The 143,574-nt window shown below is 41.1% G+C and overlaps 8 protein-coding genes across 16 annotated transcripts; 2 read left to right on the forward strand and 6 right to left on the reverse strand.

The window, feature by feature from the left end:
* The first annotated feature begins 20,537 nt into the window (after positions 1–20,537).
* LOC131131116 (calcium uniporter regulatory subunit MCUb, mitochondrial-like) lies at positions 20,538–29,813 on the forward strand. The gene is made up of 8 exons (XM_058075500.2): positions 20,538–20,842; positions 26,751–26,814; positions 26,887–27,054; positions 27,867–27,974; positions 28,407–28,567; positions 28,624–28,827; positions 28,895–29,011; positions 29,602–29,813. Exons 1-8 carry the CDS (start codon positions 20,735–20,737, stop codon positions 29,677–29,679), a joined length of 1,008 nt encoding a protein of 335 aa, XP_057931483.2. The 5' UTR covers positions 20,538–20,734; the 3' UTR covers positions 29,680–29,813.
* LOC131131122 (caspase-6-like) lies at positions 23,098–34,016 on the reverse strand. 2 transcript variants are annotated; one of them, XM_078793521.1, is made up of 9 exons: positions 33,871–34,016; positions 33,575–33,619; positions 32,425–32,467; positions 32,191–32,340; positions 32,045–32,121; positions 31,722–31,897; positions 31,524–31,665; positions 31,227–31,405; positions 23,098–23,387 (listed from the first exon to the last, which is right to left on the reverse strand). In XM_078793521.1, exons 1-9 carry the CDS (start codon positions 33,971–33,973, stop codon positions 23,355–23,357), a joined length of 948 nt encoding a protein of 315 aa, XP_078649647.1. In that variant the 5' UTR covers positions 33,974–34,016; the 3' UTR covers positions 23,098–23,354. The 2 variants fall into 2 exon arrangements, with proteins under 2 accessions (XP_078649647.1, XP_057931497.2); XM_058075514.2 differs by lacking the exon at positions 23,098–23,387 and having other exon boundaries at positions 29,508–31,405; positions 33,871–34,012.
* Positions 34,017–34,715: 699 nt separating this feature from the next.
* On the reverse strand, positions 34,716–36,572 carry pla2g12a (phospholipase A2, group XIIA). The gene is made up of 4 exons (XM_058075529.2): positions 36,198–36,572; positions 35,962–36,038; positions 35,729–35,900; positions 34,716–34,997 (listed from the first exon to the last, which is right to left on the reverse strand). Exons 1-4 carry the CDS (start codon positions 36,415–36,417, stop codon positions 34,879–34,881), a joined length of 588 nt encoding a protein of 195 aa, XP_057931512.2. The 5' UTR covers positions 36,418–36,572; the 3' UTR covers positions 34,716–34,878.
* Positions 36,573–37,392: 820 nt separating this feature from the next.
* Positions 37,393–44,934, reverse strand: dnajb14 (DnaJ heat shock protein family (Hsp40) member B14). The gene is made up of 8 exons (XM_058075487.2): positions 44,747–44,934; positions 42,826–43,003; positions 40,931–41,076; positions 40,665–40,859; positions 39,826–39,911; positions 39,649–39,758; positions 39,406–39,578; positions 37,393–38,118 (listed from the first exon to the last, which is right to left on the reverse strand). The coding sequence occupies exons 1-8, from the start codon at positions 44,877–44,879 to the stop codon at positions 37,994–37,996; spliced, it is 1,146 nt and encodes a 381-aa protein (XP_057931470.2). The 5' UTR covers positions 44,880–44,934; the 3' UTR covers positions 37,393–37,993.
* A 685-nt stretch (positions 44,935–45,619) lies between these two features.
* On the reverse strand, positions 45,620–52,023 carry LOC131124628 (tetratricopeptide repeat protein 39B-like). Its single transcript, XM_078793088.1, has 16 exons — positions 51,924–52,023; positions 51,710–51,841; positions 51,572–51,648; positions 51,369–51,498; positions 51,003–51,108; positions 50,855–50,920; positions 50,669–50,777; positions 50,531–50,598; positions 48,901–48,960; positions 48,650–48,811; positions 47,407–47,498; positions 47,219–47,339; positions 47,013–47,124; positions 46,521–46,638; positions 46,286–46,402; positions 45,620–46,206 (listed from the first exon to the last, which is right to left on the reverse strand). The coding sequence occupies exons 1-16, from the start codon at positions 52,016–52,018 to the stop codon at positions 46,092–46,094; spliced, it is 1,680 nt and encodes a 559-aa protein (XP_078649214.1). The 5' UTR covers positions 52,019–52,023; the 3' UTR covers positions 45,620–46,091.
* Positions 52,024–54,652: 2,629 nt separating this feature from the next.
* Positions 54,653–62,887, forward strand: snapc3 (small nuclear RNA activating complex, polypeptide 3). The gene is made up of 9 exons (XM_058065574.2): positions 54,653–54,916; positions 55,392–55,475; positions 55,545–55,623; positions 55,695–55,799; positions 57,488–57,637; positions 57,726–57,808; positions 59,463–59,621; positions 62,308–62,415; positions 62,475–62,887. The coding sequence occupies exons 1-9, from the start codon at positions 54,684–54,686 to the stop codon at positions 62,620–62,622; spliced, it is 1,149 nt and encodes a 382-aa protein (XP_057921557.2). The 5' UTR covers positions 54,653–54,683; the 3' UTR covers positions 62,623–62,887.
* A 479-nt stretch (positions 62,888–63,366) lies between these two features.
* Positions 63,367–72,139, reverse strand: psip1a (PC4 and SFRS1 interacting protein 1a). 5 transcript variants are annotated; one of them, XM_058065566.2, is made up of 17 exons: positions 71,995–72,139; positions 71,544–71,619; positions 71,280–71,356; positions 70,314–70,452; positions 70,132–70,224; positions 68,716–68,781; positions 67,984–68,034; positions 67,812–67,875; positions 67,635–67,728; positions 67,340–67,526; positions 67,200–67,267; positions 67,047–67,102; positions 66,768–66,838; positions 65,569–65,670; positions 65,280–65,481; positions 63,791–63,866; positions 63,367–63,713 (listed from the first exon to the last, which is right to left on the reverse strand). In XM_058065566.2, exons 2-17 carry the CDS (start codon positions 71,613–71,615, stop codon positions 63,683–63,685), a joined length of 1,449 nt encoding a protein of 482 aa, XP_057921549.2. In that variant the 5' UTR covers positions 71,616–71,619; positions 71,995–72,139; the 3' UTR covers positions 63,367–63,682. The 5 variants fall into 5 exon arrangements, with proteins under 5 accessions (XP_057921549.2, XP_057921550.2, XP_057921554.2 ...); XM_058065567.2 differs by having other exon boundaries at positions 71,544–71,616; positions 71,995–72,106; XM_058065571.2 differs by lacking the exon at positions 68,716–68,781.
* Positions 72,140–73,003: 864 nt separating this feature from the next.
* LOC144899777 (uncharacterized) lies at positions 73,004–110,706 on the reverse strand. Of its 4 annotated transcripts, none has more exons than XM_078793092.1 (4): positions 110,591–110,706; positions 108,415–108,533; positions 103,088–103,180; positions 73,004–73,580 (listed from the first exon to the last, which is right to left on the reverse strand). In XM_078793092.1, exons 1-4 carry the CDS (start codon positions 110,598–110,600, stop codon positions 73,506–73,508), a joined length of 297 nt encoding a protein of 98 aa, XP_078649218.1. In that variant the 5' UTR covers positions 110,601–110,706; the 3' UTR covers positions 73,004–73,505. The 4 variants fall into 4 exon arrangements, 3 of the variants coding, with proteins under 3 accessions (XP_078649218.1, XP_078649215.1, XP_078649217.1); XM_078793089.1 differs by lacking the exon at positions 73,004–73,580 and adding an exon at positions 77,121–77,707; XM_078793091.1 differs by lacking the exons at positions 73,004–73,580; positions 110,591–110,706 and adding exons at positions 77,121–77,707; positions 110,145–110,185.
* Positions 110,707–143,574: the final 32,868 nt, after the last annotated feature.

Raw genomic sequence — 143,574 nt, forward strand, 5'->3', positions numbered from 1 at the left:
CAGGCACATCAAAAGGTCCTGTGAGGAAGCAGCATGGAGATGTGACAGGGCGAAGAGAGCAGAAAGAGGGGGGAAAAAAAAAAGTCCTGCCTAATTTACGCATTCCCCAAATGAGACAGAACCTAATCCAAATCAATATCTGTGAGTGGTAAAAGTGTTGTTACAATGCCGGTGTGGAACTTATTACCCCGAGATGAAAGCATCGAGCAAGATGAAATTATGTCTTTTAGAGTGCACCAAAAAAAAATAATTGACAAAGCTGGTGTACATTTTTGCCAACATCCAAATCAACCACATTTGAAGAAAGATCGGGTGCCTTTCTCAGCGTTTCAAGGCTGAAGCTTCGACAACACCTGACTGACAGCTCAAAGACCATTTCTCCAGCAGCCAAATCAAATAGATTAATTACAATAACATCAGTGAAGATACTTGACAACATTTTGACAGTAGCTACAAGACTTTCAGCTTTGTCTAGACACTAGTACATCCAGTTTTATTTCATGTACACCCGATCCAAAGCCCAAATGTACGTTTTTTTTTCCGTCAGTATCCGACAGGCTTTATCTATGTCCTCCATGTGCAGGGAAGAGACCGCTGGGATCATATTGTCTCTGCAGATAATCTCTATTTATTTTGCTGTCCAGGGTGGAAAATTTGCAACAAATCCCCTGAGGCTTTTCTGTAAGTGTTTTATCACTTCAAGATTCTCCTGAAGATATTGGAGCATGATTGGTGAATGGGAAAGACTCTGCGTGATGCTGTCTGCCTAATTCCCATGGCTTGTCCAGGAGCTGTTCAAACAACGCCCAGGGAGTCGCCGAGCACTCTCTTAAGTGTCTCTGCGGTTGTTGAAAACCAGATGAAGGGCAAAGAGGGATATTGGGACAGGAGAAGAGGAGTGTGTGTATGCGTGTCTGCCTGATTGCATCGGCACACAAGCGTGCCTTCAAAGCCTTCCCCTCCCCGCCGCCCAGTTCGGCCAGATAAGGGCCCCCCCTCACGCTGTGGTTCAGCTAGGGGACAGGAAAGACGCACGCAGGGGTCAATGGTAGTGCCATCTGCTCCACGTGTATAACAAATATTGTACATCAATAAGGTGTGTCGCTATCAAAACACTAAAACAGCATTCATTCATTTTCTACCGCTTATCCTCACAAAGGTCGCGGGAGTGCTGGAGCCTATTCCAGCTGTCTTCAGGCGAGAGGCGGGGTACACTCTGGACTGGTGGCCAGCCAATCACAGGGCACATATAAACAAACAACCATTCACACTCACATTCATACCTATGGACAATTTGGAGTCGCCAATTAACCTAGCATGTTTTTGGAATGTGGGAGGAAACCGGAGTACCCGGACAAAACCCACGCATGCACGGGGAGAACATGCAAACTCCACACAGAGATGGCCGAGGGTGGGATTTAACTCAGGTCTCTAGCTGTGAGGTTTGCGCGCTAACCACTAGACTGCCGTGCAGCCCGGAAATCATACATTCATTCATTTTCTACCTCTTTTTCCTCACGAGGGTTGCAGGGGGTGCTGGAGCCTATCCCGGCTGTCTTCAGGCGAGAGGCGGGGTACACTCTGGACTGGTGGCCAGCCAATCACAGGGCACATATAGACAAACAACCATTCACACTCACATTCATACCTATGGACAATTTGGAGTCGCCAATTAACCTAGCATGTTTTTGGAATGTGGGAGGAAACCGAAGTACCCGGAGAAAACCCGGGTACAAGGAGAACAAAAAAAGAGAGATGGCCGAGGGTGGAATTGAACCCTAGTCTCCTAGCTGTGAGGTCTGTGCGCTAACCACTTGACCATTAAGCATTTTAACTTTACTTTGGTTTTATTGCTCTGTGAGTGTATGTATGGTATACGCATGCAGGTAGACTATTTGTCCATTGATTCACAAGTGTCTGCGCTATTTATCATACATACAGTGGATATTCAAACAACCAAAGATCATACAACTCACAAAACTAAAAAAAAAAAATGGACAAAAATGCAAAACTATCATGATGCATCATTTTGTACAAGAGCTGAGCATCACACATCACTAAACCTCTGTTGAGTAAGTATAAAAGGATTAACTGTGCATGTGTAGGTCATCAACCTGTGACATGGCATTACTTTGACTTGCCACAACTGTGCAACAACAAAGACCTCTAACTCTTTATTTTAAGGATGGTGTTTCAGTCATTTGCTTTGTGGTGTTTTAAGATAAGCGTGCTACCTCCAACCCCACATCTCTCCATTCTAGACAACTATTCACACTCCCGCAACCTCTGACTGGTTTCCCAACCTCTTAAGAAGACACATCAAGCCGTGTCAGCACCTGCCGCAAAGGTCATATCAAGTTGCACACTGGGAGCAATGCTCATGCCTTGAGGTAGCGTTTCATCTTTTTCACCACATCTATACTTTCTATCTGTCATTAGCTTTTTTTTGCCTATCTAGATCACAATGATGACCTATGTTTAATAAAGAGGTTGAAACTTCACCTGGAAATGTGCTTTCCACTTTTACCTGAGCGGAGTTTTACATTGACCAAACTAAAGATGACAATTACTGTACAGTAAACCTCGGATATATCAGACTCGGATATATCGGAAATTCGCTCACAACGGACAGATAAAAAAACGATTTCCAATAAAAATTCCTTGCATATATCGGATTTTTTATAATGGATTTCGCCTATTTCGGACAAAATCTCCAGTCCCGTTCCAATTTCCCTCGCATATATCAGATGGCCGCATCGTGGCGCTCCGATTCGCTGAATCGTGACAGGCCGCTATACGACATCATTTGCAGCGTTGCCTGCGCCATCGGTTAAGATCACGTAGGCCTACGATATGCTAATCTTGTTGATGTCACTGGCTATTGTCTTTCTCCTGGCTCCAGATTTAGGACAAATATAAAAGTGAGTGAATGAGATCTTAACCTCACTATTGGAAATAACGTAGGCCTGACGGGCGTAACAGGGCCTAGCTTAATTAACAATTTGTTATGCTCGGAGTCCAATAAAGTTAAATTCTCATTACCTTACGTCTCTTTTCATTGCCCAGTCCAGGTACATTGGAAACATAGTCAAGGAAGTGCCTTTTTATAACGGATAAAATCCGACATTTTCCGGTATACGCATATAACGGATTTCGCTTATATCGGACAAAACCAGTGGAAACAATTGAATCCGATATATCCGAGGTTTACTGTATATCTGTAGTTACAATCATCTAATGGACAAACGGTTCACTTGCCAAGACAACAAAGAAATTAAGCTATATACAGTCATTATGCCGTCATAACAAAGTGATGAGTCAGTTCACGGGCAAATATGAGCTCCAATTGAAGTCTAAAAGGAGTGAAACTGCCATGTGGTTGCTTGTCAACGAGCCAAAGAAAACAAATCAGAATTTGCTCAAGAGTGAGAACAGTCATACAAAAGCTACCCTAATACCTGGTCAAACAAAACCAGAGATTAATGCCTTTCAGACTATAGTGTGTGAGGGCAGAATACGACTACAGGGCTTGCGGCTGACTAGTCATCTCTCTGGGTGGGAGAGGCTTTTCCCAGTAATCATACTTTGTTTGGGAAGAATCCACTTTGTATTAGAACTAATGGGAAACAAATGGTCTGAGCGTGTCTGCTCAAATTGAGGACATTCCTAATCCAAATCCACAACCTTCAGTAGGCGAGACAACTTTAAACCTCGTAAAGCCTCCAATTTGCTTTGGTGTGGCGGGATAATGACAAGGAAAGGTTGGAAGTTCCCGATCTGTCTCCTGGTACGGGCATGTAAAAGCCACAAGAATGACGAGGCAATATTATATACTCCAACACTAGGTGCATGGGTGAGACACATTGACGAGGGCTAATCATATCTCAAGGGACTGGAAGAGGAACAAATCAAAGGGAAGAAAACTAAGAAACCACATACAAAAGAGAACAATGAGTCTCTTTCATTGGGAGGTTGATGAAAATGAGACGGAAGAGGACGGAAGAAGGTGAAGTGTCAGCTTTCAGTGTGAAACAATGTCAAAAAAAGGTATTACGTGGCAATGTATCGCCAAGAGTCACTATACCGCAAATATTCAGGAATTGTTGACAAAATCAGTGACTATGTGCGCACATGCAAGGGGGTGGGGGGGGGGTGTATGGTGAAAGGGTGGGGCACTGAACTGGGGTCCCTCCAGCACAGACTTGAAAAGGCATTCTTTCATCATTGCTAATCTCCCAAACATAAACAGAACATGCACACGGTCGCGCTCCGACCAAAGGGGTTACCCTCCAATGACAGGATATGATGAGGGACCAAACATATAGTCAAGAAGACTATATGCGCTATGATGTGTTAACTGACTGTAGGAAATGACGTCTTCACTGTATTGATTAAAATCATGATGGAGATTCTCACATGCGAGATGGAGCTGCTATCTCTGCTGGCAATCTGTTTTATTAAAGTTGTTTGTGTTCTGCTTCTGAGAATGTGTGTGTGTTTATTACAGGAAGGGATGTGTATATGCGCTCCTGCACTGGTCAATCGGGCTACAGATCAGTGTGCTACTCGACATGCCCTTAACCTATAAGAATGTTATATTTCTTTATGGGTATAACAGATTCATAAATGCACGGTGTGGGCTGGGTTGACAAGTGGTACAGTTCTGTTCAATTCATCAGTTTGGATTGGTACCCAGCGATTCTGCTTGAATTTTATACTACTGGATGTCCAAGCGGATTGAAGAAGACTGCTTGTAATCCACCAAATAAGTAAACAGAAAGTACAATGCTGTGTATGATATATTCATACTCTTGTCTTTTTACTGTATGTCAAATGGACAGTAGCCTGTCCACCTCAACCCATCACAACTGTACCGAAGTGAACCACAATGACTGACAACCCAAAAATGCCACCAGCAGCACTAACAACACACCAAAAATCCACATCTAAAACTACTTGCAATAAAGTAGTGCCATAACCCAATGGCTCAATTGATCCGTTAGAGGAAAGCACAGAGCCATGGAGCTCTTTCACAAAGTGTTTGATTATTTTGTTGTGGCAAGTGGAATAGAAGACAGGATCATTGTAACCATTTTTTTTCAGTGTTATGAGCCCTACGACTTTCACTTTGCTTCTGAACATTTTACAGCCATAAAAAACAGGAAATAAAACAGAGAAATAGTAGATGTTTTGACAAAGTGTTTCTCTCCCAGGCCCTTTAAGGGTGAATCTGTTACCATGTTCACGCCTTATGCAAATTGTCTGAACACTGTGAATTTGGAGACACCCGAAGTGATGCATTGCCGAGCATCACATAAACATCACAGAAGAAATTTCTCAATGAAAGTGATTAAAGAAGGCCACCAATATCAGTGTATCCATGGGAATGGCTTCCAAAGAAACTCAACAGTTAAATGGAACCAGCAGTGGCAGCATCCAACATGATGGTCAAGATCCATGCTCTCGCTGCGGGAGAACTGGTCATCTGGGTTCTGGTCAAGTAATGTGAATAAATCAGAACCCTGTGAGAAGGCTCTGCTAGCTTCTGGACCAAAGTCCACTTGGAAGGACCTACAATGAATATGCAATTAAACACAAGATCAAAAGCATCATTATTGTCTCGTGCACTCTAAGGTTCCTGCACCATTGTCCGTTGTGATAGTCAGATACTGTGTTCAAAGCATATACGGGGCATCCAGTGTGTATTAAAAGGGATAACAGATGTGCTGGTCCAATGTAACAACAGGACTATGAAACTTGAAGTCTACATCACCAAGTCAAGAGGTAAGAAAAATATCCAATGGCTCGACACAACTTCACATTATTGAAGAAACATGAAGATTTTTTTTAAGATCTGAAAGATCAGATCTGATAGTCAGTCTCATGGTGGAAGTGAATTTAAAGACATGGCGTATTGGAGATGATAACAAGTGAATGGGCAGTCACATGAGCTACCCCATCAACACTCTTTTGGGACTGTTCCGGTACTGCAGACTACCCTTTGGCATCGCTTCAGCACCAGCTGTGTTCCAGCAACGATGGACCAAATTGTTAGTGGACTGTTTCTTGGATGACATTCAAGCCTTATGCATTATTTTAGCTGTTTGAAGATGAACTATATCAGCAAGTTTGAGTATTTGTGATTTTAGAAATAAGGAGTTAGTATGTTTTCTCTAGGCGGCATTATGAATTATCCTTACTGGCCTTTTTTGCAGTACATTTAGCGAGGATTGAAAATTGCTTTTATAGTTATTAGCCCATATTTCCACACAATAAGTAAGATATGGCAGAAGCAGAGAGCGATAAAGAGTGTGGAGTGATTTCTGATTGAGCAAAAAAATTGCTTTGTTCAATATTGAAATATTTCTGGCCACCTTATGTTGTATATTTGTAATATGAGGTTTCCAAAACTGCTGAAATCAAAATGTTTTATCAACTTTCATCTCAAATAACAGACACAGTGAGCCGCCGTGGTATAGGAGTTTGCATTCTGGACTTGGAATCTCAACTAGTAAGCATCATTGGTATTCGTCAGGAAGGGCATCCGGAATGTAAAGTGCTCAAGCCAAAATCAGTATACGGATAAAAAAAAAAAAAAACAGCTGTGGCGTCTCTGTAATCAGGAAAAAACAGAAAGAAAAAGAAAAAGAGGACTATTACAATTCACTCGACCAGTCACCTCGACTTCGTCACCATCAGGGGCTGCAGACTGCAGCATCACGCCGACTGACAGGAACTAAACGCTGGGAGCATATACTAAGCCCTGTGCTTGTACTTCTATCCTGGCTCCCTGTGAAACAATGGGTTAATTTTCAAGTCTTGCTGCTGGTTTTCAACTGCTTGCATGGACTGGCCTCATTGTACCTTTCTGAGCTCCTGCAGCCTCACTCCCCGGGTAGGACACTGATGTCTGCAGATAAATTGGTCTGTTCCCTGCTCTAGAGTCACCACTAGAGGGGACGGAGCCTTTTCTGTGGCTGTGCCAAAACTTTAGAACTAACTCCCTCTGCACATCAGAGCTGCACAAAACACTTAAAAACCTTGCTGATTTTTTCCCATTGGTGTTCAAAGATTAAGCAAGCACATTGATTTTTATTTTTTTTGTTTTTATGGTAATGGTTTTATTTATCATCAGATTACAATTGAATGCATCACATAATCAGTTCACAGTTCCACATGTCCAAAAGGAGTAGGAAGAAGCAAAGCTTATTAAATCCTACCCCTCCATCTGGTACTTTTACAATCAATAACTGTTACATTTGTTCACTTAAAGGGGCAGCTTAAAGGGGACTTATTATGCTAATTTTTCCACCTTTTGTATTGAATTGTGGACTCCTATAGAGCAGCTACACACAATAACCCGCACAGAAAACTTTTTAGATCTTCCAGAATCTGAACCTATTCTAGCTGTGCTTACTTGGATTTGTGCTTCCTGCCAATTAATTTATTTTACCCACGACCTGCCTGCAAAAACGCCAATACCGCTGTGATTGGTCACACGCCCAAAGTGCTTCCTGACTATGAACGGACCCCACTTCCTAATATAGTGGGTATAGGAGTTGATGATAACTGAATAAAGTCAAATTGAAAAGTGTTTAGAAGCTCCTGGCGGCTCATGCAAATCGTATTCAAGGGTCATAATGCGCGCAGAGTACAAATCCGCATCCATGTTGAAGAATAGACACTCAGGAATCAAGGTTCCGCTGGGTGGATGCCTCTTAGGCCTTCTTAGGGCTGACACGCTTAAGGTACCACTCCCCCACATATACACTACATCTGTTTTTAGGGGGGCATTGGAAAAGATAAGGCCAATGAGTTAATGCAGACATACTGCTGTAATCCAGTTTTTACCCCCCCCCCCCCCCCTTTAAACATCCCCCTGCCCCAAACAGCTTCCCCGTGCTTCTGCTGCATATCTGTGACAGATTAGGGCAGATCACCATGGATTACCTCCACCAGACACAATCTCTATACACTGCCCACAGACGCCCCCGTGGTACAACCTCCTGGAAGGGCGTTAGAGGAGGGTCGTATTTGAATATTAAATTGAATTGTTACATTTACTGACATACAGAGTTGGAGAAAGACATATCTACAAAAGTAAATTGCTGATCTTCTTTGCATGATTCTGTATGGTGCCACAAGGGGGGTAACCTGTCATTCCTTTGGGATGCTCCTGCAGGATTAATATAGGTCAGACCTTGTTGTTGCTGCGCTCTGCCTTTGATTGCTGGATAAAAAAGGTGCCTATATTTCTCCCTGCTAATGATCACTTTTTCTAAAACAGGGGCAACGCTCTGGAGCCCGAGCCAAATAACATCCTTATTCCTATATTTCTTTGTTGTGTTCTTCTCCAATTTGGCACAGCCTTGTGGTGAGTTGAGGTAAGACGGGAGAAAATGAAGGAAAAACTTTGAGAAAAGGGATTTAATCTCATGGATTTGATGAGCGTGTGAGATAAAGTGAAATTGATGGCTTGTCAGTCATAAATGTTGCTTTTGATCATCAAGTCATTATAAGTTTTTCATATTTAAACTTAATTTTAAACTTTTGGAGCCATTTTACATGGAGTTGATCGAGCCATAGAGCATATTTAACACATTTTCATCAGCAAAACAACTTTAGTTCAGTATTGAACAAAGCAAAATTTGTTCTCAATCAGAAATCACTCCACACTGTTTATCGCTCTCTGGTTCTACCATATCTTACTTATTGTGTGGAAATATGGGGTAATAACTATAAAAGCAATCTTCACTCGCTAAATGTACTGCAAAAAAGGTCAGTAAGGATAATTCATAATGCTGCCTACAGAGAACATACAAACTCCTTATTTCTAAAATCACAGATCACAAAACTTGCTGATATAGTTCATCTTCAAACAGCTAAAATAATGCATAAGGTTAAAAATAAGCAATTACCTAAAAATGTCATCCAATACTTCTCTACAAGAGAGGAGAAATATGATCTCAGGGAAGAACTACATTTGAAACAATGCTAGGGCTACGTTAAAAAGCCATAGCATTTCAGTATGTGGAATCAAACTATGGAATGGATTGAGTAAGGACCTCAAACAATGCACAACGATGAGCCAATTCAAGAAACAATACAAGCAGTTGATGTTTGCTAAATACAAGGATGAAGAGTCTTGAACCAGTCATGATGTGCTATATATATCACTATATTGATAGTTACTATGGTACCCATTATGTCATTGGATGCTCATATCACCTCGTACTTCTGTATGGGACAAACAATAAAAAATAATAATAAAAAAAAATAAAAATAAAAAACTTGAACTGTATGATGGAAAGCAGGAAGTGAACAAATGTAACAGTTACTGATTGTAAAAGTACCAGACGGAGGCGTAGGATTTAAAAAGTTTTGCTTCTTCCTACTCCTTTTGGACATGTGGAACTGATTATGTGATGCATTCAATTGTAATCTGATGAATGTTCAAATGAAATAAAACCATTATCATTATCATAGTTGTGTCTCCACTCGCCTGACAATTTTATCATAGCAATAATCAGCTCCAGGGTCAAACTATTACTGTATTTTCATCATCAAATGTTTGTTGCTTGAAAGAAAGCACTATTAGTTTAAGTTCCCCCTCTTCCAAATTGATACGACAGCAATTCATTTAAATTTGGGAGTCTGCTTTTTGTAGTTTTTTTGCTGCTTGATTAAAGATAAGTTAGCCTTTATAGTGTATAATTCAATTAGTTTGGATCTGATTTATTAGCACTCTTTCATTTGTGTGTGTATGCCTTGGAGGGAAGGTGTGTTAATGGAGCAGGTGTACTAGACAGGGGCTGGTGTACGTATGTATGTGTGTGAATGCTTGCAGGGGTTGGGGCGGGGTCGCAGACTAAGACCCCACCTGCATGGACTCATGACAAGCGGGGACCGGTGGGGGGATGCGGATGCTTAACGCATACTACAAAGGGCTGGTGGGGCGTGGTGCACAAACGCCATAACAGCACCAAAGTCCTATTGTTCTGTCTACGTTTCATCTGTCCTCCTTCTCTCCAAATATTTGGAGGAACGCTCTAAATAACATGCTGGTACTGAGAATACTGCTCGTGTATATTGTTGAAAGGAACTCGGGCAGTCACATTTTTTGGCTCTTCAAAAGACGCTTGCTTTGTTTTGTTTGGGTTTTGTTTGCTCCTGTATTTGAATCGTGTACCGGGATTTCGTGGATATCTCATTGTTCCAGAATTTGGGATTGTTGGACAGCGGAGCACCCACTGGCTCATTTATTTTTATTGCATCATGTGACTCATTGTAATTACAGCACTCAGGCTAAAATGAGGCCAGAATTTCCCACTGTCGCTATTGTCTTTCATGGTTCGATTTTAAACAGAATGCCGACTGTATACAGCCAGAGTGCTAATCTCATAGCCAATAAAAAGTGAAATAGTATGAAGTACAAACCTGCAGCTCTGAGTTCAAGCGTTAATCGTGTCATCACCAAGGGGGGATAAGCTCAGCATGAATCTCAGCAATGCTGCATTTCAGCATCATTTCCTAGGCACATTTGATGGCCCTTTCCTGGGGACCCAAACAGTGATTGGACCCTGAGGGTAACCCTGCGGCACGGCCCTGTTGCCAGGGCCTGAGTGACAGCTCTAATGAAGCCTGCCATCACAGGGCAAGGGACCACTGCGGAGCAGGCGAGGCGGGAACTTCAATCAGCTTACGTGACGTCCAAAGAGTTTTGATTTCTCAGCAGTGGTGAAGGGGTAAAAAAAAAAAAGGGGGGGGGAACCCCTGTGGGAGAAAGGCTTCTGCCTGCATGGCTTTGAATACTTCTCCATTTACTACATGTCAATTCTTGGTGCTGCAAGGAAGAGCGACATTGGGGGGGGTGTAGGGGTGGTGAATTTTTCATAAGTAAAAAGAAGAAAAAGGTCTACGATCCTACCCTTATGGGATTAGGTTTGGGTTTCATCTGAATGCAGAATTTGTCATTCTAGATGGCTGTGGCAGTTCTTTGACTATTAGTTGTTTATCAAGCACAGTTTAGTTGAAGGAGTGCAGCACTTTACTTGTGGAGAGAAAAACATGGCGGGGATCTGGGACTGAAGTTGTTTATCCTTCACTCTCCAAAGCAGGGTACAAAAGTAAACAAAAGCATTGGGTAAAAAAAAAACAGTCAAGATCGGCGAAGACCTTTTGTCTATCAAGAAGAGTACTTGTGAGGGATCCTAATTCCTAATTCATTCGAAAGGTGTTTGATAGGGATGAGGTCACGGTTCTCGAAATTCTTCATTTTCATGGACTTTACTAAAACAGAAAGTGTGTAAAGTTGGAATCACATATTGTAATTGTCCAAAAGGTCTTGGTTGAAATCAGGGGTCTCAAACTCAATTTATCTGGGGGCCACTGGAGCTAGGGTCTGGGTGAGGCTGGGCCGCATCAGGTTTAAAAACAAAAAAAAAAAAACGCATTTATTGAAAACAGAAAAAATTAAAAAACTGTTTTCAATGCTTTTGCTTCTGTTATACTCTACACTTTTTGAGTGCTTAGGTTCCGGTTTTCTCAAATATTTTAATTTTTATTTACTACACAAAATAAGATGAAAAAAAGAAAATCAATCAATCAGTAATAAATAAATAAATAAAATAATAAAACAGTAAATAAGAAAAACTTAAGTAACCACATATAGTTGGTGGGTAGAGAATTTTTTTTCAGATTCAAATTAACAGTATTAACCGTTATTTAACCTTTAACATGAACATTAATGAGCAAAATCACATCCATTTTGTCCGGTGTGCACACAGCTTTAAGCTGTCATTCCTGGGTACATGATACCATACCGCATCCATATCAAACTCACGCGGGCCACACTAACATTAAACTTTCATATCAAGGTGGGGGCCTCAAACTTGCACGAGTTTGAGACCCCTGGTTTAGATGAAGACTTGACATTCATGGGAGACATAAGAGATCCAATTCAAATTCAAAATTTAATCAGGGGAGTGTCCCCAAGACTGTCTTTTGGCCTGGTATTGTATAATTGTAAAATTCTAAATGCATCACAACCAATCATAGCTTTCTTATTGGATGGCAAGAGTACAGATGTAAAGGGGAAGAAGCAGATGAGTGAGACTAAAGCAATGAATGACTTGAATCATGACGTGGGCAATCCATCATGAAGTGCATCAGCAAAGGACCAAGTGCAATTTGAGGAAATGATCCTAAATCAAAACACTATGAAACAACATCCTAACATACATGTTAAACCCAGGACGTTATCGGTAATTGTTTACCTTGATTCTACTTGTTGTTTCTCAACACAAATGGAACTCGTCATTCCTTTAGGAACTCTGCATTGGATTTCAATTACTGTGTCCGTCCGTCCTTCCTTCCTTCCTTCCTTCCTTCCTTATCCAACCCTGCATCTGTCTCTCTCACACCAACTACACTCATGTTATTGAACTAAAAAAAATGCACAGAAGGGGAAACAAACTCAATAATTATTATACAGTGGAACCTCATTAGTTTGTGAATGTTTTCAGTTTATGTAAAACATTTACCTTGGTTGAAGTACACTTCCCAGTTATCAACAATACCACACAGGTCATATTGTTAATATACTACTTGAGTCCAACTTTGTTTGTAATCAATTTTTAACCACAATGAAGTAAAAAAAAAAACGTTGCATGCCAATACGTATTTATTTTCTGCATGTAAAAGTAAAACTATTTTTAAAAAGTGTTTTGTTTGAACATATTTGGGTGTCCGGCAAGAGTTGAATTGTATTATATCTTCATTCATTCATTTTCTACCGCTTATCCTCATGAGGGTAGCGGGGGGTGCTGGAGCCTATCCCAGCTGTCTTCTGGTGAGAGGTGGGGTACACCCTGGATTGGTGGCCAGCCAATCACAGGGCACATATAGACAAACAACCATTCACACTCACATTCATACCTATGGACAATTTGGAGTCGTCAATTAACCTAGCATGTTTTTGGAATGTGGGAGGAAACCGGAGTACCTGGAGAAAACCCACGCATGCAAACTAGGTATTGGAATTGAACCCTGGTCTCCTAGCTGTGAGGTCTAGGTGCTAACCACTCGCCACCATGCATCCCCTGAAAAGAAACATTCATTCATTCATTCATTTTCTACCGCTTTTCCTCACAAGGGTTGCGGGGGTGCTGGAGCCTATCCCAGCTGTCTTCTGGCGAGAGGTGGGGTACACCCTGGACTGGTGGCCAGCCAATCACAGGGCACATATAGACAAACAACCATTCATTCATTCATTTTCTACCGCTTTTTCCTCACGAGGGTCGCGGGGGTGCTGGAGCCTATCCCAGCTGTCTTCGGGCAAGAGGCGGGGTACACCCTGGACTGGTCGCCAGCCAATCACAGGGCACATATAGACAAACAACCATTCACACTCACATTCATACCTATGGACAATTTGGAGTCGCCAATTAACCTAGCATGTTTTTGGAATGTGGGAGGAAACCGGAGTACCCCGAGAAAACCCACACATGCACGGGGAGAACATGCAAACTCCACACAGAGACGGCCGAGGGCGGGAACCGACCCCGGTCTCCTAGCTGTGAGGTCTGCGCGCTAACCACTAGACCGCCGTGCCGCCCCTAGACAAACAACCATTCACACTAAAATTCATAGCTATGGACAATTTGGAGTCGTCAATTAACCTAGCATGTTTTTGGAATGTGGGAGGAAACCGGAGTACCCGGAGAAAACCCACGCATGCACGGGGAGAACATGCAAACTCCACACAGAGATGGTCGAGGGGGTGATTGAACTTGGGTTTCCTAGCTGTGAGGCTAATTATATCTTAAGGGAAAAATGTATTTGGTTAGAATATGTTAGGGTTTGAGTCGGATCTTCCGGAACGGATTAATTAAACTAACTGTAAATGTACTTGTAGTTGGTTTGTGGTGATCATTTTTTTTCATTAGCTGGACTGCATTTGCATTCCCTGATCATGTTAGGACTAACTCACAAGCGAGCGAGCTTTTTTTTAAACCACATACATCACTTGGGCCTCCCTGCGACTGGAGGAGCGTTGAACAGCAGCCGACCCCCAGAAGACTCATTGCCACTTTGTTCTATTATTCACCATCTCTGGCTTTAGAACTCTCTGGCATCTCCATGGGGGTTGCAGTGGAGGATTCTGATGGGAAGGCTCGCGTGCCGCCGAGAGTCTGTTTACTCCCCGGCTTGGACCGCATAGTCCACTGGCGTGTACAACCACTCCCTGCGCTCACATGCTCACACGAGTGCCATCAAAAATGAATCGAAACAGATTGGTGCCAGCCATTTGTTAATCGCATGCTCTCTGGCATGTTTTTGGAAACTACTTTCTAAATGAGAAGTCGGACATTTCTGAGGGCAGTCTATGACAACTATGACTCAGAAAAACAAATGACTCGGCCTGCACTGTTGTTCTTCTCACTCAGCATGCAACTTTCCGTCGTCACCAGTGTGACACAGTCAGAGAACCGACTCAGAATGCTCATTTGTACCAGCATAAATAGTTATTTGAAAGATAAAAGCAAACATGTTTGTTTTTTTGTTTGTGTTTTTTAAGACGGTCTCGACTCCCCAAAGGCATTTAGAGCACTTTGGTAATAAGGCGAAGGGTTTAGCAGCACTGTAGTGGGGAAGCGTAGAGGATGCTTTGATGTGCTCTTAGATGAAGCGATGTCTACAAAAATACATGCAGCTCAACTAGACGGGCTCCTCTCAGCTGGCCCGTCCTCTCTGGTCCCAAACCAGCATGAAAGACAGCAGCGGGAGGCTTGTATGGACCTTGTCAACAGCTTCACATAAACATTCCCCTGCAGAAACGCCAACCGGGGAGATTTTTTTTTAATATGATCTTGTCTGTACGAACTTAGAAATGTCCCCCAACGCAACAAGCTAAACTTTTTAAAAACTGAGCTTTGATAAACTGCTGTGTTTTAAAGAGATTTGTCAAGTAGGCAACTCTTGGAAGTACTGCCCCAGGGACTGACACTGTGTCAGTGAGCTACAGAAAACTTTTGGTTGCAGCATGTTATGGTAATTTCAGTGTTCAGATATGTAATATTATCATAATACGGCAGGTACAATCGGTTAAAAAAAATACCTAGTACCAATAACAGTGTGACTACTGTGATTCATTCATTGAATGTTTCATGAAATGATGCATGAATAATCTCATGCAAACAAAGCATGTTAGTGCACATTAGTAGCCTGCAGAGCTGCAAACACACAAGCCAGCTGGCGATCGGATACTGACCTCTACTGGCAGCCTGGGTAATACTGCAGTACTTGCAGGCAGCACTATTTATTCCATGCATATTTCGACACGGAGTACAGCCACCTCATACCAGTATGTCATACTGATGCTGATGCTGATTAGAAAACATGATTATTAGGCCTATTTTAAGGGGGCTTCAGTCCCCCTAAAATGCTCTTAAGACCCCCTAAATAATTTGATATTTTTTATAGCTTTTTTTTAATTTTAATTTTTTTTTTTTAACAACAAAAGAATCTTTGACAAATTTCATATAATAGGACAAAAGCAGGCTAATAAGCAAGCTAATAAGCAGGCTAATACTAGCCTACTAGTAGTAGTAATAATCATTCATTCATTCATTCATAAATGTTCTACCGCTTTTTCCTCACGAGGGTCGCGGGGGTGCTGGAGCCTATCCCAGCTAGTAGTAATAATCAGAATAATAATAATAATGATGGCCTATTTTGAGGGGGCTTCAGCCCCCCTAAAATGTTCTTAAGACCCCCTAAATAATTTCATTCATTCATTCATTTTCTACTGCTTTTCCTCACGAGGGTCACGGGGGTGCTGGAGCCTATCCCAGCCAGTAGTAATAATCAGAATAATAATAATGGCCTATTTTAAGGGGGCTTCAGTCCCCCTAAAATGTTCTTAAGACCCCCTAAATAATTTGATATTTTTTATAGATTTTTTTTATGTTATTTATTTTATTTTTTTAACAAAGAAAATCTCTGTCAAATTTCATATAATAGGGCAAAAGCAGGCTAATATGCAAGCCAATAAACAGGCTAATACTAGCCTACTACTAGTAGTAATAATCAGAAGAAGAAGAATGATGATAGTAATAATAATAATAGGCTAATTAATAATATAATAATGATTATTATATAATTGATTACTGTCCACTGGACAGAATGGTTGCAGAGCTTGAGCAGCGGTTTTGCAGTGTAGATTGTGTGTACTTATGTACATTTAATGGTGGCCTAAAATAATTGAGTATCTCTACTAAATCTGTCCAAAAGTGGGAAAGTTATATCCCAGTTCTTGTTTGTTATTTGTTTATTGGATTTTTTTGAATGTCTACTACATTCATTCATATCATGTGCATCTCCAAGGGGCTAAGCCTCCCCTGTCCTCAGAACCTAGTGACGCCCTTGGTGTGCCTTAGGAGGGTCACAAACAACTTGAGCGGGGGTAAGACTTAATTTTCCTCTATTTTCTCAGGAAGCTCCCAGGAAACGTTTCAAATGCAAATGTTGGCAGGGATACTACTTGTTTGCATCCAGCAGAGGCGCTGCTGAGTCAGTCTAAACTAGTTTTCTGTCAAAAGAAGCTATGGGGAGCTGTGCTACAACCATGCAGACTTCCATTATTGCACAAGTTCACCCAAACAATCAGGTCAGTATGATGCATACTATGAAAAATAACAATTATTGATCATAATTGTTTAAAGTCAAATGACCATTCCTGGTAACTACATAAATCTCTGATAGAAGTCTCTTACAATGAGATTTGATATATTATATAATGCAGTGTATGTCTATTAGTGACAGCATATAGTATATTGAATATGATACAAACAGTCATTATATTGCTACATCATTCCTACACTGCAAAGGAAGGCCTTGTTAAGTAGCCACAATTCAAACACAACACACGCCATGCTCAATTAACACTGCGGGTCCAAGAATGTGAATTATATATGGATGAATAATTAATAAATAATAACAAAGAGGGCTCAGGGGAGACACAGCTTGGTCAATTAGGAGAGAAATGAAGGCGAGCGGAGGAGGTTCAACAGCTGATCAGATCATGTTGTCTTATCATTATCAGGGCCCGTCAGACACAATTACCTCACTGCAGCGCTACCCGCCACTTCAAACGGAAGACGGTCTTGGAATGGAAGATACTTTGGACACTCTCTCTTACCTCTGCATCTCAAATACGTCACCTCCTAATCACACAATCTAACGACAGTCATAATGGTTACTTTAAATCACACTAAAGGAGGTGATAGCAGGGGTGTCAAGAGGCATGCAGTAACTGTATGGCTGACAAAAGGGCTCACTCTGTTCATGCCATTGTTGTATGAAACAAACATGCTAATGTGCTGAAAATTTCTTCACCACTTGGTGATACTTTGATAAAGACAACATAATGGAGAAGAAATTAAACATGTACAGGTGTATGTACACACTAAGGTGCAAAGAAAATGTTATATTTTACACTTTAACATTTTTGCATTATTAAATCCCACCCCAGTCTTTCAAAAATAACAATGAGATACTTGGGTACAATGAAATAAAAAGCTGCATCCTTATTTTTTTTTTCTTTTCCAGCAATACCTCAAGCACATTTAAGAGGATTGTCAATAGCAAATATGGTAGTACCACAAGAGTAGAAAATAATGTGCAACAAGACCATTACCTTGAATCTGCTCATAATAATAATAATAATATGTGTTGCATAAAAGCCAATCTTTCATCATCATTACGGTTCTCCCAGAAAGTTTATTTGAATTATAAATTGTGTACCTTAAGAGTGCTTGATTTTAGGGTTCTACTATAATTAAAATATTGGAATTTCAGCCAAATTAACTTTGCATTTTGACAATGAGCTGTAATGTAACCAAATCAGAATCAAATCAAAATCCATGTTTATAAATCAATGTAGCATGCATTGTTACTGTGCAAGTAGCAGAAACCATTAAAATAGCATTTCACTGATTTAACTCATTGTGTGGGTTATACATTATTATTTCAATGGCACTGCATGAGCACAGGGTGGCAGTATAGCCACAAGTTCCTACTCTACTGTACTTTTAAATTGCACATTGATGCTTGTCTGTCAAGCTGTCATGGACAAATTAATGTAACTTACTTAGTCACATGAATATGTCAAAGTAAAACTAACTCGTGCATCCACCGTAACTAACTTTGCACTTTCTATGCACAGAGGCCGTGATAAAGCCAACTCATTAGAAAGAAATGCTTGCCATAAATAACTTGTCTGAGCTAGACCAAGGCCGCCTTCCTCAGACAGCCGTTGGCCAATGAGCTGAATAAATCTGACATCCTGTCTGAAATTCAATAAAGGGCTTGCCTCTGGAAGAGCTGGTGCTCACATTCAAAATGTTGTTGCTGATTCTCTTAGTTTAGTCACGCATTAACTTTGCTCTAAATGACTAAAAAAAAAAACATTAAGGAACTTCCAAAACAAAAAAGAGAGAAAAAAAAAAGTAACCTGCTTGCCATAGCATATCGATTGGCTCCAACGTTTCCCTTGTCTCTCCCAGTCTTCTCTGTGGGAGTATTGATGACTCTGCACTCACTGGCTTCACTCCTCTAGCATGTAGGCTGCAAGAACAGGAACGGGCACAGGGAGTGAGATAAATGAACTGTTGTTCAGAATTACACCACCTCTTGAAGCAACTATGAAGTACAAAACATGTATCATCTAAACTGTACACACAAAGACTTAATGGTTCAATTGCGTGACCCAGCAATCCATTTTCTATACTGCTTATCCTCATTAGGGTCGCGGGGGTATGCTGGAGCCTATCCCAGCCTTCTTCTGGGCACCCTCGACTGGTCGCCAGCCAAATCACACTCAAATTCATACCTATGGACAATTTGGAGTAGCCAATTAACCTAGCATGTTTTTGGGAAGAAACCAGAGTACACGGAGTAACCCACACAAGTACGGGGAGAACATACAAACTTCCAACCCATCTTCCTGATATCCTGACTGTGTGGCCAACATGCTAACCACTCAGTCAAATGTGTGACACTTTCTCCCAATTAGTCACTTTTAACTTGCTGCTTCATAATTAGTTTGCCGTGAGTGAGATTAGCAAATTACACCGGCACTGACTGCAGTAGTGAAGTTTTATTGATTAAAATTGAAGCAAAAAGTCCTGGAAGGTTTGTGAGGGCGGAAAGGGAAATGGGTCATCAATCAAACTGATTAAATGTAATGATGCAGAGGCCAATGCCGTTTTCCACCTCTCGTTAATTTGCACTGAGGTGGAAGGAAATACTTGGATGTAACATTTTGCCTTCGTGCAAAATAAGATTGTGTTCTAATGCAACAAGTGACTAACTAACTTTGGGTGGTGGTTAAAATAATTGCCCAAAGCAGCAGCAGAAACCCAAAAACCGGCTTCACGGAACTCCTCTCACATACAAATTTTCTCCTGATGGTACCAGTCAGCTGCTTCCGGAGTCCTATGGGCCAAAAAGACCCGACAGGACTCCTTCAGCTTGACGGCATCCCTCACCGCTTATGTCCACCAACGGGTTCTAGGATTAGCACCACGACGCATTCCGCAAGACTGAAATCCCTGTTGTAGGCTCACACTGCCTCCATGCAGGGCAACTCTGTCTCCAGAGCCCTACCAGGGCTATAGAAGGCCCTGACAACTTAGCTTCTAAGATCAATGGGGCACATTCCTCTACTGTAATAGCTCAGACAGCATGCACATATGTCCATTTTTTTTTTTTAAGTTGTGAAATTTGGGCTGCATGGCGGTTGTGTGGTTAGTGTGCAGACCTCACAGCTAGGAGACCAGGGTTCAATTCCACTCTCGGCCATCTCTGTGTGGAGTTTGCATGTTCTCCTCCTGCATGCATGGATTTTCTCCGGTACTCCGGTTTCCTCCCACATTCTAAAAACATGCTAGGTTAATTGGCGACTCCAAACTGTCCATCGTTATGAATGTGAGTGTGAATGGTTGTTTGTCTATATGTGCCCTGTGATTAGCTGGCCACCAGACCCTTGTGAGGAAAAGCGGTAGAAAATGAATGAATGGATGAAGTTGTGAAATTTTTTAAAAATTGTTGGTGAAGGATACTAAAATAAAGCTAGTGTGTAAAAGTATATTTACATTCAGGATCAACAGGTAACATTCAAGAGATGGTAGTGTTTTCAGTTTAATTATTAAAAGTGTGACAACAAAACACTGTGAACACACTAGAAAAATGCTAGCATTATTGGCTATAATGTCTAACACAAAGTGACTATATATATAACAGTCTCTTTTTAAGGTTTCCTTTCACTAATAATAATAAAATACTCACCGTGTTAACTGTAGCCAAGCTGGCTAGCTAGCTAGCTGTTAGCTAGCAATTAGCACACCGTCGAATCCGGAGTGACGCGGAAGTGACATCACTGAAGCGCGGTCTCTCATTTTTTTTCTCTTTTGCCGCTCCTGTAGGTGGTTTTATGCAAAAAGGGAGGGTGGGGGGGGGGGGGGGGTTCTGGCTGGCTAAAGAGGAAATGCGACTCACACTGGGCTGTGCCTCCTATCCCGCTGTTGACGAGCCTTCTGTACCTGATGCGCTGACTTCTGTTGTTTCTACACATTGTTAGCCACTTTTCAGAGTTCAGAGCAACGTATTACAGGGTTGTGTTTCGACCAGAATGGTGTGAAATAGACTGCTAAATACGGGGCGGTGCCTGAACATGGCTTCGACGCGGATAGTCGGCAAAGTTGCTGGAAGACTTTTGGGAAGTCTTCGTGTTTGTCGCCCCGCTTTAAAGGGGCCTCGTCCGGCTACATTTCTTCACAAGGTAAATGAATCTTTCTTGAACTATTCGTCACGATTCTACACTTCTTTTTAAACTCAAATGCGTTAGTTGTGTCACTTTTTTTCGCACGGAAAAATAAATGTATTGTCCTTTAATGACTAAGAATGTCGTGGAATTCCCTTGTTAAAAGCAAAAATAGTGCGTTTGGAAGTTGTAACTTGAGTTAGCGACAAGCCAATTTTCATCTCAAGTACACTTCTTGACTGGGAAAAAATAACATCAGTCTGAGATCTTCTAGGGACCGTCTGAAAATGTAAGATAATGGGAAGAACTAAATTAACCCAAAATATTAACAAGGATAATTTAATTGGGGTGTAATTCGAGTCATTTTTGATGTGACTAGAATAGTTATAAATACACAGCGAACATTTATTTTTGGAAGCCGTGCAGTACGGGAAGTATTTCTCTTTGCTTGTTGACAGTCCCTGCATAGTAGGGATAAACCAATTGTTTGACAAGCATGTGGACTTCTGCTGTGATGGAGCAGAATTTGTAGACGTGCATCAATAGTTCTGCCTTGCCAATGTACCATTATTACACTTGGAAGTTTTTTTTTCTGTTCATGCACATCAAACAGAACAACATATAAATAATTCAAATCCATTACTATGGTCTGCAGGGGGTTAGGGAGTCCAAACACGTCCACCTTCCTGATCAATTACTGTGTACATGAGCTCATCAGTGTACTCGTTCAATTACTTTTCAGTTTAGGGGGAGAGAAACCGCAATTAAGCTCTTAAGTGTGCTTTTAGACTTTAATGAAAGATTTGCCTAGGCCTTTATGTTTCCCCAGGCAACAGCATGCAGTGTGAATGTTCTTACGTAGGTGAAAAACATCTTTACTGGGACGCAGTGCAAAGTCAAAGGGCCAAGTCGGCATGAAGTGACTCCCGGTATCATCAGTCAAAGGTGTATTGATCAGCTCCTTAAAGTCCCGTCGTTTTATTATCAGTTTGATCATCCATGAGCATCATTCCCTGCCTATTGCAGAGAGGGAGGGATGTATAAAAATCTATCCAACAACATGAGTAATGGCGTCCCGGTTGAGGGATTGTGGGCAAAGGAGCCAAGTGTGCATTCTGTCAAGATTCTCTCGCTTGCTCTTGAAATTTATTTAAGCTGAGCCAATGTGTTCCGGAACACTTGTCGACCTCTGATGTTATTGGTTTAGAATGAGGGTGTTTTTTCCCCATTGAAAATAATGGCTAGGGAAATAATCTGTTCCAGGGTTAAACTGTCACCATCATAAAACCTACATTAGTTATCCCAGTGATGTTTTAAGTTGCTTTTTAACTGACCCTTGCTGCATGGCGGTTTGAACAACACTCCATTTGTCCATCGCGTTTTTTAAACATTAATAAATTAATAAATCATCAGTTTCGTAGTTGACTACAACCTATTAGTAGTAAGAAAATATGCACATACTCCCCCAAAATTAAGCATTTCCTAGCATAAAAAGGGCTAAAACTAAAATACAAATACAGTATAAGCCATGAAAACCACGACTTGTGAATGTAGCATCCTACATTGGTCACTAGGTGTCAGTAATTGTTTGAGACCACCACCGAAGTGTCGTCTTTTATTGCAGGTTTAAATTTTCTCACAACAAAATGGCTTATTTTGTTTTATTATATTTCTTATATTAGATGTATATCATATACAAATGTAAAAATGACTATATGAGTGGCATTTCATGTCTAGATGGCTCTAATTGTGTTTAAAAAATATTTAGAAGATTCGTAAACAGGTTTTCTATGTAGTAACTACAAAAATATTCAATTTATAAAAGAAGGACTCCACCAGTCCAGGGAATAGAAGATGGATGGATGGATGAAGGGATCCTATTTTTATAGCATTTGAGTCTGGAACCAATGAATTGCGATAAACAAGGGGTTACTGTATCTAGAGGGGTCTGAATACTCGCTAAATATATCGATAGAGTCGCTCAGTTGGCAACATTGATCCTTCTTGTTTTGTTTTCTTCTCTGTCAGACCAAGTGAACAGATAGTAGCCTGCCACTGATGAATTTAGATCACCACAAATACATCAATGTATGGGGAACATTGAGATGAACTTCTCTCTCGTTGATATTTTAGAATATTTGGCTTAATATTGGCGATGAACCCATTTATCTGTTACTGGCTTTGTCACAGAAAAAAACAAACACAGTGGTAGGTAAAAAATATCATTACTGCTGCATCATACACGTTCTACATCCTATGTAGATCCATCTTTAATCCATGCTCACCAGTTACTTGCCTGTTCCGCAGATACGATTTGCTCCATTTTTATTGCAGTAATGGTCATAAATTCTGGAAGCCATAGCAGTAGGCTGTGACTTGTGAGTGCAAAACGATTTCTATATGCTCCACGGGAGATACAACACTCAACATCTGCTGTAAAAGATCCAGAGAAGCTGCAGGCACTTTTGATTGAATGGCGCTACGTGTTTGTGCTGTTAGATCATCTCTCCAATCTGCCTTGATGTGTTTTTTATCTTGCAAGCAAGTGGCCGTCGTCCATTTCCTGTAAATGGACCGTGCAGTGATTCACACAATAGAATAGAGAGAGAATATACATATATTGCTTAGTGGATACACCGGACAACAGCAGAACGTGAGATTTAGTTTACCATAAAAAGATGTCAGGCATAAAGTTAAATGACATTTTTGGAAGACACACACATACAGATATCATCAAAGTAATATAATCATTAGACAAATGCTCAATGGCTAATTAGTTGCTAAGCACTGCCTATGCTCTTTTGGTGTGTGTCACTATAAATGTATTCTATAGGGGAGCTGAATGGCAGGCGAACAGGTTGACGTTGGGATTGGCCGTATTAAACTTCCCCAGTTTCGTGCCACCACAGAAAACTTGCTGGGGCGGAGTGTGGAATCGACTTCTTGCATTGGAGTGCCAATATTAGGTCATGTGTGCTAATAATAGACAATATTCAACCCCGAAACACCTTGACTTATTGATTATTATATTTTTGAAAAAACTGTGAAATGCAAACCACAAAATGGTGAGACTGTATAGCTACTACATAGCATAACTAAAATGGTATACCCTGCATGATTGGATACAAAAAGTGAGTTAATTGGCTTAAAACTGGAATGAAAAGCATCTTAATTTGCAGTAAATATGCCCAGCCTTCCCTCTATCAAGCTTTACTGTCCCCTCCAAACATGGCGGAGAACAACAACAAATGCTTCACTGACTGCACTTCATCACAATGACAGCTGGGAATAATTGAATTTTCTCCTATAGAGTGTTAGCCTTTCGGCGTTCCATCCCATTTTTCACCCTCCTCCATCTTCCTGGTTCCCGCTTAAGGTCAACAATGCGAGGTAGCAGCCGTGTAATGATCACCTACTGTAGTGCTATAGTACCATACGGTGGTTGACTGCTGACTGGATTCCTCATGCAGTGGAACCGCTAACCATTATAATCGCTCAGGCAGGAAACCGAGGCTGTGCTTCATTCCGTGCAGAGCAACCATGAGGCACTTTGTCACTTCTTTCCAGCTCAGCCTGGCCTTGATGGCATACCATCAATGCATGGTTCCAGGGTTTCAGAGTCATAGCGGTTACCTGGGAGGCATTAAGATGAATTCCAAAGCAGCAGCAGTGGTGATTTTAAAAGCTGACACGAGGGTCACGTGATCAGGGTGGATTGCAGGTGACTTCATATAGAGCTTGTTCAGTCTTGCTTGCTCTTTTTCCCCCTGAGGTGAAACACTTTTTTTTGCACCACTTGCACTAATAAAATGAGATCCAATACAGGAGCAATTAAAAAGGTAATAATGTTTTGGTATTAATTTAGCAATACAATGCCGTGCAGTTTTACACGACTGCTGACGACAACAATTCATACCATAATGCAGGAATATTACTTAACATATTTTTTAAAACATTTTCAAATCTATAATTTCACTCTGTCCGCTTTCACATTTTGTGGCCACTTGGGGGCAGTATTAACAAATTACTGAGCATTACAGTTAAGCTTAATTATACAGTATATAACTGGAACAGCTACTACAGTCTGTAAAGTCATATAGTCCGTTCCAGTGTCAAACTGTGCCATCAAAAAAGGTAAATATACACACAATGGACATCCAAAGTAGAATGTCAACATTTATGTAAGTGTAAAAACATGTATATAAGAACACATGTAACATGCATAGAACATTGTAAATCAGGCTGGTGAATGTCAGTCCACCACCATCTCCTGTGGTTCCCTTTCACTGTGGGCTCCCTCCATGCACCCACTGCTCCCCCTTTAATTCAATATTGATTAAATGAGCTCCTAGCTAGAGGACAAAGAGGACGCCGAGATGGGGGAAGGACCGTGGGGGTCCGCTGTCACATCCTTAGACATTAAGTCGTTTAGGAAGGTGTATTCAAGCGGGACTCCCATGATGAATAAGAAAGTCTGTGATGTAAAAACCTCGGCTTGGGGTTTAAAAGGAGCCGAGTGTGCAGCCAGTGTGTGCACAATGTATTTTATAAATGTCATCTAATAAAATGCAGTTTACTGGACAAAGCAGGTAGAGCCCAATCTAATTGAGAAATAAATAAAAGGTAGCGTCACATGCTTCTGTGGCAGTCCAAATTTAATCTGAGCAGGCCGCCACAAATAAATGAATGTTTGGGGCAACCATGTAATTAGATGAAGTGATGTAGCGCTTGTTGCCAATGAATCCATCTGCTTTCCTCAGGACTATGCATACAATTAATTAGTGTCCTGGCATTTTTTAACCCATAAATAATCACCAGGCTAATATTAATCATTACAGTAATCTTGTTAAAATGCAGCCTCATGCAAATTTGAATCTAAACTGATTTGTCGATCTTGTTTTCCATCCTTCACTCACTCGTGACCAAGACCCTGAGATACTTATACTCCTCCACTTCCTGGCAGGATCTCCATTTTCTTCCCATATTTTTGTTTTTTGGGGCATATTCATGGTTATGGATAGCTTACCGCGGCGGTAGCACACACTGTCAAGAAGTCTTTTTATTATGGCTGAACAAACTGACCCAATCAGCAGTGAGAACTCACTGTAGATGCATTCACTGACTAGCGATAAGTGTTAAAAAATATACAGTAAGTCTCACTGTGATGTGTTCTGCTGATACGGTTCATACATACAGCTCTATTTTGTGGGGTGTCTGTGTAAAAGAGGCTTCTGTTATCCCCAAAAGGTAGAAATATGCCGAGTCACGTTTATACAGACCAGTGAGCCAGATCATCATGGGGGATGCCAAAACGGTGCACAAAATTGCAGCAGTTTCTCTCTTTGCTTTATTGTCCGTGAACTTTAACTTTGATGTGTTCTGTGTAAAAGGTACAGATGGATTTAGCTACAGCTTACATTTTTTCAGGATCATTGTGTATAAGATGTTCCTGATAGGCGAAAAGTTGCCATATTGGTGCAGTTTATACAAAACAACACAAATGCCAGCTGTTACAGTCAGGGAGGTGCCCATGTAGCGTATAAGCCAATGCTGAAAAGCACACTCGCCAATTCCTGTATAAAAGGCACAGGTTGATAAAACGCCAGATCTACTGTTATGGGCCTGATGCTGCAGTTTTGCAGGATCTGTGTAAAAGCAGCTTCTGCTGACTACAAAAAAAATGTTCCCTGTGGATGCATGAACACACTTATTATTGAGCAATAAATAAATTCTGCCATCCTAAAACATACATCAGCAGAATGTGCAATAAAAGGTTGGATTTTACACCATGAAGCAGGGGGCTCAAATGTGAATTCGGATTTAAACCTGTTATCTTTGCTTCCAGGATGTAGAGCCGTAGTTTACTTATCTGTATAAACAATTAGTCCATAATGGCGGCACTCCCTTTACTATCTTGTCTTTCCAGATTCAACCACCTCTGCTGGGAACCTGCCAAGCTCTTTCCTACAGCACACACCCGCCTCCTGGTGGTAATATGCACTTACTGCACTCATATGAGTGACAAGGCGCTAACTCCCTCTGGTATTTTCTCTTATTCACAGAAGTGTCCCTCAAGTACAAATATGGCCGCCTGGCTCTGGAGGTGCCGCTGGCCTGCAGGCAGGAGACATGTCTCTTCTTCCTGCGGCCCATGCTCATGACCGTAGGCGACCTCATCAGCGAGTTGCAGAGGGAGGACCCCGGCTCCACCGCCTCCGTGCTCTCCAAAGGTAGCACCCACCCTGCAGCGCCATTGCATTCCTCACATGTTGTCAAACTGGTTCTGTGGGAGTACAGCGGCCAAACGGGGCGGAGTTGACCAATTAAAATCATTACACAAATCCTCCCCTCGCCTCCACGGGAGATAGATTCATGTAAAAGTCACTCCATCATGGAGGAAGGGGAATTTGTTCCAGGTCGTCCTTCTATTTTCATTGTACTTTTCCAAATTGTGTATTTACACAACTTTACACAAAGTAATATTTGAAAATGTAAACAGAAACAACGAACTTAAAACTCATTTGTGTACTCACCCTTGACTTGGGTAAAAAGATGGTGGTTGCCGTGAAACGGAAGTACAGTACAACAAGTAATGGCTGATGAACGTGCAGGGATTACTGCTTGTGATTTCTGCCTTATTATTATCATTCTTAACAGTCAGCCATGTTGTACTGAGCTTCCTGGACAATCCTATGCCATTATGTGCTATGCTGCAATGACATCCCTGCATGGTAGCAGTACAAAAAAGCCAAAGAAAAAGCAAACACTTTTAAAGTCAAAGGTGTAGATGCTAACTGAGTGAGACTGTCTTGATATTTGGCCAGAAATATCCGGTTGAATTTCAGAATTGTACAAATTTAGGGTATTTGTAAAGGTTCCACTATATATTGCACATGTTATCTTGTATACTTGTAGTACACGGAACAACAACGACTACACAGAATAAGTTAGCGGCATAACATCAAGTTTTTTATGACTACTAATTCTGCTGCTAATGTGTTTCTGCCCCCCCCCCCCCCCCCCCCCACACACACACACACAGATGGTGAACGTGTAGCCTGGAACACAATGATAGAAGCCCTGCTCATCGACAAGGACTTCAAGCTGGTCATCAACGGCACTGTTTACGATGTTCACTCTCCTGAGAAAGGTATACAGGTCCCACCAGTCAATCAAAATACCAACCAAAAACCCCCTGCAGCTCATTTGGACCGTCTAACCGGCATTACTTGTCCTGAAAGTGGTTTTTACTGTCGTGTTTGGGTCTATTTGTAGTTGTTTTTAACCCGCAAAATAACATTTGTATTCATTTAGATTGTCCATGTGTTCATTGTGACTCCTTTGGGATTGTACCATTGTCAATGCAAGGGCAGGATGGATGATTCCGATGTGACTCAAGCAGGGGTTGATAGTTAGCAAGCTACTTCACTTGTTCACTTTGTGAGACAATTATGTCTGACTAAGTCTTGGCAAATGAGAAGTTGGAACGTACCATTTCTTATTATGAGTTCCATTGTGACTCAAGTGCCCGAAAAGAAAATGTGACCAAAATGTTTGTGTACCAATGCCCACCATGTCTCAGTGAGCAAGTCGAGCGAGCACGCCCTGCAACTGGACGACATGAAGCACGTGGTACACCTTCTGCACACGGCCCTCCATCTGCCTGAGCACCACCTGCTGAAAGAGCGCCAACTGCTGGAGAGGCTGGACAGCCTCAAACAGGAGCTGTCCCCTCTGGAGAAGGTGCGTTATTTACCTTCCATTGCATCTGGTCGCTTCACTAATACGCCATTTTGCAGGTGAAGGCTCAGCTGTCCCATACGGCCACCTTGCAAACATCCAGGGCGGTCTGGGTGGGTTTGGCCCTGCTGTCCGTACAGGGAGGGGCTCTGGCCTGGCTCACCTGGTGGGTTTACTCGTGGGACGTCATGGAGCCTGTCACTTACTTTGTCACCTACGCCACCAGCATGGGGGCCTTCGCCTACTACGTCCTCACAAAGGAGGCAAGAGAAAAGCACCCTCACTTTTATCACTCATTATCTCTCTTCAATATTTTCATTTCTTTTCCAGGATTATATTTATCCAAATGCGAAAGACAGACAATTCCTCCACTACTTCTACAAAGGGGCCAGCAAGAAGAAGTTCAACGTGGAAAAGTACAACAAACTTAAAGACGAGCTGGCTCAGGTTTGTTTGTTTAGTCATGTTGGCGTTGACATGTACAGACATGCAATACATCTCGCGTTAAGCTACCATGCATACATTCTTACTTACTAAGGTGTCATGAGACCATACACCATTTGGAAAAGTACACTGAAAAAAATATTCTTTCATTTCTACTATGTACTTTGTGTATATACTACCACCCCGCCTCCACCCACCAAGACAAAGAGACTGTATGACTGACAAAAGGGGTCACTCCGTTCATGCAGTTGTTCTATAACAGCTATGAGTAAACCAAATACCGCAACCCAACCACTTGCTCCCGAAGACATAATTATGTATTTTACGTTTTTTTTTTGCACGTGATGTACAAAGAGGTGATGGTGCAACTCCACAATAGAAGAGATCATGTTTGATGCAGTTTTAAGCCGAAAAAAAGCCCGCAAGCATGCAAACACGTGCTTACCAGGTTCAGTTGCAAATGTGAAAATAGTTATTTGTAAAAAATTAATGTTAAAATGTGACTTAAAAATCATCTTGAAAATGAGGCATTTTAACCCAGTAAGACTGTGATTACAGTCTTATGTAAAACTGTATTTCCTGCTGTGTTGCAGGTGGAGGATGATCTAAAACGCTTGCGTAATCCAACGCAACTTCAACTCCCAATCGAACAGATCCAGCCCAAGCCTTGACATCATCACCATCATTTGTCACTGTTTACACACCAGAGCCAAAACATACCCTTTGTTTATTTTCATAATGATGCATTTTTAATCAGGAATAACAAAAAGTGGACTATTGAAATAAAAGTCATTTGCTGAATTGCCTTCTGTCATGTTGTTAAATCTGTGCAAAACGCTGCATTGAAACAGATTTTTTTTTTTCCACACTGAACAAACGAGTAAGGCAGGATCGGGGTCGCTCTGTTCTTCCTGAGTCATAGATCATGTGACTAAGTTACTTTATGTCCACACATGAACAAAAGTATAAAAAAACACAAACATACACACACCCATACTCCCTGAAGTTTCAACACTGGTGTCATCTGTTGCTTTGGGTGTAAAATCACAATGTGACACATCATACACTCACAAATACATAAATTCCCTTTCTATGTAGACAAACAGCATGTGGATGTAGTCGCTGAGTTGCCTGAAATCAAGACTTAAAAAAGGACAACTATTACAGAGGCCTGTGAAGTAAACAAGTTGAAGAAGAAAAGTAATAAGATGTGGCCCCCATAAACAAAAAACAGCTATATCTAACATTCAATTTGTTGTGTTTGTAGATTATTTTGTTAATTGCAATTCATTTATTGCACAATTTAGTACATTAAGATGCATCTTCCCTTAACTAAAACCTCCTATAAACACTAGGGGTGTGGTCTACAAATGCAAATAAACGCCGGGGTCTAATTAGTGGAGGGTCAACACAACCGTGGCACAAGATCGAAGCGGCTACATTTAAAATATCAGCATCTAGTCGCTTGATGTACTTCTACATGCGCTTTAAAATGTTGGTTGCTACTACTCAGCTGCTGTTGTGTCTTAATCTTGCCGTGCTGTTGGTGGCAATCAACTCATCTTGCTGGCTGAATAGTTAGCGGCCTCCTGCTTTTACAACATTGGTTGTCATGTGGTCAATGAGAGCTGTGCTTGTCATGCACTCTGAGTCATTATTGTCACCACCAACTAAACTTAGGAACAGTGGTGCAACCTTTCAGAAGAAGAAAAAAAACCTCGGTTTTCGTGCGGAAAATTTTTCGATAATTTTGTGCTTGTTTTCGTAAATTGTCTCGGTTTTTGTACAATATTGCACTTAACAAGTCAGTTTGGCCTGCGCTGTATTGGTGAACATATTAGGGTGCCCATCAAAGCACCCTACAAACAAACCGAGGTTTCACTTTGTGTCATCCCATTCCTGTACCGGTTTAACCGTCCCTGTTCATCACGGCCACAGCCATCTTTGAGGATGGAACCACAATAATTACACCATGTACGTGAACAGGAAGGCTCGATATTTGACTGGTAAAGTTAGCCCAAATACTCTCTAAATCGCTATGGAAACCTGTTGATTTTCTTTGAGCTGCCGCATTAACGATGATCAATAATTATTCCAACATAAGCTATTCTTGTTATTTTCAACTCTTCAACCGTGTAGCGTTCAGGTACAACATACGAAGTCACTTTTTGGGGCGAAAGTAGAGCTTCTTTGTGAGCATGGAGGCAAAGCACGGTACCTGCTTCTTCCCGATGGCCTCCTTTAGCTTACTGGAGAAAACGGTCCTCATCGACACTTTGCGGTTGACCAGAGTGAGGAGTTCCGTGAATTCCAGGGACTCTCCGTACTTCTTCAGCAGCTCGCAGAGGTCCTGAATGTACCACGAGCCGTTAAAAGTCTCCCGGTGGGAGTAGTAACCTTGAGAGGGGGGATACAGAGGTCACTGATGATGATGTTTGCGATACTCGCAAATGGGGGATTATTTTTTTTGTGGTTGTCGAGTGACAACGTAAACAACAATCTTGGGTCTACTCACCTTCCGCCACAGAGTAGCACATGATGAAGTCAGCTCCAGCTGGGAGAGTGTGGACGGCACTGGCGTCCACCATCACCTCGTTTGTCTTGATCTCGCTGTCCACGGCGTCACAGGGGTTGTCGTGCTTGTCTCCACGGCACGCCTGATGGACGAACGTATTTTAACCAAGAAGGCGAACACATATGTGGGCGTGCGCACCTGCAACACGAAGATCTTGGGCTTCCCGACCAGGCTTCTGCACTTGTCTCCTTTGAAGAGCGACGTGATGTGCTGGATGCTGATCTTGCCGTCATACGTGTACACGTGCTCGTTCTCACCGTGGCTCAGGAAGATCAGCACAAAGCAGTCGGCGTCTGAGTGGTTGGCCTCGGCAGCTGGTGGAATCAAAAAAAATTTTGGACGCCATTGGTCTTTAATAAATGGAGATGTCATTTTCCTTCTCATACGCTCAATGTTAGGATCTAAGAACACATTCATGTTGTTAACGTTTACAAAGACGGTGAGAAGTTTGACGTGATCACCTTCATGGATTTTCTCCAAGACGTCCTCATTTTTGTAGTTATCGTAAACCTTCACTTCAAAGTTTAGCGCCCTCAGCCTGCAGGAGATAAAAATACAACCTTGATGCATTGCAGGTATTTGTACAAAAACAAGACTTTTTGTGGACCTCATCTCCAAGTTGTCGCGGTCTGTGTTAGTTCCGTATCTGTCATTCATTCCCAGACGCCAGAAGAAGCGTTCCTGGTTGAAGATGACAGCCAGGCCTCGACGGTTATAGTCCATCTTGTACTCCTGGTCGGGGTCTAAAAATGTCTCGCTGTTGGAATATGGAACATTTATGAATGAGAAGCAAAGCACGGAGAACTGATTGATGATCTATCTACATATATATCAGGTCTACCTGCTGAAGGCGTCCGTCTCCGTCACGTTCAGGCTGCATGTCGCTGAAAGAAGTGACATGATGAGAATGAACACGTTGCAGCATTGCAGAAGCGGGTTTTTCTTTGTCAGACGCTTCAACTACAGGTGCATAATAAGCACCAGGGTCACAAGCAGCCATTGTTGGGCCAGCTTAGAGTCCTGGCGACCTTCAATAGCTGGTGGAGAAAGATGACACCCCACCCAGGTTGGTGCTTTTTTTGTTTGTTTTTTTTTTAAACACGGAAGTCAGGATTTGTTTTCTTTATGGTACATTGCACTGAAATCCAATGTAAAAAAAAAAAAACACTAAAATTTGACACTTTTTAATTAATTTCATATGAAGACCATTATCATATCTTGACCGGAGAACAAAAACACAAAGAAGAGCATTAAGGAACCTCTGCAATGTGGATCACATCCAGATTAAATATGGTTTGACACATAATTGCAGACAATCATACTACATGTATTAAGTACATTGAAACAAACATGGCATAATATTATTATAAAATATTAAATATCTCCCAAAAATTGTTTCAATAACTTCCTTCCAAAAGGGTTTAAACTAAATCTGGCCAAATCTGTATCAGATCTGGGTCCCTACTGGTTGCCACATATAGTCAATATACAGAAATAAATATGTGTATAAACAATCTACATGTAAAATATTGTATAAATTGTCAAATCGAGACCAGATCTAATTAAACTAGGTTTGACACACTTGAATACATATAAAAAATAAAAAAAATTGATTTAAACCACCTAAGAATATGTCCTTTACAAGAAACTATAACGTTATCAGTGCATTTACACACTTTGTTTATTAATTAGTAATAGATATTATTGTCATTAACAAAATAATTAGTTCCATTATGTTACACTGCAGGAAATATTGACTTAAGTGTACGTTTACTCCATTGAAAGATAACTACAGTATTTCTAAGCAGGCATCTTAACTTCCCAACTGTTTAATCGTCCTTTCCACTCAATAAACACAGAATAAAACCGCCTATATAAACAAGTGTCGGTGGGGCTTGTTTAGTAAATCATTAAGGCATTTCCTGTGCTTAACTTTCGACATGTTTTATCTATTTAGATACGCTTGTTTAAAAAAAAAAAAACTCGCTTACCCGTACTGTCCGTGGAGGTTATATTGTCCATGGCAACACTCGATGCTTAAAGAAAGAGGAAGAAATAATTATTAATAATTAATTTGAAAAACCTTCCAGGCATCTTTTAACTAGTTTTGAAACAGAAAGTTGTTACAATGACAGCGTTTACCTACGTAAGCAATTGGCATACTACCACTTCGTAGTGAATTACTTTTTCCCCCCAACAATATGGACTTCCTGGTGTTTTTATGTCCTTATACACACATTAATGTTATATACATTTATCATGTAGAGAAGTTGGAAAGGTGTTTTACCTGCACGGCTGGCTCCGACGTAGGACATGTTGGCACCTTCGTCCTGACAACACAGCTCAACAACAGGACTCTGTACGTCCCGCCCCGCCACCTTCCCGCTCATTGGTTTAGGGGCAGATAACGATTGGTCGCCAAGTCTGCCAATCAAAGCGCGCTCTTCCGCGTTGTCTGGACACTTTTTCAACGTCTACTGTACACTTACTTACAACTAATACAATAATATTAGATTCATTAATTACAAATGAGTACACTTAAAAGTTTAGACTTATGACTACATTTGTTCATCTATTTGTTTGTAAGTGTAACGCGGAGTCTAATAATGTGAACTAACTTCCGTCATTTTCCATGGATCCTTCTCTTTGTCTCCTCGGCTCCTTCCTGCCTTCGCTCCCTGTCTCCTGTCCTTTGTGTACTTGGTTCCTTGATTCCTAGCTTCATTTCCTTGTCTCCTCGGTACTTTTCCTTGTGTCATTCTGTCCTGCTTCGTCTCCTTCTGCTTGTCTCTGTGTCCTGGTGTCCTACTTGGCTCCTACTTTAACCTCACATGTTGTCTTAAGCAGTGCCAGTCACTGGTAAATAAATAGTAAAATAATACCACAAAAAATTTACAATAACCTTAAAAGGCACATAAAACATACAATAATCAAGCAAGGAAACATATTTGGTTACTTCCAATTTAGTCATTACTGGAGTTACATATCATATTATACTTTATTTCTATCAATTCCCTATGAGGGGTTTAAAATACAGTAAATTTGCAGTTTACCACCAGTTGGATCAGTCTATAACAGTGCAAAGACCACCATAAATAATTAAATGCATAACAAATTATTTACATGTTGTCATCAATCAAAGCTAACAGTATTTATTATATTAGAGTCCTGCGTCGTTTAAAAAAACAAAACAGCAGCAGCTTTAGTATCCCTGAGAAAGGACAGCATTTTACTCCCTGGAATTTGTCCCAATCCTGTCCATGCTTCTTATGTTTGTTTGGCTCCTGGTGCATCGTCACAGTTCATTCTTTACTTCGTACTGACATATGCAAGAGTCCCGCTGGCTGTCCAGGTAAGGCTTGCATCCCAAATGCATCACGGCGTCAAACAGCAGAGTCACAGCTGATTCGCACGCTGACCGGAAACATAAAAAGAAGAAAACTGCATTTAGTCATTTGTAGAAAATACAGTTGATTCCATGAAATATTAGTAAAAGACTATGTGGCACCCTCTGCTGGACACATAAGCTACTACAGTAGCAGAAACATGCATTACTTATTACATAGGAAATAACAGAAATAGAAAATAATGTGCCCCAATATCAAACTGTGGTCAGTGTGATATAATGTTCAAAATAAAGACTTCCCCAAAGTAGTAAAATTGTGTAACCGTTTGATAAAAATGGCGGTCAAACTGTGTTATGTTTTCTTAAAAATAGCCACCAAATTGTGTTATTTTTTCTTTTTACTTTTCTCAAAAGCAGCTGTCAAATTGTGCAGTTTATTAGTTTCCCACAAAATGGCAAAATTGTGAAATTGTGTGAATGTAAGCCTATTACAAAAATAGCAGTGAAATTGCACGTTTTCTTACTTTTCCCCAAAAGAGCGGTCCAATTGTTTTTTCCCAAAAAAAGAGGTCATATTACATGACGTCTTATTAGTTTTCCCCAAAATAGCACTCAAATTGTGCAAGTTTTTAAAAGTTATCCCATATATAGTGGTCATATTCCACATTGTACGATCAGGAGAGTTACATTTGAGGGCTCCACTAACATAAAGGCTGCAGTAAAAGTAGAAAGTAAACAATTGGACACCCTTTTTTCTAGCAAAAAATATATATGACGCCAACCTACAAGCGTGTCATACCTTGGACACTTTGGGCCAATCCCAGAGTCCTTTGCACGTTCCTGCAGATAGTCTCCAGGCACTCCTGGAACTGCTCGTCACAATCATGCTTGTCTCTGCCGCAGGTGTCATAGCAACGGTCGTGCTGGTTGCAGCACTTGGTCATGGATGGGATGCCCACGTCGAACTGAAACTACACAACATAGGATATAGACTATGTTCATTATGATTGTGGTGTAATGGCGCAGGGCTACCTGGAATCCAAACAGTGGTGTTCCACATCCATTGGGTGGCGGCGGTTTGTATCCGGGACGGGGCGCCGGTTTGTATCCTGGGAGAGAAGAGAAGGGCAAAGGTGAACACTGTGATGGTAATCTGCGTGTTTGAGATTAACACATCAGCAGTACACACCACTTAAGGGACTCCTCCATTTAACAGATTGGTTGATGGCAATGTCACATGATGAAATGTGCATACAATATTATCTTACCGTCACTACACCGGTAATGACACAAGCCGTCGTCGCCTCCAAACAAGTCGAGCGCCGCATTAAGATAAGTGTCGATCTTATGGATGCCATTACGAATTGTTTTAAGAGTCATTCGCCAGTCGGGAGTCTCCGCTTCTTGTCGACAAGCTGACACAGATGTCGGTACACACCAGAACACAACCAGGAGAAAAACAGCATTATTCCAGCTTGTTGTGAACATGGCCCACAACGAAATAAAGACAAAGGCGGTGATTAAAAAGCTGTTACACGTCGTCTTGACGGCATTGCAACTAGTGTTTTCATTTTCTCAGAACCGGAAGTGAGAGGTGTTGATTTCCGGGTCTGCAGTAGTCACCTGACTCCTGATAGCCAATGATGTAACGCCAAAGCTGTTACGTATAAGCCAGCCATCAAGATTCCAATGCAAATGAATGGAACACAGTGAGGGGTCCGCCATGATAGAAAGCAATGAAGGTGGGCGGGGCTAGACGGTCAATAGAATATGTATTCACGAGCTCTGAACTGTATAAAATGAAGTTATACACTGTGCATACACTTTGATAAAACTAACGAATATTATTTTGTGAACACAATGAACATATGTATATTCAGAAATGAGTAAAAATCCATTATACTGCACAAATATGACCTACATGATGTCAATAAAAACTTGAACAGCAGAATCAAAGAAACGTTTTCCTTTCATTTGCCCCTTTTCCCTTCCTTTGAGTGTTACAAACACTGAACCGACATACAAAGTAATATTAAAACATTCATCCATTTTCTTTACCATTTATCCTCACTAGGGTAGCGGGGGTATGCTGGGGCCTATATAATAAAACACAATACCTGTAATTGATTAAATAAACAAATACAAATGGCGGCCAAACCCGCCCACGGCCTAATACGGAAGTGCATGCCGACTCTTCTCTTTTATTGTATACTCTCTTTGGTGTTGGGTGACGCAACTAGTAAAAACGGCCAGAAAAGTAAAACTGAAGTTGACAAATAATATTAAATTACATGTAAAATACAGGAATGAAGGATATTTCCTGCAGGTGTGTGGTCTGATGATTATGAAACACGGTATGCAGTTTCTGAGACACCTACACATGAACCTATATGTTCTCCAATATGGGAATGTAAATGTGCACACTAAGAATAATAATATTATTCACAAAGAAACACTTCCAGGTAACAATAATAGTATTACTTTATTTCAATGATAAGCGAGCTTTGAAGAAAACCAGTATCTTCTATAATTACTTAAATAACTGCATAAACTTCCAACATTCAAACATGAAAATGTACGGCATCAATTGGCTTCAATTTCTCATCTTCACATTAATTGTGGAGCAATTAGATGCTTCCATGTCTGTTATGATCAAGTGTTTTTTTTTTCATTCATTCCACAGATATAGATAAAACAGACTTTGTCTAAATTGAGGTCAAGCGGATCATGCTGTAAGCTGACTGGTGGCTTTGCTTTAAACAACAAGGAAGTGGATGTGTTCCCTACTAAAAAGCACAAGCATCCTTACCTTCCTGCGTCAGGAGCATGGGAAAACAGTCTTTCTCCGGAATGTTGATGTCTTCTTTAAGAGGTGAGGTGAACATGAAGAGTGAGGTTTCGAACTTTCAACATTAGAGCTAATTGTTTTCAGTAGGGTTTTTGTTATTTATGTTTAGAGGTTGCACCTTGTGTAAAGATAATGTCATTCTTTAAAAAAAACAACATGAACATACACATCTATTCATATATATTTAAAAGATCTAACAGTGTCTAACCGACGAACTCATCCGCCTCTAAAGAGGTTATTTAGTCTGTCCAGCTCCTTGCAGTTGTCCATGGTCATGAGCTCTGCCTTCTTGCGCATGCGATCGTCTCTGTACACCTTGGCGGCATACAACAGGTCCGTTTCTGGAGGAAAACCACCACAATAACATTAGACATGGAGAGGTTGCTAATAAAATACAGATTACTCATAGCTATAAATCATAACAATAGCTAACGTTTGAAGCAATGCTGGCATAGTGGAGTTCAGTAGTAAAAGCAACCAGCAGGGGACGCTTTTATTTCACTCTAATTGTGTGCAACCTCAGCCTATGTTTGAGTGTAAAGTTATTTATACATTTAAATGTGAAAAGATTTAGTTCAGAGTCGCAGGTTCCTCCTATTCTACATATATTTTTTTAAATTGTGGGAGTTCTTTATGTAACAAAGAACCATAGACCAGGGGTCTCAAACATGCGGCCCTAGTTTGAGGCCCCCGCCTTGATATGAAAGTTTAATGTTAGTGCGGCCCGCGCAAGTTTGATATGGATGCTGTATGGTATCATGTACCCAGAAAAAATTATTACGTTTGATTAATGTTCATGTTAAAGGTTAAATAACTGTTAATAGTTATCCTCCCTATCCGTGTGGAAGTGGTAAGTTTTTGGCTTTTTAAGTTTAAAGGAAATAACTTGAAGGCTACCGTTTAGGTCGCTAGCTCACGAGTTTGCGAGTTAGCATGTGTCTCAAGACCCTGCAGTTGCGCAATATGTTGTAAATAAAAAGACTATAGTCGTGTTTTGTCATGTCTACAGGGCTCTAATAATTTTAACTTTGTTAATTTTAATCTGAAAAAATAATTTGTCTACCCACCAACTATATGTGGTTTCTTAAGTTTTTATTATTTGCCGTTTTATTATTATTATTATTATATTTATTTATTACTGATTGATTGATTTTCTTTATTCTTGATTTGTTTATTTATTTTTCATCTTATTTTGTGTAGAAAAATAAAAAGTAAGATATTTGAGAACAGTGGAATGTTTTATCAGAGATTTTCTTGGAGAAAATTGGAACCAAAGCAAAGTTTTTAAAATTTTTTTGTTTTTAATAATAATATAATTTTTAATGGTTTTTGTTTTTTTTTGGAAAACCTGATGCGGCCCAGTCTCGCCCAGACCCTAGCTCCAGTGGCCCCCAAGTAAATTGAGTTTGAGACCCCTGCCATAGACGGTACCTTCGACATGCCTCAGATATCGCAGTAGGCGATCTCAGCCAGGCAACCAGTAAGTGCTGAATGTATAATATAATGATAAAAACGTGTGAAAGCAATTGTCAAAAGGAGGACCAATGTGGGATCTACTGTAACCATATGGCTCTAATGTAGCTACTTGGATGGATCTGTTGTGTTAACAAGGCTTATTGATCACTCACTTGTCTGTCTCTCCTTCCAACAGTTATTCCTGACATTGGACACATAGTCGTCCTCCACATTTTTTTCAATCTGCTGCAACGCAGATCCTTTATATTCAGACTTGAAATCTCTGGTGACATAGTAGACTACGTGCAGGTTTTCCGTCTGCCGCTTTACCGTCTGACCTGTGGACCTGGAAAGGGATTCATGGAGTCAATACTTTGCCCAGTGTGGTGTTACTTTGTGTGTGTATGTGGCCTTACGGTCGAGAGTAGAGGCTGTATGGAGGAGGAGATACCATCATCTGGCTGAGTATTGACACCAAGATCAGGACCACAATGGGCATCAGCTGAATGAACATTGAGAATCCACCCTGCAGAGATAAATCACTTTGGTTTCAAGCATGTGTACGCGCATACAGGAAGACTCCATTCACGTACATCTCCTCTTTCTTCCGTCCTCTCTTGTCGGTAGTCTGGGTGATGGCTGTAGCTCGTCCTGCCGTTGGTGAAGGTGTGTGAGCTCGCTGCACAAACCAAGATGTGCACAGTTAAGTTGTGCATTCATGCAAAGCGTTTTGATGCTCTTCAGGCTCTCACATGGAAAGACCTGCATTGCTAACAAAACATTAGCTATTAGTATGCTCTATTAGTATGCTCTTTTTCTCAGAATTGGTTTTAAAATGGGTTGCACGGCAGATGAGTAGTTAGCGCGCAGACCTCACAGCAAGGAGACCCGAGTTCAATCCCACCCTCGGTTATCTCTGTGTGGAGTTTGCATGTCCTCCCCGTGCATGTGTGGGTTTTCTCCGGGTACTCCGGTTTCCTCACACATTCCAAACATTCTAAGTTAATTGGCAAAATTGTCCATAGGTATGAATGTGAGTGTGAATGGTTGTTTGTCTATATGTGCCCTGTGATTGGCTAGCCAGCAGTCCAGGGTGGACCCCGCCTCTCGCCCAAAGACAGCTGGGATAGGCTCCAGCACCCCTCGCGACCCTCGTGAGGATATGCGGTCGAAAATGAATGAATATTTTTAAAATTAAATTAGCCACTTTGTTCCATTAACAATGCCCACTTTTTCAGACTTGCTTCCTCCAGCCAGTTATATTTTCATTTTGGAGTAGCCAGACTCAATATGGCAAGCATAATGTGACAATATTAAGACTCAAAAGCTATTGCAATTATTATTCTGCACTTTCTAAGTCATTGTTCTATCAATTAAATTGCCCATTCTGTTATGTTTGTGTGGGTTGTTCTGAGAGTCTGTGTATTCTTACATGAAGGGAATCCTCCTCCAAAGAACATGTTGAAGAGGTCCTCAGGTGTGATGTCAGCCTCAAAGCCTCTGTGGAAGTCGAAGCCACCGCCGTTGCCGTGAGAGTGACCCGCTCCGCTGGGTTCCTCCCCTCCAGTGACGTCATACTGCCGTCTTTTGGCCGGGTTGCTCAGCACTGCATATGCGTTACCAATCTCTGCAGGGATGCGCATTGTATAGTGTTTGTTTGATAGCAGGTAAAATAATATCAACGAGAAAAAGACGTACTTTTAAAGGCCTCTGTTGCTCCAGGGGTGTGGTTCTTGTCCGGGTGGAACTTGAGGGCCAGTTTTCGGTAGGCCTTCTTGAGATCATCATCACCGGCCTCTTTGCTGACACCAAGCACTTCATAGTAGTCCTTGCAGCGCTTTATTCTGAGATCAAAACGAGGAACAGTTAATCTACATCTACTTTTACGCGAGTCTTGTCACTCCTGAAGCTAAACAGGTTCAAATTTCAAAACTGGAGAACTACAGCAAAAGTGGAGACTGTATACTGAGACTGAGGTACGTTATTTAAAAAAAAAAAAAAAAAAAACTTAAAGTGTACTATGGAAAGCAGGAAGTGAACAAATTAAACAGTTACTGATTGTAAAAGTAAACTGTATTATGGAAAGCAGGAAGTGAACAAATGTAACAGTTACTGATTGTAAAAGTACCAGATGGAGGGGTAGGATTTAATAAGCTTTGATTCTTCCTCCTCCTTTTCGACATGTGGAACTGTGAACTGATTATGGGATGCACTCAATTGTAATCTGATGCATATTCAAATGAAATAAAACCATTACCATTACCATATCGAATGTCCAAGGACGCAACAATATGTACCGTTAGAACGGGTGTTTATTTCTTATGTGTTCTAGCTTACTGAATCTACTCGCTAACTTATAGTACCTCAAAGTACCTGCTAGTCCCATGGAAAAGCATCAATAGCGAGTAGAGTGGTGCTGTGTACCATACAGTGTTTTTTTTTTTTGCTCCGATCTTGTAGTCTAAAAATAGAACATGCATTGGTTCCCTGTGTAACATATTTAACCTCCCTCACTAGCCCCTGCACAGTGAGTTCCCATGGTAACAGCTGTGCTTACACAACAGTGCAGAGAATACAATGGCCAGAAATGTCCTGTACATGCTAATTAAACCTCACACTTTCTCTCTGTATAAATATATACGAATTATTAGAATATTTAATCAACTATTTGTCTTTCTGTTTACCTATTTGAAAGGCCTGAGCAAACAGCTCAGGTGGTTGCTGCCTGCTACTGAAATCCATTCTGTCTCAAGATAACGACACATCTCAAAGGGGACCTATCATGCTCATTTTCCGGCCCTTTGTATGGAGTTGTGGACTCCTATAGAGCAGCTACACACAGAAAGCTTTCCAGATCCTCCAAAGTTTGCACCTATTCCAGCTGTATTTCTTTGGATTCCCACGAAAACGGTCTGTTTTAATGTTTTGCACCCACGGAGTGACAATTTATCAGTGAGGACACTGATAAATTCTCGTTGGTCTTCTGACTCCCACACGCCCAAGTAACGTTGGAAGGCGACAGGCTTCATCAACAGTTTGTCGGTTAGTCCAGCTGCATATTTGCCAATGTTCACGAAACAGTCCAGTGTGAAATGCTGTTGACAAATTAACATCTTTTGCTGATAGGGAATCAGGAAGTCCAACCACTTGTGGGGTCATTAGGAATTTTAAACAAATGTCGCTGTCCCTTGGACCCAAAGAAAAACGAGCCATGGTTAACAACGTAAACACAGAAGCAGAGCTTGGGCTTGTGTCTACAGCACACGCCATACAAGGAAACCCGCCCATCTGTGACATCACAAACCTCCCGCTTTACAACACCCTCTGAAACCGAGCGTTTAGAGCCATTCATTCATTCATTCATTTTCTACCGCTTTTCCTCACGGGAGCCATGTCAAATTTAATCACAAACCTCATTATCTGAAACTTTGGCATTGTTTAACACAAGAATACAACATTCTAGCTACATTTATAGATCAGAAAAGTGGAAAAAGCATAATAGGTCCCCTTTAACCTTGATGATGCTAGCTCGCCAAAACATAAGTAGTGTTGTAGTCACAGTGCACACATTATCCTCTATCTGGGCTGCTCACCTTTGAACGCCTTCCAGCTGGTCTTGCGTGAACCCCTTCGAGGACTCGCCTCCTCCAGACTCATGCGTGCGCTCCCTTGCCGTTTGTGCGCCGCCGTTTTCCGCATTGTCTGCAGCCTGTCTGCGATACGCTCCATGAGCTGCTGAGCTCCCGTTCTTGGTTAAAGCTTCCAACAAGGCTGAAAGGAACATGAAAACATGATGACCTCATTTGCTCCATTCGGGCTGATAGCTTCAAAGGCAAAAGTTGCTTTTTTTTGTGACGGCACCACAAAAGACAGCAGTGATGGCAAAGATGTGTCCTGGCTTCTCAGTACAATGTGGCAAAAGCTGAGCTTACAATAACAACAATGAAGGAGATGCAAGCCCTCCTTTTTTATGTAGTAAAAAAAAAAAGTATATTTAATAATGCTGCACGTTGAATACACCTGTGCTATCATCACCCTGGTCTTTCAAATTATACTCTATATTTACAACACATTTTTATATCAAAACTATAAAAAAATATTTGATTTGTTTATTGATTGATTATTAGTTTTACATTTAGCTGCACGATGAACAAGTGGTTAGCATTTTGGCAACACTGTATGGAAATCCGAAAGACCTGTGCTTGATTCTCTACTTGGGTATCTCTGTGTGAAGTTTGCATGTTCTCCCCGTGCTTAGTGGTCTTCGCTTCCTGTGCGTGGTACTCCACTTTCCTCCCACTTTCCAAAAACATGGATGTTAGGTTAATTGGCGACTCCAAATTGTCCATAGGTGAGTGGATGAATGAATGTGAGTGGGAATGGTTGTTTATCTATATGTACTCTGGTATTGGCAGGAAAACTTTTCAACACATCAGCAAAACATACCTACATTACAGTGATCTAATTATTATTATGAGCTGCACGGTGAATGAGTGGTTAGTGCGCAGGCAACACAGCTAGGAAACCCGAGTTTGATTCCACCCTCAGGCATCTCTGTGTGGAGTTTGCATGTCCCCCCCCCCGTGCATGCGTGGGTTTTCTCCAGGTACTCCGGTTTCCTCCCACATTCCAAAAACATGCTAGGTTAATTGGCGACTCCAAATTGTCCATAGGTATGAATGTGAGTGTGAATGGTTGTTTGTTTATATGTGCCCTGTGATTGGGTGGCCAAAGTCAGCTGGCATAGAGTCCATCATAACCCAGTGACTCTATTGAGGATAAGCGGCATAGAAAACAGATGGATAGTTTTACTCTAAAACAGGCAACATGTATAGTCACATGTATAGTCACATAATACTATTAGACTAAATAGTAGCAACAAGGGGTTCAACATTTTACACTGATATAGAAGTGCTCATGTCAAAGTATCAAAACGTGACACATTTTTGACCCGGAATTGTCAAGTCGTATAGAAAATGGAAAAATAGATGGATGTATGAATGAATGTAAGGTTCTAATAAAGAGAGAGTGGTTCAAGATCAATGGAGGCAGCATTAAAACTCACTTGGCAGGTGGCGCAATGGATATGACGTCACAGCTGCGATTATTCGGACTGAGAACTGACGTTTTAAGGTTTAAGCTAGCAGAGAAGGTTCTTACTACACTGGACAATTACATAGCGGTAGTTAGCTTGGTATTATCAGCGGAAACTACCTCGTTATGACATTATATATTATTCTAAAGCGACGCTATTTTAAAGTTACGCCAACCGCACGCCCGGCTACATATTAGTTTAGCTTAGCTGTTTAGCTTACAGCGGCAATAGCGGCTCACGTCCGGCGTGACATGTTTTAGTTGTAACCCGCACGTCAAAGATGGCGCTTACAATGTCGAGTGATGTTCATAAATACAGTACGCGTCCAAATCTGCTTATGAACTACTAAACACCCCCCCACCCCAGGTATGTTGGCGGAACCCAACCAATCAAGCTGAAACAACACACCGCCTCGTTACCTTTAGCTCTGTTTGTCGGGAAGAGCTTTTGCGCTTTATGGAGAAACTTGAGCGCCTTCTCGTTGTCTCCAGCCTCCATGGCTTTCGAGGCGATGTTGACACATTTCTCAGCCTCGTCTCTGTTCCCTTCCATCTTCTTCTTTCCTCCTTCCTTCCTCCTTCCTGCCCGGCTGGTCACCTGACACACCACGTGACCTCTGGATTGCCCCATAACAGCACGTTGAGACTCAATGGACACTACATTCTGGTTTTACAAATAATAACTAGTAAAAATAGTACAGCCAGAAAATAAATCAGCTTTGAAGACTACTATAATTTATATTACAAAAAGAGTAGTGTATCATAGTACTTCAATGTCTGGGTTTATGTTGCGCATCCTATCATGTTATCATTGTGCATTTTTTTAAAACTATGATTCTTCTTTAATTTTTTTAACACATGGATAAATATGTATTAATTCATATATAATTTTTACTCGAAATATATCAAAGTGCTGTGCAAAGCCCCACCCTTAATGATTTCCAATTAAATTACAATAATTTCATTAATATAAACCCATATATTTTTTGTTTTAATTATGTTAAGCTATGTACAAGAGTACATTAAATATTAGCTTTATCATTATATAAATTAGATAAGGGCAAACTACAGCTGGTGGGTCATATACTTGAGCTTTTTTAAACCAGCCTGCTGAAATTCACCAGCAACGATTTGTCAAAATAATATATTGTAATTTGTTTAAAAAGGTGGAGATACGAAAACAATCACATTTAAACATACGCATAGAATGGTATGGACGGAATCAATTTTGAACAAAGTAGCCTCTGATTCAAAAGCATTTATTTTAGTTTTGAATTACAAAAAACACTGCATGTAACATAATTGAAATCCTGAGCATGCAAATATACAACAGCTTCATTATTGAAATAGGCGTTAATAATATTGTTATATCATATATGTGTCAAAATGAATGAACACGACTGCAAAAAAGGCCATTTCCCCCAAAGTCTGAGGACAAAAATGAATGCTTATTTACAAAATACATCAACATACTGTATCATATTCCTTGCTAAGATAATATGTATAACAAAACAAAGGTACGACCAGTCCAGGGTGTACCCGGCTACTTGTCTGAATACAAAATAGCTATATGGATGGATAAAGAGATGGCATAGATAAGAAAGTACATTACAGAAGCCTCACAGTTATGGTACAAAACTGTATTGTGTCAACAAGCCGACTACTAACAAGATGACTATTGGGAAGTAGGAGTGCCTACACAGGACTCATCCTCCTCCTACGTCTCTCTCCATTCATACAGTACACGCTCCCGTCATGGAACCACTCAAGCTGGTGTACGCGAGGGTGGCATTTTAGCTGCAAAGGAGCCCATGCTATTGAGCACAGCGTGGATGCGGAAGTGTAACCGTGACTCCATGCTGTAGTCCTTGTAGTCCATCCTTAAAAAAAATCATCATCACCTAGTTAGGGTTTCTTCTTTGGTGAAAAATGAAAATAAAGTTTAACAGGACAACTTACTTGGCGCATTCGATGACAGAGATGGCTTTGTCGATGTCGCCTCTCTGCTTGTGTAGCAGGCCCAGCTCGTACATGGTGAACGGCACCAGGTAGGTGTCATACCTCAGGTCACTTTCACTGCAATGATAAACCATTTTGCGTGTTCTTTGAAATGTTGACACATGATCACATTTTTCTAGCATCAAGCCGCACACCAAATTTAGCCCAAAAAAAACCCAAAACAGTCCCAGCTGACCTGGCGATGACACGGTTGAAGCAGATCTCAGCCTGGTCCAAGTGCCCTAACTGCCTCAGACACAAACCCTTGAGGAGCTGAACAACACACTGGTCATCCAGGTGGTATTCTGATGGGTCTGGAAATTAGAAAACATGGTAATGGTAATGGTTGCATGCATCACATTACAATTGAATGCATCACATAATCAGTTCACATTTCCACATGTCCAAAAGGAGTAGGAGGAAGCAAAGCTTATTAAATCCTACCCCTCCATCTGGTACTTTTACAATCAGTAACTGTTACATTTGTTCACTTCCTGCTTTCCTAATATAGTTTAAGTTTTTTTTTTTTAATTTTTTTTATCATACCGAAGTACGAGGTGATATGACCATCCAATGACATAATGGGTACCATAGTAACTGTCAATATAGTGATATGTATAGCACATCATGAAATAAAAATGTTTAAAAAGTCACTAGTAACATACATTTTTTTCTACAGTGTCCTCACCTGGATTATACTTGAGCTCATCTTCTGCTTTGTGTAAAGTCTCCAGAATGCTTTCGGTCAAGTCGGCTCTTTTGCCAACGATAGTGAAACCATTCCACACATACATCATCTCCTGCAGCCGATGAAAGAATCACAGTTGTTTGCTTATAATATGACTTTCATGGCACAGCTATTTGATTAAAATGACAACATAAAAGTGTACTGACCAGAGCTGGGACGGATAGTTTGACAGGCTTAGAGGAGGTGTATCTCTGAGCCTTCTTGGCGGCAAACTTTTCAGTAGGAATGGACTTTCCAGCCATCCTCATCCTCAGACCGTCCACCTCCCTGAAATGTGTCACATTTAAACCTTCACTTCCGTATTAAAACGCTACATCCTGTTGTTCTCCATTACCTGAATAAGTCCCCCACATTTTCACCCAGTTTTTTCACTTCCTTCTCTGGGAGCATGCTCAGTATGGAAGCCTTCTGAAATACATAGACGGCCTGCAAGGAAACACAACCACCGAAGATGAATGTTTGTTTTTTGTAGACTATTGGTTGTTTGTAAACACGAGTTAGCGTTATGTACCTTCTCCAACAAACTTAACGTAGTCTTTTGTCAACATCAAAGACACATTAGTTAATAATAAAATCATAAAAATAATAAAAGAATTACCGTATTTTCCGGACTATAAGTCACACTTTTTTTCATAGGTTGGCTGTTCCTGCCACTTATACTCCAGAGCGACTTATAAATGAAAAAAACTGTTTATGTTACATAAACACTGGACACCTTTTCTGTTTATGTTTATTTTTTGTGTAGCTGAATAACCATTGTGTTAGCATATCTTACACCTATTCAGCCTGTTCTCTATTCTTTTATTGTTAGAATTTGCCTTCCAAGAGGACGTAATGTCTGTTTTGGTCATAAAATAAATTACCCGCAAAAAATACGACTTATACTCCAGTGCGACTTATGTATGTTTTTTTTCTACCTAATTATGCATTTTTGGCCTTGTGCGACTTATAGTCCAGAAAATACGGTATATATAAATGATAACATCTAAAAAAAAAATCCAAGTTAGTTACGAGTTACACAACAAATTTACATTTTTGACAATTTAGCATAATCAAAAAACCCAATAAACAAAGTGTTTTCGTAAACATTGAAGACTAAATAGAGTCTTCAACAAATTTAACATTGTGTTTTCATCAACATGGTAGGCTAGAGTCAACAAAATTCATCATTCCCAATCCTGTCTTTCCCTTTTCTGTGCATTCTAGCGCACGAAAATGAGTTAATATGAGCTAGCAAACAATGGACGTCATAGGAAATACCTATTTTAACCAATTTTGCATCTTTAAGTAACCACTGAAGAGAAGTGGTGGGTCAAGAAACCTGAAATATGTTAGGAATGGAATATCTTCCACTCTGTCTTAGACAAAGTATGTCTATCACAGAGACATAACACACACAGAAGACCTTTCACCTTGGAAAAAAATGCACCCTTTTGTTTTATCTGTGCATAGATAATCTCTGTCTGAGGAGTGCTTAGCTGGCCAACAGGTGCCTAACATTCTAACAACAACGAAAAAGGGACGTTTACACCCATTCTACCACAAACTTTACGGTACTAAAAGTTTCCAACTGTCACCTGTGACCACTTGCTTTCTTTACAGAGCAGGTCAGCGTAATGGTACGCCTCCCTCCAGTTCTGTTCAAAGGAGTAGGCCCACATCAGCTCCCAGTAGCACAGGTGATGGATCTGACGCCACTCCTGCTGAGCGGCAATACACGCGTGGAACTTTTCTTGAGCCTTCACACACAGAAACACAAACAACCGTCAAACAAGTGCAACTAAAGTGTAGGCAGATGTTTCATGATGTACTTATAAGAGGTCCTCACCAGTGTGATGTTTCCTTTGAGCAAGGCAATCCTCGCACTGTAGAAAACGATCAGAGCCCCCTGTGGATAATACATGCATGGATTCAGTGAACTGCACTGCAGGCAATTGCACTTTTTACATCAGTTCCCTGTTGAACATTACTGTTTATGTTGAAGTTCAGTTTCCATTCCTGTAAGGGTAATGGTAATGGTAATGGTAATGGTTTAATTTCATTTGAACATGCATCAGATTACAATTGAATGCATCACATAATCAGTTCACAGTTCCACATGTCCAAAAGGAGTAGGAAGAAGCAAAGCTTATTAAATCCTACCCCTCCATCTGGTACTTTTACAATCAGTAACTGTTACATTTGTTCACTTCCTGCTTTCCTAATATAGTTTAAGTGTTTTTTTTTGTTTTTTTGTCACGTACCAAAGTACGAGGTGATATGAGCATCCAATGACATAATGGGTACCATAGTAAGTGTCAATATAGTGATATATATAGCACATCATGACTGGTTCAAGACTCTTCATCCTTGTATTTAGCAAACATCAACTGCTTGTATTGTTTCTTGAATTGGCTCATCGTTGTGCATTGTTTGAGGTCCTTACTCAATCCATTCCATAGTTTGATTCCACATACTGAAATGCTATGGCTTTTTAACGTAGTCCTAGCATATAAGTGTTTCAAATGTAGTTCTTCCCTGAGATCATATTTCTCCTCTCTTGTAGAGAAGTATTGGATGACATTTTTAGGTAATTGGTTATTTTTAGCGTTATGCATTATTTTAGCTGTTTGAAGATGAACTATATCAGTTCAAGTATTTGTGATTTTAGAAATAAGGAGTTAGTCTGTTCTCTGTAGGCGGCATTATGAATTATCCTTACTGACCTTTTTTGCAGTACATTTAGCGAGTGAAGATAGTTGCTTTTATAGTTATTACCCCATATTTACACACAATAAGTAAGATATGGTAGAACCAGAGAGCAATAAAGAGGGTGGGGTGATTTCTGATTGAGAACTAATTTTGCTTTGTTCAATATTGAAATATTGAAATGAGCATTACAGTACACTGCTCCCTTTGCATGGAATGATCTGCAAAATGATTAAATTTAAAGGATTGTGAAATGAATGGGCTTGTCCAATGTCATTGTTTTTAATTGTCTGAACTGTTGATTGTTGCATCTGTGAATGTTGCATTGTTGCAACACACCTCACAGCAAAAAGGAAGTGAAAGACCATGGAGGAGTGTAGCGTGCAGAAGGTTATGCATTGCAGGAAAACACGCACACAGCTTAGTAAAATGTGAAAATTGGAAATAGTTAATGGCGTTATATATGTAAAGAAATTGTTATTGTAATGTAAAACAACACTTTTTTGTATTGTTTATGTTGGTATAGTCGTGTGAGCTGTCACAAAAGTAAAAAAAAAAGTGTTGCTTTTTCTTCTTGGGAACCGATATTTTCCTGAAACTTACCTATGTCCTACTACTGATTACTAAAGAACAGATGCTAAATGATTCTATTTCGATTCACTATCACCTCTTGAGGGACAAACTGGTATTGCATGACAGATTTAGTGCTTTTAACTACATTATTCCACAAGGCAAGTGCAATATGATGCATGAGTCCTTCAGTAACTCACATTTGGGAACCTTTTAGCATAAGGCTCCAGCAGAGCCTCTGCCTCACTTAGGTCCACATCACCGGAGCCTTGGAATAAATGAAAGAAAATGTTTAAAAACCAACAAAAGACATTCTGTCAAATGAACGACCGTCTTACCCAAAATGACTGAGATGTAAAGGTGATACATGAGCAGAGTCAAGGTGCTCAGGATGGAGCGCAGACTGTCGCTCGATGCTCCCGCTCGCAACTCGGACAAGCCCAACTCCTGTGGAATAACAGCATTTGTAAACACACACACAACAATCTCCATTTAGCTGCATGGTGGACTTGAGGCAAGCCTACCCTGTCCCCTGAGAAACCCAAAAACTCCATCAGCTTGAGGACTCTGGCCGGGAGTAGCGAGAGCATCTAAAATAAAATACAGGTTAAAAAATACTGTTTTATGTGTTTTTATAGCCTGGTGTGTGTGTGTATGAGTGAGTTTTCCCACCAAATTAAATGATCCAATGCCCATGTTGACACCTCCTCGGAAGTGGATGTTTGTCTTGTTCGTCTTTTTCAAATTCTTACTGGCATTCACCATGGCTTGACACTCCCTACGCACACAGAGGATCCATTGGTTTTACACTTAATGATGTTTACAATGACCTCATCAGCTGTATTAATGCTGACTGAACAGTTTCTATTACAACGTTGTGGGAGATGTTTGCTCATGAACGACCTATAAATGTGGTCAAAGTCGGCTATGTTTTTATTTCTACTTTATCATGCACTCCACATGATTATTAAAGTTGATGATTTAAGAGCATTTGCCACATGAAGATTTCTAAAAAATACACAGTCCTTTGTATCTTACTTAAAAATCTGATAGCTGTTTCGGATCCTCATGCCTCCCTTGATGAAGCCGATGATGGTTTCGTCAAGAAAGGTGAGCGCCGCCTTCTGCAGCAGCACTTCGGCGTAGCAAAGCTCTGCGTGCATCTCCTCTGATGAGACATAAAACACAAAAGTGAAGATGTGTTTCCTTATTTTTGTTCTGAAACAAGTCAACTGGCTCACCTTCTGTCAGGGTTTCAGGTGCTTGCCTATACCAGAGACTAGCCAGCGTCTCCATTATTCCTGTTTTTCTTCTGAATCTATGTTTGGAAACACAAAGGTGACTGACTGGACATTTCAGTCACAGATCTCGTACCTTACCTCTGGCAAGTCAGCAGGGACTCGCTCAGTGACTCCATGGCACTATCCATGTCCTTTGGGTCAAAGGTCATGCCCGCCTGCATCACCAGGATGCTGCTGTAGCCCATGGCGTGGTACATGCTCTGGCTCTTCCTGAAGCAAAGACAAATATATACCGTATATTGAGTTGAAACACAACAGTGCGTCATAAGTCTATGAATAAAGTGGGACTTACCAGGGTTTTAAAAGTGCCAACGCGTCAGCAAACTTGTTGTTTAGAAAGAGATCCAGGGCGATGGAACATTCCTTCAACGCGTCCTCTAACTCCATTTGGGGTTTTCTCAAGGGAATATCACCAATTCCAAAAAGTTAGGAATACATTGACAGGTGCATCAATTAAAATATTGTATTTTTTTTAAAGTCTTATATAGTGGGAAAAATATATATTATTCATTCATTTATTTTCTACCGCTTATCCTCACAAGGGTTGTGGGGGTGCTGGAGCCTATCCCAGCTGTCTTGATGGCCAGCCAATCACAGGGCACATATAGACAAACAACCATTCACACTCACATTCATACCTATGGACAATTTGGAGTTGCCAATTAACCTAGCATGTTTTTGGAATGTGGGAGGAAACCGGGGTACACGGAATTTAACTCGGGTCTCCTAGCAGTGAGGCCTGCGTGCTAACCACTCGCACACCGTGCAGCCCAAATATAAATTATGTACACAAAAATATTTCTTTCATTCATTCATTTTCTACCGCTTTTCCTCACGAGGGTCGCAAGGGGTGCTGGAGCCTATCCCAGCTGTCTTCGGGCGAGAGGCGTGGTACACCCTGGACTGGTCGCCAGCCAATCACAGGGCTACAAAAATATTTTTCAGGTTAAAATTTTGAATTGTTATCTAACATTAATATATTACAATTTTATTTCATATAATAATATTTCAAAATATGTGAAAGAAAACAAATAAAACAATAAACCTATTTAATGATATCGACTTTTTTAATATTGAAAATGAAAAAAGTAAATAAAATTATTATAAATTAGTGTATAAATTATTAAATCAGTAAATAAAATTATTTTTATAATTTGTATTTGTATATATTCCCAATAAATGGTTTGTAAAAACTGAAATAAACAAATTACATTTACAATTACAATATATATATATATATAATATATTATATATATATAATATATTATATTATATATATATATATAATTGTATAATATACAATTACAATAACATTTTTACTGTGAAAAGGCTACTGGAATAATCCATATATAATAATAATAATAGTTTGGAATAATCCAAACTTTCAACTTTTAATTCTATACCAGGGTTTCCCAACGAAGGTCGCTCTTTTAAAGCAGCTATACTGTATAACCATGCTAACTTCGGCTAAAAAGTCACAACCTGGTCCTGACCAGACTTTTAGCTTAACATACACTCAGCAGTAGACCGCCTCGAAAGAAAACCTGCAGTGCCTCCATGGCATGAGTTTGACACCCCTGGAATACATTATACATGACTCTCTACCTGGCCTCGTCCACCGTTGTTGCTCACCATCATGGCGGACTTTCTGCTCCATTGCTGCTCATTTGCAGCCGAGCGGAAGTCGTGTTATAAGTCTAGCGTTCTTGATGCTAACTGAGTAAACAGGCGATTCCGGTGCTGTTTATCAAAATAAAGCGTAATTAAATGTTCTTATTATATTTTCTATTGTTTTCAAACTAATTGTGGTGAAAGTGTGCCATGTAATAAGCTAAATATATATCGACTTTATATAGCATATATATCCATACATACAATATATTAATTTACATCGTTTTCAAGTAAAAAATAATAATATTTTGTTGTGGTGCTGTGCGACAATCAATTAAATGAAAGGTTAAACATGGTGTTATACCTACTGCCCTCTAGTGTCGGAATAACATTACAACTGGAATTCCCTTGTCTCGCTTTGGTTTATCTAACGGTACATTCCTTCCCTGCATGTTGATTAGCATTACAGTATATAACAAAAAGGTTTAATTAAATCACTTACAATGCATCAATACTGGAACAGTCTTGGTCCATCTGGAAACAATTTTTTTTACATATAAGGTCACAGAAAATTATCATTTTATTTTAGGCTTTTACAATGTAAAAACATTAAAAAAACAAAGAGAATTAGTACCAAAATACTAACCTGTTGTTGGGAGTATTCTTCCATATCCATTGGCAAATAAAAAGTGATTGTCAAATAAATTGGGTAAAGGTTGTGCAAGCACCTTTTGCAGCCTCTTGAGCAGTCCTCCTTGGAGTTAGATGCTCTTTGGATCTTCCTCACTATTTATACGCTACTAAGGCTGGACTGAGCACCAGCCGGCCCACTCTCACATCTCCTGATACTACAAGACACAATCCACCGGTTGTTTTAGCATCTAAGAGTGAACAAAAGAGCCAAACTGGAGCATGAAATCGTGATTAGCTTTATGTATATAGTGCTGTTGGCTAAGCAAAAGGCATAAAAGCACTAATGTAATTGCAGGTGATGGTGATTGCTAGACATAGGAGTGAGCTCTAAGGGGTCACAGTTACATAATTCATATGTTATGTTACATTTTCAATGTTTTCTATGCTACAAATGTAATAGAATACATATTATACATGTATATGTACATACTAAATGTGTATTTGTAGCACTTTATCAACAATTAATAGAAAATATTGCTTTATTGGATCAGTAGCAAGTTAGCTAAAAAAAAATATAAACAATGTATTTTTTGTGTAATGTTCATGAAAACGTCAACTGGAAAACGACTACTTGTGTGTATTCAACTCATAATATAAACATAAAATACCTCCATGTAACATTTAACATTACCTATCAAGTTGTCATGATTTAGAATGATGTTTGGTAATTCCAGCGCCATTTGCGATCAGCTGCTTATATTACTACAATACCCACAATCCTCTGCACGCATTTCCTTTTCCGGTAAACATGGCGGCGCCAACAACGACAGTGGAGCACAATCCAAACATCCCAGATTACGAACCCGGCGATGGAAATACAAAAACGTTCCACGTCGACTCGTTCAGAAAGGAATGGCTGAGCAGACTGAAACAGTCTGAATATTCTTACAAGGCGGAAAACGAAGACACCTTTCACGCCAACTTTGCCCGTGAGATGGGTGTCAGCGTCGACCTGATGCGGGAACTCAAAGATGTATGCAGGTACAATGTTCGATTTACGTTACCGTACGCTACCATAACATACAACATAACTTTTACGAAAAGTGAAAAAGCAAATCGTTTATGACTAAATAGTGCTGTCAGCATGTAAACAGGAAATATCTACAACCCTCAATAGTCACAATCTTCATCACATATAATTGAATCAGGAAATAGACACAGCCGCCATCGCATTATTTGGTTGTGGGGTCAGGAAACAGACCCCAAATCCCACCTGCTGAACTTGTTGTCCATTAAATTGACATAAATATCCGTCACATTCAATGCAGCTGGGACATAAACACAACATCCACCACAGCAACTGTACTCGGGAAATAAGACATCCAAATTCTACCTGCAGCATTCAGGTAGTAGACACTTCCTGTTATACACTGTATGATGCAGCCAGGACTTAGATCCATTTGAAATTACACACACACTTTATAAAATACATTTCATATTTTTCTTCTTGCCTAAGCACTACGGCACTGCATTGCCATTCCGAGGACCAGCAACCTGACCCAGAAGTCGTACCCGATGACGCATCGCTGAAAACCCTCATGTACGACCATTTCTTTCTTTATTTATTTTAAGTGGCAGCTTTTAAATCACTTTGATTTGTCTTGGACAGTGAAAGGAAGAAGCATCAAGACTACAAAGCATCTCTTAAAATTGGCAAGAGCAGACATGACCTTTATGCAGATGAGCAGGTGAGTCGACTGGGATGGGAATAGCTGTTTGTTTATAGCAACGTTAAATTTTTTCCATTTGTATTAACAAGGCGCGATTGTTCGTGGCGATAAGACCAGAGTCGCTGGAACATCTAATCCCAGAGGGAGAGGTCATTCTGACAATCAACGCCTACTACCCGGCTACTTTTGAAAAGGTGAGCAACGTTCTTTTTTAAGGATTATATATATTTTTTAACCTACAGTAAGTCCCTAAAGAAGAAGGCGATGCCTAAAGAGCATGTTACATATTTTCAAGTAGTTCGCAACTGTGCCTTCCTTGTGTTTTTTGTTTGCTCGTGTTCATAATTTGAAGGATCATTCCTATAATAGTGTCATGGCAAAAGTTATTATTATTGCAAATAACATGATCATAGACCATACATTGCAGAGCCAATCCAATGGACAAGAAGTCAGGGAGGTGTTGGCTAAAGTTATTGTTCATATACTCCTTATTTAAAATCACAAATACTTAAACTTACTGATATAGTTCATCTTCAAACAGCTAAAATAATGCATAAGGCTAAAAACAACCAATTAGCTAAAAATGTCATCCAATACTTCTCTACAAGAGAGGAGAAATATGATCTCAGGGAAGAAGTACATTTGAAACACTTATATGCTAGGACTACGTTAAAAAGCCATAGCATTTCAGTATGTGGAATCAAACTATGGAATGGATTGAGTAAGGACCTCAAACAATGCACAACGATGAGCCAATTCAAGAAACAATACAAGCAGTTGATGTTTGCTAAATACAAGGATGAAGAGTCTTGAACCAGTCATGATGTGCTATATATATCACTATATGGACAGTTACTATGGTGCACATAATGTCATAGTATGGTCATATTACCCCGTACTTCAGTATGGGACAAAAATTTAAAAAAAAAAACCAAACTGTATTATGGAAAGCAGGAAGTGAACAAATGTAACGGTTACTGATTGTAAAAAGTACCCGATGGAGGGGTAGGATTTAATAAGCTTTGCTTCTTCCTACTCCTTTTGGACATGTGGAACTGTGAACTGATTATGGGATGAACTCAATTATAATCTGATGCATGTTCAAATGAAATTAAACCATTACCATATCATTACGGCATCTTTCCTGGTTTCAATTTTGATCCCGAAAATGATTACAGGCGGTCATGGTTTGGACGCACACAAATTAACAGTTTACAAAAAGAAAAACAGACCTCCTCGACAGACGAATACCCCCCCCTTAATTATGTCTCAAGTATTGATTATGGTATTCTTGAACATGTCAAAGGATCTGCTCCTATGAAATGGACTGTGATAACTTAGCAGCATGTTGGTCTCATTATGGAAATAAGCAACGTGCCTTCCAGTGTGCAAGACAACCATAAGGATAAAAATCAGTTTTTAAAATTACCATTTCCTATTAATTAGTGTATTTAACATCTTTAATATTGTGAAAGACTAAAACTCAACATCAGTCGTAGGGATGGAAGTGGTTTGTAGGCTGAAAAAGTCCTGTAGTTCCATCATATTGTCAAGTCAAAATTCCATAGACTTCCATAAACATGTGTTGGCAAAGGAAGTCCACTTCACACAAGAGCATGTTCCTTAATTTCAGCCTCCGGTTTAAACTTCAACATTCTTAAATAGTAGGAACAACCCCATGGATTGACAAGTGTTGGCAAAGGAAGAATGTGTAGCTAATGTCAAAGTTGAGCGTGTTATTTAGTTCTCAAATGACCCTTGTCTATTTTTTTGGCAGTGGAGGGGGGTTGTCACTCTTCTAATCTAACCATTGAGAACAGCCTTGATTTGTTTTTTGTCATTTTTGGACCCGAACGTCAACCCTCTTGTCCCTTCCTTGCAGTTTGTCTATGTCAGACCCCACGTGACGCTGCTGCTGCTGGGCTCCCAAAGCCTGACGGAGCTCAGGGATGCCATCTGCTGCGCCAGTGACTTGCAGGTGTCTGGAGAGTTAAGCAACACGCCCGAAATGGCGCCGGACTTCATCAGCAAAGTGAGTGTAGTGTATATAGCGTGCATTCCCTCCCTCCCCCGAGTCGTACGTCTGTTACCAGGAGGTGCTGTTTTCTTGTGCGTTTCAGGATCACTTCAAGTCGGCCTTCTTTTTTTTTGAAGGAGTGTTCTATAACGATATGAGATACCCCGAGTGTCGCGACATCAGCGAGTGAGTACGAATGGACGACTTCTTGGCTATCTTTAGCTGCTCCAGCAAAGACCGAACTTTTTAATGCTTAACGAGGAGAAGACCGAAGCTATCCTCCTCAACTATAAAGGTCCCCCTATAGACTTCGGCCCCCTCCAAAACAGCATTCGTCCCTCGGCCACCAGCCTTGGTGTCATAATAGACAGTGATTTTAAACTCAACAAACAAATTAATGCAGTTATAAAACCTTGTTTTTATCATCTTCGGCTTTTATCTAAAATTAAATCTTTTTTATCTTTGCAACACTTTGAGCAAGTCATGCACGCTTTTATTTCATCACGTCTGGACTACTGTAATGCACTTTACTCTGGAATTAGCCAAAAGTCTCTCTCCCGCTTATAGTTAGTCCAGGAACCAAAAAGGGGGAGCACATCACCCCAATTCTGGCCTCCCTGCATTGGTTGCCTGTTCGTTTTAGGATTGATTTTAAGATTTTATTGTTTGTTTTTAAGGCGTTGAATGGGCTGGCCCCCCAAATACATCTTGGACCTCATCCAAATTTACTCTCCAGCGCGGTCACTGAGGTCCGAGGGCCAGCTCCAACTTGTGGTGCCTAAGACGAGACTTAAGACCAGGGGGGACCGAGCCTTTTCTGTGGTTGGCCCCAAACTATGGAACTCTCTCCCCTCCCAAGTAAAAAAAAAAAAAAGGCCCCCAACTTCGAAAGCTTTAAGTCTCGCCTTAAAACCCACTTTTATTCTCTGGCTTTTAACTCGGAGTGAGTCGTATGGTCCTGTGTCTTTTAGTTCTTCGTTTTTATTTTTTATACTTTTATTGCTTTGTTTCTTGTTTTTAATATTTTAATATCTATTTTCCAATTTCATTTCTTAAATGATCTTTTAGTTTTGGATTATTACTTTTTAATTTTACTAGTTTGTGCAGCACTTTGGAAACTTTATAAAATGTGCTATATTAATAAAGTGGATTGGATTGATCGATAAACAGCCTGCGTGATCCATGGTAGGCCGTTGCGTGAGGATGAATTATCAGATGTCATACTCAGTGAAAGACTTTTTTGTCATTAAATGATGCGATTACATAAACCAAAGACGCTATGCTCCAGAAAGAGATGCTCTGATGAAGTCTTTATGCACATTTAAATCATTGCGGTCAAACATATACTAAAATAAGGTTAAATAGAACAGAGGCAACTATTTAGGCCATAATATTGCACTCACTATAATATAGGTTATCCGTTCTAAACCACTGGAACCAACTTGTGTAGCACATGATTAAAGGTTTCAAACCTGTCCTTCTCGGGTACCGGCTATTTTTGATGATTTTGACTGATTTTTCACACATAATTGTGCTTTTGGGATATATAGACATGGTATATATCAAAAGAATGATTAGACTAGTTGGTTTGTTTCTACCCTTTTTCTGCAGCAGTAGAACATAAGTAAGTTTTAGCAAAAAATAACACCATGAACTACTTACCATTTTCACATTTGCAAGTGAACTACGTGTGTGCATGCATCTGCGCGCATTTGAACGCAATCAAAGCGCAACCTCCATCCTGATTGCTGCTTAGCATGTATTTCAAATAGTATAATGGGGACCTTTTAATATGACTTACTGTATAAGCAAAGAATATTTTGGAACGCTATCTCTGCAGGACCACAATCAAGTGGACAAAGGCCAACAAATTCCCATCATACCGCAAAGCCAAGATGGAGGACACAAAGTTTGCGGATCTGGAGATCAAAGTGGGGTTCCCGTATCTCTACTGTCATCAAGGAGACTGCGAGCATGTTGTCATCATCACAGATGTAAGGTAAAAAACTCAAAAGTTGCTTAAAGTCATCACTGTGTTTTTAGTTGAATTCTCAGACCAACTTTTTAGGAATCATCCCTCAATTAATTTGGATTTTAATTAATTTGAATTAATCAGAGATGGGCGTATTCATTGACACAAAAGGATTCTGTTGACTGTGTGGTATTGGTAATTACCGAGTTAAAATGGCGATGTTTTTTTTTTTTTTTTTTTTACACGGTCTGAGCTTGTTGTCTAAAGAAGTGAACATGACTAAAGCTACGCGAAGTTGGTTATGAAAAAGATCTCTCTGCTGTGGCAATACCCTGGCATAAAAACAGAAGTTCACGGCATCTAGAAAGAGGAAAATAACGCAAACTAGAAAAGAAAATTCTGTTCAGTTACACATATGAAAATGATAAATAGTCCAATGGTGTTATATTTGTAAAGAAATGGTTATTTTCATGTAAAACATGTTTTTTCATGTTGTGGCGTAGTTGTTTACATATTTAGGCTAAATTGTGGCTAAATATACCTACATTTGTGATAAAGTGAAAGTTGTGCTTGAAATATATATTTTTGATTTGATTTTACCAAGAAACTATATTTTTTCTGATGAAAGATTTAATTCTAGTTTAATTAAGTCTACCTATGAAAATGGCTAAAATGCTACTATGCTAATACTATAACGCTAAGAATTCATATAAGTGTCTATCCATGAAAACGCCTAAAAATGCTATTATGTTACTATTAGCATGCTAGCAATGCTAACATCTAGCATGATAGTGTTGTGTCTACCTATGAAAATGGCTAAAATGCTACTATGCTAATACTATAACGCTAAGAATTCATATAAGTGTCTATCCATGAAAACGCCTAAAAATGCTATTATGTTACTATTAGCATGCTAGCAATGCTAACATCTAGCATGATAGTGTTGTTTGTGTCTACCTATGAAAATGGCTAAAATGCTACTATGCTAATACTATAACGCTAAGAATTCATTTGTCTATCCATGAAAACGCCTAAAAATGCTATTATGTTACTATTAGCATGCTAGCAATGCTAACATCTAGCATGATAGTGTTGTTTGTGTCTACCTATGAAAATGGCTAAAATGCTACTATGCTAATACTATAACGCTAAGAATTCATATAAGTGTCTATCCATGAAAACGCCTAAAAATGCTATTATGTTACTATTAGCATGCTAGCAATGCTAACATCTAGCATGATAGTGTTGTTTGTGTCTACCTATGAAAATGGCTAAAATGCTACTATGCTAATACTATAATGCTAAGAATTCATATAAATGTCTATCCATGAAAACGCCTAAAAATGCTATTATGTTACTATTAGCATGCTAGCAATGCTAACATCTAGCATGATAGTGTTGTTTGTGTCTACCTATGAAAATGGCTAAAATGCTACTATGCTAATACTATAATGCTAAGAATTCATATAAGTGTCTATCCATGAAAACGCCTAAAAATGCTATTATGTTACTATTAGCATGCTAGCAATGCTAACATCTAGCATGATAGTGTTGTTTGTGTCTACCTATGAAAATGGCTAAAATGCTACTATGCTAATACTATAATGCTAAGAATTCATATAAGTGTCTATCCATGAAAACGCCTAAAAATGCTATTATGTTACTATTAGCATGCTAGCAATGCTAACATCTAGCATGATAGTGTTGTGTCTACCTATGAAAATGGCTAAAATGCTACTATGCTAATACTATAATGCTAAGAATTCATATAAGTGTCTATCCATGAAAACGCCTAAAAATGCTATTATGTTACTATTAGCATGCTAGCAATGCTAACATCTAGCATGATAGTGTTGTTTGTGTCTACCTATGAAAATGGCTAAAATGCTGCTATGCTAATACTATAATGCTAAGAATTCATATAAGTGTCTATCCATGAAAACGCCTAAAAATGCTATTATGTTACAATTAGCTTGTGTGTACCCATGAAAATAGTAAAAAAAAATGCTAGTATGCTAACATCAAGCATGATAGCCTAATGTACCGGGTAGGATAAATGTTCTGAACAAGTGCTCTAGCTAATTTTATTGGTTGTTAGCTATTGTTATTGGTTATTAGTTGAACCCCAGACAGGGATCGGGGTCACCTGACATTTAATCAGTTCTTCCATATCCTATTTCTGACAATTTCATTCAGAACTTTCAGTTATTTCGAACACAGACAAACATACAAACAGATACGCGCCGGCAAAAACAACCTTCACGTTGTGCTAGGCGGAGGTAAAAATACTCGTAATTTAACAATTTTGATGGCAGATGGACTATGAATGCAGAGTATCCAGTGAGCACTAGATGGTTGTTTTGACTGATGTAGCTGCACTCGGACTGTATTCACTGAATCAACTCACCCTTTGTGCTGCCATGAATCTACGTCATTTAAGCCGGCCAAGCCTTTAAAAACACAGAAATGTCTGTGAAAGCACATTGTTTGGCTGCTTTTTTACAAGACGTTGCTTAATGACTCGTCTCAGGAGACTCACGCACAAGTTTGTAAATACCACACCCCCAGACGCCTGAAGCAACGGTATCCTTTTGGTGTCGTGACAAGAGCAAGACCACCACACATTAAAGCAGCCCTTGAAAAAGGGAATCTCATGATACTCTGCAGCCAATTGGAAGCTTTCATCCTCTTGTCTCCTCATCAATATTTGCAGACTGATTCACAAGGACGACTGCCTAGACCGGAGGTTGTACCCGCTCTTGACACACAAGCACCGGGTCTTGATGCATAAATGTGCCGTTTGCTACACCTTCATTGGAAGGTAGGTTATGAAAAAAGCATTAACAAAAACACACTTTAAAAAAATAATATCATTTGCAGATGGTGCACCATCGGCGACCAGTTCGCCCCAAGTAACCCATGTCTGTTTTGCGACAAGTGTTTCCGTATGCTGCACTACGACAAAGACGGGAAAAAGCTGGGAGATTTCCTGGCTTATCCCTACGTGGACCGTGGCGCCTTCAGCTAACGCTGCATCCTGGTTATGCTGGTGCATTTCAATAAATGAGAATATCGGGTAAAAGTTATTTGATTTCAGGATTTCAACACAGACTAAAAGACCAGTTAAAGGCTCAAGACATTTCTTGCAGTTCATATTTGAATTTTATGATTTTGATTTATATTAAAAAAATATATTTCACTGCTTGAAATGGTACAAAGATATTGTAATAAACCAAGATGTATCTGTATATGTTTTTGTTTTGTACAGTTTATATTTCGAAGAGACTTGCAATAAAAAATATTATTTTTCAGAACTTCACTGTAACATTATTTCATACTATTTCCTATTACAGTGGATCCCTGTACCCCACAAATTCGCAGATTCTACTGTTTTTTTTAATTTGAGGGAAGCCTCATCCATTTGGACTTCAATACCAACAAGTTAATAGATCATCCTAAGCAAAGATGTTCAATTTAGCTTTCTCACCAATATTAGATAATTGTCCAGTGCTCTTTGCTCTCAACTTAATGTTGCATAATGGACACAATATGCTTCTATTCCAGCATGGATAGAGTAATTGGGTAGAGTCCTGGAGCAAAACTTCCAGTACAGTATCCATGTTAGGCCCACCTGCACAATCTAATGCAATCCAACTATAGGGCTGTATTTAAATTCCAGCCTTTACACATACATATATATAATATATCTGTACTACATTTCTATTGTTTGCGGATGACCACAATTTAGACGCAATTAATCATAATTGCCCTCTAACATGTTGACACTACTTTATTTGACGCTGGAACAGAGCAAACCAAAAGGCACAAAAATACTCTTATTTACACAAGTTTAAAAGAACAACTTTTTTTTAAAAGGCAATGTTTTGGAATGAAGCGACTAAAGGTGCTTGTGGTGAACTGGTGCAGTCAAACCCACCGGAAGATGCTAACGCTGTCTACGACTACTACTACTACCACCACCAACACCACCACCAGTGACAAACCAGTTCAGGTGATCAGTAGAAAGGTGAACATGGTCTCCCAGTGTAAAGAACAGCAGCAAACGTCTTGAGGTCCCCCTTATGGAGTCAGGTGGAGACTTCCTGGGTTTTGGGGCCACTGTTGGACAAGGAGATGTGAGTTAGACTGTGTAGTACACATACTGTGCATATTTTGTAAGCATCTTATGAAGAAACCTGAGGTTCTCCCCAGTCGAGGCATCCTTGTGTGTCTTGTTCTCATCAGGGTTTGGATCTCCATCGCTTGTCTTGTCTAATCAGTGACACAGACACACACCCACTCAAGCTCAGACAACCAAAAACCATGGTGAAGACTGGGTGAGCATGTGATTACACGTGTAGCCTCCAGTCATTGAGGAGATCATTCCAATTTTCCGGCCATTTGGGCACGGCCTTTCCTGAGAAAGAATCCTTTTGATTGTTTGTAAGGTCGTACATATTCTTCTTAGACAGGCAGGTCACTCAAACTGCTCAGGATGTGGCGGACATGACAGTTTAAGTTAGGTAACCACAGAGATCCTGTGACCTATATAAAATAGGAGAAACGGATACAGGGTGGAAAAAACATTGAGCTCCAATGATGCTCTGTTCTCAGGTTGGGTTGTGACGCATCACCAAGGGCTTTATCTCTAAATGGGGGCCGAAAACTTGCGTATACCGCATGCTCATCCACATTCTTAGATTGTTAATACAGTAAAGTCTCGTTATATCGATATTGTCGGGAGTCGGAAAAAATATCGATATAACCGGACTGTCGATATAGCCGATCCTGCGCCGAACTGCATTAAAAGTGGGCAATAATGCACTCGACATTGTTCTATAATATAGAACAATGTCGAGCAGCTTAAATCAATCTTTGCTTAAGGATTTCAATACCAAAAAAGAACACGGCGAACGGCTGCTTCCAGTCAACTTTATTTTTCACACTACCACCACCAGAGCACAGCACACACACCGATTCCCGCACTTCCTGGTTCACAGGTCATGCTCAACCCGCCCCACATAGCTGGCCAAACACATGCCTGCAACAGAAGAACCAACTGCGTTCGTGGTTTCTCTCCAACAGTGATTATTGCAAGTGATAAAAAGATATCTGAATACAACACAATTAAATACATGTATTTGTACGCTTGTGTCTTCGTTGGAATAGGTGTGTATGCTATGTCAGTTGGTTCTTCTGTTGCAGGCATGTGTTTGGCCAGCTATGTGGGGCGGGTTGAGCATGACCTGTGAACCAGGAAGTGCGGGAATCGGTGTGTGTGCTGCGCTCTGGTGGTGGAAGTGTGAAAAATAAAGTTGACTGGAAGCAGCCGTTCGCCGTGTTCTTTTTTGGTATTGAAATCCTTAAGCAAAGATTGATTTAAGCTGCTTTTGTATCGATATAAGCAGACCAAATTGGCTGGCGGAGATGAAAAGGGCATCGTAGTAACCGGATTATCATAATAACGGAACTAATTATATCATAAAAGACTAGAAATTTGCCGGGAAATGAAAATAGTATCGTAATAAGCAGTAATTCGTTATAACCGATATCGATATAACGAGACTTTACTGTATGTGCAAAATTAGCGAGGGAACACTGTATGCATATATATTATTTTTTTACACAGTATAAATGTATCAAAAGATTTTATAATGGCCAAAGTTTGACCCTGGAACAGATTACCTGTGTTGTTCTCCTGCGCTTGCTCCGCTTTCCTCAGCGTCCCCTTCTTGGCTTCCTCATGCTGCCGCTGCTCAGCCAGCGACTTGTTGAGCACCTGGCTGAGGGCGCAGTCGCCTTCTCCTACCAGAAACATGGTCTTGAACTTGTTGTACAGCATGCTGGCTTTGTCCATTACGTCCTGGCTGGCCTTGAACCGGCGGATCTAGATGACGGGAAAGATCCACAAACAGATGTGTTAGTCTTATGTGTTGTCATGGTGATCAATTAAGCCTGTCTTAGTGTGTCTTACCTTTTTCAAGGTGGCAATGAGCTCGCTTTGCTTCTGTAAGTGCTGAGTGGTCACCTGAAGGGAGCTGATCTCATCCAGAGCGTCCAGGCACTTTTTTACATCCTCCACAAACACACACACACGATAACACTTCTTTACTTCCACACAATTTTGCCAAACTTAATCAACAAATGAATCAATCAATTCCACACAAGCGACACATACTTCCATCCTGGAGGTGATAATAATGTGCAATGCAAAGTGCTTAACAACAGCCAATTAAAGATAAAAATGTTGTCACTGCAACGTTTTAGCCGCAGGCTGCAATTTTTGTTTACATTCAGATAGTAAACCCCTGTTGTTCTCGTATTTATATAAACATCGTTATAAAGCATGGAAATAACATGGGGATACAATCACAGTGGTTCATTGTCAGAAATGGGTTTAATTCTGTCCATTTAAAATCATTAATAATAATAAAATAATGTCATTAATTACTATTTGAATTTTGTATTATATATTATTGCAGTAGGCTGCACGGCGATCGAGTGGTTAGCGCGCAGACCTCACAGCTAGGAGACCAGTGCTCAATCCCACCCTCGGCCATCTCTGTATGGAGTTTGCATGTTCTCCCTGTGCATGCGTGGGTTTTCTCCGGGTATTCCGGTTTCCTCCCACATTCCAAAAACATGCTAGGTTAATTGGCGACTCCAAATTGTCCATAGGTATGAATGTGAGTGTGAATGGTTGTTTGTCTAGGAGACCAGGGTTCAATTTCACCCTCGGCCACCTCTGTGTGGAGTTTGCATGTTCTCCCCGTGCATGCGTGGGTTTTCTCCGGGTACTCCGGTTTCCTCCCACATTCCAAAAACATGCTAGGTTAATTGGCGACTCCAAATTGTCCATAGGTATGAATGTGAGTGTGAATGGTTGTTTGTCTATATGTGCCCTGTGATTGGCTGGCGACCCCGCCTCTTGCCTGAAAACAGCTGGGATAGGCTCCAGCACCCCCACAACCCCAGTGAGGACAAGCCGTAGAAAAAATAATGAATGAATATTATTGCACTAACATTGAAAGCGAACCATTTATGCATCTATCTATCTAGATGTCACATGGCGGAGCATGAATAAGAAGAGGAAGAGAGAACAATTCCCGCTCTTCATTGTAAACCTTGTAAACCGGGACTCCCAGCCCTCCACAAAAACCCAAAAGAACTCACAGGGTTGTCGATCTTCAGGGAAATCTTAATTTCACCGTGCAGTCGCTGGAGTTTCACATCTGTGGATATTTCTGTGAAGAAGGATTCAGTAGGTTATTCATGCCTTTTATAAAAGAACAGGCGAGCATTTAAGAGGAAAGGGGACATCAGGGGTTTATTAATTGTTCCACATCATTCCAACAATGAATCATCTTCGTACAAGTAGTTTTTTTGGTTTATGAATGACTTCTCAGGAAGCAGAGATTATGAGAAAGGTTAGCTGTGGTCTTTCTCACTCACCCTTTTTCTTAGCCCCGACCCGCTCTTCATTCTTCTTTGTGTTGTCTTTGTTTGCTCTGTAGTAAATAAGTAGTAGTAGTAGTAGTACAAAGCATTAGCGTTACTGCTTGTCGCAGCACTCTAATGTACTGGTAGCATGACGCCATAACTTACTCGTCTTTACGACGCCGTGCGTCTTTGTCCATATCGGAGCTCTGGTGTTTTTTCCTTCCTTTGTTTTTCTAAGATATACAAAATAATTATAAAGATGACAGGATGTAGTAATAATGTAGTGTGTGAAGCTGGACACTTGCCTCCTCATCATCTGAGGCTCCTGATGAGCTTCCCTCCTTGGATTGCTGCTTCTTCTTCTTGGCTTCCGGCTCTTTCCCTTCAACATCTTTCCCTTTGGTGTCATCCTTCTTACGCTTGTCCTCCTCGCCACTCTTGGACTTGTCCTCCGCCGCCCTCTTCCTTTTTCTGTCCGAATCGGTGCCATCTCTTAAAGGGAGAGCAAAATGGTGAATAAGACTGTAAGCATCACAAGCAATGTGGAAAAAAAAAGCTTTGATTATGTAGGTCTTCCTAATGGTGTATATGTGTGTTTACATTTCACTTCCAGAGCCTTGCTGGTCCTGATGCTGCAGCAAAAGCATCTTTTCACTCTTGGGCTTCCTGCCTCTTCTTTTAGGAACATCCGCACCTGAAATTTTACAAACACAGACACACACTTATATGACAGGGACTTGTTGTATATTCTGGGATGGCTGGCTGAGGACATCTTACCTGCAGGACTCACTGGACTCCCAGGTGGCACATCGGCTGTCTCAGCTTCCTGCTCACCCTCATTCTGGATTAAAAGCAACACCGCATAATTAATATTACTAAAAAAAAAAACAGCACTTATTAAAAGATCCCTGCAGCAATCAGAAAATGTATTAAATATTCCTTAAATGACCTTTCTTTTTCTTCCTCTCTTGGATTTAGGAGCATCCGTTTGGCCTGACTCCTACAAAGAGACAACTTTAAATCAATTTGGACGAATAAAAGTCATATTTTCATTCGGCTAATTCAAAGAAATAATTCGCTGGATTTATTGTTTTGCATAACAGCGACCCCCAGTGGTCGCATTAGGACTTTTCGAGCTGAGACGTTTCAAAGCTTTAATTGTATGCACTGTATAGCAGTTTGTAATACATTAACCTGGATTTTTGTGACAGATGAGTTCTCTTCCAAAGTGATAATTAAATACATAGTTTATTAATACAAACTATTATATAAAACATATGTTTATAATTACAAAAACCTATAAATTATGCCTGTCTATTATAATTGACAGATCTTTGTAGTAAGTAGGGAATGTCAAAGTTTTAAATGTAACATGAAACAAACATTTTAGGTGAGGAGAAAGTGAACATGATCAGCAAAAGATAGGAGGCAAAAGGCTCACAAGCACACTGATAGCCATGCAGGAAGATAAAATCAAGATGGTGACTCAAGAGCAAGACACAACACATTCATTTTTATCCTAATCGTCTTTACTGGGAACAAGGAGACCGCTTGCCAAGGAACTCAAGAAGGTCATGAATGAATCAGACACTCATGAGGAAGAACTTGAGGTCAACCACCAAGAAAGACCCGCCATGCTCCCGCCGTACATCCTACAAATTCCGGCATGCAAAGTACGTACATCCTGGGTCTGAGGACCCTGCTCAGACATCAAAGGGCTTTCATCTTCCTCCTCCCTTCCTGGCACCTGAATGCACCCAAGACACATCAGCATGGGGCGCAGTGTAGTGGGGGCAGACCAGTCTTAAATGGAAGAAAGGTTAGGGGGTGCACCCCAACGGTTGTACAATTTGGAATTTGAACAGAACTTCTGTGTAGTCAGACTGCCCTCAGTAATTCATGTGAGACTTCCAATGAGCTCTTTTGTGACGCCACCATAGAAGAGTATAAGTGTGGCGATAACCATAGAACCCTGAACTGGAACATATTGTGACATGCCGGTAGCGTATGTGTGGAAAAGTGTTGTCCTGGCTGGCATTATTAATGTATATCAACATTAATAATATAAATAAAGGCTATGAAGCGCTTTATATGAAGAAACTAATAATAATAATAGTAATTAAAGATCGACCGATTGCGTTTTTTACTTGAATCGGTATCGGCCTGATACGCGTGTGGGTTCGCCGATGTATTTTTCCGCCGCATTATTTTCAGACAGGCATCCGCCGGGCAGCTTAGTGAACACACGCAGTCGTGGTACCCCTCCCACACTGCAACAATGGTGAATCACAACAAGGGTTTAATGTCAATGTACTAACTTGTGTCAGTGTGATGTGTGGAGGTGTGGAGATGTTGTGTGTGTGGAGGTGGTGGGGGGGGGGGCAGTCATCACATCGATGCTAGATAAACTTAAACTACGACAGAAATGTTTTACACAAGGTTGAATATTTATTCCGTTTAAAGTTGATAATACCGTTTAAATGTGTGTTTAAGAAAGCTGAATCATACTGTGTTCAGTGTTTACATTTCAATAAATATTTGTTTATACTTGAAACCTGTAATATTTGTTATTATTGTCATTTTTTCATGTAAATTGAGGGAGAAAAAGCAGTATCAGCCACAAATATCGGCCATCGGCGAAGGCTGATGGAAAAAAATCGGTATCGGCCCCCAAAAAAACATATCGGTCGATCCCTAATAGTATTAGTAATAGTAATCTTACTCTGTTTTCGCAATACAATTTAACTGTTATTTCCACACTCATGAGTGCTATGGGTGCTAAAAAGTGCCATGTATAAAATTAAAAACACCTATTTCATGCTTCATCAAGTCATTAAGTTTTATTAAACAGCAATTCACTTACTTTTCCACCTTAAAAGTTCTTAAAATTACTAGATACACATGAAGGTAACAGCTGGACTGGGGACCAGATCATTTGTCTGCATCGTACTTCTACAAACGCACTTGGCAGTCCCATAGAAAGCGGACAAATGACGTGAGGACAAAAGCAGCAAAGTATAAACAGAATGCTGTGATGAATCACTTGCAATGATAATAATGTACATTAAAGTACATTTACTTTCAAAAGTGCACTTACTTTAGGGGATTGTATCTCCTTATCTTCCGCCTCATCATCCCCCTCTGGGCCGGTGTCTGAATCCTTCTCGGACAAATTTCCAGGAGGAACAGGCTACAAAGACAGATAAACACGGAAAAAATATTAGCAGAAAATATTCAAGTATGATTCTTAGAAATGATTCACAAATACAGGACACGGACCTTGGGTGCTGTCAACTCCACTTTTGGGTTGTTCTCAATCTCCCACAGTCCCTCATTGAAGCCTTTCCTCTTGTTGGGTTTGGCGTACTTCTCTTTGTTGGGCAGGTAGGGAAAGATGTCTTTGGGGCCAAGAAATGCACTGTTGGAAAATGGAGTGAAAGAATGTTGATCATACATACGTTCTGTATTTCTATCAATATAATATGTTTGTGGCTGCACGGCGACCCAGTGGTTAGCGCAGCTAGGAGACCGGAGTTCAATTCCACCCTTGGCCATCTCTGTGTGGATGTTCTCCCCGTGCACGCGTGGGTGTTAAACATGCTAGGTTAATTGCCGACTCCAAATTGTCCATAGGTATGAATGTGAGTGTGAATGGTTGTTTGTCTACATGTGCCCTGTGATTGGCTGGCCACCAGTCCAGGGTGTACCCCGCCTCTCACCCGAAGACAGCTGGAATAGGCTCCAGCACCCCCCGCGACCCTCGTGAGGATAAGCGGGAGAAATTGAATGAATTAATATGTGCTTGTCAGTCCTCAAAAACAGTGGTGTCCAAAGTGCAGCCCTGTAGCCATTTACGACCCATGCCTGTTTTTATTGGCCCTCCGCCGCACATTCTAAAAATATAATTCAACAAAACAAAAAACAGCAAAAACTGATGTAAAAGCTCGGTACCAAATTTGTTTAGTGAGTCAGTTCTAAAGCCTAAAGTTACAGGGAACTACAGAAAAATTTCCAGTCAATCCGACTTATAGGAGTCTGGAACTTTGAGGGTTGTCAAGCTGCTGTCACATCACCACCATGTTGTGTATTTGTAGAAAAACAATAACAAGAAAAACAATAACACAGGCAACTATTTAGGTGTGCATATTTTGACAAATTTATACTAATTTGTGTTCAGTGAGTTCAGAGGAGAAGAGTTGTGATTTCCCAACCGTCTGGGCCAAACGGCGCTACATTTTCACTCACGTTTCATGAGTGCCAAAAAAGAAGATGGGGAACTTGATGTTAGACGGCTTCACGGCACCGTCTGGAACTTCATCAATCTGTAGAAGGTAAATAAATCATCAGTCATCAGTCATGGTTGGTTTCAGCTTCTTGTGAATGAAGAATATAGCAACCTTTGGACGTTATTAGTACCATATTTCCTACAGTACAAGTGTTGATGGCAGGTTTTGCTAGTGTGTTTTTGTTTCTTTTTGCTATATCACTGTTCCTAATTTGCATACTCACCCTTGCTGGCCAGTGGGGATAACCCTTCATCTTGGCAAAGATCAGATCACCCGGTTTCCAGTCTCTTGCCATACTGCTGAAATGGAAAAGACCAAAAACATCAACATGACTCACAGCATATGACATGTGTGTGCCCCTCCCCTTGATTACCACCATTCATTCATTTACCTCTACTGTATATAAAGGCGTTCAAAGGACACTATTAACATATGGAATTACGGAACGCTAATATGATATGTATAAAATGAGACGTGGACAAGGAAGTTGTGACATGTGACATCTAAGACATGCATGCACGCACGCGATATCTATAAACATGCTAGCTGCTAGCTAACAACAGGCTATGTTCTAAGCTAACGTTGCTACAACAACAACACAGTTTACCGATAAATGAGCCGTCTAAAGAATACGTGATATGATATGGTATAACAAATATCAACAAGTTATTTACTCGAGTGTCACTGCAGTGTTGCTGGTGTTTTCTCCCCTTGAAGATCACCGCTCCCTTTCCGAATAATCCAAACCACGTTTTCCGCTCCCGCGCACTACGTCACCCGACTGTACCATTACTGGGTACCCACAAGGGGGGTCACCACTTTGAAGCGGTGCTCGATGGAAAGAAAAAGTATGTCTTTTCACCATGGTGGATGGACCACCGTTTTTATAGTCACAATTAAATTATATATACTCATTTGCACTCTTATGAACGTGTTTATACGTGCAAAATATATGTGGAAGAATTACAACATCCCACCGAGAGAACGTAGATGGGAGCCGCCGCGTACGCAGGCGTTGCCTGGTAACACATAAGCGCTAATGTCAAAACAACTATAAAGAAAAATACCTACAACATGGCAAAACAATCATATATTGTATTACATCAATTAATATGACGTCTGTGTTTTTGTTCTAGTTGAAAAATTACCATCATGTTGGACTATCCTTGATCCTTGTTGTCGAAGCGTCCACTGGTTAAGCAGCGGCCTCTAGTGGTAGTATCTGGAAGCACAGTTACAGGAGAGAAGCAGGTACTGTCTCAGCACACTTCAAAATACTGTAAATTAAAATTTGAATGTTTCCTAAACACTTATACTAATCTTTCATAAATTATAATAAAGCAAAATTACTCTATTACTCAGTACAGTAACAAACAAAAACAGACTGTGTACATATATTTATATTGTTTATTTTGTATATTTTGTATTTTCATTCTTTTTTAATAGATGTGTCTGCACCTACTATACCAAAACAAATTCCTAGTATGTGTTTGATCATACCTGGCAATAAACCTTTTCTGATTCTAAAGCAAAATTAACAATGAGAGCTGTCTATTTAATTAATATGTAATTACCTTCATCATTTATATTATATTTATTGTTAACTTTCGGTATAATTAACACAATTCTACATTAATTCAATGTAATTAATTCAAGTGTTACATTGAATTATGAAAACCCCATCTCTTCTATTTAATGAAGTGAATCATTTTAGTGGCACTCTGTATTTCTATTTAATAGTTATTCACAACTTTAAGAACATATTTATTATTGTATGTGATCAGTACTGTAAAATGTTTAAATGTTAATGAACACTATATGTGGTTGAAGGATTTTCTATGGATTTTTTTGTTTGTTTTTTAGGGGGGGATGAGCCACATTTAAGAGTGACAGAGAGTCAAAGTGTGTACATTTGTCACACTGTGCGGCGTGATAAGAATAACACGCTGCAGATGGTGACCTCAGCAGTTTGCGGCCTCCCATTATATACGCAAGCAATTAGGCTTCAGTACATCCTGCATGTCTTTTAAAGACAATGAAGGATGCTGATGCTTGAAGGACGGGGCTCTTCAGCCACCACACACTCCCAGAGAGGGGGTTAAGGGAGATGGGGAGGCCAGGATGGGCCAGAGGAGAGTGGATGAGACAGGTCCAGTCCCGTGCCCAGGAATAACTCAGCTACCGGCTACCGGGGGCCCCCCTGCCCAGCCTGCGAGGTGAGAGACCTCCGTGTTGGAGCCGAGCCAGCTTGGTGGGGTTCCTGCCCAGACAAGAAGAGCCGGCGATGGGGAGATGACAGTGTTGTACAACATGCGAGGATATGACTGAGCGCGTATCCTTCACCTCGGCAGACGAGGTGTTGGCAGAACATCCCGGTTCACTCAGTCTCTGAGGGCCACAAAAGTCTCGCTAAAGCTCATTTGTTACCTCTACTTCTTCGCAGCGCCCTCGCTCACACGCTGAGAAGCTACTGTACTTTTTTTTTTTTTTTTGGAATGGCCTCGCTGCTTTGGCGATGCCCTCTGGCCATCATGGCATGAGCAGCAAAAAGCTGACAGATGCCTCCTGTGATTTCCATTTGCAAGTTCAATAACACAGAATTTCACTTTATACTTAAAAGTTGAGGCCCATGGATGTTCGATTCCTGCTTGAAAATGTAAAGAATTGACATTCATACATCTGTGTCAGTAGGCTGCACCACTGAAACACAAGACTGGGACACAAACCCAACCATCGAACAATATGACGGATTTCCTGTCACCACTAAGGAGCTGTGTTTTTGGGTGAGGCTGCCATGCTCCGCCCATGCACACAAAGAAAACTCAATTTTGTCTATTTTTAAAATAATTAGGTGGCACGGTGGGCTAGTGGTTAGCGCGCAGACCTCACAGCTAGGAGACAAGGGTTCAATTCCACCCTCGGCCATCTCTGTGTGGAGTTTGCATGTTCTCCCCGTGCATGCGTGTTTTCTCCGGGTACTCCGGTTTCCTCCCACATTCCAAAAACATGCTAGGTTAATTGGCAACTCCAAATTGTCCATAGGTATGAATGTGAGTGTGAATGGTTGTTTGTCTATATGTGCCCTGTGATTGGCTGGCAACCAGTCCAGGGTGTACCCCGCCTCGAGCCCGAAGACAGCTGGGATAGGCTCCAGCACCCCCTGCGACCCTCGTGAGGAAAAAGCAGTAGAAAATGAATGAATGAATGAATTTAAAATAATTATAAAATTATAAAAAAAATTAAATAATAATAAATAATAAATAATAAATAATAAATAATAAATAATAAATAATAAATAATAAATAATAAATAATAAATAATAAATAATAAATAATAAATAATAAATAATAAATAATAAATAATAAATAATAAAATTCAATTGCCATATCCCATTGATTTAATGTTGTTGTTTGATGTTTTTTATTAATTCATTTTCTACCGCTTTTCCTCACCAGGGTCGCTGGGAGTGCTGGAGCCTATCCCAGCTGTCTTCGGGCGTGAGGCGGGGTACACCCTGGACTGGTGGCCAGCCAATCACAGGGCACATATAGACAAACAACCATTCACACTCACATTCATACCTATGGACAATTTGGAGTCGCCAATTAACCTAGCATGTTTTTTTGGAATGTGGGAGGAAACCAGAGTACCCGGAGAAAACCCACGCATGCACGGGGAGAACATGCAAACTCCACACAGAGATGGCCGAGGGTGGAATTGAACCCTGGTCTCCTAGCTGTGAGCCTGTTCAGGCTGCATTTGTAAATAAGAATTAGTTCTTAAATTGCTTGCCTGGGTAAGTAAAGGTAAAATTAAAAACAAAAATAAAAAAAAAAACAAAAATTGTAATAATTTCACCATTTAACTCCACTCATTGTTTAGCATATGTGTTTCCAATTTGGTAGCAATTTGACCCTAAAAGAGCCGCTTGACTTCCTATTCAGGCATGACTTCTTCAGGCGTTTTCACATATACTATCATGACTAACAAACGTTTTTTTTAGTTACCATTTGGAATAATAATAAAAAAAAGAATCCAATCAATTTCAAGTAGGCCCTAATAATATATGTGCACATTGGAGAGTAAAAAAAAAATAAATATCATAAATATCTTGAAGTTCCTAAAATCATTGATTCTTGACCGCTGGATCACTCCTGTGTGGCGTCCTGTGAAGGGCACCTTTCCTGGACTTGAATGAGCGATGGCGTCCTTGAGCTGGTGTGTGTTTAATGTGTGTGTGTGTGTGTGTGTCATACACATGGATTGGCATCTTTCCCCATTTTACCGCTGGCAACTCTTCAACATGTTCAGGAGAAGCCACATGAGAATGATAAAGTAGTCACAAGACAGGTCAGTGTGTTCATTAACACCAGTGGAAGATTGCTTGATAAATATATGCTACAATCAGGACTTGCCTTCTCTAAAACATGATTTAAAAAAATGAAAATTAGACTTTCATGTGACTAAAAACTGTACTAAGAAGATTTTTGTTGAAATAAGTTTGTTCCAATTTATAAATAACTTTAAAAAAGAAGAAAAAGAAATATATTCCAAGGTCAAGTTGTCATCTAGGTAAAACTTTTAGGTGGGGCTTCATCCACTTCTCGTAGGATGACCCACACAGGGATGCTTCACTGGCCTGACCTATGACCCAGATCTAGTCTGCTAGTGCATGGGTTAACAAATTTCACTGTTCATTATATATCTGATAAATGGAGTTCACCTATTGTCATACGAGCTTAAATAGAAGCTAAGTTGCTGGATATTTATTATTATTTATTCAAAAATTATGTACATTATTTGTGCAATTTACTGTACATTCTTGTTCATATTTGATGTCATCTATTTATTCTCTACATTATTTATTAAATGGGGGCCACGCGTTATTGTGCTATCTATCTATCTATCTATCTATCTATCTATCTATCTATCTATCTATCTAGTAGTATCTATCTATCTAGTAGTATCTATCTATCTATGTAGTATCTATCTGTCTAGTATCTATCTGTCTAGTATCTATCTATCTATCTAGTATCTATCTGTCTAGTATTTATCTATCTATCTAGTATCTATCTAGTATCTATCTAGAATCTATCTAGAATCTATCTATCTATCTATCTAGTATCTATCTAGTATCTATCTATCTAGTATCTATCTAGTATCTATCTAGTATCTATCTAGTATCTATCTAGTATCTATCTATCTATCTATCTATCTATCTATCTATCTAGTATCTATCTATCGATCTTGTATCTATCTATCGATCTAGTATCTATCTATCTATCGATCTAGTATCTATCTATCTATCGATCTAGTATCTATCTAGTATCTATCTAGTGTCTATCTAGTATCTATCTAGTATCTATCTATCTATCGATCTAGTATCTATCTATCTATCTGGTATCCATCTGGTATCCATCTGGTATCCATCTGGTATCCATCTATCTATCCATCTATCCATCTATCTAGTGTCTATCTAGTAGCCATCTAGTATCTATCCATCAATCCATCCATCCATCCATCCATCCAAATAGAATGATTCATAGGGTAGACTCTTTAACCGTCTCAACAGCCATGCAAGTGTAAATATAAGTTAACCACATTGACATATTGTACTGACCAGGCAAGAGAGTACTACTTTAGCTTTGGTAGTACTAATTACTTTTGCGTAGTTTGGTCAAATGTAAGAAAATGCTGCCAAAAATGAGGAGGTTTGTTGTCATCAACCGTTCACCAGGCTGTCAGTCAAAGTGGAAAGCTCTGAGTTTGAGCTCCTACGACACGAGCGAGGTCTGACACTAACAAGACATCAGTTGACAGTGGTGAACAAAGCAGGGGGAGATGCAGTGTGGGGAATTTTCTAAAGGTGGCGTCCAAGAGCTTCTTACGAATCCGACTGAAGCGGGTCCGGGGATGAGAAGAGGAAATGAGAAGAGGCAAAAAGGGGTAAGACAGGAAGAGTCGGGCCCTCGGACAGCAGGTGAGTGTGTGAAGGCAGGGGGATGACAGATGCTTCTGTCAGAGTTCCAACAGTCGCCGCTTTGTGGGAGCTGCGCAGATGCCTGAAGAACTCCCCTCCTCCCAACACCTCAATGCCCTCTCCTCCCATCCCTCCGTTCCTGTCGACAGGCTGCGAAGAGGGGCTAACAAGACAGGAGCGTTCCTCTCAGCGGTGAAGTGACCGTACTGGCACAGGAGTGGACGGCAGCAGGCCGAGGTGATGGAGAGGCACGGGTCCGGGGGCCCAGGCTTTGAAGGGTTCTCCTCAACAGAAGGGTGTGGGTCGGCGTGGTTATAAATGTGGGGTCATTGCGCGAGGACATGGGAAGGGCTCTCTCGCTGGGCTGCGGGAGCCAGCTGAGGCGTGGGGGTCCATGGCAGTCGTGCCTGCGAGGAAAGCAGATGTTTTCGCTCGGGGGTGAGCCAAGTTTGCCGAGCAACCTTCAGCTGCTTGGAGGTCAGCTGTTCAATAAAGGGGGCCGGGCGCAGGACAATTTGGAGGCAAACGCTTCAACTTTGATACAACGTCGTATTAATTATGGAGCCGGGGCATAGGGCACGGGGTTGTAGCGGAACATCCCACCCCACTGGTTTGGACCCGCCGTCAGGCTGACATTAGCCAAGTGTGGCTGGCAGAGGTGCAAATGTCTCAACACTAAGCCCCTTCAGAATCCGACCGCTGTCATGTGGCATTTATTTCCACTACTGAGATCCAAATGTTCAACAGGAAGCTAGTTCACGTTTTCTGCAGTTTTATGTCAAATCTACCCCAAAAATGTGCAATTTTTCTGTATTTCAGAAAACTTATTACGGTTGCACTGTGAAAGCGCGCAGGCCACACGGCAAGGAGACCCGAGTTCGATTCCACCCTCTGTGTGGAGTTTGCATGTTCTCCCCGTTCATGCGTGGGTTTTCTCCGGGAACTTCGGTTTCCTCCCACATTCCAAAAACATGCTAGGTAGATAAGCGACTCCAAATTGTCCATAGGTATGAATGTGAGTGTGAATGGTTGTTTGTCTATATGTGCCCTGTGATTGGCTGGCCACTCCGGTTTCCTCCCACATTCCAAAAACATGCCACATTAATTATTCATTCATTTTCTACCGCTTTTCCTCACAAGGGTCACGGGGGCGAGAGGCGGGGTACACCCTGGACTGGTGGCCAGCCAATCACAGGGCACATATAGACAAACAACCATTCACACTCACATTCATAACGATTTGGAGTTGCCAATTAACCTAGCATGTTAGCATGGAGGAAACCCACGCATGCACAAGGAGAACATGCATACGCCCCACAGAGATGCCCGAGGGTGGAATTGAACTTGGGTCTCCTAGCTGTGAGGTCTGCGTGCTAACCACCCAACCGCCGTGCAGCCTGATTCCAAAAACATGCTAGGTTAATTGGCGACTCTAAATTGTCCATAGGTATGAATGTGAGTGTGAATGGTTGTTTGTCTATATGTGCCCTGTGATTGGCTGGCCACCAGTCCAGGGTGTACCCTGCCTCTCGCCCAAAGACAGCTGGGATAGGCTCCAGCACCCCCGCGACCCTCGTGAGGGTAAGCGGTAGAAAATGAATGAATGTTTTAACAGTTAGCACGAAGGCCTCACAGCTAGGAGACCCGAGTTCAATTCCATTTCTGTGTGGAGTTTGTATGTCCTCCCTGTGCATGCGTGGGTTTTCTCCGGGTACTCCGGTTTCCTCCCACATTCCAAAAACATGCTAGGTTAATTGGCGGCTCCAAATTGTCCATAGGTATGAATGTGAGTGTGAATGGTTGTTTGGAAAATGAATGAATCAATGAATGAATATTCCGGCCATTAAAAAAAAAGGGTGACCAGGGTGAAAAGTTTCCAAAACATCTCCAACAGCCCAAAAAATCAAAGCTATGTGCAATGATTAGCTGTCTTAATACTTTAGCATATTATCGGAAGTCATTTCCATTAAGCAAACCCACTGAAGCCCCCTTAATGACACATGCTGCGCGTGAGACGGCGGTGAGCCAACATAAATGAGGCGCCGTAGAAAGTCCATAGTTCATCGGCTAAAAGCCAAAGTGACCCTCTCGTGAGCTCAAAAGTAAAACGAGTATTTGGTTGACAAAGATGGAAGAAACTGAGGTGAAGCAGCAACTTATCAGGACTTCCATCTTAGTCACCCAAATCCTCCTCAGTTGAAGTGTTTCTGCGTGCTAAAGGACATCCTGCCAAGCGGCAAGAACGCATGAAATTGGCCCATTAGTTTCATCATGGAGCCACTGCGATTACACAAAAAAAGTGATCCTAGGACTTTATCACTTCCCAGCTCGATGAGTTAAGAAGGGAGTTTCACCCCCTCTCAACCTCTGCATCGATTTTCCGAGAGAGTGGGAGATCTGGGGATTACTTTGGAGAGCAGCGATGAAGACCGAGCTTATTGGGTCTTTTTTGTATTTGGCAAACGGGCTCGACAAAGATGGGGGAGACAAAATCTAGGGCTTACGGCCACGGCACCCAAATGGGGGAACTTGAAAGCAACGCTTGGGATGGGAAGCTGGGAGAGAAGGTGCCTCATTTAGGAGTAGTAAATTTGGACAGGGGGCACGGGGAAATGCTTTAAGTAAACCGCAGAGGCCCCAACAATCGTCAGGAATTGAGACGTTTTTAAACCTTTAACGGGGGACCGTGATCAAAGCTGCCGCCGATCCTCGCTGAAAGCGGAACCGGAGGGAGCAGGAGGGGATTGCGTGGGGATCATGGCAGGTTTGAAAACGTAAAATCAGCACATTAGCTTTATAAGGGCGTCAGAATATAGGATGATCGGAGGGACCCCTGGGGAGACTAGCAGAATTCCGAGCTGAGCGGAGGAAAAACCAGGCCACTGCTGATGGGAAAGCCTACCTTATCAAAGATGCAGTACTGCGATACTGTGACATTTCCCTTAAAAACTTTAAATATACACAGCGACACTGCAGTTTTATCTTTGAATTTGTTTCATTCTTTCGGCTTTTTCCTGGTTAGTTCCCTTTAATTGCCTTTAAATCCTGGGAATTGCAGTAGTTCCGTCCCTAAGGATTTGACACACGACAAATGGAAATAACGGTTTAGTTGGGTAGGAACGAAGCCAACTGTTTACTGCATTGTTACTGTCGGGTATTTTATAGGCAGGTTACAGAGATTTATACATGACTTCTGCCCCAAACAAGTAAGAGCTTTTCTTTCAGTCACTCACACACTTTTGACCTGAAGAACGACAACGACAACTTTTTCTTGTATATCGCAACAAGCAAAAAAAATGCAGTTTTTGCTGAATGGAAAAAGTAAATAAAATAAAATGTTGCTTCCTTGTGTAATTTTATTTACTCATTTGTACTTTTGTGCTCCGGTTCTTTAATAAGGTGCTCAATTTTCCTGTACTGTACATTTTGATACTGTATATGACAACATATGACAACACAAAAAATATTTTTTATGGCAGTTTGAGAAATTTAATGAAATCTAATTTTGTCTTCAATTTATTTTGTGTAATTCTGATTTTTTATTTTATTTTATTTTTTTACTTCGCCTCTCAGTTCTTACACAATAAAAAAACGATTTTTTTTTACTTTTCCTCCAAACAAGTAAGAGCTTTTCTTTCAGTCACTCACACACTTTTGACCTGAAGAACGACAACTTTTTCTTGTATATCGCAACAAGCGAAAGTGCTCAATCTTCTTGTACTGTACATTTTGATACTGTATATGACAACATTTAAAAAATCATTTTTATGGCAGTTTGAGAAATTTAATGAAACCTTAATTTGTCTCCAATTTATTTTGTGTAATTCTGATATTTATAGTTTTAATTATTATTTTTTTACTTTACCTCTCAGTTCTTACACAATTTAAAAAAAAAAAGTTTTTTTTTTACTTCTTCCCCAAACAAGTAAGAGCTTTTCTTTCAGTCACTCACACACTTTTGACCTGAAGAACGACAACTTTTTCTTGTATATCGCAACAAGCGAAAGTGCTCAATGTGCTCAACCTTCTTGTACTGTACATTTTGATACTGTATATGACAACATTTTTAAAATATACTTTATATGGCAGTTTGAGACATTTTATGAAACCTAATTTTGTCTCCAATTTATTTTGTGTAATTCTGATAATATTTATAGTTTTAATTATTGTTATTATTTTTTTACTTTACCTCTCAGTTTTTACACAATAAAAAACGTTTTTTTTACTTTTCCTCCAAACAAGTAAGAGCTTTTCTTTCAGTCACTCACACACACTTTTGACCTGAACCGACAACTTTTTCTTGTATATCGCAACAAGCAAAAGGGTGTGAGCATGTGACACAACCAGGAAGTGCGAGACAGTCCCATTTCACATCGCTCAAATCATTATTTTATCAGTTCTTTATTAATGAGCTCGGTATGTTGACAAACATGACTGATGAAAGGTTATTTTTGAAAGAAAAAAAATCAGTTTTTGCTGAATGGAAAATGTAAATAAAATAAAATGTTGCTTCCTTGTGTAATTTTTATATACTCATTTGTACTTCTGTGTTCCAGTTCTTTAATAATGTGCTCAATTTTCTTGTACTGTACATTTTGATACTGTATATGACAACATATGACACAAAAAATAATTTTTTATGGCAGTTTGAGAAATTTAATGAAACCTAATTTTGTTATAGATGTTAAAGTTATTTTGTGTAATTCTGATATTTATAGTTTTAATTATTTCAATAATTATATAATAATTTTATTTCATTACATTATTAAATATAATAATATTAATATTACATATTGTGATATAATGAATTAATGTTATATAATATAATAATAATAATAATATATAATTATTTTTAATTATTTAGTTATTTTTTTACTTTACCTCTCAGTTCTTACACAATTAAACAATATTAACAACATTAAAACAATTTTTTTTACTTCTCCCCCAAACAAGTAAGAGCTTTTCTTTCAGTCACTCACACACTTTGACCTGAAGAACGACAACTTTTTCTTGTATATCGCAACAAGCAAAAGGGTGTGACCATGTGACACAACCAGGAAGTGTTCCGAAGGCTAGACCGTCCTATTTCACATCATTCGAATCACGGCTGGAGGACTCACATAAGGACCAGGCTTCATCGACCACGCCTAAGGATGCAGACCCCAAATTGGGACACAATTTATGTCTCCAAACTGACCTGGGAACATCTTAGGCTGCTGCCCCTACAACCAACCTTGTATGAATGGACAAACAAATGAGAAGGGTCATTGTTTCCGGGTGGTTATGTGCACCTTTAGTCCAGATTGTCACTAAAATTGAATGGGTTTTAATCATTTGTACCAGTAGGAGGAGCCAGAGAGCAAAAAAAACCTTAACTAACTTACTCATCACTGCTAACATCTTTCATGTATTCAGTTCACGCACCTTATCTCCTCTCTGTACGCCACATTCTGTGATCTAATGCCAAGCAGGTGCAGGTATGGACCTCACGTCTCCTTCCCTTTTTTAAATCCACCTCAAACGGTGCACAAATTAGTCCACTTCTCTCCTGCTGCAGACTCAACTAGTCACAGGTCTGATTCCGAGCCATCCCCTCGCCTTGGGTAGCAGAGAGAGAGGGGGGGTGCTGCTTGCTTGTGCTGAATTATAAATCAAAGCTCTTCGACATGAAACTCTCTAATTACGCTCCTTTCTTGCCTTAGTGTGTCACTTTGGTCAAAATGTAGCTAGAGGATTGTAAATGACAGAGTAAAGATGACAGAGGGACCATTTTCCTGTCATTACCTTTACATTGATGTTCACGCCGACTACTTGTTCACACTTTGGGTCCCGGTCTTGATGTGTGGCCTCCTTCTGGAAGGCCTTCACGGTGGCTACAAGAGGAACATCTCCTGCACGTGCTTAAGGTAGGATATTTTTATCCACCCCCCCCCATTCCTGAAGTGTATTTGTGACTTCCTCATCCTCTTTCCTGTCCTCTGAGTGTCATTCTCCGCCCCCTCCCAAGTCTGTGAGGCAAACCAATTTATCACCAGGCATCACTTTGTCCGTTTTCCAAGGCTCTCCTAATGAAAGGGTGGGGGGGTGGTGCTGTGTCCTGGCCAGTCCACGGAGACTTTCAGGGGGCAAGAAGTCCACTTCCGAATCCAACTTGGGGAAGTAATTACCCCTCCTGATGGACCTCGGAGAGCAGCCCCGCCAGTCGGGCCGCAGCAACTCTCATACATATGTTGGCCCCCATTGTTAAGAGAAGCTCCCGGATGTCATATGACCTGAATGGGGTGGGGTGGGGGTGTGTGATGTAAAGGGGTCGACTCAGCACGCCTTGGCCCAGGTAGTTGGTATTGGCGAAAGTATCCCAGGATCAGTGCCAGCCTCAGAGGAGACCAATGTGGGGGATGGAGGAGGGAGTGTCTTTGACAGGAAGAGGGATGAACCGATCCAGGGAGATAAATAACCAGAGGGAAATGGGCAGTGGGTGACCCCTTCTCGCAGGGCAGCCTCATTGGGACAGTGAGTGACTGACCTGTGGGCGGAATCTGTGGGGTCCAGGTCTGTGGGAACCTAATTTCAAATTAAGAGAGGTTGTTGAAATGAAATCTACAATACCAGTGAAAGTTTGGTAAACATCACAGAAATGACTGTTAAAAATAATATTAAAAATCAACAACTTTTTTATCCATTTTAATTCGTCCATCTATTTTCTACTGCAATACGGCCGACCATATCCATCTTTCCTGATATTTTCCAGGTCAAACACCAAAACTCGATTATTACTGGGTAATACGGTAGTCTACCTCAGTCATTGAGATATCAACATGTAAATATAAACTTTTCTCCTTTAGTCAAATAGTCTACCGAGCTAAAGCTGCAGAACCAAGCCTTCTGGCAAAGATGGCCAAAAGAATGAAATATACTGAGTATGGTGCAAAATTATGCAGCAGCAGAAGTTGTATTAATGGCAACAAGTATTTTATTTATTGTTGGACACTGCGCTGCTCACGAAAGTGTGCTGGCCACACCCCATTGGCGTGGGGTAGTGTGTCTGGTCTACACAATTAGACCCCATTATTTCTAAAACTGTTGGTCTTACATAAAAATGCACACATTTTATTGCATTCAATGTTTAAAAAAATGTATATGGCTCTCACAGATACACATTTTAAAATATCTGGCCTTCATGGCTCTCTTAGCCAAAAAGGTTCCCGACCCCTGGTTTAGATTCTGTTCCACAGATGGCGCTAATGCACACAAAAGCTGCTTTCCAACCGCCAATAAACAACAGAACAACAGAACAACAACAGTCTGACAACTTTCCGATTGAGCGGGTACAAGATACCTCAATCGGATTGGGGAAAGGAATATTCCACCCCTGTGAATCCCATTATATATTCATTCGGATTGGCACTTTTCTTTCGGAATGAGGTGTATACAAAGGTTACATTCTTTCTGTTTGAGCAAATAACATAATATTGGACCCGAATATTTGGGTCCATGTAAACGTGGCTAACCAGTCTTTAGAAAAGATTTGGTCCACCAAAGGCACAGACAAATTAATTAAACGCACTGAGTCACAGTGTTTAATGGAATGTGCAAGAGGATCCCAGAGACCACGTTGGCTGCCATCCACAGTCTTGATTACACCACAGTTAGCCTGAAAAGGGCTTTTGGGAAAGAGTGGCAAGGTGCTTTTGAGGAAGACAAGAAGGCCCGACTGAGATATATACGAGTCTCTTGCAAGCCCTCCAAACACATCATTGCCCCCAGGCGGTCACATGAACCCTAAGCCGTAATGGTCAGCGTGACAGCGGGTGATGTGTCGGCGATGGTCGCTGCCCAGAGTCGATACTGGGTGAGGAAGAGCAGGGGGTACGGTGGAGGGAGCGGAGCAAGGGTTGAAGGAAGAGCAGATCAATTTTGCTGTTTGATCTGGCACAGGCTCTGAATAAATGTATATTTTAAGATCCTGTTTTTTTTTTTCTCTCGCTACTTTTGCTCTCTCTGCGCAAACATTGACATTCTTCATGTTGATTCTTGACTTTTGAGGCGAGAGACCTGATTTTATCCAATAACTCGGACTTATTATTCCTGAAGCCGTTTTCCTGGCACTTCTCCTGCACAGTTCAGGTGGCTGATCATTTGGCTACGAGGTCCGGTCGCTTATATGCAACATGAAGAGTGGGAAAAATAACAAAAAGAAGCAATATGGAAAACCAGGAATGTGTAATGCAACCACAGAAACAAACGCAACTATTTGCTTTATATTTTATATACTTAATATAGAGGTTAGCACACAGGCCTCACAGCTAAGAGACCCGATTTCAATTCCACCCTCGGACATCTCTGTGTGGAGTTTGCATGTTCTCCCCGTGCATGCGTGGGTTTTTTCCGGGTACTCCGGTTTCCTCTCACATTCCAAAAACATGCTAGGTTAATTGGAAAATCCAAATTGTCCATAGGTATGAATGTGAGTGTGAATGGTTGTTTGTCTAAATGTGATTCGCTGGCCGCCAGTCCAGGGTGTACCGAAGACAGCTGGGATAGGCTCCAGCATCCCCGCGACCCTTGTGACCCTAAGCGGTAGAAAATGAATGAGGGTCGCGGGGGTGCTGTAGCCTATCCCAGCTATCTTCGGACGAGAGGACCCTGGTCTGGTCGCCAGCCAATCACAGGACACATAAAGACAAACAACCATTCACACTCACATTCATACCTATGGGCAATTTGGAGTCGCCAATTAACCTAGCATGTTTTTGGAATGTGGGAGGAAACCGGAGTACCTGGAGAAAACCCAGGCATGCACAAGGAGAACATGCATACTCCACACAGAGATGCCCCAGGGTGGAATTGAACTTGGGTCTCCTAGCTGTGAGGTCTGTGCGCTAACCACTCGACCACCATGCAGGTTTTACAAGGTTTTGTTTTTAAAATACCAGATATGGCAAAAAAAAAAGAAAAGTGTGCTGATAAACATAGAACAGGAACTCTTATTATCTTAGCGTCAAAATAGGTATTTCCCATGATGTCCGTTGTTATCTAGCTCATATGACTCCTTTTCTCACTCCAGAATGCACAGACAAAGGAAATAAGGATTCGCATAAGGATTGTGAATGATGGGCAAAATTAAAAAAAAAGTACAGTTCCCCTTTAGCACGGCAAGTTTCACACCAACAGCAGCCAGCATTTTAAAGTGCATGTAGAGAACACTTGGGAAAAAAATGACACCAAATCAGAATTAGTGTAAATCCAACCTAAGTCAAGTCAACAGCAGATTACCAGAATCTCCGGTGACCAAGATTCATATCCCTCCTAGTCATCTGGACCCACATTAGTGTCTTTCCAAATTCTGACCACCTCTCCCATCGGTTCCTTAGCCCTTCCAGGACAGAAGACACTCTCCTATTCAGCCCGGCTCACTGATGCAAGCATGATGCAAAGCATCACAACACAACAAAATAAGCAATACACAAATGCTAAACAAACAGTGTTGCATTGGGTTGCATTGGGCTCCGCCAGGCTTGTCAGCATAGATGCTCTGTGGCAAACAAATGGAACGCTTGCCTTTTCGTGTCACATTTTAGACTTTAAATAGAAATCTGGTATGAGTCCATTTCTGTCCTTCAGGGTGTATTCTAATCTACACCAGGGATTCTCAACCAACTAGAAGGGGGTTGTGGACCTGCTCTGAATGGGTTGTGTATTTTGTGTAATGGTATCAGTTTTATTTTTTACTTTTTCCTTCAATGCTTCAACTGTGCTCTGTATTTATGTTTACAAATATGTCAAACCTATGATATTTTTTATTATATTATTTTATTTTCACTCTACCCATCAGTTCTTTAGTAATGAGCTCTATGTTGACAAACATGACTGATGAAAGGTTATTTTTGAAAGAAAAAATGCAGTTTTTGCTGAATGAAAAAAGGAAATAAAATAAAATGTTGCTTCTTTGTGTAATTGTTATTAACTAATTTGTACTTTTGTGTTCCAGTTTTTTAATAATGTTCTCAATCTTCTTATAATGTACATTTGATACTATATATGACAATATTTTATTATGTCATTACTATTTATGACAATATGTAATTTAATGAAACCTAATTTTGTCTCCAATTTATTTTGTGTAATTCTTATATTTATAATTTGAATTATTCTTATTTTTTTACTTTACCTCTCAGTTCTTACACAATTAAAAAAACTTATTTTCTCTTTTATTTGGTTGCAGTTGAAAATGTGGTGAGACCAGCCATGTTGTTTCATCTATAGACGATGCCACTGAGGAAAAGACAGAAGCAGAACTGGAAGTAGCAGAGATGAGGATGGTGAGATTCTCATTGGGAGTGACCAGGATGGATAGGATCAGGAACGAGTACATAAGAGGGACATTCCATGTTAGAGGCCTTGGAGATAAAGTCAGAGTGTCCAGACTGAGATGGTTGGGACATGTCCAGAAAAGAGATAATATATTGGTAGAAGGATGCTCCAAAGAGGAGGTTTATGGATGTAGAGAAGAAGGACATGAGGGTAGTTGGTGTGAGAGAGACAGATGCAGAAGACATGGTCGGATGGAGGCGGTTGATTTGCTGTGGCGGCCCCTGAAGTGAAAAGCCCAAAAAGAAAGAAGAAGAAAGAAGAAGGTTGCAGATGAAAATGTCACTAATGTATCACTAATTATTCAAAAATCCACTTGTGAAACACTTGAGTGTGTCAAGCTATTGTTCTGCTAATGATGCAATAATACACTTACAGTTCCTCACTTGCTCGCTCCAAGAGGGTCGACATTACCTCCCCTCCATCCCCGAAAGACCTCCTCGTCCTTGAGGAGGTTTAAAACAAACCAACCCTCCTACCGTCATTATGATTTGATCTCATTTAGCATGGCTGGATTAAAGTGTTTCAAGGCTGGACTCACGGATTGGAAATAAAGAGGGATTTGCGCCAGAGTTAATGAATTATGCCGAATGGACATTTGTCTGAATTATTTATTGTCTGTATGATATTAAAAGCTACGCGGTGATTAGCAATTTAAATGTCTTGGAGGGGTGAGTTTTATTACATTCTATATATGTTAAAAGGAAGAAAAAAAAACTTGTCAGGCCGTGCCTCTGTAATGTGTGTTCAAAAGGCATATTTATTCCTTGGCTGCTCGGCTTTGCATGAATAATGCATCCAAGCTGTTTTATTTTCTGAAATGCATGGTAAGTGCAACAACACTCCAAGCAAGGGCAAGTAAAGTGACATAAATTAAAGGCACACAAGAGATAAGCAGCTTGGCTAAAGCAGGGGTGGGGAACCTTTTTCCTAGAAGGGGCCGTTTCACTTCACCTAATGTCTTCCGATGGGCGTACTACCTTTACCAAGCAAAAATATGATGCAGTTAATATTTTTCAATATATATTATGGCATATTAGAAGGGAATCTCCATTTGGGCATGCATGGATTTTTTTCCGGGTACTCCGGTTTCCTCCCACATTCCAAAAACATGTTAATTAGCGACTCCAAATTGTCTGATTTTTTCAAATTGGTATGAATGTGAGTGTGAATGGTTGTTTGTCTATATGTGCCCTGTGATTGGCTGGCCACCAGTCCAGGGTGTACACCGCCTCTGGCCCGAAGACAGCTGGGATAGGCTCCAGCATACCCGTGCGACCCTAGTGAGGATAAGCGGAGATGGATGGATGGACATATTACAAGGCTCTACAACATGTGGCCCAGGGGCCATTTGCAGCCCGTGAAAAAAACGAACCGTCATTACTAGCGTTGGCTCCTATCCCATTAAGTCACAGTATTAGTTATTTAATTGGTTATAGGGATGGACTCAAATGTCTTAGTGGAGGTCTGTCTATTTAATAACAATAATAATTATAATAAAATAAAATAATAATTATAATAATATAATTAATTATAATAATAATACTAATAATAATAATAATATTTCATCTCATTTGAATGCCATTCATGAGTATTTTTGACTTTGTCAGTAACAGTAACTACAGATGAGGTGCAATTTATCCCCCCCCCAAAAAAAATAAATAAATCTCTTTCTCTCAGTTGAATTCCAAAGCAAGTTACTAAATCGGAATGATCCACCCCGAGAGCCACCGCGCTTATAGGATTGGACTCTGTCAGAATGGAATCCTAACACCCCCTCGATGTGTTGAGCGTGTGAGCGAAGTGCTCCGTGACAGCATCCATTTTTGTATTCCGCTGTTTACTCCTCGCGTGTACTGGGATCCTCAGAGTAGCGTGCAGCAGACCACGATACGCGACCTGCAGCGCAGGCGAGCTAATAATGTAGCGGCCGGGGGGCCTGTAGGGCTGTGCGACCCCGTGACCTGGTGGCGAGCTAATGAGCAGGTAGGACGGGTGTGCTGGGGCCCTCGCAGCTGCCAAGCCTTCCTCCGTGGCGCCGTGACATCTGTCCTCAACCACCAATGCGAAGAATGTTTTATTCCGTAAGTCGCGAGAAGCTGCAAGGTAAACATGGCCAGCCATCCGAGCCCGGGAGAGGCGCGTTAATTATTCACTAACATTAATTATGACATGCACGTGTCTCAGTTTGGTGCCACTGCTGAGGGCATGTTGATGCGACGGCGAAGACCACCACCACCACCTTCTTTTCCTTTCCTTTCTCCTGTCCTCTCCCGTCGCCACCACTATCGGCCAGCCAAAGACAGCCACTGGGGAGCTAATTAGTACAACATAAATTACGGGATGCTGATAAAGCAGTCACCGGTGCCATCGGAGGGCGAGCACGCCGCTGAGCCTGTTTTCGCTGTCCATGCGGCGCGGCTGACATGGCCGACTGTGTTTGCTAGCAAGAGTGAGCCTGTTTTGGCTGCTCATGTCAATGAGGAGGAGAGGAGCAACGCCTGGCAGTGCTCAGAGGCTGCTTGTGCGGCTTTTCCAAATGCAAATCATGCATAAGTAACAAGAACAACTACAGTTGGCCCTTTGTGAGTCACTCCATCACAGTATTAATCAATAAAAAATCACAATTTCGTAGTTGAATAAAATATGCAAAAATATGCATATTTAAGGGGGCTGCACGGTAGTCTAGTGGTTAGCGCGCAGACCTCACAGCTAGGAGACCAGGGTTCAATTCCACCCTCAGCCATCTCTGTGTGGAGTTCTCTCCATGCATGCGCAGGTTTCTTCCGGGAACTCCGGTTTCCTCCCACATTCCAAAAACATGCTAGGTTAATTGGCGACTCCAAATTGGTTATTTGGTTATTTGTTTATATGTGCCCTGTCATTGGCTGGCGACCAGTCCAGGGTGTACCTGGCCTCTCACCTGAAGACAGCTGGGATAGGCTCCAGCACACCCCGCAATCCTCGTGAGGAAAAAGCGGTAGAAAATGAATGAATGCATATTTATGCAAATGTTATGTATTGTTTGTATAAAAATGGCTATCCATCCATTTTCTATTCCTCAGCAGTGGTACGAGGGTACACTGCAGCCTATCCCAGCTAACTTTTGGGGTACACCCTGGACTGGTTGGCAGCCTTTCCTAGGCACATTTAGACAAACAACCATTCACACTCACATCATAACTAATTTGGCCTTGTCCATCATGTAGCAGGTACTTTTTTTAAACATAGTTCAGATTTTTTTTTTTTTTTACATGACAGCTCCTGAGTACTGAGTCCTGACTACTTGAGTTTACCACTTCTCGTCATCATTACAATGTCCGGTTAGACTGGGTAAACCGAGGACCGCCTGGGTTTGACTTCAGAGGTTTCAAAGGCAAAAACAATACAACATCAGTACACACAGGCACAGTACACACCTATTAAACTGAAGTATAATGCAGGCTGCACAGCGGGCAAGTGGATAGCGCACAGACCTCACAGCTAGGAGACCAGGGTTCAATTCCACCCTCAGCCATCTCTGTGTGGAGCTTGCATGTTCTCCCCGTGCATGTGCGGGTACTCCGGTTTCTTCCCACATTCCAAAAACATGCTAATTGGCAACTCCAAATTGCCCACAGGTATGAATGTGAGTGTGAATGGTTGTTTGTCTATATGTGCCCTGTGATTGGCTGGCCACCAGTCCAGGGTGTACCCAGCCTCTCGCCCGAAGACAGCTGGGATAGGCTCCAGCACCCCAGTGACCCTCATGAGGATAAGCAATAGAAAATGAATGAATGAATGAATGAAGTATAATGCAGAATGGAGTACTGGATGATAATAAAAGTGTCCACCCTGAGTTAATGTAGACATGTCGTGGACCAGCAAGGGCAGCAGACAGCAGACTTAAAAACACTGAAGGCATGATAGCTAGTTGAGAGTATTAAGTGAAGCAAACCGCAGGTTGATGAGCCATGAAAAGATGAAACCCACTGGCACCAACACCCCTGCCAAGAAACAAACAAAATAAAAGACTATAGAGGCAGCCTTGTTGTCTGGTTATCCCAGAACAAACCAAGAGGTGCGTTCCTCCTCCAGGTGCATTGTGGGCAGTGCCCACGTGCCCTCAGACGCACTGCTTGATTTGTACTCGGCTTGGCTCACTGTTGTGCGTGTCGGTGAGCTCTTGACATGTGCACCGCCGCATGAATAATTGAGGCCTCACACGCAGTCAGGGTCCAGCAAGCACTGCTTTGCTCCGGAGCCTTTCCCCGGACTCAGACGCCCTCAAATCTAACAGTAACACTCTCCTTTTAAATGGACTCCAATAGTCTCTGCCAGGAAGTTCCTGTGTCACCTGGACTATTGGCTATGGGTGCTGTACAAAGGGGAAAAGTTAGGACAATTCCAAGGTCTCCTGATAGCCGGGGAGCCGGAAATAGTGAATTACTAATAAAATTAGTAATTAATCAATAATTTAAATAGTAATTTGTAAAAATTTCTGAAACAAGTCTCCTTGTTTTTCTCCTTCGCCCAGTATGGTGATGTTGGGGAAATGTGCATTTAAAAAAAAAACTCACTGAATCAAGTTACTGCACAGTAAATTAAATTATGTAATGAATGAGAGCATGGGCTGTAACTATGATACGGACTTCCTTATATGGGCTAAACGCGGACCTACGTCTCCAGAAGTCCTCTGGAGCACTCAGGAATTAAACCAATCACAGCGGAGTGGGTGTAGCTATAGTAGGTGTGGAGTAAATTAAACAGTTTGTTTGGGGCGAAAGCAGGAAGTTCATAGAAAACACTGCAGAAAGAGGAGCAGATTCTGGAAGATCTCGAAAGCATTCTGTGTGTATCTGCTCTTTAGGAGTCCACAACTCAATACGGAGTGGGTGGACCTATAGGAGGGCTGGGGGTGGAGTAAATTAAACAGTTTGTTTGGGGAGAAAGCAGGAAGTTCATAGAAAACACTGCAGAAAGAGGAGCAGATTCTGGAAGATCTAGAAAGCGTTCTGTGTGTAACTGCCCTTTAGGAGTCCACAACTCAATACGGAGTGGGTGGACCTATAGGAGGGCTGGGGGTGGAGTAAATTAAACAGTTTGTTTGGGGCGAAAGCAGGAAGTTCATAGAAAACACTGCAGAAAGAGGAGCAGATTCTGGAAGATCTAGAAAGCGTTCTGTGTGTAACTGCCCTTTAGGAGTCCACAACTCAATACGGAGTGGGTGTACCTAAAGGAGAGCTGGGGGTGGAGTAAATTAAACAGTTTGTTTGGGGCGAAAGCAGGAAGTTCATGGAAACACTGCAGAAAGAGGAGCAGATTCTGGAAGATCTAGAAAGCGTTCTGTGTGTATCTGCTCTTTAGGAGTCCACAACTCAATACGGAGTGGGTGTACCTAAAGGAGGGCTGGGGGTGGAGTAAATTAAACAGTTTGTTTGGGGCAAAAGCAGGAAGTTCATGGAAACACTGCAGAAAGAGGAGCAGATTCTGGAAGATCTAGAAAGCGTTCTGTGTGTATCTGTTCTTTAGGAGTCCACAACTCAATACGGAGTAAGTGTACCTATAGGAAGGCCGGGGATGGAGTTAATTAAACAGTTTGTTTGGGGCGAAAGCAGGAAGTTCATGGAAACACTGCAGAAAGAGGAGCAGATTCTGGAAGATCTAGAAAGCGTTCTTTGTGTATCTGCTCTTTAGGAGTCCACAACTCAATACGGAGTGGGTGTACCAATAGGAGGGCCGGGGGTGGAGAAAAATAAACAGTTTTTTGTGGGAGAAAGCAGGAAGTTCATGGAAACACTGCAGAAAGAGGAGCAGATTCTGGAAGATCTAGAAAGCATTCTGTGTGTATCTGCTTTTAAGGAGTCCACAACTCAATACAAAGCACAATAGCTCCCCTTTTTTAAATGTCTCATCAATGTAGCATTACTGACTTAGTACTTAGTGACCAGAATACTACCAATGACTTGTCTTTCAATATTTTGTACTAATAATAGGCCATAGTCAACCATGAAAAAGCAATATTATTCATTCATTCATTCATTTTCTACTGCTTTTTCCTCACGAGGGTCACGGGGGGTGCTGGGACCTATCCCAGCTGTCTTTGGGCAAGAGGTGGGGTACACCCTGGACTGGTCGCCAGCCAATCACAGGGCACATACTATAGACAAACAACCATGGCAATCTATTAATACATTTTTAATGCAGACAGCTTAGTTATAGCCATATAGTCAAAAGTTTGGAGTCCAGTAAAGATTTCTGAATTCAATCCTTCCACAGTCCAGCATTATCTATCGACCAATATAAGTGGTCCTTGGCCTTGTTTAGCCTTTCTTCCCACTACTTTGACTGACACAAGCTGGGCAGACGCTGCTGTCAAGTCCATAGCAGAGCTCTCAGCTGGAGCCCCAGATAAAGAGCAACACGCTACCCGGGTCAGGCGTGATGAAGACATGCCAAATCATTGAGGAAAGACCAGAGGAGATGAGAATATATGAGCGGCCTGTGTCTCTATATCTATAGCGTTCACTCTTTGGGCAGGCCAGCACAGTTATCAGCCCGAGCAGATAAAGCAGTCTGGCTGTCAGATATAACTCCAATATGTGAAACTCAATCACAACTCCTGAAGAACATCTGGGAATATCATGGTGGTGGTGGGGGGGAAATGAAGACTGCCATGCCCACAGGGTGAAAAAAAATCCAAGGTCCCCTTTGGCAAAGTTAAGCCCTACTCTCTATCATTTATTCATCTTGGAAGAGGAAACAGCATCTCTTTAAATGTATTTGTGAACACGCTCTAGTTTTTATTGTATATAGCGAGGAAGATATGCTTGCTGCCTTCATCCGAAGGTTCACTGATCGCTGAAGGCTTCTTCCACTTCTTTAGCCAGCAAGATGTGTGTGATTCCACCTGTCAGCTTAGAGCAGTCAAGCAACCTGTGCAGAGCTAACTTAAAGGCAGAAATGGAGGTGGGGGCCAAAGCTTTGACTGGACTCTGTTGCTTTGACATTGACGGCCTTATGGGAAGGAGAACAGGACCAGCAAACTCACAGAACCTTGCAAAGGTTGCAGTGCCAGGGGCTGCTTTTGGCTTTGAACTAAAAAAAAAAAAAAAAAAAAAAAAAAAAAAAAAGGGCCGCGGCCACTCTTAGCCCCCTTGAAGTGGTTTCATCACATGTCACTTGCACGAGCATCGCCCGGAGCCAAGGACGGCTCAACTCTTTTCAGAATGAACCGATGCGACCGATGATGCGGTGCGTACGCTCACCTTGATTTGGTGACTTTGTGTGACGCAAAGAAGGTCAGACAAGTTAGGATGAGGATGCGCTTTGTGTCAAAGAACAGAATACTCTGCTTTAAAATGTCAACAAACATTTCAGAAGTTATTTCAAGGATTCTATGATCAGCAAGGTATCACACTTGGTTATTTTAGTGGGAGCTCAAAAGGGAATGAAACAGAATTTTTTTTATAATACTCATGTGAAAATCTCAAATCAGCAACATTTTATGACAAATAGTCAATATTAACAATGAAAAAACTGATCAGGGTTTTATGCTGCCGATTCCGATACCGAACATCCAGGAGTGAAATGGTCTGATACATGTTTCTATTTATAGTATTTATGATGAGTGCTATTGGCCAAGGATGCAGTACAAAGAAGAAAAGTCAGGACAATTCCAAGGTCCCTGCCTGCCAGGGAGCCCTAAATAGTGAATTACTAATAACATTAGTAATTGATTCATAATTCAAATAATAATTATTATTAAATAAATAAAATATTAATTCATTCATTCATTCATTTTCTGCCGCTTTTCCTCATGAGGGTCGCGGGGGGTGCTGGAGCCTAAATAAAATATATAATAATTGTTTCTAATGATTAATCATCTATGATTAATTAATAATTTTAATGATTGTATGATAATGTAAATATGTAACAAATATACCACATTAACAAAAATACATATTAATATAAAAATAGTAGTAAATAATAATATTATTAATAATATAAAATAAATAATATTAAAATAATGTAAATAAATATTATTCTAATGAAATATACTGTAACAAAAATATTTTAAATTAAACATTATTTAATATTTAGTTAAGACTCTTAATCTTAAAAGGAAGAGGGTTTCAGAATGGACTGTAGAACTCTTTGATTTAAAATAAAAACAACAACAATGTATATATTAAAAAAAAACCTGCCCTAAAAAGTACTGCCAAAGTTTGCATGACTGTTGCTGACAATGATAAATGTAAACCTATAACGCTAATTCACATGATACAAAATATAAAATGATATATCTCTATATAACTCCTGTTGTCTTTATGTTGTAGACTAACATTGAACTGTTATTATTCAATTTTAAGGTAAGCCCGTGAGTTGTTTTAGCTGTTGTAATGAATGATTTATAATGTTTTTAATGACTACATTTCTGTTTGAGCTCCCATTTTGAAAGAAGGCCTATCCATCATACAGTGGTCTTTCTCTATAAAATTGTCTGCTTGTGCAGCCTGGCTCAATAATGCCCCCAAAGCTCCCACTAAGTACTATTAGTATTTACTGCCTGTGTTTCCTCCGGCCCCTCTTTTGGCCCCTCATCTCCCCAAAGATAGATTATATCCAAGACAGCCTATGACCGATGGAAAGGGGCCACAAGGCCGGAGCCTTTGGAGAAATATGCGCTTATGAAATCATAAATATTATCTCAAAGACTAATTAGCATTAAGAGCACTGGTGATTGTATTTATCAACTTTAGCCACAATTAATAACCGCAGCCTTGAGAAGAGCAGCGGGCAGATAGGCAGGACATGTTTGGCGCGTCAAGGCCGTAAACCCATTACACACTCGCACTGATTGAGGCGGGCCCGCTGGGGGAATAAGTAATTGTGCTGGAGAATTTTTAATTGGTCTGAAATGCATTCTAGATTACACCGTCTTGTTTTAGACACAAGCAACACGGAGGATAATAGTGCCGTGTCGTGGCATCGCTGGTTTAGTGCTAAGGGTTGATAGACAACATGAAGTGGTGTCCACTGTGTTCATACAAACGTACAGTCGCGGCTTAGATAGAAACTTTGAGACCATTCATTCATTCATTTTCTACCGCTTATCCTCACGAGGGTTGTGGGGGGTGCTGGAGCCCATCCCAGCTGTCTTCGGGCGAGAGGCGGGGTACACCCTGGATTGGTCGCCAGCCAATCACATGGCACATATAGACTAAGGGTGTGGAAAATAATCTATGTTAATTGATACATTGAGTGCATCGGCTCATTCACCGGGTATGGATGCAATTGACTGGTGAAATCTAGTTTCATCGCGATGCGTTTGGGAGTATCGGTAAAATCCGATGCACGCGCCCTTTTATTAATGTTCAACTTCACCCCATATGCTGTTCCCCATCATTATTTCACGTTTTGTATTGAATACAGACGGAAGCCGTGAGGCACATACAACTACTAGTAAAACAGCATGGACGTTCGTACCCAAGCAGCAGTGAGGAAGTTTCTATATTCAACCCACCTGCAACTTTTAAATGGTATGTTTGGAAAGACTACGGATTCGCAAAGAACGGCGGAAAGCTCGACAAAACATCCGTCATTTGCAAAGAATGCTGTACAACGGCAGCAGACAAACATTTAGACCCCCTTAAAATGGGTACACCACAACACGGACAATCTATCTATCAGTCTATCGCCGCCTCCCCGTCTAGTTCCTTGTCGGACAGTGGGAGAAAACCAAGCAAATCAGGTCAGAACAAGTGTATCTTGTTCTAGTGCCTATAAGGAATAAAGCCAAATCCTTTTTGTAGGACCATACTGAATTCCATTTTTTCCCTTTGCTTATTTGCATCATGTTGAATTGCATCATATTGCAAGAAGTTGCACCATATCGGATTGCATTGATTTGAACTAAATGATTATCGCATCGTATCGCATTGTATCGTTAAAGTATCATATCGCTGGCAGTGCATCGAGATGTGTATCAAATCGTCCTCAGTGCTGAGATTCACCCCCCTAATATAGACAAACAACCATTCACACTCACATTCATACCTATGGACAATTTGGAGTCGCCAATTAACCTAGCATGTTTTTGGAATGTGGGAGGAAACCGGAGTACCCGGAGAAAACCAACGCATGCACGGGGAGAACATGCAAACTCTACACAGAGATGACTGAGGGTGGGATTGAACTTGGGTACAGTCACAACAGTCAATACTGGATTGACTGATGATTGTTGATCCGGGTGTTGTTCCTGCTGGGTGTTTCCCATGTATGACCGATCCCGCAGGTGTTTCGACCAGATGTAGGGATCCAGGTTGGGAGTTGTCACTGAACGTGGTCTCTCATCAACAGAGCCTGTCGTGTTGTGGCGTTCATACAGGTTTCTGATAGTGGGTTGAGAACAACCCATATACACCTGGCTATATTACTGTAGCTCAGGGGTCTCAAACTCAATTTACCTGGGGGCCACTGGAGCTAGGGTCTGGGCAAGGCAGGGCCGCATCAGGTTTTCCAAAAAAAAATAATACTCTTTTTATTTACAACATATTCGCAACTGCAGGGTCTTGAGACACACGCTAACTCGCAAACTAGAGAGCTAGCGACCTAAACGGTAGCCTTCAAGTTATTTCCTTTAAACTTAAATACTTACCACTTCCACACGGATAGAGAGGATAACTATTAACAGTTATTTAACCTTTAACATGAACAGTAAGCAAACGTAATAATTTTTTCTGGGTACATGATACCATACAGCATCCATATCAAACTTGCGCGGGTCGCACTAACATTAAACTTTCATATCAAGGCGGGGGCCTCAAACTAGTGTCCTGCGGGCCACATTTGGCCCGCGAGCCGCGTGTTTGAGACCCCTGCTGTAGCTCAAACTGGCCTCCACCATATCCAGCGCCCGGACACATTGTTCACATAATAGGCATGGATGCTGTTAACTGGACTAACAATGCTGGCCTTTTTGGGTCTTTATATAGGCCCCCAAATCCAATCCTAAATCCTGGGTTGGTCCAACCCGACCCATGTGCAATGAACCATGACAACTCATCATTATCTCAACTACCCAAGCACTAAGTAGAAATAATAATTAATTAATTATTATCCGGGCGACACGGCGGTCTAGTGGTTAGTGCGCAGACCTCACAGCTAGGAGACCAGGGTTCAATTCCACCCTCGGCCATCTCTGTGTGGAGTTTGCATGTTCTCCCCGTGCATGCGTGGGTTTTCTCTGGGTACTCCGGTTTCCTCTCACATTCCAAAAACATGCTAGGTTAATGGTGACTCCAAATTGTCCATAGGCATGAATGTGAGTGTGAATGGTTGTTTGTCTATATGTGCCCTGTGATTGGCTGGCGACCAGTCCAGGGTGTACCCCGCCTCTCGCCCGAAGACAGCTGGGATAGGCTCCAGCACCCCCCGTGACCCTTGTGAGGATAAGCGGTAGAAAATGAATGAATGAATGAATAATTATTATCCCTCCATTCATTTTCTATACTGCTTTTCCTCACAAGGGTCGCGGGGCATGCGTAATAATAATTAATTTTAAAGCATTTATAGTGATACTTTATGCAAATTGGTTAGAAAAGAGCTTTCAATTTTGCATGCCATGTCACTCTCTTTTAAAGTGTGTACTACAGATGCAGGTTAGCTCTTTATTTAACGTGGTTTTCTCACTTTGACCTGGGATGAACGTGAGCCAGTACATCGTGCTTTTGTTGTTGGCGCCTTTCCACCACGCAAACAATTAATGAAATGATCGTCTTTGTAGCGGTGAAATACTTGTTAAAGTACAAACGTGGGGAAGGGAAAGCGGCGAGATAACCAGGGGATAGGAGACTGTGGGGCGGCCAGCGGTCTCATTGCTAATTAACTTTAATGTGCTTCTCTGGCAGTTTTTCTGTGTGAGGCTTGTCGTTGGCTCTTGTGTGGGATGCTCTCCAGAGCCCCCCCCCGACTTTCCTCAGTGGCCTCTGGCTAATAAACGCTCTAGGAACCGTTGCCGGGGTCACAAGGCTTGATTCAGTCCTGTTCATTCCCTATTGGTTTGCATCGCGCTTGAAGAAATTTCCAAGCAATGGCTTGACAAGACTGCTTTTGAGATTCTAGGCAAAGTGTACCTTTTCAATGAGGTACAAAATGGTTACCAACAATGTGATTTTTTTTTCACAAACTGTATATAAGCAGCAGCCACTGAATTTAGAGGCAAAAACAGATCTGTAATATCTCCACAGTGAAAAAACTCACAATTGGCAGATCATTACTCAATACAACAATCTGACTCATGGTTTAATCTTACAAACATTAAACTCATCACACAGCAACTTAGCACCCAAACATTGTTCCCCCCAAGTTTAATATGAAAGTTTCCCCATAATGAATCCCAAACAATTTCATTGGAGGAGCATAGAAAGCATAGAAAAAGTTGGATGGCGCCGCAATGCTGCTTCTGTCCACCAGACAGAGCCAGGAGACCTGGAGCCAAATGCCTACAGGGAAGCTGATATCATTGCAGCGCCCTGATGATTGCATTGCTTTCATTCTGAACCCGTACATTAACTAATGAAGGTTTTTTAGGATATATCGTTTGCAATATTGCTGTTCAATTATCTCTCCCTCGCTCTATTGTGGTTTTTCAAAAAAATTTGAAATTATTGCTATTTCATGTTTTATTATTAATTATCATTATTCTGGAGCTGCACGGCGGTCGAGTGGTTAGCGTGCAGACCTCACAGCTAAGAGACCCAAGTTCAATCCCACCCTCGGCCATCTCTGTGTGGAGTTTGCATGTTCTTGCTGTGCATGCGTGGGTTTTCTACGGGTACTCCGGTTTCATTATTATGAGATTATTATGAGACTTACTATGGAGACCAGACATAAGTAATGTTCCATTATTGACACAACATTAGATTACCATCACACCGCATGGATAAGAGTGAAAATAAGTTTACCTATCACTCAGTGTGGAAGTGGTATAATTTTGGCTCCTTTGTCCTTCTTCCCACTCTGTTTAGAATACAGTGAATTAACTGGAGGGTAACTAGTTAGCTCACTAGCTTTATACTAATGCTTTAATAAGCCATGGCCATCTCTTGTGTCCTTGCAGTGATCCTGTAGCCTGTGCATTACAGCAGTGTAGTGTAAAGGAAGAATAAAGGGAGTGTAAAAGGTGAATGTAGGGGTGTTATTTCATGTCCACAGGGCTCTGATAATGATTGTACTTAAAGGTCATAAACAGGTTTATCTGTTTATCTATTCTGAAGCTTGCATACCAGGAGAAAGTGGCAGTTAAGGACGCCATCATCTTCTTGCTCCACCGATCGCTGCCTCACCCGGAAAGAGGCAGTGGTGCTACGAGAATTACATAATTTTCGGACTTCTCCAGTGCCTTTAACACCATCCAGCCTCAGCTCCTCAGGGACAAACTGACACATATGGGAGTAGGATCACACCTGGTGGCATGGAACACAGACTACCTGACTGGCAGACCTCAGTGTGACTGGGGAACGACAGGTCCGACACTGTGACCAGCAGCAAGGGAGCACAGCAGGGAACTGTGCCCTCTCCTGTTCTGTTTACCCTGTACACGTTCGACTTTCAGTACAACTCTGAGCTCTGCCAGGTTCAGAAGTACGTGGACGACATGGCCATTGTTGGATGTATCAGGAATGGACAGAAGGATAAGTACAGAAAACTGATCCAGGACTTCGCCAAACCCCCTGCACCTCAACACCACTAAGGCTGGAAATGGTGGTGGACTTTAGGAGGAGAAACCGGACAAACCAATATCCTGTTCTCATTAAAGGTGACCTTGTGGAGGTCTTTCACACCTACAAATACCTGGGAGTTCATCTGCATGATAAACTGAACCGGATTGCCAATGTGGATGCTCTGTGCCGGAAAGGCAGAGCCGCCTGTACTTCCTCAAAAGGCTGGCGTCCTTCAATGTATGCAAGAAGCTGCTGCAGATCTTCAACAAGACTTTGGCAGCTAGTGCCCTCCTTTGTGAGGTAGTGTGCTGGGGGAGCAGCCTCAAGGAGATGGACGCCACAGACCGACGAGGAAGGCAGGCTCCATCATTGGCACTGAGCTGGACAGCCTGACATCTTTGGCAGAGCATAGGAGACCGAGGAAGCTTCTTTCCATTTTGGACAATCAGCATAATCCAATGCATGGCATCATCTCCCGACACTAGAGTAGTTTCAGTGGCAGATTACTATCACTGCTTTCTTCCAGTGATAGACTGAGCAGCCATGGCATGTCAGCTCAGTAGCCAGTCTCCATGACGTGTAAAAGGTAATGTAATCTAACGTCATGTCTCCCAACATTACTGATGCCTTGTGACAAGAATACTATATATAACTCATTCATTTTCTACCCCTTATCCTCACAAGGGTCGCGGGGGTGCTGGAGCCTATTCCAGCTGTCTTTGGGCGAGAGAGAGAAGCGAGAAACAACCATTCACACTCACATTCATACCTATGGACAATTTGGAGTCGCCAATTAACCTAGCATGTTTTTGGAATGTGGGAGGAAACCGAAGTACCCGGAGAAAACCCACGCATGCACGGGGAGATGGCCGAGGGTGGAATTGAACCCGGGTCTCCTGGCTGTGAGGTCTGCGCGCTAACCACACGACTGCCGTGCAGCCATATATGTATATAACTCATCTTTATTATTATTATTTATATTTTGACTGAGGGCAGCACAGCGGTCGTATGGTTAGCGCGCAGACCTCACAGCTAGGCGACCAGGGTTCAATTCCACCCTCGGCCATCTCTGTGTGGAGTTCTCCAATTTCCTCCCACATTCCAAAAACATGCTAGGTTAATTGGCGACTCCAAATTGTCCATAGGTATGAATGTGAGTGTGAATGGTTGTTTGTCTATATGTGCCCTGTGATTGGCTGGCCACCAGTCCAGTCCTCTCGCCCGAAGACAGCTGGGATAGGTTCCAGCACCCCCGCAACCCTCGTGAGGAAAAAGCGGTAGAAAATGAATGAATGAATGAATGGTAAATTAGGTAAATTAATAAACAAGAAATGAGAGATGACTGTAATTGACATTGCCAACTACTGGCTTAGCATGCATATTAATCTTTTCATTTCATTTTTAAAGTACACAAAGAAAACAAAGTCCACTTTTTACCTGGTCGTTCTCATGTAAAGTTCCCCTTTGTGCACAGCGTCAGGGTTTTAAAGAAGCCCCGAGGGCCAACGTCTGCCTTCTCGCACTCTGACTCTCACCTCACTGTGGGGGGGCGTCGATCGGCCTTGAAAAACCAAGTCAGTATCATGCCGAAAATTTGACAGCTCTCGTGCTGCAGGAGACAACGGCCGTCTCGCTTTTCCAATCCGTGACACGCATTGTGTTGAATTACCTTTCATTCAAATGCTTACACTCGCTCTGTCTTGTACTCACCTCGGAGTACTCACAGATTTTTGATGATTTATGCTCCTCGGAGCTCTGCCAGCCCTGTTTTGACCCGGTGGTTGTTGCTTGGCTTTGCATCACCTACAAACATTTTTTCGGGTGGGGGATGGGGGGGGGCGTTAAATTCAAGAGGGGAAACCTATCAGATGGATGAAGATTGAACTGATGTGTTTGCAGAAAAATCAGTAAACAACATTAATTTCAAATGAAAAAAAATAAATCAGGAAGTGAGTAATTCTCAAATGAGCCCTTCTCATCAAGCTGATAAACTTTGGAGGTAGAAGTAAGACAGGCATCAAAGTTTCCAACAAAGTCATTTGACAGCCAGGCGCTAATTTTTACCCTTTCACCAAAGATGTACCGAGTGATTCGTCAGTTTAGTCTGTGAGACTGTATTCAGGCTACGTGCAGAGAAACGTTGATTGGGTTGCCAATTGTAGCAAAGACTTCTGTACAGTACACTTCTGCGGAATTAACACAAGAGCCAGTTGATCTTTGTCGCTTGGGGGAGAAAAACAGGCACCCTAAGTAAAGCTAGACCTCCTTTGAAAGCACCCCGAGATCATACACTGTCTTTAACATCAAAAAAAGTGTCCACATGGATATTCTTAATGGGTTTAACTGGGATGAATTATTCAAATCTTCCCTGAGTGCCTCCCTGGCAAGCGAATCAACTTGCAAACGGTCGCGGCTAAATGTTATTTTTCTTCTCATCGCACGGTGAGATTAAATGTAAATGACATGAAAAACGTTGACGTGACAGTGGGAATGCTTTAAAGTCTGCACTAAAAGACGTCTCTACAATTTTAATATCTGTCAAGACAATATCTCAAAACATGTTCAAGCCGCAAAATACCACTTTTATTTGAGTGTTTAGGGTCATAACATATTCCCTTTATCGCTCGCACATCACACTATGAATGTGAGTTGGAATTATTACATCATTAATATTTTTATCTACGACTGTGCAAATTCGATATGAAGCAGAAAGCTTCGGCACAATGATGAGGAACGGGGGGATAAAGCGGTCTCGGAATTCAGCAAAAAACACCACCACCCAGCTGTGAACCGTCAAATTGCAGATCTGCCTTTGATGGCTGACCCGATGTGGCTTACTGTGACAATACATCACAGGGGGGGGGCCTCTGAGAAGCTAATCTCTTAGAATGAAAAGCTTCTTGCCATTGAACAGCCCAGCTGATCTTTAAAGGACCGCCTTAAGGTTGACTGCTAATGATGGCTTCTTCAGGTGGTCAGGATAAGTGATGGACTCAACCTTGTCATGGATCAGATTTATACTGTATGTGGTAGGAACATGTGTAACGTCTCTAACAGGAAGGGCACTGCGGGTGTCGTGATAATGGATCTTTCTAGTTTTTAGTTAAACATCAGCTGTGCTGTCGAGGCACAAGTGAATTTCTTGTTTCCTCCTACTGTTACAGTGGTGCCTCGTTTATTGAAGGGGTTAGGTTCTGAAAATAACCCACAATAAGCACTATCTGTGAAGTAGTCCTTTATTGTTTACAATTATAATATATATTTTAGGCTGCACTGTGGATGAGTGGTTAACGCGTTAGGCTCGGAGACCGGAGTTCGATTCCACCCACACCCACCCATTCCACCGACATTCCAAAAACATGCTAGGTTAATTGGCGACTCCAAATTGTCCATAGGTATGAATGTGAGTGTGAATGGTTGTTTGACTATATGTGCCCTGTGATTGGCTGGCCACCAGTCCAAAGTGTACCCCGCCTCTCGCCCGAAGACAGCTGGGATAGGCTCCAGCATGACCGCGACCTTCGTGAGGATTAGCGGTAGAAAATGAATGAATAAATATATCTTTTAAGGCTGTAAAATCCCTCACCATACACCTTATAATAATAATAATAATAATAATAATAATATAATAATAATAAGCCCCTCTACCTGCCCACACGCACAACCAAAAATTTAAATTATTGTTATTTATTCTAAATTATTGAAATTATTTGTACAAATTACTGTTTACGCTGTACATTGCTGTTCATATTTGATGTCATCTATTTATTCTCCACATTATTATTTATTATTACACGGGAGCCAGGCAACGACATGTTGTTGGCAATTTCACTGCTGTGTTATTGTACAATGACAAAGAAACCTGTGTAAAAAAAAATAAATAAATAAAACAATGAATGCAAAGCTCAAAACCCATTTTTAGGCCCAAACATTTCTTTCAGAAATAAAAATATGAGGGTTTTCCTACAAAGAAATATGACACCTTTAAAAATAAATTTAATATTAATGATCAACCTGGACACATAAGAAATCATATTTTACAGTTCCTCTGACCATGCCTCCTCATACTGGCACCACTCTGCTGTAGCGTTTTTGAATCCTTGTTAAAACGTATGACTGCTGTCGTCCTTATGCTATTTTCCTCATTTTTTATGTAACTAAACAAAGATCCGTTTATTCTGGAGTTCTACCTTCCTTCACTATGTGCAGAAGTAAAACTTTTTGTGCAACAGTTAGTGAAATAGTGAGGCCGTGAAAGGTGAACAGCAATGTAGTATAGACTGTGTTACAATGACGCTACCTCTGAAGGCTAAAAATGTGTCCCCCAACTTAAAGGACTTAAGTTGTAAATGGTGTACTGTGAACCCAAGTGTTCAGGCTAATTTACTGCATCAAGCAGTTCAAACCGTGAGCATATTTTGGGTCAGAACAATCGTCCTTGTTTGTTTGCCAGAAATGAGCTGCAAATAAGCAATAAATGCCGCCAATGATCTTGCCGACGGAGCTTACCGTTTCATACGTAACGGATCAAATTATGAGAGACCTTGCAGTGCGCAGGCAGGGGCTCAGCATGGGATTAAGGGGCAACTATCTCAAGGCTGTGCTTCTCAGATAACTGCACCTAGAGCAACCTTTCCTCAAACACACAATTACCCACTCCCTCCCCTGATCCCCTTTCCAACCACCTCCCCTTTGAATTTCATCAGGGGCTTAATTAGTATACAAATAAAACTTCCCTTATCTCCCTCTCGCCCTAATTGGCCTGTCTTTAGTTATGCCTGGTGAGTGTGTGAGAGAGTCGGGGCCCCTGTAATTAGAGTGACCGTGTTCACCTTTCCACTCAGACACGCGGGTGCTCAGGGGGCCCAGTGGGAAGGCACTGCTGGTGTTGTTGCTGCTGCTGCTGCTGGTGCTGCTGATGGTGATGGGGTTCTCCTCACATGAAAGTATGTGAGTGAGTGTTTCTATTGGGGGGCATTGAGGAGGGGGTGTGCTCAGGATTATTACTCGGCAATCATTCTTGGACCGTCCCAAATGTGTTCTCATGAGCCAGGAGGGCTTTGGGTGCCGGCGGTTCCCACTGAATGGAAAGAAGGAGGCGTCATTCTTCCATTATTTCATTCTCAACTTAAAGTGTTTATCGATTATCTCGGCTCCGGCTCCTCGACAACTTAATATTGGGTGACAGTACGCCGCGTTCTCACCGTAATTAGAGCGGAGGTGGGGGAGTGTTGGTGGTGGTGGTGGTAGAGGTTGCGGGGGGCAATTAGAACCCTTTGTTATTAAACTTGATTCATCTCTGCCCTGCTCCGCTTTCGAATGCTTACCAAGGGTATCGGGCCATCCACCCGTCTGAAATTGGCTCACCTGCAAATTATCACGTCTGCTGCCAGACGTCCCCCCATTGTCTGCCCATCACCCCCCCACACACGCATCCTCGCACTGCCAATAACACACAGTAATAACAGTAAAGATCCTCCAGTCCTTACCCTCAAATCCACTGGTCTAACAAATACAACAGAGGTCCTTTATTTATTATGTTATTATTATTATTATTAGTTTATGTTCGTCTTCCAATAATGTAAAAAAACATTTTAAGGGGATGACTGATGGATACAGAATATATAGTATTCAGTAAAGTGAGCAAATTAGTACATTTTTAGGACATGTCTCAATGGACAATACTGTAGAAATAATATATGATATACTTTAAAGTAGTCAGTGTACAGCTTATATTGCGGTATAGGTCAAAATATTTGGCAACAAATTTAATACCAAGATAAATGTATATTGCCTACTGTCAAGAATGGTGGTTCTTGCGTCATATTCTGGGGCTGCATGAGTGCTGCCAGCATGGGGTTGAGCTGGGTTTGATTGAGGGGCAACATAAATTTGAACATGTACTGTGACATTATGAAGCAAAGTATGATGCAATGCATTGGGAGAAAGTTTTCCAACACGATTAGGAGCCCAAACACACCTCCAAGTTTCCTTGCAGAGGAAGCTGAAAGTGAAAGTGAACCCAACTGAGCAACTGTGGGGCATCCTCAAGTGGAAGAACGGTGGAGGAGTGTCTACCACCCACTTGCTCCACGATGTCAACATGGCGGAATGGAGGGGTTTAAAATTAACACTAAATTGTTTGGTGATTTTAATGTCTCAGGCTGCACGGTGGACAAGTGGTTAGCGCGCAGACCTCACAGCTAGGAGACCCGAGTTCAATCCCACGCTCGGCAATCTCTGTGTGGAGTTTGCATGTTCTCCCAGTGCATGCGTGGGTTTTCTCCGGGTACTCCGGTTTCCTCCCACATTCCAAAAACATGCTAGGTTAATTGGCGACTCCAAATTGTCCATAGGTATGAATGTGAGTGTGAATGGTTGTTTGTCTATATGTGCCCTGTGGTTGGCTGGCCACAGCTGGGATAGACTCCAGCACCCCCGCGACCCTCGTGAGGATAAGCGGTAGAAAATGAATGTCTCATCAGTCCCCCTTCCCACTGCCTACCCTCGCATCTTCTGCCTAATCGTTGGAGTTGGATACTGATCTTTTGGAGGGTGGGGATCAATCTTGGTGTCGGCAGCTCAGAGCTCGCCTCTCTTTTTTTCTCTCTCAGTAGTGGCAGGACAAGTGTCAGCTGGAGGAGAGGCAGCCATCGCGCTGAGGAGCCCAAAGGGGAGCGTACCTCCACTAGACAAAAGATCAATTCCCTCCACTTCACTCTCCGCGCCTGATAACAAGCAAAAGTTCAGCAAGCCCAGGAGCTGTCTTGCCTTTGAAATGTGCATTCTGCCACGGTGAACACTGTGACACACAGACACACACACCCACACAAAATTACCTCACATGCTAAAATTGTGTGTGTGTGTGTGTAGACATACAGTACAAGGGCATAACTATGTGCATTCAATAAAAATATGCTCTATTTAAAAAGTAATGTTTTAAAATTGGAGGTTGCTTGCTTGGTTGACTCTGTATAGGATGCTTTCCAGTTTGTTTGAATTAAACAATCACTTCATAACAAAAATTTCCCATTTACCTTTTTGGTTAGACTCCTCATTGTTGTTGCCTGTCGTGATGTGCTGCGACTGATGTTCGGAAGTCTTTGCTGCTGAATTCCAGAGAGGCTGATGTTCTGGGACAGTTCCGGAGCTGGTTCTGCTTAAAGACAACCACAAACGGAGAACCATTCAGTGGACTGGAGGGTTGGGTGGTGGGGGGGGCAGTTTTTGGAACATTGCCGCTTCTCATCAGAGTTGAAATCCTAGCCGAGGGTCACCCCCATGGAGGTATTCAGCAAAGCACCACGGTGAACGCCACAAGCCTGACATTAATCACATGTTGATAAGCTTGGAATCAGTGTTGTTTTTATCTGCACCCCCCCCCCCATTCTTATTTCCAGGACATTCTTTCTTGGTTTGGAGCCCATATGTCACTGCAGTGTCTGTTTAATGTAGCCAATGATGAGGTTTCCCTCAACGAGGCCTCCAGCAGATGGCCCTCACATCTTCCTGCATGCACATTTATGAGGCAACCAGTCAGTGTTGTTTTTTGTCATGTTCGGGCTCCTAACTCGCAAAGCCACTATCACACAATTGACCTTTTACATGATTTTCAATTACAGACAGAGAGATGAGAGGGGTCCCTGTAGTGCAGCTGTCTCCCCTCCTGAACATCTGCCCGTCCGACGTGGTGGCGCGGCTGTGGCAGCGTGCCGACTCGTTCCCCCTTGTGAGGTCGCCTGCTCTGCCATGGGTTGGGTGGGCAGGTGCGAGCCGGGCCGGGCCCCTTCTGTCATTAAGCGGCCCAGCTGTGCTGTCACGTCTGGCAGAGGGGCGGGTGTCATCCGTGACCCTTGTCTCAGCTCCCACGCGTAGGCTTTGACAGGATGGGTGAGTTGGGGCCACGCACAGAATATCTATGAAGGACAACCGTCCCCGCTTTGCAACATGGTTTGCCCACATGCCAGGGCCAAAGTGCGGGATGGACCCCCATCATGCAATGCCAGTCAATAAAAAGACAATAAAGATTGGGTCTCCTCCCCTGCTGTGTCCTGACTGCATGTCCTTTCAAATGCACACTGAGGACAAAAATGATAGATGTTGATCACATTAGATGCTTATTTACTCATTAAGTGCCCTTCAGTGGTTCAATAAAGACATAAAATAAAGTCTACCTCCAGAGACCCTCGATTATATTGAGTTTCAATCTTGCTCCAAACAATTTTGACAACAATAAAGCTCAGACTGTGGTGACCCACAATATAGTTACATTCATGACTTGGGAAAATCGTCTTCACTTCCGTTTCCGGGTTATGTAGTTGTGGTAGCGCCCTAACCGTTGATTAAATCTTACCTTTATGTATCCCCACATAGTATCAACATTTGGGAGGAAATATAAGGTGAAAGAAAAACGGAAATACATCCAAATACATGCTCCATAACATTTTGACAACAATAAAGCTCAGACTTGGGAAAAATCGTTTCCACTTCCGCGTCCGGGTTATGTAGTTGTGGTAGCGCCCTAACCGTTGATTAAATATTACCTTTATGTATCCCACATAGTATCAACATTTGAGAGCAAATATAATGTGAAAGAAAAGGGAAAATACATCCAAATACATGCTCCATACCATTTTGGCAACAATAAAGCTCCGACTGTGGCGACACACAATATAGTTATGACATTTATGACTTGGGAAAATCGTTTTCACTTCCGCTTCCGTGTTATATAGTTGTGGTAGCACCATAACCGTTGATTAAATCTTACCTTGATGCATCCTCACATAGTATCAGCATTTGGGAGCAAATATAATGTGAAAGAAAAAGGTAAATACATCCAAATACATGCTCCATACAATTTTGACAACAATAAAGCTCAGACTGTGGCGACAAACAATATAGTTACCACATTCATGACTTGGGAAAAATCGTTTCCACTTCCGCTTCCGGTTATGTGGTTGTGGTAGCGCCCCAACTATTGATTAAATCTTACCTTTATGTATCCCCACATAGTATCAACATTTGGGAGCAAATATAAAGTGAAAAACAGAAATATATCCAAATATATGCTCCATACAATTTTGACAACAATAAAGCTCAGACTGTGGCGACAAACAATATAGTTACGACATTCATGACTTGGGAAAATCGTTTTCACTTCCGCTTCCGTGTTATGTAGTTGTGGTAGCGCCCTAAGCGTTGATTAAATCTTACCTTGATGCATCCTCACATAGTATCAGCATTTGGGAGCAAATATGAGGTGAAAGAAAAAGGAAATACATCCATACATCCCTCTGTGCATCGGAGAACGGTGCGTCGGTGTGTTCAATGACCGTCAAAAAAGTAGGACAAATCGCAACTCGCATTAAACATTAAAAAACGGTGGAATTTCTAATTAATAGTTATAGTATTGTAATAAAATAATATTTATTCATTCATTTTCTACCGCTTGTCCCCACAAGGGTCGCAGGGGTGCTGGAGCCTATCCCATCTGTCTTCGGGCAAGAGGCGGAGTACACCCTAGACTGGTGGCCAGCCAATCACAGGGCACATATAGACAAACAACCATTCACACTCACATTCATACCTATGGACAATTTGGAGTCGGCAATTAACCTAGCATGTTTTTGGAATGTGGGAGGAAACCGGAGTACCCGGAGAAAATCCACGTGGGTGAATCTCCTAGCTGTGAGGCCTGCGTGCTCACCACTCGTCCACCGTGTAGCCTTATTTAATACATTTCCCCCAAAATTATTACATTGTATGTATAGTACAATAAGCTTGGTTCCTTGTCCTGCAATGTAGTAAAGAAAGTCATGTGAGCTGTGAGGCACAGTTGAGGCCTCCCCTGTTCCCTAAAAAGCTGCTTTTTTTGTCAGGTATTGTTCTCAGTCTGGGTGCCTCCCAGGGGAGGCCCATCTCCCACTTTGACAACCTCTGCAGTATATACTCTTTAGGTCTTGTTGGGTCCTTCCAGATTATGTCGATGATCGTCTATTTTACATGATGAACATGCAGCATACTCACATTGGTGTAATATTTGTGATGCTGCCAGCAATGCAATTTTTGATCATTGCAGACTCCAGTGACTTCCACATTTGAATTCTAAGGTTTCACTGGAATAATCACATCTTTGTACTCACACTGGGCTCTTAATGCTGTTTAGACTTGTAAGAAGTCAGCAATTTGGTCATTTTTTTTAAGGTATTTTATTTTTCTACTGCAGTAGTCCTAGACTTACCTTTTTAGTAAACACACACATACACACACACACACTTGTCTGGCATTATTGGCGGCGTGCCTTCATCCACCGACACCTCCCAGTGTCCCTGGTGGCCTTTGTCACAGAAGAAAGAGAATGATCAATATCCCAGTTTAACTCCACGTTCAAAGCCGATCGCGGGGGCCTCATGCTTTTAATGAATCCCCCTTTCATTCAGCACAAGTTTTTCAAAACATCAAACAATAAATCGGCCACGGCGGCACCGTAAAATATTTAGATCTATTGACTGTGTTTAAAAAATCTAGAGGGCAAGCAGCTCCAGCGGTTTGATGCTGATATGTTCTGAACGCTTTAATCTGTTCGAGTGCTTGCTTTTTGTTTTTTTATGTTTTTAAAATCTGACCGGGTTGCTCCAAAAAAAGGAGGCCTCAAATGTATTTTCCAAGTCTTTTTCAAAAGCTCCACGTATAAGTAGAAATAACGCCCAGTGTTCTTGGTACCAAGGTCAGAGGTCATTTGTGACCCAAAACTACTTTGTTAGGTGTTTGTTTTTTCTTCAAATACAATAGATTATTGATAGATTCCATTGGTCTAATATTCTCCCTTTTAATTGACGCCATGCTTCAGTTCATGGTCCCGTGTGTTATCCACCTGAACCAATAAACACCACACCTCAAGTAAAACTGTTCTTTTCCTGTCCCAAAACAGCAAACCCATACCATGTATCACTGTAGACCTCAGCCACATCTGAGACCCACAACACAGGTTGCCAGATGTTGCACCTGTAATGCTAACATTTACGGTGGAGTTTAATGAGTAAATGCTGGAAGGATATTTGTGGGAAAATTATTTCATCAAATATTTCTTTTCGCAGCGAGCATCTGGCTAAAAGACGCAGCCTGAAACGCTCAAAATTCACCACAAAAAAATGCAGACTCAGTCTCATGCAGTAAATGCTTGAAGGTTGTATTGTGCAAGTAACATACAAGCAAGCATTTATAGTATTGAAATTCATTCATTCATGTCAAAATATTTGTCCTTTTTTTTTAGTACCGATCCCTTTTCCCCCCTCAAGGTTTATTTTTCCCAAATGGTTTGAGTTTTATGAGGCTCTTTTGTGATTAAGAGCTATATAAGAAAACTGACTTGACTTGACTTGACTTGACTTGACTTGACTTGGCTTGACTTGGCTTGGCTTCGCCTGGCCTGGCCTGGCCTGGCCTGGCCTGGCCTGGCCTGACTTGACTTGGCTTGACCTGTCCTGTCTTGACGTGGCGTGGCGTGGCTTGGCTTGGCTTGGCTTGGCTTGACTTGGCTTGATTTGACTTGATGTAACATGACTTGACTTGACCTGATCCGCCTTGGCTTGGCTTGGCTTGGCTTGGCTTGGCTTGGCTTGGCTTGGCTTGGCTTGGCCTGACCTGACTTGACCTACATTGACTTGATTTGACCTTATCTGACCTGACTTGACCTTCATTGACTTGATTTGTCCTGACTTAGACTGACATGACATAACCTGACCTGACTTAGACTGACATGACATGACATGACTTGACTTGGGGCAAGACATCCTCATCCTTCGCCACTTTGCGCATGAAATTTCGTTCAAAATATATTCATATATTTATTAAAAATCATAGTTTTTTTTATGTTGAATATGCCCAAATTGTATACATTTTTTGTGCCCAAACGAATGGCTAAATGAACTAACCACTGTAGGGAAATACTCTCCAGAACAGGAAGTAAAAAAAAAAAAGAAAACATGTCAGATTATGTCTTATTTATGTCTAATGTGCCTTATTTTCTCTCATTGTGATTGTGTGAGGTGATTATAGGGGTGTTATTTCATGTCTGTAGGGCTCTAATAACAGTAAGAAATTTGTTTAGAAGGTTAACAGTTTCACTTACTGTGGTTGGGTCTGGATGGAACTCTATTTTCATTTCTACATTGAAATTAGTTTCCTCACAACATCACCATAACTTAACGTCAATGATGATCAGAAATGATACTAATTTATGACAAAAGTGCATCAAAAAGACCATTACCAATAAGTGTTGTGTCTGTTTGACCCATGACCCAAGGCCGATATTAGGTCCTGAACCTCAGTCTGAGAAACACTGAGTAGTTCTTTTGTCTTTTGTTGATTGCAAGCACAAATGTGGACGTGAGGTAATGTGAGGTCATTGTGTTACAGTTTCAAGATGTCTCATGTTGGGTCAAGTTTGCCACGATCTGAGCCATTTTTGCTCCAGCAGCAGTACTATGTGTGTGTGTGTGTGTGTTCACTTGCCTATTTTTGTGTGTGTTTATGTGCGTGCGACAGCCCGGCCTTGACGTTAAACATCTGTCAGGTGATTCATGCGGCTGCGAATGTGCAGCGACATGGCGGCCCATCTGCCGAGGTGCAGGCCATCCCTGCAACCTGGCCCTCGCAGGGGCCACGGCGAGATTGCGTCATCCTTTCCTCCTCTTCCTTCGCGGCTGCTTCACTAAAGTGACAAGCACCTTCTCTTTCCAGTTGTGTACACGGCAGGGCGGCAGATGCCGAGCCTCTGGGAGATTTAGGGATGGCAAACATAATGAAACTCAACTACTTTGTGTGTGTTTGAGTCGGGGGGGAAAAAAGTCAGAGAAAGGTATGCACATTTACCTTGGCCTAAACCATAATTCTGCCTTAATAAAGATAATTACTCTCTGTTTTGATATAGATATTGATTCAAAAATATGTTTTTTTTCATTGTGGGGAAGTATTAAACTGCACCACATCATAGCATATTACAGGTATACCTTATTTAGCAACATATGATGTAACTTATTTTATTGATCAAATATGATTTATTTATATAATAAATGCACTCAGCTGCATGGGTGGGGGATGACATATTAATTATCACGAATTATATAACATATCTTTTGAGAATAGTCTGAAAATAATATATTTCAACTCCATGTTTTCAAAACAAAAAACACTATATTGTGATTTATTTAATTGCATGGATATTTAACCTACCACATTTATAAAGTGGCATTAAATCAGTAATTAAAGTACTTCAATTTGCTGAGTATTATCTGGTATTGAAGGTGCAGTAAAATGTACTGTTCAGTGTCAAATAAATCACATCCATAACGCTCCCTGATGCTTACTGACTTGCTCCACTTGAACTCGTGCATGTTCGTCACTGATGGAGACCTAGGGGCGCTTGATGTTGTCCCCGGGGCGTCCCGGGTGTTGTGTCTTGTTTATTCGACGTAGGAACACCTTTCTTTGATTTTTCCTTTGCATGGCTGAGCAAAACAAGTCTCGAGAGATGATTTCATCTTCTCATCCTCCCTCATTCAAGAAGTCTGGTGATATCATCCGTCATTTCGGGTTGGTGGTAAACATAACGTGTAATTGCCGGGGATGTCGCGCCTTTCAGATGTCATGGAATCACAAAATAACACTCATCATTTATTTGTGTGCGCAGCTGGGAATGTTTTCTTTTTGACCAGTAGGTGGCAGTGTGATACCTGAAAGTACGGCTTAGCCACAGCACTTGATTGAGGTGGCAAGTTGAAATCACACTTTTATATCATCGAATGGTAATATTTATAAAGTCATGCATATAATATCACAGACTAAAAAAAATTAGAGGTTTTTTGAGTAAATTTTAGGATAAATTAGTGTATTTTTTTAAGGTGTAGGATATTAAAATGCTTAGTTCAAATGTTATATTTCACTGACATTAAATGACAAAATTGTATAAATAAAACCTGGTAATATTTATAAAGTCATGCATATAACATCACAGACTAAGAAAAATTAGAGTTTTTTTAGGGTAAATTAGTGTATTTTTTATGGTGTAGGATATTAAAATGCTTAGTTCAAATGTTATATTTCACTGACATTAAATGACAAAATTGTATAAATAAAACCTGGTAATATTTATAAAGTCATGCATATAACATCACAGACTAAGAAAAATTAGAGTTTTTTTAGGGTAAATTAGTGTATTTTTTCAAGGTGTAGGATATTAAAATGCTTAGTTCAAATGCTATATTTCACTGACATTAAATGACAAAATTGTATAAATAAAACCTGGTAATATTTATAAAGTCATGCATATAATATCACAGACTAAGAAAAATTTGAGTTTGTTTTTTTAGGGTAAATTAGTGTATTTTTTTAAGGTGTAGGATATTAAAATGCATAGTTCAAATGTTATATTTCACTGACATTAAATGACAAAATTGTATAAATAAAACCTGGTAATATTTATAAAGTCATGCACATAATATCACAGACTAAGAAAAATTTGAGTTTTTTTTAGGGTAAATTAGTGTATTTTTTTCAAGGTGTAGGATATTAAAATGCATAGTTCAAATGTTATATTTCACTGACATTAAATGACAAAATTGTATAAGTAAAACCTGGTAATATTTATAAAGTCATGCATATAACATCACAGACTAAGAAAAATTAGAGATTTTTTTTTAGGGTAAATTAGTGTATTTTTTTATGGTGTAGGATATTAAAATGCTTAGTTCAAATGTTATATTTCACTGACATTAAATGACAAAATTGTATAAGTAAAACCTGGTAATATTTATAAAGTCATGCATATAATATCACAGACTAAGAAAAATGTGAGTTTTTTTTTAGGGTAAATTAGTGTATTTTTTTAAGGTGTAGGATATTAAAATGCTTAGTTCAAATGTTATATTTCACTGACATTAAATGACAAAATTGTATAAATAAAACCTGGTAATATTTATAAAGTCATGCATATAATATCACAGACTAAGAAAAATTAGAGTTTTTTTAGGGTAAATTAGTGTATTTTTTTAAGGTGTAGGATATTAAAATGCTTAGTTCAAATGTTATATTTCACTGACAATAAATGACAAAATTGTATAAATAAAACCTGGTAGCATAAAGAAGTATAGTTTGTTAGGGTAATATTTTTTTCTGTGCATTTCATAAATGTTTTGCGTTCAAATTGTATGAAAACTCTCTTTTTATATAGAGTTAAGGTCTAAAATAGTTGTTTATCTTTTTTAAAGAATGTTATCCATCCATTCATTTAAAAAAAATATATGTATTTTTTCATACTCTACATTAAAGAGTGGAAATGGTAGATTAATCTCTTAGACTTTTTTGTTGTTGTTGCATGTAGTCAGTTGAAGTCAACATCCCGAATTCCACTTTTTCCTCCCCCCTGCATCCACAATCTTATAGTGCTTGCAATATTTTGCAAATGCCGCTAATCTCACTCTGTGACTGTCAGGGTCAAAGTCATGTTAGTTCGTACAGCAGATGTGCAAACTACAACTTTTAAATCCTCACCAAAAGCAATTAAAAGCTTATAATTTAAGTGTCAGCGATCTGCTCCAAATGAATTATTGTGTATTATTGGTGCAGCGCAGCTTGCGTTGACTATCATGTTGCAATAAAAATTAAACTGAATATTTAGCTCTAGTGTCAAAAAAGACAAAAAAAAAAAAAAAGAATTCTGCTACATTCACTGCCTCCTTTCAGAATTAGATATTTATTTCTAAGGAGAAGAGTGGAGGGGGGGAGAAAAAAAATCAATTAGTGCTAAATTTATTCATGGATTTCTACGATCAATGCGCCCACTGTGAGGGGCTCGCTGGGACCCGGTTCATCCCAGTTAATGTGTTTGAAGGGAGAATTACCATTGATGTTGTTTTCTCTTCCTCGTGGGTCAAAGGGCATCCTGGAGCTGTCACCGCCAAACCCACCCACTACACACGCCGTGAAGGAACCTCGCTCCGGTCCTTACCGACAAGGCACCTGGACAGGAGGGAGGACGGCGGCGTGAAGTAAATACAATAAGGTTGGTTGGCTGTGTGTCTTAGTGGAGTTTAATTGTGAATCCAATCAAGAGCTGCTGAGGAACCATATTTGGTAACTTGTATTTAAGCTAATCATAAAAAAGGGGAGTATAAATAACAATGACAGTGACATCCTGGAATAAAAAAGCATATTGTTTTCTTTCTCGATTAATCTGAGCAGGTTTTGATTTATCGACTAATCGATTAGACCCTTAATATAAACCAATCAATACAAGCCAAACAGTGAGTTGTTTGGTCTGCAACATATCAAAAAAGAAAAAATGTCAAGTACTGTTTTGCAGAGTCAAAGCTGATGTATTTGGCCTAAAAAACAAAGATAACATGTCTGCTTTCATGGATGATCAAGGAAATGTCCAAATATTTACAACTGAGAGGCTGAAATCAGAGGATAATTACATTTTTAAAAACAAATTGGTTAAATGATTGATGAAGCATCTTGTTGCAGCACTAGATATGATAAATATTTCTCCCATATGCTCTTGAGACACATATTGATGTTCATGATCAGATTGTTGCAGTTCTACAAATAATACAATGATAATGATTACGTAAAGAGTGATTTAACCTTTAACAAAATATTAATAAAAACATGTCAGCATCCCAAAAACGTTTGAAAAATATGTTTACACTTTAGTCAGTCTTTTAGACAAGGTCATTTTATATATACAGTATGAATTTGTATGCATACATTTCTTTTTTTAAATAAAAAAACACCCAAACACATATTTTTTTATTTGTACTTTTTGCATAAACACTATTATTTAACATTAATACACACACAATTATCATTTTAGTGGCAAAGCAGCCTTGTGGAAAAAGTGAGATATTTTGCTGCATGCTTTGAATGGGCAAAAATAGGGTCATTTTAACCATTTAAAAATAATTCATATTTAAATAAGAAGATAATAGTCCAAATTGAAGTCTTAATTAATTTAGGCAAATCCAGGGGTCAAAATTGCAATTTCTGTGGGAGCTTTTTGGGCACTTTTTGAACCAATTTGTAATTTTAGTTGAATTTAAGGAACAATTCTAAAAAAGTTCTGTTTTTCCACACAGCCCAAAAAAATAACTGAATGGCACAAAACATCTTCAGAGTGAAAAACTATTATTTTCCTCTATCGTTTGGAATTTCAGCGAGCAAACGCTAGGCTGGTCCAAAAGGTGTGTGTATTTCTTTTTTTTTTTTTAGTTTTTTAATTGGCAGCATAACGTGCAGTTATAATTCGCCTGATCTTTCGTGACCCCATCCGCTTCATCCTTTCCGATTCTCGGATGGCGCTTGATTCCGCTCTGCAAAAAAAACCCTAAAATGCAGTGCAGCGGTGGCGGCGGCCTCTAAAATCATTCTTCAAGGCTATTCCTTTTTCCGTATTGATTTCAAACAATTCTCACACACGGAGCGATATTTCAGGTCAATTAGACATATTTGGGTACTTGCAAATCATTTTTTGGCCAGCACCATGACCACCATCACCATCGGCCTCTCTCACCTCACCGCACTCCCGCATCCCGAGGCTCTGAAACTGCACTTTTGGCCTCACAGCGTTGCACACGTTCTCGGCGGAGCTTGACATTTTGATCCGCAACAGAGACTAAATGATAACGGTTTCCTTGTAAATACTGTTGCCTGCGGGGGAGGGTTTAAATAGACCAAGGAGGACTTTCTTTTTTTTTTTTCCAGCTCACCCACTTGTTTATATGCGCAGCTCATCTAAATGTGGACGGCAAAAAGCACGTGGAAAATTCTCTCGTTGCATTGGGTGCTGCAGTGCAAAGGCAAACCTGGTAATTATTGCAAAAGCGCTCAAACCCTCCACTTTTACACGTCGCGCTTTCACCTGAGGCTTCAATTGCTGCGTTAACTTTGACAACCTTAATAAAAACGTATTTCTATCTGTGATTAAATATGATTAATTGTCAGTTAACTATGGAAAAAGTGATTAATCATGATTAAATATTTTTATTTAATTGAATTCATTTCCGACCTGACTAAACTGCAGTACACCACGTTTACATGTGCATTATGTACCAGCGAAAGGAGTAGGAAGAAGCAGAGCTTATTTAATTAGATAGAAATAAAAAAACTTATTTCTATCTGTGATTAAATGTGATTAATTGTGAGTTAACTATGGTTTAAAAAAAGTGATTAATCTCGATTAAATATTTTTAAATCAAATTTATTTCCAACCTGACTAAACTGCAGTACATCACGTTTACATGTGCATTATGTACCAGCGAAAAGGAGTAGGAAGAAGCAGACCTTATTTAATTCCCATGTCTCAAATATACACTTTTACACGGCGCGCTTTCACCTGAGGCTTCCATTGCTGCGTTAACTTTGACAACCTTAATAAACACTTATTTCTATCTGTGATTAAATGTGATTAATTGCGAGTTAACTATGGTAAAAAGTGATTAATCACAATTAAATATTTTTTATCGTTTTAATCGAATTTATTTCCAACCTGACTATACTGGAGTACACCACATTTACATGTACATTATGTACCAGCGAAAGGAGTAGGAAGAAGCAGAGTTTATTTAATTCCCATGTCTCAAATATTCATATATATATCATATATCTGTGTTTAACTTGGACCAGTTTACCATTTTTAATAGGTGTACAGTAGAAAAGTTGATAGTTTGCAGATAAAAAGAATAAATGGAGATAAATATAGACTATAATAAAGAGGGTATATAATAAACAGTGTTTTAAATTGTTGTAAATTAAAAAGAAGATAAATACCAAATACATCATAACAATAAAGACTGATTTATTTTTATTTTTACGTTGTTAGGGTCAAATGTGTGAGCTTCCTCCTAAGGTCTAAAGAGAATCATTTGCGGTGTTTTTGTTTTTTTCCATCTCACTCACTTGTTTATATGCGCAGCTCATCTAAATGTGGATGGCAAAAAGCACGTGGAAAATTCTCTTGTTGCATTGGGTGCTGCAGGCTCAAATCCTCCACTTTGACACGGCGCGCTTTCACCTGAGGCTTCCATTGCTGCGTTAACTTTGACAACCTTAATAAAAACTTATTTCTATCTGTGATTAAATGTGATTAATTGTGAGTTAACTATGGTAACAAATGTGATTAATCATGATTAAATATTTTTAATCGATTTAATCAAATTTATTTCCAACCTGACTTAACTGCAGTACACCACGTTTACATGTACATTATGTACCAGCGAAAGGAGTAGGAAGAAGCAGAGTTTATTTAATTCCCATGTCTCAAATATTCATATATATATCATATATCTGTGTTTAACGTGGACCAGTTTACCATTTTTAATAGGTGTGCAGTAGAAAAGTTGATAGTTTGCAGATAAAAAGAATAAATGAAGATAAATATAGAATATAGTAAACAGGATATATAATAAACAGTGTTTTAAATTGTTAAGATAAATACCAAATACATAATAACAATAAAGACTGACTTATTTTTATTTTTACATTGTTAGGGTCAAATGTGTGAGGTTTAAAGGGAATCATTTGCAGTGTTTTTTTGTGTTTCTGCTCATGTACGAAAGACGTAGCTGCGTGTTTGAAGTGTCTATGATGAGGCTCATTAGGGTTCTGTTATTTGGATTCCCAACGTATTGTTTCTCACAGCTTGTATGAGCATGTATCCACATCTAAGAACCAACAACTCACTCTCCACCAGTTTTAATTATAAATGGACGAGAAATCAATTCTGTTTTTTGTTTTGTTTTTCTGCAGCTGTTAAAAAGTACCCTCAAACAAAGTATTCTGTCTGTCGTTAAGTAAAGACAATACTAAAGATTAACCCCGCCTGTCCCTACAATGCGTGTAGTCCTCCTACAACAAAAAGGTTCTCATTTTTTTGTTTTAATTGAGCCGCTAATGTTGTCATTGTATCATTCCCAGTAGGGGAAAAAAAAAAAAAAGATAAAGAAATGTATAATTCATAACGCTTGCAGATAGGCTAATGTTACACTTTCATAAAGCGTTCCCAGATCGCTGATAGTGTTTAGCACTCAAGAGCGGCCGACTTCTCGCTTCATGTCACATCCTTATCAAAAGACTGTTTTGTTCCTTCGTATTCCACACTCAAGCCTGTGATCTGTCACATGGGTGCCCCCCCCCCCGCCTTTTCCCCACTACCATCTCTGTGCTAGATCAATTGTGTTTGTGCGCTATGTGAATGTGTATCAAAGAGTCCCCCCGCGGAGAGAGAATCCGCGGGGACCTAGCGGAAAGGATCTCCCTGCGCAGGCAACCAGGAGGGGAAGGCGCGCAACAGTCAACAGAGTGTAAGAGGAGTTAAAGGTGATGGGGGTGTGCATGTTGATAAATCACCCCATTTACACAATGCTGCGTTGAAGCGGAGAGCAAATATATGCATATGTGTTTTAAATATAACCACAGCTGTTGATGCGGAGGTTCCCTAACATTAGGCTTGGGGTTAGTTTTTTGTGAGACCGCGGAGTGTGAGACCGTGACGCCCCTCAGAGGACCGATCCGATACCGATATTGACACCTTGACTTGGAGCCCTTTACTTATTTAAGCATGTGGGGTATTAGTTTTATCCACAGTAGCCACAGAGTTTTTCTCTTTCCGAATGACCTTTCCGAAAGCAATGGTATCCATGGAAAGGAATATTCCAATCACGTGTCTACATGCGCCGCTATAATCAACCAGAATAGTCAATGGGGCATGCGTAGTAAAACGTAAACACCAACATCACGTGATACCGACTTCCTCCAGTTTTTCTTTCACTTGTTGGAATAACTCCGTATTACCAGTTTTTCGTTCATCCAGTCTTGAAATTTAGTTTGAATCAAAAACAAACTTTCCGCAGCAGTCCAGTGCCGATTGCTCGCCTCCATTTTTTTAAATCGAAGAACGTCTCGAGCTGCGTGTTACGTCATATCTCAGCATTCGCTGAAAGAACGCACCCGGGAACAGGAAAAGATAAAGTTCAATCTTGCTAATATTTTATAATTAAGAAGAATTATTTTCTTTTTTAATAAAACTGGACTTGTGAATGGCGTATAGAAGGGTTTAGATTCTGTTCCACAGATGGCGCTAATGCACACAAAAGTTGCTTGCCAACCGCCAATAAACAACAGAAGAAGAAAAACACCACGAAGAAGAACGCAGTCTGACAACTTTCCGATTGAGCGGGTACAAGATACCTCAATCGGATTGGGGAAAGGAATATTCCACCCCTGTGAATCCGATTATTAAAGCCAGATTTGAGGTGCTCAATTAAGCATTTAAAAATATTTTTTTTTGTGTAACGCTGCTTCAAATGCAGCATGAGTTGGGTTGTATTAAACTTCCCCAGTTCTGCGCCACCATGGAAAACTTGCGTATGGCAAGTTTTGCACTCAGCTGGTTGACCAAATACTGTCACAAGGCTGACATCACTGTTGACACTGCTGTTGTCGGGCATCGACTTGCTGGGGTAGAGTCTGGAATCGACATCAGAGATTTTAGATGCAAGCCAATATAATCCAATAGGCGTTTTATTTTTGCTGATATCAATATTGGATCGGGACGATGTGTATGAAAATATTCTTGACAACTAATAACATCAGTTGATGTACTGTACATGTTTTTCCTTAAAGTGACAGTTCCTTAAAGTCCGTATGAGCATGGGTTGGTTCAACACTATAATTGCAAGCTGATCTGTTTTTGCTTTAAAAATTTTTTTTTTAAATGTCCAAACATAATCAGTGTGGGCTGGCTGTCTGCCTCGACCTGTTAGGTTGATACAGAGGACAGAGACTGAATGGAGGTGAGGGGATAGAAATATTCACAGAAGCAAAAAATGCTCACTTGCTTACTTTATTAATCCTCCGCACTTAACTGCCGGGGCCGTCTGTGTATTGGGGGAATAATTCCCATGCATCCTTCTATGATATTGACCTCCTAACTAGCCAAGTTTAAGCCATAAATCCATAGTTATTCTGAGAAGGAGGTGTATGTGTGTGTGGGGGGGAGGGGGGGGTGTTGGGGGGGTACCTGCCTCTTACAGCTAAGGTGAGAGGCGGGTCAAATACAAGGCTGGGATTTTTCTGGATTGAACCCAACTATAAACAGGGAGGATACATTTTAATTGGTATGTGTTTGTATGCGCGGATACGCAGTGACAGGGGTGACCCCCCCCTCCACCCCTCCAAACTGTCAAAGCTTTATCATGTCCGGTACATTTGCGCTATGCACGCCTCCTTTGGCTGTCAGCGTACGTGTCCGGACACTATTAAGCCTGGTGGAGTGTTTTTTTTTTCACCTCTGAAGCCATAGCAGAGCTTTGCAACTACATCAGTGACAGGTTCTCAAAAAAACATGAATATGCAAGATAAACAGCCAGGAAGGGAAAAGTGTGGGGGGGGGGGGAACTGCTTGATGTTGCCTGAAAGTGAAAATAAGCAATTTTGCCATCTTTAGGCAGCAGCGTTGACACTTTGAGCTGGAAGATCTCTTCTATTTTTATTCAGCAGCACATAAAGAGTCAATGTTTTGCCTTTTCAGAAGAAATTAAATCCTATTTCAGTTTATTGTCGCGACACGCTAAAAACAAGAGACACGGGATAAAAAGAAATCACAACTGGATATGTTTGACATCTTGGTGCATTTCTTTCTAATTGCCTGATTTTTGCAGCAGTAATGTGTCTTGATTGATCGGGACGAGAACCTCCCTTTTGCTCCAAATGTGCACGCCGACCTCGCCGGTTTAATTGAAATTAAGCAAACATGTGCCTTTGATATTGAAATGATCCCGCTGTATTCCTACAAACATTTCATGGAAGTAAATTACATTTCTTTAACCCTCACAACTATGAGACTCGCAACTTGTTTCTTTAGTCATTGCTACCAATAAAATAGAGGCAATGTATACATTGTACTATATTTGGAAACAACCCATAATAATCTATAATTATGACATGCGAGGCTGTTGTGATGAAAAACACAGAAACATAGCTATTTGTCCATATGTATTATAAAAATTTATTTTCTGTATGATTTGAATCAGGGGTCTGAAATGTGCGGCCCGCGGGCCAAATGTGGGCCACGGGATGCTAGTTTGAGGCCCCTGCCTTGATGTGAAAATTTAATGTTAGCACGAGTTTGATATGGATGCTGTATGGTTTCATTTACCCAGAAATGACAATTTGTTCATACGTGAGCGAGCCCGCTTGTTTTGCTTTTTCGCTCATCATCCATGGCTGAGATCATAGCACTGAAAAAGTGTAAGCTTTAGCATAAGCAAAAACATTGAAGACAGTGTATTTATTTTTTATTATTTTCTGTTTTTAATAAATGCGTTTTTTTTTTAAACCTGATGCGACCCAGCCTCACCCAGACCCTAGCTCCAGTGGCCCTCATGTAAAGTGAGTTTGAGTCCCCTAATTTAAATGAGTTCAAGTAAATAAATTTTTAACATTTTCTTAAGATTTCTTCAAAATATCAAAAATCTTCCAAAATCCAATATCGGTCAGCATGTCGCTAATCAATCAGAAACAATTATTGTACACCATAACTTTCTACAGCCTATGTAATGTCATTAATGAATGTCATTATTCTTGCAAGAAAATACACTGAAATGTCATAGGGGAGGTACTGTTGCGTCCTGAAGGATTGTGGCCGTATGTGAACTGGAGGTTGCTTTTTTGAAACTCAAGTGCCTTCACTATGCAATTACTGTGACTGCCAAGATGGAGGACTGCATATCCAAATTCACGAGACTAGAAGGTGGTCAGACCTTTACAACAAAGTATCAGAAAGGCTGCATGCATTTCATCAGCAGGCCTGGACAACCGCTGAAACCACATGCTGCTTAGCCTGTCGGTATGTTTTTTGATTTTTAGTTTTTTCCGTTTTTAATAAATGTGTTATTTTTTTTTAAACCTGATGCGGCCTAGCCTCACCCAGATTTTAGCTCCAGTGGCCCTCATGTAAATTGAGTTTGAGTCCCCTGATAAAAATTTTTTTTTACATTTTCTTAAGATTTCTTCAAAATATAAAAAAAATTCCAAAATCCTAATATCGGTGGCTCGTAGCACTTTCTGGTTGTCAGCATGTCGCTAACAGCAATTAGAAACAATTATTTTACACCGTGACTTTCTACAGCCTATGTAATGAACGTCATTATTCTTACGAGATGTCATGGGGGAGGTACTGTTGCGTCCTGAAGGATTGTGGCCGTATGTGAACTGGAGGTTGCTTTTTTGAAACTCAAGTGCCTTCACTTTGCAATTACTGTGACTGCCAAGATGGAGGATTAGTACATACCCAAACTCACCAGGCAAGAAGGTGGTCAGACCTTTACAACAAAGTATCAGAAAGGCTGGACCACCGCTGGATCCACATGCTGCTTAGCCTGCCGGTATGTGTCAGCTGCTTTAGGAGCTCTATAAGACTTCTTCTTCACCCAACCGCCGGTGTCCACCATTGGGTTTGAGCTTTGCTGCCACGACTGGCACCGACCACCATGGCTCCCTCAAATATGGAGGCACAGATTACAGTCCAGTTGGATTTGATATCCTTGTCCTCCAACGAGATGTAGGCGAAGCTCTGTCAGAGGTGAGAGTTTCGTACTCTCACGAAACGATGGGTCTGTCAGGTCTGTCCAGCATCTTCCACCGCCAGCTCAATCCTAAATGTAAAGGACTATAGGGTTGTTATTTCATACTAGTGGGCTCTATTGTTTAAAAATGTATTTAGAAGATTGTAAACATGCCACCTTTGGAGGCAAAGGTAGCATTCAATGTACAGTAAATGCTGTAATTAAGTTATTTGGAAGCAGGGGATAATTACAGACAGGGCATCTGAAATTTTAAAAAAAAATATTTCATTTTGATAATAATTTGGACAGCATGAGAAAGTGGAGAGGAAACTACCTCTCTTTGGTCTTTTACAAGTGTTGCCCACTACAACAGCAGCAGAACCAATGTTGTAGTAGCACAAATGCTGACCACTCCTGATGCTTCAAATGCAGCCACCGGGTTAGTAATCACTACATTAGGTGGTTTCCCACAGCCGCAGCTGTTAATGCGGATGTTATTTTGACCAAGCTCTAATTAGCAGCCCTCGTGGTTATTTGCTTTTGTAGTCCACGCACCCGGCGACCATAGAGTAGAGGCGTTAATTGTAGCATTTGCCCGCTACATTAGAGCAACTTCAATCTCCGGTGGGACCCCACAAGGCCGCCATCACAGCTCTTCACGTCTGTCCATGGTCCTGCATGAAGGGGAAAGAGCGGCGATGCCATTAACTGGACTGCTTTTCCTGTTTAGAAGCCGAGCCCTGCACATTCCAGCACAAACACTCACCTCGCTGGTGGGCACTTATGAAAACATTCTTGAAGGTGAGCACAAATACTTTTACGTGCTAAACAAACTTTACACTTAGTATACATTTTACGACATGCACACCAGCTTGCACTCCATCTCCCTGCTACTTTGTCTCTCTCTCTCTCTTTCCCATCACACTCCCTTTACTGGAAGGCCACTCTGATAGGCCGCGTCCTAAGGAGACCACCATCCCAGCTGATTCCAGAGGGAGTCCTTCAGAGGCAGCACTTCCAGTGGCCTCAGTGCATTAAGGCTTTTACCTTTTGCTCCTAAAGGCATCGGGACAAAAACAGGCTGAGCTCTTTTCCCTCCACTAGGGAGCGAGAGAATGCATTGTCTTTGCGAGGACACTGATCACTTAGAAATCACTCATTAATTATTCAAAAAATGGCATACGGTATTGCCTCCACCTTTAGTGACAGGGCGGCCTCTCAAGGCTGGGAAGTGCAGAGACACGCCCTGCCCGGTCCGCAGGAATCAATACAAGGTCAGTTTGCATGCTCGGCTTTGCTTAAAAATGACTTACTCACCACTGACAGGTGCCGGTCATCTTTCTTTTGTAACGCTGCTTCAAATGCGGCATGGTTGTATTAAACTTCCCCAGTTCTGCGCCACCACAGAAAACTTGTGTATGGCAAGTTTTGCACACAGCTGGTTGACCAAAAACTGTCACAAGGCTGACATCGCTGTGAGTCCTTGGTAAACATGTTAGCAAACACTGTTGTTGTTGGGCATCGACTAGCTGGGGCAGAGTCTAGAATCGACTGGACTGATCCGATACCGATATTGACGCCTTGACTTGGAGCCCTTATTATTTAAACATGTGGGGTATTAGTTTTATCCACAGTGTCTCCGCATATTAAAGCCAGATTTGAGGTGCTCAATTAAGTATGTAAAACTGACTTACTCTCCACTGACAGGTGTCGGTCATCTTTTTTGTGTAACGCTGCTTCAATTGCAGCATTAATTAAACTTAGTATTAAACTTCCCCAGTTCTGTGCCACCACGGAAAACTGTATGGCAAGTTTTGCACACAGCTGGTTGACCAAATACTGTCACAAGGCTGACATCGCTGTGAGTCCTTGGTAAACATGTTAGCAAACACTGTTGTTGTCAAGCCACCGTTGTCGGGCATCGACTTGCTGGGGCAGAGTCTGGAATCGACTGGACTGATCCGATATTGACGCCTTGACATGAGTTTGGTCGTATTAAACTTCCCCAGTTCTGCGCCACCACGGAAAACTTGTGTATGGCAAGTTTTGCACACAACTGGTTGACCAAATACTGTCACAAGGCTGACATCGCTGTGAGTCCTTGGTAAACATGTTAGCAAACACTGTTGTTGTCGGGCCGCCGTTGTCGGGCATCGACTTGCTGGGGCAGAGTCTGGAATTGACTGGACTGAACCGATACCGATATTGACGCCTTGACTTGGAGCCCTTTACTTATTTAAGCATGTGGGGTATTAGTTTTATCCACAGTGTCTCTGCATATTAAAGCCAGGTTTGAGGTGCTCATTTAAGCATTTAAAAATATTTTTTTTGTGTAACGCTGCTTCAAATGCGGCATGAATTTGGTCGTATTAAACTTCCCCAGTTCTGCGCCACCACGAAAAACTTGTGTATGGCAAGTTTTGCACACAGCTGGTTGACCAAATACTGTCACAAGGCTGACATCGCTGTGAGGTATTGCCTCCACCTTTAGTGACAGGGCGGCCTCTCAAGGCTGGGAAATGCAGAGACACACCCTACCCGGTCCGCAAGAATCAATACAAGGTCAGTTTGCATGCTTGGCTTTGCTTCTGGTGTGATTCTAGGGTCCTGCTGTTATTATTATTATTATTATTATATTTTTTCTTTTGTGAGACCTTGAAGTGCCATCTGCAGAAAAGGCCACAAGGCTGCGGCAGGCCACCATGAAGGCCTGCGGGCTTTGGAAACATGCCCTTGGCATGTCCCTCGGTGCCGCTCCACTGCCTTGTTGTCAAATTTTGCCCATTCCTCTTCGGGTGTCTGCTCCGCCTCATGTCTTAACTCAGCTGATTAACTCCAAGTCAGCCTGCTGAATTTCCACCATTCATTCTCTGCACCTGGAAGCTGCCTCAAAGATGGACCCGGACGAAAAAAGCAAAAAAACAGGGGGCGACTTTTCTCTCAGACCAGTCTGGAAATGGGACCACCCAGGATTTGAATACTTGAGGTTTCTGACTTTGCTTTTCTTCCTTCCCCTCCACTCTACAGCGTTACCAAGTTTTCCCTGGACCGGACTTCTGGAACACTTTGCACTCCTGCTCCTCCGTCACTGTCACCGACACTGACACACAAAGAGAGCAGCGCACAGCAGAGCTGTCCTGTCCGAGACTGCCAGAACCATCCGCCCCCGTCTCCCTTGGAAGACATTTCTTACTCAAGTTACTCCGAGTCAGAGCCAGAGCGTTTATTTTGCACGACCACAGCCCAATAAAGAAGGTCGAGCACATTGAGACCGTGACTCCATCAAACAAATGAAGTGTGATTCTCACCTAAACTGCTGCACGGAATGCTTTCTCAATTTGCTGTCATGCACAAACAGTGGAACTTACAAGGTTAATCTGCGCTTTTATTTGGATTTTGACATAGAAAATGACAGACACATGAATAATCCCTCCGGGATCAAACCGTTTATGGTACAGTTGTTGTTTGAAGTAACACGTTAACATATTTGACTGCCACATGCCACATCCTCCTACTTTGGTACGTGACAAAAAAAAATTAAACTATATTAGGAAAGCAGGAAGTGAACAAATGTAACAGTTACTGATTGTAAAAGTACCAGATGGAGGGGTAGGATTTAATAAGCTTTGCTTCTTCCTACTCCTTTTGGACATGTGGAACTGTGAACTGATTATGTGATGCATTCAATTGTAATCTGATGCATGTTCAAATGAAATTAAACCATTACCATTACCATTACATATGTAAAAATAAATTATTAAACGCTTCTCATCTCTAAAGTGTGTTTGGTGTATGTTTTTGTGTTTTTTTTTTCTTTATATTTCTACATTCCTTTTCTTAGAAATGACAAATAGCTCTGGGAAATCTGACATAGCAAGTACTGATCAGCATCCTGTCGGCTCATTGGTCGATCAATGAATCTTCTGTCTGAGTGACAGTGATGGACAGTTGAGCATTTGTCATCTTTCTGGGATGGCGTCGCAAGAACGAACACCAACTTTCACACACACAAATGTCATGTGTTGTTTGGGTGGACGGAGACACGCAACAATCAGGTTCCATTGAAAATGGAGTCGGTCCGATGTCGGCCATTATTGTTTGAGATACAAGTTTCCTAAATGTATCGTGACAGCCGTTTGATGCAATTTGAAATGTGCTGTGACAGAAAAATAAAAGTACACTTTAAAAAAGCCAAAGAAAAAGCAAAGCATATGCGCAGAGTTAACAATTTTTTTATGCTTTCTTCGTCTGAAAGGACCTTGATGTTTTTATTGGAAGATCTTACAGTACAAATGTCGTTCAAACTCCTTTGGAGACATTTTGCTTGAAAACTGCCCGTGATAGAGCTTGTGTTACAAAAGCAGATTATAAGTATGGAAGGACAGTTCAAGAGGGAAAGAATGGGAGAGAGTTTTTGAAGGGTTTGGATTGCACAGACTGGAGCCCAAGGCTGGCTAATAGCATCTGACACACTGCAATTTTGAGGCTTATATCAACATTGTTTTTACAGCTGTAATTAAGCCACCTAATCAGAAGCACATTGGTCGGGACAGTCTGGGGCCGTGAGGGGGCAGACGTGTACACACACACACACGCACACACACACATATATATACACGACTGTGTTCAGCCCTGCGGCAAACAGCAGCAACAGAGCTGGGCCCAGGCGAGGTGGAGGCCAGCCAAGGCAGCTGTGGGTGGGAGATCATCCTGAGTGTGACACACACTCACATTGCACGTCAGCGAGGCCTCGGACATGCTGAATGCAAATGTGGCAAAATGGAGCATCATGTTCGTTTTGGAATTTATCTGCGGATCCTTGCCATAAGTCCTAACATGTGCATGTTGTAGCGGCGTGTATATGTGTGTTTATCAAACGCTCCATCATGCCCGTGTTTTACTCAAGCACGCATGTGTGCTTCAAGTGTATTTCCATATGTGCGTGTGTGCGGTCACCTCAGCACCGCAGAGGTTCACCCCGCCCTTGTCAGGGCTCGGTGCCGAGTCACCCAAGTCTCAAATGGCAACCAAATGCACACACATTGCAGGATGCGGAGCTCAGCGGGGGCCAAAGTCAACAGATGAGCTGGTCTGAACTGGCTTGCTGTGTGTTCTGATTGTAAATTGTGCTGGTGATGATTAGAGAACTCCAGCACAGGATGTCGACTCTTAAAACTGTCCAGAGAAAATAATTTTCTACTATGTTCAGGAAATCTTTTTTTTTTTTAAACCCTTTCTCCTTTTACCGTGCAACCCCCCCCACCCCCCTCTCTTCATCCGACTTTAATTTAAACATCATGGGGATCTCCAATATATGAGGATGTGGATGAAGTTGGTGTGTAAATTAGTTTAAAACCTCCAGAGGAAGATAGAAAAAAGGCCAGACAATGAAGACTTTTTTTTGTACATTTCACACTAAATAGATTAATAGGGACACAAAAAAAAATGTATTCATTTTCTACCGCTTAGCCTCACGAAGGTCGCGGGGGGTGCTGGAGCCTATCCCAGCTGTCTTCGGGCGAGAGGCGGGGTACACCCTGGACTGGTGGCCAGCCAATCACAGGGCACATATAGACAAACAACCATTCACACTCACATTCATACCTGGAGTCGGAATTAACCTAGCATGTTTTTGGAATGTGGGAGGAAACCGGAGTCCATGCATGCATGGGGAGAACATGCAAACTCCACACAGAGATGGCCGAGGGTGGAATTGAACTCGGATCTCCTAGCTGTGAGGTCTGCGCGCTGGCTATATTTAGATTATGAGCTTAACATTGTAATATTAGTGAAGTAAAATCAAAATAATGCAAGAAATATAATTTATCATTGTTGTATTTTTTTGTGAATAAAGGCCAAAACCGGAGTAAAAAAAAAATACATTTTGACTTTATTCTCATATAGATTTATTAGTCAATATTAGTAAATAACTGTCAATATAGTGACATGTATAGCACATCAAGAGTCTTAAACCAGTCATGATGTGCTATATATATCACTATATTGACACTTACTATGGTACCCATTATGCCATTGGATGGGCATATCACCTCGTACTTCGGTACGTGATAAAAAAAAAAAACAAAAAAAACCAAACTTAAACTATATTATGAAAGCAGGAAGTGAACAAATGTAACAGTTACTGATTGTAAAAGTACCAGATGGAGGGGTAGGATTTAACAAGCTTTGCTTCTTCCTACTCCTTTTGGACATGTGGAACTGTGAATTGATTATGTGATGCATTCAATTGTAATCTGATGCATGTTCAAATGAAATAAAACCATTACCATTCCTGTAACAGTGGAACCCTTTTCCTTTTTTTGTTATTTTACTTTTTATTGAACAACAATACATTCACAAGTAGCTCCCATTGCTCCATCTTGTGTGGACATCTGCAATCAATTTGCCTTGATTGTGACTCTTTGCAGTGCTAATGTGTGCATAAACAATCTTATCTCTCCATTTGCTATATTATCAGTCCAGTGTGTCAGTCAGAAAGTGGTGAGAAAGATCAATGAGGGTGTGTGTGTGTGTAACATAAGCAGAGGTTGATAGGGTGAATTTGTCTTGTTGTGCGATTACCTCCTACTCACTGTGTCATGATGTCATCACCCCGAGACACACCATGCAGGCCCATGCTTGCTTCTTGCTGCCTGTTTTGTTGTTTTCCTTCCATCCGCATGCTGAACCGCAACACTCCAGTCCAGCCTTATAAAGGCCGACATTGTTTTATTTTGATGCACTGTGCAAGGAAACAAAATAACAACGATGGATGACTTTTACTCAATCTTGATATCATTTTTCAAATCCTTGGTGCTTATTTTTTCATGTGTAAAATATTACTTCTGGCATAAGAAGAGGACACTCCTGGAGTTGTGGAAGGTTGTGCGGCCAGCTGGCAGTTTTGAGTCCCACATTCTTGCACCCCTGCTAAGTCGCCCCGACTTTGTTGACCATGAATGTGTTAGAAAATTGCCGAGAACTCTCACACCCGTCCCTCGTTTATCACGATAGGTGAGTTGCATTCAATATTTCAATGTTAATATTTCTTAGTTATTGAAGTGTAAGTTATTCAATGCCTAAACAAGATGTGTTTTTTCTGAATGAGAAATCTTGTCATGTTTTAATCCCGCGAGATCTTTTGACCCCTTATAATAAAAAACACCATCACCATCAGGAAGTTCCATGATGTTGTACAGTGAAGAAAATAAGTATTTGAACACCCTGCTATTTTGCTATTTCTCCCACTTAGAAATCATGGAGGGGTCTGAAATTTTCATCGTAGGTGCATGTCCACTGTGAGAGAGATAAACTAAAAAGAAAAATCCAGAAATCACAATGCATGATTTTTTAACAATTTATTTGTGTGATACAGCTGCAAATAAGTATTTGAACACCTGAGAAAATGAATGTTAATATTTGGTACAGTAGCCTTTGTTTGCTATTACAGAGGTCAAACGTTTCCTGTAGTTTTTCACCAGGTTTGCACACACTGCAGGAGGGATCTTGGCCCACTCCTCCACACAGATCTTCTCTAGATCAGTCAGGTTTCTGGGCTGTCGCTGAGAAACACGGAGTTTGAGCTCCCTCCAAAGATTTTCGATTGGGTTCAGGTCTGGAGACTGGCTGGGCCATGCTAGAACCTTGATATGCTTCTTACGGAGCCACTCCTTGGTTTTCCTGGCTGTGTGCTTCGGGTCGTTGTCGTGTTGGAAGACCCAGCCACGACCCATCTTCAATGCTCTGACAGAGGGAAGGAGGTTGTTCCCCAAAATCTCACAATACACGGCCCCAGTCATCCTCTCTTTAATGCAGTGCACTCGTCCTGTCCCATGTGCAGAAAAACACCCCCAAAGCATGATGCTACCACCCCCATGCTTCACAGTAGGGATGGTGTTCTTCGGATTGTACTCTTCATTCTTCTTCCTCCAAACACGCTTATTGGAATTATGACCAAAAAGTTCTATTTTGGTCTCATCTGACCATAAAACTTTCTCCCATGACTCCTCTGTATCATCCAAATGGTCATATGCAAACTTAAGACGGGCCTTGACATGTGCTGGTTTAAGCAGGGGAACCTTTCGTGCCATGCATGATTTCACATCATGACGTCTTAGTGTATTACCTACAGTAACCTTGGAAACGGTGGTCCCAGCTCTTTTCAGGTCATTGACCAAGTCCTGTCGTGTAGTTCTGGGCTGATTCCTCACCTTTCTTAGAATCATTGAGACCCCACGAGGTGATATCTTGCATGGGGCTCCACTCCGATTGAGATTGACCGTCATGTTTAGCTTCTTCCATTTTCTAATGATAGCTCCAACAGTGGACCTTTTTTCACCAAGCTGCTTGGTAATTGCTCCGTAGCCCTTTCCAGCCTTGTGGAGGTGTACAATTTTGTCTCTGGTGTCTTTGGACAGCTCTTTGGTCTTCGCCATGTTACAAGTTAAAGTCTTACTGATTGTATGGGGTGGACAGGTGTCTTTATGCAGCTAACGACCTCAAACAGGTGCATCTGATTCAGGATGATACATGGAGTGCAGGTGGACTTCTAATGGGCAGACTAACAGGTCTTTCAGGGTCAGAATTCTAGATGATACACAGGTGTTCAAATACTTATTTGCAGCTGTATCACACAAATAAATTGTTAAAAAATCATGCATTGTGATTTCTGGATTTTTCTTTTTAGTTTATCTCTCTCACAGTGGACATGCACCTACGATGAAAATTTCAGACCCCTCCATGATTTCTAAGTGGGAGAAATAGCAAAATAGCAGGGTGTTCAAATACTTATTTTCTTCACTGTATATCAAATATAATGTGGTTGATTCCATGGCGAAAACCCCCCCCAAAAAATCCATCCTCACTATGACAATTGTCACTCTGCAATCTGCAATGCATACGTACATCCCGACAGTACTGCTAGCTTTGCTTATGCACAGGCTACAGAATCTCTGAAGTGGCAGTAGTTAACCTCCGATTTATTTATTCTTAACTTAAGAATTGCTTTGAAACTGGAAAGGGAAGAAAGTAAGAAACAAAGTAAGAAGCCAAAAATGTACCACTTCCACATGGAATAGGAGGAAAGCTTTTTTTCAAGCTGTTACGTCGGACTACTTAAGGTAATGTAAGAAAATGTCTTATCAATGTAACATTGTGAACAGAATACTACATACGGTATGGCTTGTCTTTCAATATTTTTCGACTAATATTAGTCAGGCTGCACAGTGGTCGAGTGGTTAGCGTGCAGACCTCACAGCTTTTTTTTACTTGCTGTTCATGGCGTAAAAAAACACAAAAAAATCCATCTTCATGATGACATTTGTCACTCTTCAATTGGCAATGCATACTTCCTGACAGTACTGCTAGCTTTGCTTATGCACAGGCTACAGAATCTCTGAAGTGGCAGTAGTTAATCTCCGATTTATTTATTCTTAACTTAAGAACTGCTTTCAAACTGGGCGGGGAAGAATGTAAGAAACAAAGTAAGAAGCCAAAAATGTACCACTTCCACATGAAATAGGAGGAAAGCTTTATTTTCACAATGTTGTCGGACTAATTAAGGAAATGTAAGAAAACGTCTTGTCAAAGTAACATTGTGAACACAATACTACATAAGGTATGGCTTGTCTTTTAATATTTTTTGACTAATATTAGTCAGGTTGCACAGTGGTCGAGTGGTTAGCGTGCAGACCTCACAGATTTTTTTTACTTGCTGTTCTTGAGAATATTTCCCAACAGTGGCATGGCTACATATCTTTGCAACATAGTTGAAGGCTATATTTGTATGTTAGTTCATTTTGCCATTCATTTAGGTACAAAAAATGTATACAATTTGGGCATATTCAACCATACAACTATGATTTTTAATGAATATATGAATATATTTTGGGCTGCATGGCGGTTGAGTGGTTAGCGTGCAGACCTTACAGCTAGGAGACCAGAGTTCAATCCCATCCTCGGCCATCTCTGTGTGGAGTTTGCATGTTCTCCCCGTGCATGCGTGGGTTTTCTCCGGGTACTCCGGTTTGTGGGTACTCCCACATTCCAAAAACATGCTAGGTTAATTGGCGACTCCAAATTGTCCATAGGTATGAATGTGAGTTTGAATGGTTGTTTGTCTATATGTGCCCTGTGATTGGCTGGCCACCAGTCCAGGGTGTACCCCGCCTCTCGTCCGAAGACAGCTGGGATAGGCTCCAGCACCCCCGCGGTACAAAATGAATGAATGAATGATATTTGTCAACCAAAACCAGCCATCATCCATTCATTTTCTATGCTGCTGGAGCCTATCCCAGCTGACTTTGGGTGAATGACAGTCATTCACACTCACATTCATACCTATGAACACCTAAAAATGAGCACCAATGGATAATGAAAAATAGTGGAGTCATGTGGAATGACTCCTAACAGAGGTTTAACTGCTGCATGGTGGTGGAGTTCAGCAAGAACTGGAACTCTGCAATTACAATGTCAACACCACCCAGCCAAAGTAGTGTGCAGTATGTATTCCAACTGCGGTCCCGTGTTCCTCGGGGACTGGTGTCTCACGTTGTTTAGTGTGCACAAGGGGCAGCTTGGAAGCCAAAATACCCAGATTTATACCTTCTGCTCTTGGAATATCATGGAGATATATTGGAAGGTGGCTGGAGGGGATTTTATGAAAGTCCACTCCGGTTTCTCTGTTTCAGCATTTTGTCACAGTGGAGTCACACACCTAGCATTAAAATATTACCAACACTTTTCTCCCCCTTTTCCCAAATTACAGCCATCTGGCTCGCTTCCTTAGTCATGTTCTTGGCTTAGTTCCCCCCATGTATTGCTATAACACAGTTGCACATTATCAGTGTTTTTTTTTTTACATGTCTCCACTAGGGGACAAAAACATGTCCACGTTCTACCATATCTTACTTATTGTGTGGAAATATGGGGTGATAATTATAAAAGCAATCTTCACTCGCTAAATGTAAAGCAAAAAAGGTCAGTAAGGATAATTCATAATGCCGCCTACAGAGAACATACTAACTCCTTATTTCTAAAATCACAAATACTTCAACTTGCTGATATAGTTGATCTTCAAACAGCTAAAATAATGCATAAGGCTAAAAATAACCAATTAGCTAAAAATGTCATCCAATACTTCTCTACAAGAGAGGAGAAATATGATCTCAGGGAAGAACTACATTTGAAACACTTATATGCTAGGACTACGTTAAAAAGCCATAGCATTTCAGTATGTGGAATCAAACTATGGAATGGATTGAGTAAGGACCTCAAACAATGCACAACGATGAGCCAATTCAAGAAACAATACAAGCAGTTGATGTTTGCTAAATACAAGGATGAAGAGTCTTGAACCAGTCATGATGTGCTATATATATCACTATATTGATAGTTACTATGGTACACATTATGTCATTAGATGCTCATATCACCTCCTACTTCAGTACGAGGTACATTATTTAAAAAAAACAAAAACTCTATTATGGAAAGCAGGAAGTGAACAAATGAAACAGTTACTGATTGTACAAGTACCAGATGGAGGGGTAGGATTCAATAAGCTTTGCTTCTTCCTACTCCTTTTGGACATGTGGAACTGTGAACTGATTATGTGATGCATTCAATTGCAATCTGATGCATGTTCAAATGAAATAAAACCATTACCATTACCATTACATTCAAAACCCATTGATTTGATTCTATATACTATTGCCTTGTAATATTAATGTATTCATCTGTACAAACCCCTGTATGGGCCTCATACAGCATCATTCAAGCATGAATAAAAACACTAAGAGACCTGGCAACCTTGCTATTATATTTCTGATGCCAAATGGTGGAGCTTAGTTAAACCCCAGTAAGTCAGCTGGACTTGAAATTTCTCAATGCACCCCATAAAACAACCCTTTTAATAAGGTTTTTTGTTGAATCATCGCAAAATTTAGTACACTGACAAACACGTTGGTGAAAAATCTGAGCAAGATTGGTTGAAAAACATGGCCGCCATCAAGCAAAACATCTTCTGTCATGATTAAATTTTGAGTATATCGGGATGTCCTAAAATTTAAATGCACGACTTGTCGAGGTGGACTTCAGTTGCGTGTTTACTTTCCCAGTGTCCAAACGTCATGACGACTGACAACAACCAGATGGGGAAGAGTGAAGTAGCAACAATTAGTCTTGTGCCTATGTCAACGCAACGTCAGTAGGGGGAAATCAAGCAGGTGAGTTTAAAGGCGAGGAAGGGGAAGTGGGACGGAGTTGCCAAGCAGCCAGAGGACTACATGAGAGGAACTGCAAGAAGGCCGGGCGGGGAAAAACACTCGTTTGGAGACATTCTGTCAAAGTCCGGCACCGGCTTGACACCGCGGATCACAGTTTGACGGACGGAAGAGTAGCTCTCACTGACTAGGTCCTATTAAGGTGGATGTTTTCAAAGTTTGGGCCCGGCACTGGGGAAAAAATAGGAAGGACACAGAGGGGAAGTGGAGCCTGAGTGGAGCTGACATGCTTCAAGACCCTCTTCCCCAAATGCGCTGTCGGGGGTCAAATCGCTTTTACTTCCTTAGCTCTCCTTTGCCCACTCCCGATTCTGCGTCCGAGCGGCTGAATGTCTAACGGAGAAGTGGGAATAAACACACATAGGTTCCCGAATAGGGCGGCATGGCGGCATAGTGGTTAGCGCACAGACCTCACAGTTAGTAGGACCAGGGTTCAATTCCACCCTCGGGTGTCTCTGTGTGGAGTTTGCATTTTCTCTCCGGGTACTCCGGTTTCCTCCCACATTCCAAAAACATGCTAGCTTAATTGGCGACTCCAAATTGTCCATAGGTATGAATGTGAGTGTGAATGGTTGTTTGTCTATATATGCCCTGTGATTGGCTGGCGACCAGTCCACGCCCGAAGACAGCTGGGATAGGCTCCAGCACCCCCCGCGACCCTTGTGAGGAAAAGCGATAGAAAATGAATGAATGAATGAATGAGGTTCCCGAATATGCACAGAGACATGTAAACAAATGGGAGCGAGCGTCCACCCGAGCGTAAATACACACAAATGTCCTATTCTGCATGTGTAGCTTAGCATTCGCTAGTGTCACGGCCAGTAAGACCGGCGTATACACAGACGATGCCATGCAAGACCTTTCCGTACTCCTCTCCCGGATCAATGCTCCCCTGCTGTCACAGTGCAGTGAACAGACAGAAGCAACCAGGAGGGGCCGGCTGGAGCTGCAGAGGCACAAAAGCATTGAGCGGTAGTTGAGAAAGGGGAGTCGAGGGTTGGGGGGAGGCATCGTGAGGGTGGGCAGGGATGCTACGCTTGGGTGTGTATGCCGCGAGTCGTCAAGAGAGAGGGGCCGAGAGCAGACACGGCGCACCTTGACCACCTATTATGAAGCTCTTTGCCGCGATGTCAAGTGAAAGCAAGTTAATTGGGTGAAGCTGTAGAGCATGTGAGGGCGGCACTCCAGCCTGCTCGCCCGCTTGACAGTTGAGTGTCAGCGGGACCCAGTCAAGTGTGGCTGAGAGACAGAGCCCTGTCACCGGGCTTAAAGCGGGGGGCCGCTAGGGCTGTTAAGCGCTAAGACGCCAAACCCTCCTCCGCACATGCACACGCTCACGCTCACATATACACGACACCCAATTATATTCACTCATCCACTCTGGTTGACGCCCACTCTGTCCCAAATGAACTTTTTCGAGAGTAAGAATAATTGCTGGAATCAAAATATCCCATTACAATAAACTATCGTCTTTTTTGGCAACTTTTGTCAGTGTTCTTTTTTCTGGCACACGTTTAATTTGCATGATGCATTCAGTGTCATCAGTCACTGAGGCGAAGGACAAATGTTACTGATCGAAAAATAAGAGCATTGTTGTGTACAAACTGACAACAAGTCGCGTCAACATACATTGGTACACTGGCATTGATTTCGAGTCAGTCCCCAAATACCGACATTAACAACTGTGGCTGTAGGCAACCTTGTGAGTTTGTTTTTTTTTTGCTGTAGCTGCATTTGAAGTATCATCAGGTGGTTAGCATGTGCTTTATTTAAACTGTTGACATATATAGTACACTTACACTGTTTTGTTGTTTATTTGCTAATTGCTAATATTTGTAATTGCATATCGCAATTACAACATTGGTTCTGTTGTGTTGTGTTGGACTTTCATTCATTCATTTTCTACCGCTTATCCTCACGAGGGTTGCGAGGGGTGCTGGAGCCTATCACAGCTGTCTACAGGCGAGAGGCGGGGTACACCCTGGACTGGTCGCCAGCCAATCACAGGGCACATATAGACAAACAACCATTCACACTCACATTCATACCTATTGACAATTTGGAGTCGCCAATTAACCTAGCATGTTTTTGGAATGTGGGAGGAAACCGGAGTACCAGGAGAAAACCCACGCATGCACGGGGAGAACATGCAAACTCCACACAGAGGTGGCCGACCATGGAATCGAACTTGGGTCTCCTAAAAACTAAAATGACCAAATAATAATAATATCTAAAACAATATATAGTGTTTATTATTGTCCATCCATCCGTAATTTTCTATGCCGTTTAGCCTCATGAGTGTCGCAGGGGCATGCTGGAGCCTATCCCAGCTGTCGGGGTACACCCTGGACTTTTTAAATAATACAAATTTTAATAATCCTCTAATGAGCACAGAATGATACAGTCTAGTGATTGTAACCTCCATCTTCCATGTTACTACAACTTCAAAAAATGAAGCAAACTACATACAGAAATGGCAGAGGGTGGAATTGAACCCGGGTCTCCTAGCTGTGAGGCCTGTGCGCTATCCACTCGTCCACCGTGCAGCACTGTGTTGGGCTAATTATATAGTTTTATATGTATAGTAATATATGTTTACCTTTCTACTTTCTCATGCACTTCAGTTAAAGAATGAACTGTCCCTGGTTTAAGTAAATGAGTTTTCCCAGGATTTTACAGCACTTAAACGCCTCCCTTCCAAACAGCAATATTGAACATGATATCCATTTTCCGTGGTTGTTTTCCCCCAAAGGTAGCGCTTGATATCATGTCCATGAGCGCGCTACCTGACATGTCATTGACCAGCCTAAGCAGAACCTAATGAAAAAGCCCCCCCACACCTCAAATATTCCCTGCTAAGCGTCTCCCCGGGGAGGGCAGCTTTGTTGACAGTGTCGGAGTGTTGCGGGGCGGCCATTTATCTTCCTAAAGCTCACGTTCAATCTCCATCACACTGTCAGATGGAAATGAGACTTTTGCATCATTCACTCCCCCCCCATTCCCCCCCCCCCCCCGCCCAGAAGTGCTACTTAGTGCCCCTCTCTCCGTATGACAAAAACACCCTAATTAAAAAGGATTGAATGATAGATGCGAGGCGGTGGCCTGGCTTTGAAGTTCCAGTTCTGTGATATTTGTGCTGAGTTGTATGGGGAGGAAGGCGTTAGATTCCCCCTGCCATGGGTGTCTCAACATACTCAACCATCCATAATGTAGGCCTTATGAAACTGATGGGCCAGAACACAGTCTCTATTCTGAAGGGCACAAAGCATTTGACAAGGTTGTTAGGACCTTGTTCGGCCACAGTCACCGATTAGGCTAATTGTGTGGAAGGGTTTTTGTGTTGCTGTGCAGAATAGCATCTGGGTTCAAATGTATGTATGTCCGCGAATTAAATCCAAGAAACCATTTTGACACTGAATGATCAACTTGCTGTCGGCAGTGCTGAAATAATAGAGAAACACCAAGTTAAATGCAATGAGCTGTTTGAGAAATTTCAAGTCTTTGAATGGGGTTGAAAGGATAGTTAGGATTTTTTTTTTTACATGAAGTTGTATGACATCACCCAACACCTAACATGCATGTTTTTGGAATGTGGGAAGAAACCGGAGTACCTGGAGAAAACCACTGCATCCACGCTAACCACTCGGTCACCGTGCATATATAACCTGTATAAAAAAATTATGATAATGGTAATGCTTTTATTTCATTTTAACATGTCCAAAAGGAGTAGGAAGAAGCAAAGCTTATTAAATCCTACCCCCCATCTACAATCAGTAGCTGTTACATTTGTTCACTTCCTGCTTTCCTAATATAATTTAAGTTTCATAAATAAGTGCAAAATAGTGCTTTGAGAGACCTCACAGCTAGGAGACCAGGGTTCAATTCCCACCCTCTGCCATCTCTGTGTGGAGTTTGCATGTTCTCCCCGTGCATGCGTGGGTTTTCTCCGGGTACTCCGGTTTCCTCCCACATTCCAAAAACATGCTAGGTTAATTGGCCACTCCAAATTGTCCATAGGTATGAATGTGAGTGTGAATGGTTGTTTGTCTATATGTGCCCTGTGATTGGCTGGCCACCAGTCCAGGGTGTACCCCGCCTCTCGCCCGAAGACAGCTAGGATAGGCTCCAGCACCCCCCGTGACCCTCGTGAGGAAAAAGCGGTAGAAAATGAATGAATGAATGAATAGTGCATTGAGCTGTTTGAGAAATTTCAAGTCTTTCCGTCTAATGGGGGTCAAATTTTTGGGGTTGAAAGGATAGTTTGGATTTTTTTTTACATGACCAAACACCTAACATGCATGTTTTTGGAATGTGGGAAGAAACCGGAGTACCTGGAGAAAACCACTGCATCCACGCTAACCACTCAGTCACCGTGCAGGCCTGTATATAAAAAATATATGGTAATGGTAATGGTTTAATTTCATTTGAACATGCATCAGATTACAATTGAATGCATCACATAATCAGTTCACAGTTCCACATGTCCAAAAGGAGTAGGAAGAAGCAAAGCTTATTAAATCCTACCCCTCCATCTGGTACTTTTACAATCAGTAACTGTTACATTTGTTCACTTCCTGCTTTCCTAATATAATTTAAGTTTTATAAATAAAATAAAATAAAAAAATAAATAAAATAAATAAAATAAATAAAATAAATAAAATAAATAAAATAAATAAAATAAATAAAATAAATAATAATAAATATAAATAATAGAAAATATAAATAAATAATATTGAAAAGTAAAAAATATAGCAAATATAAAACAAAATGTTATATGTAAAATATATTAAATATTTTTAATGTTAAAAAAATGCATATTTCAGACCTTTTCTGTGGTATCCCTTATTTATGAAATACACCTAACACCTCTCACTTTTCACAACACACTAAAAAGGTAACTTTGCCATTTTTTGTTGTTGAAAAGTTACGAACAAAGGGGAACAAAAAAAAAAAAAAGAGGAAAATCAATAAGCCATTTTAGTCTCTATCTATCAACGCGGATTCCTCCTTGTCTGTTTTAAAGCGGGGATGTGGCACTTTAATAAGATAGCCGGGGCTGTTTGAAATGTATGCCAATGATTCCTGTCATTTCATGGCAGCCCGGCCATGGTTGGCTGAGCGCCCACTTCCTCCCTGTCAGCTCCACTGGAGACAAGCATTTAGTTGCAAACTTTGAGCAGGTTGCACAAACCAGATATGATGTGACTGCTGCTTCCAATCCCCATCCTTCTCCTTCATGCCGCCATGCCACCAGTGGTCGGAAGAAAGCGAATGTGATTTCCTTCTACCTTTTACCTGA

This window comes from Doryrhamphus excisus, linkage group LG9 (genome assembly GCF_037039965.1).
Source record: "Doryrhamphus excisus strain RoL-2023G ecotype Guam linkage group LG9, RoL_Dexc_Guam_v1.1, whole genome shotgun sequence".
NCBI classification, from domain to species: Eukaryota; Metazoa; Chordata; class Actinopteri; order Syngnathiformes; family Syngnathidae; genus Doryrhamphus; species Doryrhamphus excisus.

What these genes read in the sequence shown, in the direction of transcription:
- LOC131131116 (XM_058075500.2), top strand. Translation starts at nt 20,735, where the DNA reads ATGGCTTCGACGCGGATAGTCGGCAAAGTTGCTGGAAGACTTTTGGGA. An exon ending in TGTTCACTCTCCTGAGAAAG is followed by an intron (nt 27,975 to 28,406) that starts GTATACAGGTCC and finishes ACCATGTCTCAG; the next exon opens with TGAGCAAGTCGAGCGAGCAC. An exon ending in TTAAAGACGAGCTGGCTCAG is followed by an intron (nt 29,012 to 29,601) that starts GTTTGTTTGTTT and finishes GCTGTGTTGCAG; the next exon opens with GTGGAGGATGATCTAAAACG.
- LOC131131122 (XM_058075514.2), bottom strand. Translation starts at nt 33,973, where the DNA reads ATGAGCGGGAAGGTGGCGGGGCGGGACGTACAGAGTCCTGTTGTTGAG. An exon ending in CGTCGGAGCCAGCCGTGCAG is followed by an intron (nt 33,620 to 33,870) that starts GTAAAACACCTT and finishes TCTTTCTTTAAG; the next exon opens with CATCGAGTGTTGCCATGGAC. An exon ending in GTGCTACTCTGTGGCGGAAG is followed by an intron (nt 31,406 to 31,523) that starts GTGAGTAGACCC and finishes CCCCCTCTCAAG; the next exon opens with GTTACTACTCCCACCGGGAG.
- pla2g12a (XM_058075529.2), bottom strand. Translation starts at nt 36,417, where the DNA reads ATGTTCACAACAAGCTGGAATAATGCTGTTTTTCTCCTGGTTGTGTTC. An exon ending in TCATTACCGGTGTAGTGACG is followed by an intron (nt 36,039 to 36,197) that starts GTAAGATAATAT and finishes CTTCTCTCCCAG; the next exon opens with GATACAAACCGGCGCCCCGT. An exon ending in CACCACTGTTTGGATTCCAG is followed by an intron (nt 35,901 to 35,961) that starts GTAGCCCTGCGC and finishes TATGTTGTGTAG; the next exon opens with TTTCAGTTCGACGTGGGCAT.
- dnajb14 (XM_058075487.2), bottom strand. Translation starts at nt 44,879, where the DNA reads ATGGAAGGGAACAGAGACGAGGCTGAGAAATGTGTCAACATCGCCTCG. An exon ending in TACAGCCTCTACTCTCGACC is followed by an intron (nt 39,579 to 39,648) that starts GTAAGGCCACAT and finishes ATCCCTTTCCAG; the next exon opens with GTCCACAGGTCAGACGGTAA. An exon ending in TTGGAAGGAGAGACAGACAA is followed by an intron (nt 38,119 to 39,405) that starts GTGAGTGATCAA and finishes GTTTTCCTCCAG; the next exon opens with AAACGGACCTGTTGTATGCC.
- LOC131124628 (XM_078793088.1), bottom strand. Translation starts at nt 52,018, where the DNA reads ATGGAGTTAGAGGACGCGTTGAAGGAATGTTCCATCGCCCTGGATCTC. An exon ending in AATGTGGGGGACTTATTCAG is followed by an intron (nt 47,340 to 47,406) that starts GTAATGGAGAAC and finishes GACACATTTCAG; the next exon opens with GGAGGTGGACGGTCTGAGGA. An exon ending in TCTGTCATCGAATGCGCCAA is followed by an intron (nt 46,207 to 46,285) that starts GTAAGTTGTCCT and finishes ATTTTTTTTAAG; the next exon opens with GATGGACTACAAGGACTACA.
- snapc3 (XM_058065574.2), top strand. Translation starts at nt 54,684, where the DNA reads ATGGCGGCGCCAACAACGACAGTGGAGCACAATCCAAACATCCCAGAT. An exon ending in GAACTCAAAGATGTATGCAG is followed by an intron (nt 54,917 to 55,391) that starts GTACAATGTTCG and finishes TTCTTGCCTAAG; the next exon opens with CACTACGGCACTGCATTGCC. An exon ending in GTCATCATCACAGATGTAAG is followed by an intron (nt 59,622 to 62,307) that starts GTAAAAAACTCA and finishes CAATATTTGCAG; the next exon opens with ACTGATTCACAAGGACGACT.
- psip1a (XM_058065566.2), bottom strand. Translation starts at nt 71,615, where the DNA reads ATGGCAAGAGACTGGAAACCGGGTGATCTGATCTTTGCCAAGATGAAG. An exon ending in GAGTCCAGTGAGTCCTGCAG is followed by an intron (nt 67,729 to 67,811) that starts GTAAGATGTCCT and finishes GTAAAATTTCAG; the next exon opens with GTGCGGATGTTCCTAAAAGA. An exon ending in CAAGGCTCTGGAAGTGAAAT is followed by an intron (nt 67,527 to 67,634) that starts GTAAACACACAT and finishes TCTCCCTTTAAG; the next exon opens with AGATGGCACCGATTCGGACA.
- LOC144899777 (XM_078793089.1), bottom strand. An exon ending in TGAGGAGTCTAACCAAAAAG is followed by an intron (nt 103,181 to 108,414) that starts GTAAATGGGAAA and finishes AAATGTTTGTAG; the next exon opens with GTGATGCAAAGCCAAGCAAC. An exon ending in AAATCTGTGAGTACTCCGAG is followed by an intron (nt 77,708 to 103,087) that starts GTGAGTACAAGA and finishes CTTTCCTCGCAG; the next exon opens with GCACGACTGCCATGGACCCC.